At 41.8% G+C, this 143,111-nt stretch overlaps 6 protein-coding genes across 13 annotated transcripts in view; 4 read left to right on the top strand and 2 right to left on the bottom strand.

The window, feature by feature from the left end:
* Positions 1-7,658, top strand: part of LOC122445845 (ATPase PAAT-like) — a 20,281-nt gene extending 12,623 nt beyond the window's left edge. For 2 of the 3 annotated variants that reach the window (XM_043475223.1, XM_043475222.1), the window contains 2 exons: positions 963-1,417; positions 5,943-7,658. In XM_043475223.1, the coding sequence (XP_043331158.1) occupies positions 963-1,417; positions 5,943-6,177 (690 nt within the window). In that variant the 3' untranslated portion in view covers positions 6,178-7,658. Of the gene's footprint in view, positions 1-962; positions 1,418-5,942 lie in introns of those variants that run through there. The other variant, XM_043475224.1, reaches the window with a different exon arrangement.
* A 2,873-nt stretch (positions 7,659-10,531) lies between these two features.
* LOC122446734 (protein FAM24A-like) lies at positions 10,532-14,609 on the top strand. Of its 2 annotated transcripts, XM_043477232.1 has the most exons (3): positions 10,532-11,072; positions 13,039-13,159; positions 14,299-14,609. In XM_043477232.1, the coding sequence occupies exons 2-3, from the start codon at positions 13,050-13,052 to the stop codon at positions 14,483-14,485; spliced, it is 297 nt and encodes a 98-aa protein (XP_043333167.1). In that variant the 5' UTR covers positions 10,532-11,072; positions 13,039-13,049; the 3' UTR covers positions 14,486-14,609. The 2 variants fall into 2 exon arrangements, with proteins under 2 accessions (XP_043333167.1, XP_043333166.1); XM_043477231.1 differs by having other exon boundaries at positions 10,532-13,159.
* A 14,505-nt stretch (positions 14,610-29,114) lies between these two features.
* On the bottom strand, positions 29,115-46,864 carry LOC122446324 (ATPase PAAT-like). 3 transcript variants are annotated; one of them, XM_043476380.1, is made up of 6 exons: positions 46,129-46,864; positions 43,825-44,028; positions 42,947-43,019; positions 40,843-41,049; positions 35,588-36,042; positions 29,115-30,268 (listed from the first exon to the last, which is right to left on the bottom strand). In XM_043476380.1, the coding sequence occupies exons 1-6, from the start codon at positions 46,290-46,292 to the stop codon at positions 30,226-30,228; spliced, it is 1,146 nt and encodes a 381-aa protein (XP_043332315.1). In that variant the 5' UTR covers positions 46,293-46,864; the 3' UTR covers positions 29,115-30,225. The 3 variants fall into 3 exon arrangements, with proteins under 3 accessions (XP_043332315.1, XP_043332313.1, XP_043332314.1); XM_043476378.1 differs by having other exon boundaries at positions 29,115-30,273; positions 46,129-46,862; XM_043476379.1 differs by lacking the exon at positions 46,129-46,864 and adding an exon at positions 44,275-44,317 and having other exon boundaries at positions 29,115-30,273.
* Positions 46,865-56,525: 9,661 nt separating this feature from the next.
* PSTK (phosphoseryl-tRNA kinase) lies at positions 56,526-69,778 on the top strand. Of its 2 annotated transcripts, none has more exons than XM_043477213.1 (6): positions 56,526-56,964; positions 59,332-59,623; positions 60,079-60,277; positions 62,904-62,979; positions 65,485-65,578; positions 69,381-69,778. In XM_043477213.1, the coding sequence occupies exons 1-6, from the start codon at positions 56,770-56,772 to the stop codon at positions 69,578-69,580; spliced, it is 1,056 nt and encodes a 351-aa protein (XP_043333148.1). In that variant the 5' UTR covers positions 56,526-56,769; the 3' UTR covers positions 69,581-69,778. The 2 variants fall into 2 exon arrangements, with proteins under 2 accessions (XP_043333148.1, XP_043333147.1); XM_043477212.1 differs by having other exon boundaries at positions 56,528-56,982; positions 69,381-69,661.
* Positions 69,779-73,759: 3,981 nt separating this feature from the next.
* Positions 73,760-91,765, bottom strand: IKZF5 (IKAROS family zinc finger 5). 2 transcript variants are annotated; one of them, XM_043475193.1, is made up of 4 exons: positions 91,628-91,765; positions 80,561-80,761; positions 78,423-78,605; positions 73,760-77,823 (listed from the first exon to the last, which is right to left on the bottom strand). In XM_043475193.1, the coding sequence occupies exons 2-4, from the start codon at positions 80,691-80,693 to the stop codon at positions 76,880-76,882; spliced, it is 1,260 nt and encodes a 419-aa protein (XP_043331128.1). In that variant the 5' UTR covers positions 80,694-80,761; positions 91,628-91,765; the 3' UTR covers positions 73,760-76,879. The 2 variants fall into 2 exon arrangements, with proteins under 2 accessions (XP_043331128.1, XP_043331129.1); XM_043475194.1 differs by lacking the exon at positions 80,561-80,761 and having other exon boundaries at positions 91,628-91,737.
* Positions 91,766-91,803: 38 nt separating this feature from the next.
* On the top strand, positions 91,804-124,248 carry ACADSB (acyl-CoA dehydrogenase short/branched chain). Its single transcript, XM_043475192.1, has 11 exons — positions 91,804-92,002; positions 109,564-109,723; positions 109,945-110,045; positions 112,796-113,002; positions 113,707-113,877; positions 115,075-115,200; positions 116,535-116,627; positions 118,997-119,086; positions 120,479-120,616; positions 123,010-123,109; positions 123,849-124,248. Exons 1-11 carry the CDS (start codon positions 91,961-91,963, stop codon positions 123,917-123,919), a joined length of 1,299 nt encoding a protein of 432 aa, XP_043331127.1. The 5' UTR covers positions 91,804-91,960; the 3' UTR covers positions 123,920-124,248.
* Positions 124,249-143,111: the final 18,863 nt, after the last annotated feature.

Below are 143,111 nucleotides of genomic sequence, written 5' to 3'. Positions count from 1 at the left end.
ATAAGTTTGGGGCTCACTTAATCCAAGAATCATTCTGGACTGCCTTCACCTGAACTTGGATAATACTTTTCTCAGTCTCTCTTACAAGGTATTGAACAATAATATCATTGGGAGATGATATTCCCTATGTATCTCTAGTAGAAATCTGGGTTTAGAATTTAAGATGGCACCATATAATGTAACAGTTAGCTAGGCTGGAGGTAGTTTGGCTTTTCCCTTGTGGAAAAATTGAAGAACATAGCAAGAGCATACCTCTCTATAGATGACAGAGTAACCGCCTATCAGATGTGAGCCAGTCTTCTCAGGAAGGAATATAGCCTAGCTGGTCGAGTTGAGGCCACAAAACATAAACATTACCCTATAAATTATTACGGCAGACAAGGCCCAAAGGTAGCTAGCTAATTTTAATCATTGAAAATATCACAAAAATATTCAAACTTTAAGCATATAAGTAGAGCATCAAACTTTAAGCAAGTAACTATCTAGTCTATCTTCCAGTAAAAACAAATTGTATTTCTTTAGGGTGGCCTACATTTCTGACAGTGGGCAGATGATTTTTAATTCTAGGAAAATTTATCAATTACTGTGACTCACTCAAAAATACCATAAATTTAAGGAGGCCTTTGTAGTGGAAACACTAAAATATGCCTGTGCAGTTTTACTAAGTATGCTTATATTTATTTGCAGATTTTCCTTAGCAGAACTACACTGGAATTTGGAATGACTAGAAGTCCTGACTGGAGTTGGGTGTCCGGGGCTCCAGTCCTAGTTCTGCCACAGACAGCTGTGTTACCTTGGCCGGGTTAGATTTAGTTTTTTCTCCTCAACTCAGTACTGGGACCGTGGCTGTAGTCTACTCCATGTGAATGTTCCCAGGCTCAGAGGGAAGAAGGCACCTTGCCTCCAGAGTTAGCTGTCATTATCATTAATGTTCCTGCTGTTTCCTTGCCTGCCTCCCTTAGAATCGTGTTGCCCTCGGAGAGCAGCTCCAGTCGATCCTGGGAAACGCAGGACACAGGCACGTGCAGGGACTGCAGTCCTCGTCTGCTCCGGGAGCCTTCGACAAGTCATCCTCCACACCTTTTCCTTTCAGAACTGGGCTGACATCTGGAAACGTGACTGAAGACTCGGAAGCTAACACTGAGAAAAGTCTGCAGCCAGCTGGTGGAGGAAGCCTGAGCAGCCTCCACGAGTGTAAAATTGTGCCACAAAGCCGTTCTCTTCTTGAGAATGACCTGAAGAATGCAGTATCTTCTTTCTTATCAAAGAAAGCAAGTGACAGCTCACACATACCTAACTCGGAGTTGCTGCCTCTTCTCCAGAATTTGTGTGGTCAGGTGAGCCATCTCCGGGTGGGACCCGGCATCAAGTGGCAGGACAGCATCCCGAAGCCCAGCGGAGGCACTGGGGGTGTCACGTAAGTGTTTAGACCCGTGTGGTCGGGTGGGGTGTGGGGGAGGGCGAGGAGGCAGGTGGAAGAGAGGCGTTTGTTTCAGTAACTTCTGCCTGAAATTGTTTCCGGAGAGAACCGTAGGAGCTTTGACATTTCACCACTGACACATGTAGAGGAAAGAAATAGTCTACGGAGTAGAACGTGTTGCTTTGAAAGAAGTGTGTAAACTGGAGGTGCCGAGCACTTCTCAGGCGTTTGGTGGGAGGAGCATAAGCGTCAGACAAGGGTCGGAGTGGAAAGATACCTGTATGAAAGGGGAGGAGCTGTGGTAGCCATGATGTGTACACTGTTTGCCCGATTGTATGAAGTGAGCCGTTGCAATGGATTTTCCTTGTAGATCCTGTGTGACCCGGGCTAATTTTGGAGTCATCCAAACAGTTTTCAGCTCTTAATTATTTATAGTATACAGCCTCTTATCCTCTGATTTCATAATTCTAATTTTTTCCAGTCCTGCTTTGATTAAGTGGTAGCTATTTATTTTTAGTATGTTCCCCATCCTTTATATAAATGGAATGTGTCCAAATATTGCACTGGAATTCAGGACTGTAATCATAGTCCTGGCTTAACTATTTGACTTAACTATTTCAATCTTTGGATTTATACTTTTATTACATATTATAAAATGAGGTAGTTCTGTTGGTTGAAATTTTTTTAATGTTCCAATAGCATTCAGTTTGAGGAGTTTAATAAGTTATTGAAACAAAAAAGTGGTTCTTACTTGAGAAGGACAAGGAAAGATAACATTAGTCTTTAATACTTTAAATTACTTTAATATTAGGTTGGTGCAAACTTAGTTGTGGTTTTTGGACCGTGAATTTTAAATTATAACTAAGCTCAAGCACATCTTTATTAGTCAGAGTAGGAACCTTTACAATCAACACATTTTTACCAATGAGAAATAAGTTTGTTTATTCCTGTAGTGTAAAAATCTGTGCCTCTGGATCCGACAAACTCTTGGAAAGCATTTTCTGCCTCTTGCTGGTTGTGGAAACATTTTCCCTGCAAAAAGCCATTGAGATGCTTGAAGTGGTAGTTGGTTGGCGAGAGGTCAAGTGAATATGGCAGATGAGGCAAAACTTTGTAGCCCAATTCATTCAGCTTTTGAAGCATTGGTTGTGTGACGTGCAGTCAGGTATTGTTGAGGAGAATTGGGCCCTTTCTGTTGACCCATACTGGCTGCAGGCATTGCAGTTTTCGGAGCATCTCATTGATTTGCTGAGCATACTTCTCAGATGTAATGGTTTTGCTAGGATTCAGAAAGCTGTAGTGGATCAGATGGGCAGCAGACCATCAAAGAATGACCATGACCTTTTTTTGGTGCAAGTTTGGCATTGGGAAGTGATTTGGTGCTTCTTCTCAATCCAGCCACTGAGCTGATCATCACTGGTTGTCTTATCAAATCCACTTTTCATCACGCGTCACAATCCAATCGAGAAATGGTGTGTTATCATTGCATACAATAAGAGAAGATGATACTTCAAAATGATATTTTTTTTTGTTTTTGGTCAGCTCACAAGGCAAGCACTTATCCAGCTTTCTCACCTTTCCAGTTTGCTTCAAATGACCATAGAATGGTCAACGTTGAGTTCTTAGGCAACTCTCTTGTGTAGTTGTATGAGGATCAGCTTCAATGATTGCTCTCAGTTGGTCATTGTCAGCTTCCGTGGCCGGCCACTGTGCTCTTCATCTTCAAGGCTCTTGTTTCCCTTGCAAAACTTCTTGAATCCCCAGTGCACCATATATTCCTTAGGAGTTCCTGGACCAACTGTGTTGTTGATGTTGGGAGTTGTCTCTACTGCTTTATTTCCCATTTTGAACTCGAATAAAAAAATCACTCAAAGGACTTCCTTGGTGGCTCAGATGGTAAAGAAAATGGCTTGAATTTGCTTTTTGTCTAACATCATTTCCCTAACCTAATATAAATATAAAATACACAACAAGTAATAAGTCATTAGCAAAAAAATCATAAAGCAAGAATGCACATAAAATGATGTATAACATAACCACATTTAAGAATGTATTCCATTATCAAACAGCAGGTTTCAACAACGCAAAACTGCAATTACTTGTGCACCAACCTAATACTTTAAAAGTATTAAATTACTTTAATACTTTGACTTCCTTACTTCCTAATTATCAGAGAATTTCTTTCATCATGCATAGTTGTCTTTCAAATATTCTTCCTATGGCCATTTATATGATCATGAATTTTCTTCTGTAGTCTGTTCTGATCGTTAATTACATTAATTTCAAAACCTGAACCCACCTTGCATACCTAGAGTAAATCCCACTTAGTGTGGGCTGTAATTTTTATACAATGTTGGATCTGATTTGCTAATATTTTGTTGAGTATTCTTGCATCTAATTTATTAGAGGTACTGGTCTGTATTTTTTTTGTCCTGTCTTTGGTTTTTCCTATGAAGATAATACTGGCCTCATAAAATGAGTTCCACATCTTAAAAGAGATTGTGTACAACTGGCATTATCTCTTCTTAAGATGTTTGGTATTGATAGGAGTCCTCAGTGCAACCAGCTAGGCCTGGATATTTCTTTCTCAGAGACTGTTAAATTACAAATTCAGTTTTTAACATAGTAAAGTTGTCAATTCTCCCCGTTGATATGAAGGTTTAATGCAATATGTATTAAAATTTCATCACAATATTTTGTAGACATAGACAGGATTATTTTAAAAATTATATGAAAAGCAAGAGGCAGAATAGCTAAGACAAGCTTGAGAAAGAAGAATGAGCTGGGAGGAGTCCCTCTTCCAGTGTCGAGTCTTCTACATCGAGAGCGTCAAGACCGGGCAGTGATGGTGGAGGGGCAGACCGGGGCTCAGTGGAGGCTGGTAGAGGGTTCAGAGGTAGACCCACACAGGTGTGCTCCACTGAGTTTTGACAGAGGCGCAACAGCAGTGCAATAAAGGAAGAAGAGTCTTTCTAACTCGGGGTGCTGGAGCAGATAGATAGCCAAGGAGCAAGAAGTGAACTATGACCCAAACCTTGTACCTTGTATAAAACTTCACTCAAAATGGATCAGGGATGTAAGTGTAAAACATGAAGCCATGGAAGTTTTCTAATAATCCATAGGAGACTGTCTTTGGGAACCTAGACAAGATTTCTTAGATATGACACAAAAAGCAGGATAATTGAAAATATATTGGACCACAAGAAAATGCAAAATTGTGTCTGTGAAAGACTCTGGGGGCTTCCCAGTGGCTCAGTAGTAAAAACTCCACCTGCCAGTACAGGAGACAGGCTTTGGCCCCTGATCTGATAAGATCCCACGGGCTGTGGGGCAGCGGAGCCTGTGCTCCACAGCTATCGAGTCTGTGCCCTGGAGCTCGGGAGCCACGACTCCTGAAGCCCGTGTGCCCTGCGGCCCACTGAGAGGCCTGTGCACCACAACTGGAGAGTAGCTCCCACTCGGCACAACTGGAGAGAAGAGCCCATGCAGCAACAGAGACCTAGCACAACCAAAAATAAATAAAATTCTTTTTTAAAAAAATTAAAAAAAAAAAGACTCTGAAGTGGAATAAAATACAAATTCCTAACTGGGAAAAAAAAGTTGCAAATCACAAGTCCAATAAATGACTTACATCTAAAATATAGAAAGGACTCTTAAAACTCAACAATAAAAAATCCAGCTAGCACATGGGCAAAAGACATAGACATTTTACCAGAGAGGATATACAAAAGCAAATAAGCACATGGAAAGATGTGCTATTGACCTCGTGGCTATTAAGGAAAAGTGCATTAAAACCACATGATACCACTCCACAGTTATTCAAATGGCTGAAATAAAAAGTGTAAAATGGTGACAATACCAAATTCTGATGAGGGTGTGGAGAAACAGGATCTCTCATACATTACTCATGGAGATGTAAAGTGCTACAGCCACTCTAAAAAATACTCCAGCAGTTTCTAATAACTAAGCGTGTATAGGTACCATGTGCCTCAGCAGTCATGCTCCTGGGCATTCATCCCAGAGAAAAGAAAACATCTGTCCACATAAAAGCCTGTACACAGTTGTTCATAGAAGCTTCTAGTAATTTAGTAAGGTTGTGTGGATTTAAAAAAAAAAACAAAAACACCACAACTATTTCAATTGTACCATTGCTTAGGGAAGTACTTGGAAGAAGACCTTAAAAAAATTCACAAGATGACTTTAGATTTGGAGCTCAAAATAAAAAAAGACCCTTTCTATCTAATGGTCTATTCTTTGAGGGTAGAAGTTCCATCATCTTCATTTTTATACTCTCACTTCACTTTGTGCTTAAATGTTTAATGAATTAAAGAAATAAGGTGGCTTTGGGCATTCAGGGTTGTGGTCGCCTGTTGGATATGTGTTAGAAATATGTTGCAAGGAGACAGAATATAGTTGTGGAGACAAATTACAAAGTTGTGGCTACTTTATTGTACTACAGTTTAGTTGTTTTTGTTATAATATTAAGGAAAATTGTTACATCATTATTTAAATTTACTTCTAGACTGGAAGAGCAATCCATTTGTTCCTACTTGGAAAAGATTCTTTCTAAAAATATGGAACTGATGGAAAAGAAACTTACAGACTACATTGATCAGCGAATATATAAGCTCCAGGAGCACATAGATAATAAGATTGCTTTGTTAATGGACTTGCTGCAACGTCCCAACTCCCCACCCTCTGGGATGCCTCTGAGACATTATGACTCTGGAGAAGGACTTTCAAATGGAGAAAGATAAGCACTCAATATGTACAAAGTACTACAGATATTTATTACATATTTATTATAAAACCAAACCGCCAAGAGTTATAGCAACTATTTAATGTCGTTTGAGGACCGCTGTTTACTTGCATAAAGTGACCTCAGTGTTCATTTTACTGTACTGTTACTGTAAATCTGGTACTGTACACTAAGATTCAATGTGGTAGGGTCATAAATTATTCTTGTTTCCCATATTTTTCACTCTTGTAAGAAATTAACATACACTTCTGGGTTGCTTAAATGTTCAGATTTTTTTAAGGATTTCTAAAGCATTTCATTAGTTTGTACTATATATGTGTTTGATTGGAGTACTCTTACGTTTAGGGGTATACAAAGTGCTTAGAATATGTAAGTGATATTTTTTCTTTTTCTAATTAATTGTTCTTATAAAACTGGGTACTTAAGACTTGCAACCTTTAATTTCAAATCACCATGTTACCTTTTTTATTGTTTATTTCCGATAAAAAATTAAATGTGATGTTTGGCATGTGTAAAACTGGTTTACATTGGGGCTGTTAATTTTGTGTTCTGTCACATTGTAGCTGTGAATAGAAAAGTAATAATTAGAACTGACCTATTCTCTGTTAGGCTTATTACTTTCAGAATCAGTGTTTGGTGTAAAATGAGAGAAGTCATCTTATTTTATCTCAGTCAACCCAGGAAGCAGAAGGAGCTCTCTCCTTTTACAAACTGATACAGGTTCTTCTTTCCAGAGCCCTTTCTGTTTAATGTGTGAAATTCCGAGATTTTGCATTGAAGCATTTAAGGCACATAAGTCAAAGAGATTACAGTTCTCTCTGGCAGACTTAATTTTCAGAAACTATACCTATCATATATGTGTTGTAAAGTGATATATTTGCCTCTAAAAAATGAATTCACTCTGGAAATTAAATGTTTTCACGTAATATTTTAGATGAAAAAGGATGGTTTACACTCATTTAGTATTTTGATGAATTTAGTTCTTTGAAGTGAGAACTAATATAAAGTTCATTCATTTATAAATCACTCTGAAGTTAGGGACATGAGGTTGGTGTTCAGTCGCTATTGTGTCTGACTCTTTGCAACTCCATGAATTGTAGCATGCCAGGCTTCCCTGTCCTTCACCGTCTCCCGGAGTAGGACTTGTACCATATATAACTTTTATCAATCTTTTCCTAATTTATTAACTACATATGTCACCATTAGATGGCATTTCTTTTAGCACGTAGGAGAAATGTGTCTCACTTAAAGTCGAACCCTTTCATTAATAGTTTACACAGCTTCTGATAATTGTGGTCTATATTTTGAGTCACAAATTGCTTAATATAATTAGAACACATATGCTGTGTTTTATAAAATAATTAAATGCAATATTTATGATTATAGTATTGTAAATAATTCAGATGAGCTTTAATTCCTGATCTTCCATTTTAAAATTGTTTTCATGTTAATAAAGACCTAAATTACATTTTAAATGTATTAGAGATTCATGTGTGTGCTCAGTCGCTCAGTTGTGTCTGACTCTTTGTGGCCCCATGGATTGTAGCCCACCAGGCTCCTCAGCTCATGGAATTTTCCAGGCAAGAATACTGGAGTGGGGTGCCATTTCCTACTCCAGGGGATTCTTCCCAAACCAGGGATCATAGGTATTGATTTTCTTACATTTATAAATTTCTATACATGTGTATATGTAATTGCTTTGTTAAAATCATTATTGCCTAAGGAAATACTGCTTGAATTTGCTCAAACGGGAGGAGCAGACCCACATTATGCACAAAATCTCTATTAAAGTCTTTTTTTTCTTGTAACTTTTCTCCACTTGTAGGTGGCACAGCTGGTAAGTCCAGTCTGGGCAATGAGGGTTGGCAGATGCACCCGTGTCAGGGTAGCCACAGCAGTTAGAGGTGGCTGCACGGGATGTATGGGTGATCAAAAATGAGATCAGGAGACAGGTTATGTATTTTAATTTCCACACTGCCTCCCCCTTGAGGATTGTTTCATCTCTTCTGTCTTTCCCATGGTGACATATGAAGGTTTCCATGCTTCTGACATCACTGGGTTTTCAGCTGTTTAGGGGCAGGACAGAGAGTATACTCGCATGCTGCTGCCTCATGACTCATCATGAAGAGTCGAGCAGCTCACTGGAGGCGCTTCCTTAGCCCCAGCGTAGCTTTCCAGGTGCACCGGCCACCACCACCATGTGACCTGCTGTTCCAGCTTGTTGCTTCTTCCCAAGCCCCCTCAGGCTGTTGGCCCCAGTCCTCCTGCATACGACCCCCCACCTCGCCCTGCCCTCATCACAGTCGTCACACTACTGTCCAAAGCTCAGCTCAGGTGCAGCCTTCATGAAGCTGCCCTTGCTCTCTCCATTCCTCAGCAAGTGGCTGAACAAGTGAAACCTAAAGAGACAACACTGAAGGCTCTTCTTACGGGGACATAAGTGAAAAAGTTGGCTAAAATCATGGTCCCATCACTTCATGGCAAATAGATGGGGAAACAGTGGAAACAGTAGCAGAGTTTCTATTTTTGGGCTCCAAAATGACTACAGATGGTGACTGCTGCTGCTAAGGCGCTTTGGTTGTGTCTGACTCTGTGCGACCCCATAGATGGCAGCCCACCAGGCTCCCCTGTCCCTGGGATTCTCCAGGCAACCGCTGGAGTGGGTTGCCATTTCCTTCTCCAGATGGTGACTGCAGCCATGAAATGAAAAGACACTCGCTCCTTGGAAGAAAAGCTATGACTAACCTAGACAGCATATTAAAAAGCAGAGACATTACTTTGCCAACAAAGGTCCATCTAGTCAAGGCTATGGTTTTTCCAGTGGTCGTGTATGGATGTGAGAGTTGGACTATAAAGAAAGCTGAGCGCAGAAGAATTGATGCCTTTGAACTATGGTGTTGGAGAAGACTCTTGAGAGTCCCTTGGGCTGCAAGGAGATCCAACTGGTCCATCCTAAAGGAGATCAGTCCTGGGTGTTCATTGGAAGGACTGATGTTGAAGCTGAAACTTCAATACTTTGGCCACCTGATGCGAAGAGCTGATTCATTGGAAAAGACCCTGATACTGGGAAAGATTGAAGGCGAGAGGAGAAGGGGATGACAGGATGAGATGGTTGGATAGCCTCACTGACTCAATGGGCATGAGTTTGGGTAAACTCCGGGAGTTGGTGATGGACAGGGATTCTTGGCATGCGGCAGTCCATGGGGTCGCAAAGAGTCGGACACGACTGAGGGACTGAACTGAACTGAAAGCAGTTTAGATTGACTCAAGCATAGGATGCATGTCAGATAGAGGAAAGACTTGAAAAGGTAGTAGCCTGGGTCTGGCTCAGGAAAACCATCACTGCTTAACTGCGGATCTTTACCACCAAGTTATCAGCAGCTCATGCAGAAGGGTGACCTGATTACCCTGGGCCTTGGGAAGAAGACCAGAGTAGAGCTTTGCTCCTGGCCTCGCTTGCAGGATTTCCTGGCATCCTGCTTTGGGTGCTGGAATGGATCAGTAGAACCATGTAACATCTAACTGATTGATGAGTTAAGTTAGTTGCTCCTCACTTGCTCTGCAGGCTTTGCCAGAATCACCTGGGGAACTTGTTAAACGTGCAGATTCTACAGCCCAACTCATTCTAAGGAATCACACCAGAGGGAGAAGCGGTCCCTGAACAGGGGCCTTTCAAAAGATCTCAGGGTTCTTATTAGTTGACGGGCTGAGCTGGTACACCTCAACCCAGAGCCACCCCATCAGCCTCACCTGGGAACTGATTGAAAGGCAAATTCATCAGCTTTACCCCCAAACCACTGCAGATGGTGATTGCAGCCATGAAATTAAAAGACGCTTACTCCTTGGAAGGAAAGTTATGACTAACCTAGACAGCTTATTAAAAAGCAGAGACATTACTTTGCTAACAGATGGTGATTGCAGCCATGAAATTAAAAGACGCTTACTCCTTGGAAGGAAAGTTATGACTAACCTAGACAGCATATTAAAAAGCAGAGACATTACTTTGCTAACAAAGGTCCGTCTAGTCAAGGCTATGGTTTTTCCAGTGGTCATGTATGGATGTGAGAGTTGGACTATAAAGAAAGCTAAGTGCAGAAGAATTGATGCATTTGAACTGTGGTGTTGGAGAAGACGCGAGAGTTCCTTGGACTACAAGGAGATCCAACCAGCCCATCCTAAAGGAGATCAGTCCTGGGTGTTCATTGGAAGGACTGATGTTGAAGCTGAAACTTCAATACTTTGGCCACCTGATGTGAAGAGCTGACTCATCTGAAAAGACCCTGATGCTGGGAAAGACTGAGGGCAGGAGGAGAAGGGGACGACAGGATGAGATGGTTGGATGGTGTCACTGACTCAATGGACATGGGTTTGGGTGGACTCCGGGAGTTGGTGATGGACGGGGAGGCCTGGCGTGCTGCGGTTCATGGGGTCGCAAGGAGTCGTACATGACTGAGCAACTGAACTGAACTGACCCCCAAACCAATGAATCAGAATCTCCGTGGTGGGGTCCAGCAGAGAACCCTTGGTGAAGGTTGCATCACTCAATGTTTTCACTTCCACACTTTCCATCTAGATCAAGCTCAGGAACAGAACACATCTGTGGCTGGATCAGAGCCACCATCAAAGGGGTCAGCTGCTCACGCTGGCATCACACTTTACAAAGTACTGACATGTCTGTCTGCAAACAGCCGCCACCACCATCAGACCACACAGCGTTCATTATCTTTTCACGTTTGAGAAGAAACAACAGGCTCAGAGAGCTGAACTACTTTGCCAACCATTCTATCAAGTAAATGGAGGGAAAGGGCCTTGATTCCAGGACTCCTTTCCTTCTTCTGTTTCCATCCTCTGTTCCCTGTGCCCATGGAGGTCAGACTCCCCAAGACTCCAAAGGTACAAAACCCATGGGTTGATTCCCCCCCTTGATTTAATGCGAGTCCTGCTGACAAGCCCAGGCTAGCCCAGCACCAGCGGCAAGGTGGACAGTGCAGGAGCCCCCCGACAGTTGTAGCTAGGAGACATGCTCTGCTCACTCCCTGGTCATGAGACTCCTCCCCTCCACTGATGAGTGTGCCAGTTGGCAACCCAGAGGGGATCCCACCATAACAGTCATCTTTGCCCCCACGGGCCAGAGATTCCTTCTCCCATCTAGATGCACCCATGACTAGCTGGGGAATCTCTGGTTCATTCAAGTGGCACTGCTGGGGGCTTAGGAGCCCCAGTATCACCAGAAAAATGGATCAAAATAGCACCTGGAGGGATTTCCGTGATGGTCTGCTGGCTAAAGCGCTACACTGCAGAGGGCGTGGGTTCGAGGCCTGGTCGGAGGAGCTAAGATCCCTCATGCCTAAAAACAAGTGAAAAAAACCAAAATGGCACCTGTAGTCTCCTCTTTTAACGTTATTAAACTGGCCGGGTACGAGTACATTTATACACTTGACTTAGAACAGGTATCTGATTCAGCTTTCATTTGTAATGCTTTTAACTTATAAAGTATGAAAATCTTCCAATGTCAATGAACATAGGCTTGAATCCTAATAAATGCCTCCCTATCATTTTATTGTGTGGTAACAATAAAACTTTATTTTATTGTAACAAAGTCTTCTATAATCAAAACTCTTAAGAGTGTTTTTCACCCTCCCCCCATGTTTCTGTTTATTTTTTTCACTGAAATTTTAAACCTGCTTTTGATTACCAGTCAAATCCTGAAAATTATTGTAAGGGAAATAAGACCTGAAAAGGTAAAGACAGAATTAAGTGATTCAAAATGATCTTTCTGTTTCATGGGGGCTAAAATATACCTACAGGTGGAACAGAATTCAGAACTCCATGGAAGAGCTGGTGTCTAGAGTTGATGTCACACAGGCCGTGGCCCAATAGGGTTCATAGCACTGGAGCTGGAGAGAGACTGGGCTTCTAAAGTGAGCTCTTCAACCTTGCGTCTTAATTCCTCTAACAGGGATGATTCGATCCCTCTTTCTCAAATTATAGGTTTGATAAAATATCCTGTTCCCTGCAGGGTTTTTTTGTTGTTATTAAAAAAATTTTTTTTCCAGTTTGCTTTCATCCAGATCTAGAGGATTTAACTGTAGTAAGTATGTTTAGCGGTAGAGTTGTTTATGCTTCTTTCCTGACTCACTGTTCCCAAATTTCATTGTGTTAGATTAAGCAAATGTCTTATTCCAGGCAAACTGGATTTCCTGGGAGAATATAGGGGGAGAAAGGGCAGAAAGGCCTCTTGTCTCCTGTAAAGACAGAATGAGGAAAAAAAGGCTCCATGAATCACCTAAAACCATGAGATGGCATGACAGCTGTCAGTGGGAGAATTGAAAACCTTTTCCTTAAGACATAATCACTTAGAAAATGGGTTTGTGTGTTTTATTACACAGCATAATGTTTTGAAAAAAAGACTACCCTGAGTCATTCCCATAAAATAGTATTTAAATTTGCTGGACAGCCAGGGTTCAATCCTGACTCTAATCAGTAAACGTATTTCTTGAGACCCAGGTGTTTGGGAATAAAACCCTTTGCTCAAGTGCAGCCTTGTTTTTGACGGACAGCTGCATGTTACTGCCTGTGAAAGGGAAAAGATTCTTCTCAAGTTTTCTGTTGATTGCATTCCCTGTGAACTTTCTTTCAGTCCTTTTTCATCCGTGACTAAACCCTTTACCCAACCTGGATCACTCTGGAATGCTGGGCTTCTGGGAAGATTCATGCTTCCATGCTTAAGGAAGGCTCTGTGGTTTGGGTTCCCTGTCCCCTCTCTGAAGGAAGCATACTGTGGTTGCTAAGTGACTGGGGGGTGGGGGAGGGGGCGGGAGTTCACACTCACACTCACGGCTCACACTTCTCTGCCCAGGTGTGTGAGAGATGTTTGACCTCGAGATCATGATCGCCATTGGGAGCGCCTTACTGATTACAGCTTTCGTGCTCATAGGCGTCGTCATCTGTCTTTACTACAAAGTAGCCAACACGTTAAAGTGAGTGATGTGGGTAAGAGGGGCTAACACCCCCTCGCATGGGATCGTGGGGCTCTGTGCTTGAGCGGGGTCATCCCCGGCCCTGTGGCCGCACCCTGGGTGAGGTCAGGAACAGCGGGACGGTTTGAGAGGATGGAGGCGGGGAGGGTAGGATCTGGCTTTCTGCCCCTTCTGGTCTGGGGCTGTGAGCTCACAAGGAGAATGTTCTCAGCCGCTGGGTCTGCCTGCACTGCTTCTCCGGCCCTTGGCCTCGCCAGGTTTACCCTCAGCGGGTTGATCCCCCAGGACTGCAGACTGAAGACAGCGTGACTGAGTCTGCCTGTGCTCGCTCGGAGGATGGGCTGAGCGGATGTTCCCCCGCCTGAGTTGGGGCGCTCTCAGCGGGTCCTTGGCTCCAGGCACAGTGGGATGGGCCTGTAGGACCCTGGGGAAGCTGAGTTGTGTGAAGATCCTGGGCTTTGCCTCACCAGGGAGTGTAAATCAGAAAAGGGAGTGTTAAATTTGGGGGAAAGGAGGCCTCAGATATGGGCGAGACTGGTTGTCAGAAGCAGTGGTGTTCCCACGCATTAACGTTCCAAGGAGACAGCATGTTTGTCGAACAGAGTCCTGCATCAAGCTTTGAATGACCTGGTTTTTATTTCCAGCTCCTCCTCTACTTGTATGTGTTTGATCAAGGCAGTGTGCTTCTCCATGTCTCAGATTCTTTATGTGATAAGTGGGGAGAATACCAAAAAAAAAAAAAAGCCAAAAAACAGCAGCAGTCGTGTTCCCATTCTAGGGAAGTTCAGTCTGTGAGCAGGAAGGTAACTCCGAGCACCTGAGGGTCCAGGGGTGGCTGACTTGGCACCCTCCCAGCTTGTGCTCTGCACTTGGCAGACTTGCAGTGATCACCTGGGTGACCCGCGCTTGCAACTCACTCTCCCTCATTTGCTGGAACCTGATTTTACATTTCTGGCACTCTTAGGAAAGGAAGGGATTGGACAGGAACTTGAGACGAGGGCAGAGTTGTTTTCATCTTTAGTTGGTGCCATGGGTTTGATTGGTTCCAGCCCCAAATTCTCCAGATCCCCGTGACAATTGGAACTGGTGGACTAGAAGAAAAATTCTAATCCTATGCTCTGTGTATGTCTTTTCTTAAGTGTTGCAAAGACACCCATTGCTACGACCATTACCTGCAGTGATCAAGATAAGGTCACCGAGGCTGCAACCTCCACCCCCGAGTCTTACCCCAGCTTCCGGTGCTATGAAGAATGTAACTTGCCTGCCAACTTTGATCCCCTGACATCGTGCTTCTGTGACATAAACAAGGGACTCAATACAGAATGAGTAATAGAAGGTGGTTATAAACACCAACTGCCACCATCTGACTAGTTACAGAAACAAGGACTCTGTCGTGAATATTTCCTCCTTATTTGTTATGAATATGTTGTATTTACATATGTTAAGCAAATGTTTTCTTTCTTATTTCCATATCATGTAATGTAAGATGTACTGACTTTATGTCAGTATTTAGTAGTTAATTTTACATCATAGTATTTATGTTATAGTCTTACCAGGTGGTCCAGTGGTAAAGAATCCATTTGCCTAGCAGGAGACTCAGGTTCGATTCCTGGGTCGGGAAGATCCTCCAGAGAAGGAGACGGCAACACACTCCAGTATTCTTGCCTGGGAAATCCCATGGACAAAAGAGCATGGCGAGCTACAGTCCATGGGGTTACAGAGTGGGACACAGCTTAGCAACTAAACAACAACAAATACCCTATTCTGTTTCTCTGGAGAATCCTAATAGAGTTGGATAGGACATGAAAAGCACTTGCAAACTAAAGCATTTTTAGTAACATGAAAAGTGAACAAATAAATCCCCTTCCTTCATCTCAGGGCTTCCCTAGTGGGTCAGACAATAAAGAATCTGCCTGCAATTCAGGAGACCCAGGTTTGGTCCCTGCGTCAGGAAGATTCGCTGGAGAAGGGAGTGGTTACCCACTTCAGTATTCTTGACTGGAGAATCCCATGGACAGAGAAGCCCTGGGATCGCAAAGAGTCGGGCATGACAGAACGACTAACAGTTTCCTTCATCTTAGTGTATATTTATTTTCTTGAGCACCTTCTGGATTTAAAATAGTGGATTCAGCAAGACAAAGTACAGATACAGAAGCTTTGGTTCCTGAATTCAAGTATCTGTTCAGGGTGCAAAATCATGCATGGGAAACTGGAAGCCTGTAGGTCCAACAAGATTCAGAATCTGTTAGAGGCACACCAAAGGGCCTGGAGGCAGCAGAGGAATAATTAATAGGGGACGGGGGTGGGGTGGGGGGCAGGTGAGAGCCTCGAAGGCTTTCAGGAGAGAAGACGTTAGCATTTGAACAAGTGGAAGAGGAGATGCAGAGAAGGCCCAAGCTGAGGAGTGAACCTGGCTGGCTGGAAGAGTGAGCTGGGCTGAGACAGGGATGGTGTCAGAGGCCATGCTAAGGGGGGTGGCTTCATCCTACCTTGGGGCTCCCCCACTGAGCTGAGGGTGGATCTATTAGGGGAACCACTGAGTTACCTTACAAACAGGAGACCCTGGTAAGGAACAGGGAAATAACAAGCTACTACCAACTGGAAGAATTTAGGAAAGGTCAAAAGGAGAGGGGCGGGACCTCCCTGGCGGTCCAGTGGCTAAGACTGAGCTCCTGATGCAGGGGCCTGAGTTCGATCCCTGGTCTGGGAAGTATATCCCACATGCAACTAAGACTGGAACAGGCAAATTTAATTAGATTCAGGAGTGTCTAAAGCTTAAGACATCTTCAAACCTTGTAAAAGCTCATTTTTTTCTTTTCCATGTTAAGCTGAGTAAATCACTTGACTATTTTATCATTTAAGATTAGGTGTGGCTATAACAAAATTTCAAATAACAGTGGCTTGAACAAGTAAGAATTTGATTTCTCTCCTCTTCAAAATGCCCAGCAGCAAGAGGTCAGGCCTGGCTGTCTTTGCCATGTTAGGGGCCACGTTACTCTATGTGGGTTCTTTCCCCAAAGTCACAGCATGGTCCAAGGTGACTGCCGGTTCTCTAACCTTCATGTCTAAATTCTAGAGAAGAGGAAGGAGGTTGAGAAAAGCTGTGCATTCCATTTCTCTTTAAATCCCCTATGATAGATAGAACTGAATGATATGGTCTCAACTAGCCACAAGGGAAGCTCAGAAATGTTGTTTTTATTCCAGCTGTGAATCGGTACTTGAATTTTGCTAAATCAGTAGATATCAAGTGTTCTCACCACACACACATACAAATGGTAGCCGTGTGAGTGGTAGGTATGTTAATCAGCTTGATTTTGGTAATCATTTCACAATGTACACATATACTAAAACATCATGTTGTATACCTTACATATATATAATTTTTATTTGTCAATTCTGCCTCAATAAAGAATACTTACTGGGATTTCCTTGGTGGTCCACTGGTTGAGACTTTGCCTTCCAGTGCACGGAGTGCAGGTTCAATCCTTGGTCAGGGAGCTAAGATTCCACATGCCTCATAACCAAGGAACCAAAGCATAGAAGGGAAGTAATATTGTAGCACATACAATAAAGACTTAAAAAAGAGTCCACATCAAAACAAAAGAAAATAAAAAACTTTAAAAAGTGTTCAGTTTAGTCGCTCAGTCGTGTCTGAGTCTTTGCGACCCCATGGATGGCAGCATGCCAGGCCTCCCTGTCTATCACCAACTCCCGGAGTTTACCCAAACTCATGTCCATTGTGTCGGTGATGCCATCCAACCATCTCATCCTCTGTCGTTCCCTTCTGCTCCTGCCTTCAGTCTTTCCTAGCATCAGGGTCTTTTCAAATGAGTCAGCTCTTCACATCAGATGGCCAAAGTATTGGAGTTTCAGCCTCAACATCAGTCCTTCCGATGAATATTCAGGACTGATTTCCTTTAGGATGGACTGGCTGAATCTCCTTGCAGTCCAAGGGACACTCAAGAGTCTTCTCCAACACCACAGTTCAAAAGCATCAATTCTTCTGTGCTCAGCTTTCTTTATAGTCCAACTCACATCCATACATGACTACTGGAAAAACCATAGCCTTGACCAGACAGAACTTTGTTGGCAAAGTAATGTCTCTGCTTTTCAATATGCTGTCTAGGTTGGTCATAACTTTCTTCCAAGGAGCAAGTGTCTTTTAATTTCATGGCTGCAATAACCATCTGCAGTGATTTTGGATCCCCCAAAAATAAAGTCAGCCACTGTTTCCCCATCTATTTGCCATGAAGTAATGGGACTAAGTGCCATGATTTTAGTTTTCTGAATGTTGAGCTTTATGCCAACTTTTTCACTCTCCTCTTTCACTTTCATCAAGAGGCTCTTTAGTTCTTCTTCACTTTCTGCCATAAGGGTGGTGTCATCTACATATCTGAGGTTACTGATATTTCTCCTGGCAATCTTGATTCCAGCTTGTGCTTCATCCAGCCCAGGGTTTCTCATGATGTACTCTGCATACAAGTTAAATAAACAGGGTGACAATATACAGCCTTGACGTACTCCTTTTCCTATTTGGAACCAATCTGTTGTTCCATGTCCAGTTCTAACTGTTGCTTCCTGATATTCATACAAATTTCTCAAGAGGCAGGTAAAAAGTGTTATTTTTACTAAATACTATTTTTATAAGTATATCACCCATCAGCCAGAGAGAAGAAAGAAAGAGACTTCTGTGGTATTCCAGCAGTTAAGGCTTCGCCATGCAATGCAGGGGGTGTGGGTTCAATCCCTGGTCGAGGAACTAAGATCCCACATACCTCTAAACCAAAAAACCAAAACATAAAAAACAGAAACAAAATTGTAACAAATTCAATAAAGACTTTAAAAAGAAAGCAAGGTAAAAGTTAACCATTAGATTCCATGATGAATCTAGTGGTTTTTGCCATACATTGACATAAATCAGCCATGGATTTACATGTATTCCCCATCCTGATCCCCCCTCCCACCTCCCTCTCCACCAGATCCCTCTGGGTCTTCCCAGTGCACCAGCCCCGAGCACTTGTCTCCTGCATCCAACCTGGGCTGGTAATCTGCTTCACCCTTGAAATATACATGTTTCAATGCTGTTCTCTCTAAACATCCCACCCTCGCCTTCTCCCACAGAGTCCAAAAAAAAAGTCTGTTCTGTACATCTGTGTCTTTTTTTCTGTTTTGCATATAGGGTTATCGTTACCATCTTTCTAAATTCTATATATATGCGTTAGTATACTGTATTGGTCTTATCTTTTTGGCTTACTTCACTCTGTATAATGGGCCTCAGTTTCATCCATCTCATTAGAACTGATTCAAATGAATTCTTTTTATTGGCTGAGTAATATTCCATGGTGTATATGTACCACAGCTTCCTTATCCATTCTTCTGCTGATGGGCATCTAGGTTGCTTCCATGTCCTGGCTATTATAAACAGTGCTGCGATGAACATTGGGGTGCATGTGTCTCTTTCAGATCTGATTTCCTCAGTGTGTATGCCCAGAAATGGGATTGCTGGGTCATATGGCAGTTCTATTTCCAGTTTTTAAAAGAAATCTCCACACTGTTCTCCATAGCGGCTGTACTAGTTTGCATTCCCACCAACAGTGTAAGAGGGTTCCCTTTTCTCCACACCCTCTCCAGCATTTATTGCTTGTAGACTTTTGGATAGCAGCCATCCTGACTGGCGTGTAATGGTACCTCAATGTGGTTTTGATTTGCATTTCTCTGATACTGAGTGATGTTGAGCGTCTTTTCATGTGTTTGCTAGCCATCTGTATGTCTTCTTTGAAGAAATGTCTGTTTAGTTCTTTGGCCCATTTTTTGATTGGGTCATTTATTTTTCTGGAATTGAGCTGCAGGAGTTGCTTGTATATTTTTGAGATTAATCCTTTGTCTGTTGCTTTGTTTGCTATTATTTTCTCCCAATCTGAGGGCTGTCTTTTCACCTTACTTATAGTTTCCTTTGTTGTGCAAAAGCTTTTAAGTTTCATTAGGTCCCATTTGTTTATTTTTGCTTTTGTTGCCAATATTCTGGGAGGTGGGTCATAGAGGATCCTGCTGTGATTTATGTCAGAGAGTGTTTTGCCTATGTTCTCCTCTAGTAGTTTTATAGTTTCTGGTCTTACATTTAGATCTTTAATCCATTTTGAGTTTATTTTTGTGTATGGTGTTAGAAAGTGTTCTAGTTTCATTCTTTTACAAGTGGTTGACCAGTTTTCCCAGCACCACTTGTAAAAGAGGTTGTCTTTTTTCCATTGTATATCCTTGCCTCCTTTGTCAAAGATAAGGTGTCCATAGGTTCGTGGATTTATCTCTGGGCTTTCTATTCTGTTCCATCGATCTATATTTCTGTCTTTGTGCCAGTATCATACTGTCTTGATGACTGTGGCTTTGTAGTAGAGTCTGAAGTCAGGCAGGTCTATTCCTCCAGTTCCATTCTTCTTTCTCAAGATTACTTTGGCTATTCGAGGTTTTTTGTATTTCCATAAAAATTGTGAAATTATTTGTTCTAGTTCTGTGAAAAATACTGTTGGTAGCTTGATGGGGATTGCATTGAATCTATAGATTGCTTTGGGTAGTATAGTCATTTTGACAATATTGATTCTTCCAATCTATGAACACGGTATGTTTCTCCATCTGCTTGTGTCCTCTTTGATTTCTTTCATCAGTGTTTTATAGTTTTCTATGTATAGGTAGGTCTTTTGTTTCTTTAGGTAGATGTTCTCCTAAGTATTTTATTCTTTTTGTTGCAATGGTGAGTGGTATTGTTTCCTTAATTTCTCTTTCTGTTTTTTCATTGTTAGTGTATAGGAATGCAAGGGATTTCTGTGTGTTAATTTTATATCCTGCAACTTTACTATATTTGCTGATTAGCTCTAGTGATTTTCTGGAAGAGTCTTGAGGGTTTTCTATGTAGAGGATCATGTCATCTGCAAACAGAGAGAGTTTCACTTCTTCTTTTCCTATATGGATTCCTTTTACGTCTTTTCTGCTCTGATTGCTGTGGCCAGAACTTCCAAAACTATGTTGAATAGTAGTGGTGAGAGTGGGCACCCTTGTCTTGTTCCTGATTTTAGGGGAATTGCTTTCAATTTTTCACCATTGAGGGTAATGCTTGCTGTGAGTTTGTCATATATAGCTTTTATTATGTTGAGGTATGTTCCTTCTATTCCTGCTTTCTGGAGAGTTTTAATCATAAATGGATGTTGAATTTTGTCAAAGGCTTTTTCTGCATCTATTGAGATAATCATATGGTTTTTATCTTTCAATTTGTTAATGTGGTGTATTACATTGATTGATTTGCAGATATTAAAGAATCCCTGCATTCCTGGGATAACCCACTTGGTCATGGTGTATGATTTTTTTAATATGTTGTTGGATTCTGTTTGCTAGAATTTTGTTAAGGATTTTTGCATCTATGTTCATCAGTGATATTGGCCTGTAGTTTTCTTTTTTTGTGGCATCTTTGTCTGGTTTTGGAATTAGGGTGATGGTGGCCTCATAGAATGAGTTTGGAAGTTTACCTTCTTCTGCAATTTTCTGGAAGAGTTTGAGTAAGATAGGTGTTAGCTCTTCTCTAAATTTTTGGTAGAATTCAGCAGTGAAGCCATCTGGTCCTGGGCTTTTGTTTGCTGGAAGATTTTTGATTACAGTTTCAATTTCCTTGCTTGTGATGGGTCTGTTAAGATCTTCTATTTCTTTCTGGTTCAGTTTTGGAAAGTTATACTTTTCTAGGAATTGGTCCATTTCATCCAAGTTGTCCATTTTATTGGCATAGAGCTGCTGGTAGTAGTCTCTTATGATCCTTTGTATTTCAGTGTTGTCTGTTGTGATCTCTCCATTTTCTTTTTTAATTTTGTTAATTTGGTTCTTCTCCCTTCATTTCTTAATGAGTCTTGCTAATGGTTTGTCAATTTTGTTTATTTTTTCAAAAAACCAGCTTTTAGCTTTGTTGATTTTTGCTATGGTCTCTTGAGTTTCTTTTGCATTTATTTCTGCCCTAATTTTTAAGATTTCTTTTCTTCTACTAACCCTGGGGTTCTTCATTTCTTCCTTCTCTAATTGCTTTAGGTGTAGAGTTAGGTTATTTATTTGACTTTTTTCTTGTTTCTTGAGGTAAGCCTGTAATGCTATGAACCTTCCCCTTAGCACTGCTTTTACAGTGTCCCATAAGTTTTGGGTTGTTGTGTTTTCATTTTCATTCATTTCTATGCATATTTTGATTTCTTTTTTTATTTATTCTATGATTTGTTGGTTATTCAGAAGCGTGTTATTTAGCTTCCATATGTTTGAATTTTTAACAATTTTTTCCCTGTAATTGAGATCTAATCTTACTGCACTGTGGTCAGAAAAGATGACTGGAATGATTTCAATTTTTTTGAATTTCCCAAGGCTAGATTTATGGCCCAGGATGTGATCTATTCTGGAGAAGGTTCCGTGTGTGCTTGAGAAAAAGGTGAAGTTGATTATTTTGGGGTGAAATGTCCTATAGATATCAACTAGGTCTAGCTGGTCCATTGTGTCATTTAAAGTTTGTGTTTCCTTGTTAATTTTCTGCTTAGTTGATCTATCCATAGTTGTGAGTGGGGTATTAAAGTCTCCCACTATTATTGTGTTACTATTAATTTCCTCTTTCATACTCGTTAGCATTTGCCTTACATATTGTGGTGCTCCTATGTTGGGTGCATATATATTTATAATTGTTATAGCTCCTTCTTGGATTGATCCTTTGATCATTATGTAGTGTCCTTCTTTGTGTCTTTTCACATCTTTTATTTGAAAGTCTATTTTATCTGATATGAGTATTGTGACTCCTGCTTTCTTTTGTTCTCCGCTTGCATGAAATATTTTTTTTCGAGCCCTTCACTTTTAGTCTGTATGTGTCCCTTGTTTTGAGGTGGGTCTCTTGTAGACAGCATATATAGGGGTCTTGCTTTCATATCCATTTAGCCAGTCTTTGTCTTTTGGTTGGGGCATTTAACCTGTTTACATTTAAGGTAATTATTGATAGGTGTGGTCCCTTTGCCATTTACTTTGTTGTTTTGGGTTCACATTTATACAACCTTTCTGTGTTTCCCGTCTAGAGTAGATCCTTTAGCATTTGTTGAAGAGCTGGTTTGGTGGTGCTGAATTCTCTCAGCTTTTGCTTGTCTGTTAAGCTTTTGAATTCTCCTTCATATCTGAATGAGATCCTTGCTGGGTACAGTAATCTAGGTTGTAGGTTATTCTCTTTCATTACTTGAAGTATGTCCTGCCATTCCCTTCTGGCCTGAAGGGTTTCTGTTGATAGATCAGCTGTTATCCTTATGGGAATCCCTTTGTGTGTTATTTGTTGTTTCTCCCTTGCTGCTTTTAATATTTATTCTTTGTGTTTGATCTTTGTTAATTTGATTAATATGTGTCTTGGGGTGTTTTGCCTTGGGTTTATCCTGTTTAGGACTATCTGGGTTTCTTGGACCTGTGTAACTATTTCCTTCCCCATTTTAGGGAAGTTTTCAGCTATTATCTCCTCGAGTATTTTCTCATGGCCTTTTTGTCTTCTTCTTCTGGGACTCCTATGATTCGAATGTTGGGGCGTTTCACATTGTCCCAGATGTCCCTGAGGTTGTCCTCATTTCTTTTGATTCTTTTTTTCTTTTTTCCTCTCTGCTTCATTTATTTCCACCATTTTATCTTCTACCTCACTTATCCTATCTTCTGTCTCTGTTATTCTACTCTTGGTTCCCTCCAGAGTGTTTTTGATCTCATTTATTGCATTATTCATTTTTAATTGACTCTTTTTTATTTCTTCTAGGTCCTTATTAAACATTTCTTGCATCTTCTCAATCTTTGTCTCCAGGCTATTTATCTGTAACTCCATTTTGTTTTCAAGATTTTGGATAATTTTTTTATCATTATTCTAAATTCTTTTTCAGGTAGATTCCCTATCTCCTCCTCTTTTGTTTGACTTGGTGGGCATTTTTCATGTTCCTTTTCCTGTTGGGTATTTCTCTGCCTTTTCACCTTGTTTAGATTGCTGTGTCTGGAGTGGGCTTTTTGTATTCTGGTGGTCTGTGGTTCCTTTTTATTGTGGAGGTTTCACCCAGTGGGTGGGGTTGGACGATTGGCTTGTCAAGGTTTCCTGGTTAGGGAAGCTTGTGTTGGTGTTCTGGTGCATGGAACTGGATTTCTTCTCTCTAGAGTGCAATGGATTGTCCAGTAGTGAGTTTTGAGATGGGTCTATGTGTTATGTGTGACTTTGGGCAGCCTGTATGTTGACACTCAGGGCTATGTTCCTGCGTTGCTGGAGAATTTGCGTGGTATGTCTTGCTCTGGAACTTATTGGCTCTTGGGTGGTGGTTGGTTTCAGTGTAGGTATGGAGGCTTTTGGACAGTCTCTTATTACTTAATGTTCCATGTAGTCAGGAGTTTTCTGGTGTTCTCAGGTTTTGGGCTTAAGTCTCCTGCCTCTGGATTTCAGTCTTATTCTTCCAGTAGTCTCAAGACCTCTCCAACTATTCAGCACTGACAATAAAACTTCTAGGTTAATGGTGAAAAGATTCTCCACTGCGAGGGACACCCAGAGAGGTTCACAGAGTTACATGAAGAAGAGGAGAGGGAGGAGGGAGATAGAGATGAGCAGGAGGAGAAAAAGGGGGACTCGAGAGGAGAGAGACAGATCTACGCAGTACTCTGTTCCCTAAGTGTTCTCCATAGCCCAGACACCCACAGAGATGCACAGAATTGGATTAAGAGAAGGGGGAGGGAGGAAATAGAGGTGATCTGAGGGAGAAAACTGAGAGTCAAAAGTGGGAGAGAGTAATCAACACACTCCTGAATAAAAATGGGTACTGAATATTGGATTCTTAAATGTCCAAAATTGATATCAAATACTGAAAAACAAAGATTAAAAATCTAGAGTAGAGGTTAGACTCTTAAAAATACAATATTAAAAACAAAAACACAAAAAATTTTAGAAATATATATGAAGTTCAGTTTAAAAATAGGGCCTCCTTTTTTTTTTGCAAGGTTATAGCGAAATGAAAATGCAAATTAAGGAGTAATAGAGGAGCAATAGAGGACTTTAAAAGAAAATAAGAGAAAAAACATAAAAAAGAAAAAAATTTTTTTTCTAATTAAAAAAATAGTAAAAATATATGAAAATGAAAATGAAAGTTAAGGAGTAATGGAGGAGGAATAGGGAATTTTAAAAGAAAATAAAAGAGAAAAAAATTTTAAAAAGAAAAGAAAAATTTTTAATTAAAAAAAAGTAAAAATATATCTAGGAATTTCTCTGGAGCTGTTGTGGTCAGTGTGGGTTTCGTTCAGTTTCAGATAGCTCCTCGTTCCAGCTTACACTTCTCGATATCTATAGGCCCCTTCCAGTGTAGTTGGTGTTATGTACAGGGATTTTAATCTGTTGCACCAGTCACTTGTGAAGCAGTTCCCTTTGTTTATTTGGCTTCTGTTTGCCGGTCTCTTCAGAGTCTAATTTCCACCCTGACACAGGTGCGCGCAGGTGGTCTCTTATTCAGGTTCGCTTGTTCAGCGGGGAGGGAGGGGTGCTGCAGACAGATATCGCTGTGTGTGGGGAGCACTCACCGTGTTCCGGCCGCACTGGGTTTGCCCCCGCTCACGGGTATGTGCTTTCCCCGTCTACACTGCTCAGGCTCCAGGCTGCTCTATATGGAGCGGGCCCTGAGTTGCATGCGGTTCCAGTTTTCGGGTATTCCACAAAAGCACGGACTCAGTTGGGCCTGCGTTTTGTACCTTCCCCGGCGGAGCAGCTCAGGCGGCCAGGCGCTTGACGGGCGCTCTCTTCCCGGGTGCAGTGCGCCTTCTCCCCTCCGCGGTCCCAGCCTGTTTCCGGTGTGCCTTGTGTCTGTTCTCAGGAGCTGGCCTCTAGCCGCGACCCTCCCAGTGGATGCCAACCATCCAGAATCTCAGGAAGTCTTTGGTTAGAAACTGGAAGCCTGTTTGCCATTTGGTAGGGGGTGCCATCTCTGGGGCTGAGTTTGCCCCTTTCCCCTCCCCCCTGCCTCCTGCCTCCGGTGGGGATGGGCCAGTCCGCCGCTGGCTAGCTCTTCTATGGAATTGCTCAGTCCCTTTGTTCTGCAAACCGCTGGCAGTGTGTTCGGGCAGGTTAATTTTCTCTCGCCCGCACGCGCGCGATCCCACAGTTTAAGTTGCTATCTCACGTTAGCTCCCTCCGATTGCCCTCAGGGCATTTGGGCCTGGTCCTTACCCTAAGCAATGCTGCCCACTCCTCTCCGTTCCACCCCCACTTGCTGGTGGCGGATGTGGGTGTCTGGGGTACTTTTTTGCTGGGAGTTGCTTTTAGGCATGTAATCTGTGGGTTTTATTTATTTTTCCTCCCAGTTAGGTTGCCCTCCGAGATTCAAAAACTTCCCCCAGACCCACCAGTGCGAGGGTTTCCTGGTGTTTGGAAACTTCCTCTATTATGACTCACTTCCCGGGACGGGTCTACGTCCCTAGCTCTTTTGTCTTTTTATCTTTTATATTTTGTCCTACCTCCTTTCGAAGATGATGGGCTGCTTTTCTGGGTGTCTGATGTCTTCTGCTAGCAGTCAGAAGTTGTTTTGTGAAGTTTGCTCAGCATTCAAATGTTCTTTCGATGAATTTGTAGGGGAGAAAGTGGCCTCCCCATCCTATTCCTCTGCCATCTTAGCTCCTCCCCAGTTAGTTTCTTTTTAAAACTGTCCTCCTTCAGGCTCTAAGAAATTTTTCCTCTTTGTGAACCCTGTGTCAAGACGTCATACATGTGTTCTCCCCAGAGCTTCACACTGTGTACATAAAGTCCTGGTAGCCAAGCCTGTGCTGAGGGAACCATGGTTCACTTCCAGCAACGTGGCTGAGTGGGGATCTCCCAGTGGGGAGCGGACACCCACAAAGCCCTGATCCTGAAACTCAGCCCCAGTGAGGACGGCACCTGGACAATAAGCAGAAAACCACACATCAGAATCGTCTTTCCCCACTTTCAGCAAGTGGAGACTTTGATCTCTGAGCAAGAAAGGCTGAAGTCTCTGCCCATACTGAAAAACCTGTTAGACAGACAGCTGCTTATAGATGATGATGATGGGCACGGCTGATAAGTCACTGACTGATGATTGTGCCCCCAGCTCAAGCTCACAGGGAGGTTGAGAACTTGTCTCAGATCATACTGTTTGTAAACGGGATGACTAGAGTTAGTAGCCAGCTAGTCTAGTTCCAGATTCTTGTCCCCAGGATACTGAACTTCTAGTTCCGGGCTTTTCTGTGTGTTATAATCAGTGGGGGAGCTTCCCAAAACCCAGATCTATGGGCTGAACACCCTGGACTCAGATCACAATCTCCAGGGGTGGGACCCAAGAACCAATTGATTATTTTTAACTTTTTATTTTGAAATAAATATACACCCACGGGTGGTTTTGGTTTTTCCGTTTTTTTTTCTTTTTTTTTTTTAAGTGCCCAGGTGATCTCAGTGTGAGGCCAAGCTGAGAACAGGGCACTAAACTACAAGACTGTCTCAAGGTTTCATGAGAACTGCCTCAGTTAATCTTCTCAACAGCCTTCTCATCTTCACATCTACAGGGGTAGATGTGATCTAATTCCCAGTCAATGGCTAAGAAAGTCCAGTGTGCTGTGCTCCATTGCTGAGCTGTGTCCGATCCTTTGCAACCCCATGGACTGTAATCCCCAGGCTCCTCTATCCATGGAATTCTCCAGGCTCCCATACTGGAGCGGGTTGCCATTTCCTACTCTAGGGGATCTTCCTGACCCAGGCATAGAACTCACATCTCCAGGACCTCCTGCATTGGCAGGCAGGTTCTGTACCAGCTGAGTCACTGGAGAAGCCAAAGAAAGTCCAGAGAAGTCACTTAATGTGACCAAAGGCACATACTAATGGAAGGCGGAGAGGAACTGAATCCAAGCCACCTGGCTCCAGAGCCCGTACTGTTCCTTACCCTATCCCAGTGGTTCTGAAACTGGACGGAGTATCAGAAGCACGTGCAGAGTTACTTAAAAGCATAATTGCTGGGCCCCACCACACCCCCAATTCGGACTCAAACAGGGTGGGTGGGGCCTGAGAATCTGCACAGGTAACAACTTCCCAGGTCATCCTGATGCTGCCACACATTGAGAATCACAGCCCTACACCACTGACATAGAACTGACTTCTCTTTATCCTTCAAAGAAATAAAAGAGAAGTGGGGCTTTCAAATTGCCTGGAATTCTAGGGTTATTAAGAATCATACGACTTCCCTAGTGGTACAGTGGATAGGAACCCATGCATAGGGTACAAGGGTTCAATCCCTGGTCTGGGGAGATTCCACTTGTGGAGCAGCCAAGCCCACACGCCACAACGACTGAGCCTGGGAGCCCCAGAGCCTGTGCTCTGCGACAAGACAAACCACTGCAGTGAGAAGCCTGCACATCACAACTAGAGAACAGCCCACACGCAGCAGGGAAGATTCAGCGTAGCCAAAAAATGGGGAAGAGGGAGATTAACATTTATTGTTTCCTCCTGTGTGCCAGACCTGTACTAGTTGCTTCATGTTCAGAGTATTATAAACTCACACAAGATAGAAGCTGTGATATTCCCATTTTACAGAAGGGAAAACTGAAGTTATTAAAAATATTGAATCTCTCATGCAAAGTTAGACAGCAGTTAAGTGACCAACAAGGAAGAGCTCAGATTTATCTATCCTTGTGTTTTTTCCTCTACATCATCATGGACATATGTTCTCCAAGAACACTTAGAGAAGAAATGTCAGAATGGTAGAAAACTGAAACCCTGGGCTGCCTTTAAGAAGGAGGAAGTAGTGATGTGAGGGCAGGAAGGGACAACGAGGAAGATGCTGTATTTGCTTTCCCTTGAGAGATGAGTCACTTCACCTTTCAATAGCCGTGGATTTCAAATGTCAAAGGAGATCAATTCAAAATAAGGTTCTACACCAAAATCTACATGGGCACCAGGAAACAAGGAGAAGGAAAGGAGTCCTGCATTCCAGGCCCATCTTCCCCACACTTTTTTGAGAGAGAGATTTTGGTGTCTATAAGGTGGAAAATTCAGTTGAAGAATGTTTGATATCAGCTCTTTTCAGTCTTGAACTTTTATATATCTTTTTGTGTATCTTTGATATGACCATATTTCTGTTTCAGATGTAATCAAGGTGAGACTTGTAATATGAGTCATGTATCTGGAAAGAGGCCTTTTTAAAAATAATTTTAATTGTTTTTGGCTTTGCTGGGTCTTTGCTGCTGCATGGGCTTTTCTCTAGTTGCAGCGAGTGGGCTCCTCAATGTGGTGGCTTCTCTTACTGCAGAGCACAGGCTTAGGTCATGCAGGCTCCAGCAGCTGCGGCTCCCAGGCTCTAAAGCACAGGCTCAGGGGTTGTGACACAGGGACTTAGGTGCTCCGAGGCATGTGGGATCATCCCAGATCAGGGACCGAACCTGTGTCGCCTGCTTGGGCGGGCAGATTCGTTACCACTGAGCCACCAGGGAAGCTCTGGAAGGAAACATTTTGTAAATCAACAGACTACAACTACCAGAAGCTGTAAAACTGAACTAAAGGGCTCAGCTTGGAGGGAGAGGCATTTCTCCTGAACAACAATGGAAATACTATCTTACAGCTATGTATGTTGTCCCATCAATTAGAAAAGAATAGAAAAATATGCAAATTATCAAGTGGCTATAGTGAGAGTATGTCCCATATACTGTGTCACCTTTGTAGTGTGATACAAATGAACGAGAGTATGTAAATTGCCCTCATTTGAAAGAACTGACCACAAAGTCGATTGCAAAACACCCCCTTTCATAAAGCATTTTAAGAAAAGATAGTTGAGGGAGGTAGGCTCAAGAGGAAAGGGATATATATACATTCACGGTGTTGTAAGGCAGAAACCAACACAACAATGTAAAAGCAGTTATCCTCCAATTAGAAAAGAGAGTTGAAAATAAATTTGTTTACTTAGACAAGTAGTTTCCAGAGTGGATACATTTATTTTTTAAATGTGAATCATCACCCTTCAACACACATATGATAAGTTATAATTTCTAAAAATTAAGTCTGCCTGAGAGAACTGTAATCTCCTTGATTCATATGCCTCAACCCCTCAATGCAGATCCTCAGAATTTCATGCTTTAAATATACAGAAAAGGGTTCTGGAAAGAGGAACCTGTACCAGTCCAGAAAGGAAAACAGTTCCTTGTATCTTTTGGATTGACTGAGATAAAATAAAATGACTTCTCTCATTTTACATCAAACACTAGATCTAAGATAACATTCCTAACAAGGAATAGGCTAGCTCTGCTTTGTACTTCCCTCTCTACTACGACACTGCACTGAAACCAATGATACTAACATCAGTGTAAACTACTTTAACACATGCCAAACACTGCATTTTCCTCATTACCTGAGATAAACAATACAAAATGTCAATTAGAGATTTTAATGAAAGTTTCCAAGTCTTCCCAATTTTTCAAAAACAATTAGAAAAAGAAAAATTATCAAATACCCTAAGCATTATTTTTCAGACTCCTAAGACTGTAAAAAGTCTTTGTATAAAAAAAAAAGTACTTCAACAAAACACATACACAATACAAACTAACGAACTGCTTTAGAAATCCTTAAAATCTTAAACATTTAATCCAGAAGTATACATAAATTTCAGTAAGAGTGAAAAATATTACAAACAAAAATAACTGAAGATCACACCATGTTAACATAGTGTACAGTACTGGATTTACAATGTGTGCAGGAAAATGAACACTGAGGTCACTTCACGTAAGTGGTAATATTTCAAAGGACATTAAATACTTGCTTTTCATAAACTTTCTGGGGTAGGGTTTGGCTTTCTAATAAATATGTAATAAATATCTGTAGTACTTTGTACATGTTGAGCGTTTATCTTTCTCCATTTGAAAGTCCTTCTCCAGAGTCATAATGTCTCAGAGGCATCCCAGAGGGTGGGGAGTTCGGACGTTGCAGCAAGCCCATTAACAAAGCAATCTTATTATCTATGTGCTCCTGGAGCTTATATATTCGCTGATCAATGTAGTCTGTAAGTTTCTTTTCCATCAGTTCCATATTTTTAGAAAGAATCTTTTCCAAATAGGAACAAAGAGGTTGCTCTTCTACTCTAAAAATAAATTTAAAAAAATATTATGACAATTTTCCCTAGTATTATAACAAAACAGCCAAAATACACTACAATAAAGTAGCCAATACACATTGCTGAAATTTGTTTCCACAACTACATTCTGTCTCCTTCCAACATATTTCCAGGTTCTAGACACATACAATCTTGAATGCTCAAAGCATTATTATTGCTTCAGTTCTTTAAATATTTAAGCATAAATTGAAATAAGAATATAAAAATGAAGATGACAGAATTTCTACCCTCAAAAACAAGTCTTTAGATACAAAGGGTCTTTCTTTTTGGTTTTGAGCTCCAAATCAAAAGCAATCTTGCTTTTTCTTTAAGGTCTTTGTATGTCTTCCAAGTCCTTCCCCAAGCAACCCTACCATTTTAACAGTTTTCTCAGTTTTCTCTTTTCTTCATCCAAACAACCTTCTAAAGCATTGGAAGGACAAGGACAGTGAATTTCAGAGTGGTCCACAAAACTCTAGGATCTCCTCATATTTTTCCAGGTATTCCATGAGGTCAAAAGTATTTTTTATAATAACACTAAGTTATATGAACATGAATTGTACAATAAATGTACAATGAATTATCCAGAGGCCACACCATGTAATGTTATTACTGTGATGACTAATAGCTATATGGTTGTATATTCTGTTTCCTAGAATTCTTTAAGGTAGTAGGTTTAGGGTATAGATAAATGTTTTTCTCAGAGGTAACTTGTTTGTTCTCAGTATTTCTACTGTGGTCTTACTAGCTCTGTCAGGCAACATATATGAAACTACAACCCAAAGTCAATACAGTTTTACATACATTTGAAACAATACCATTCTCACTAAACTTTTTAAAAAGAAAACATGGTATTTTTTCAAAAAGATATTTATGTTACTATGTAATGGGTTTACTGTTATTTCTAAACTAATAAATATTTTTATATAGCCTACATAAATAAAAGTTCTTTGGAGTGCTCAATTATTTTTAAGAGGGTAAAGACCAAAAACTTTGAGAACTGCTAATCTAGAATGTAGTGGTTTCTAGTACTCATGCATGGATGAGAGAGTTGGACCATAAAGAAGGCTGAGCACCAAAGAATTGATGCTTTCGAACTGCGGGGCTGGAGAAGACTCTTGAGAGTCCTTTGGACAGCAAGGAGATCAAACCAATCCATCCTAAAGGAAATCAACCCTGAATATTTGTTGGAAGGACTGATGCTGAAGCTGAAGCTCCAATACTTTGGCCACCTGATGCGAAGGGCCGAGTCACTGAAAAAGATTCTGATGCTGGGAAAGAATGAAGGCAGGAGAAGGGGATGACAGAGGATGAGATGGTTGGATGGCATCACCAACTCAATGGACATGAGTCTGAGCAAGCTCCGGGAGATGGTGAAGGACAGGGAAGACTGGCGTGCTGCAGTCCATGGGGTTGCAGAGGGTCAAACAACAATGACTGAACAACAACACTCTAGAATATACAAGAAGCTTTTTATTGTTCTCTTTCTTTTCAAATAACTATAGATTCATAGGAAGTTGTAAAGATACTATATTTGCCCGGTACCCTTCACCAAATGGTCCTGGTCTTTACTTCTTATGTAACTATGGTATAATATCAAGAGCAGGAATTTGATGTCAATACAGTGTGTGTATGCCATTTTATCATACGTACACACATTCATGTAAATATCACCACAATCAAGAGACAGAACTATCCCTTAACTACAATGATCTCCCTCCTGCTACCCTTTCATTGTCACATCACTTCCCTAATCTCCTCCATCCCGAACACCTCGTAATCACTTACAGTGTTCATCTGTATTATGAGAATGCTACAGAAATGGAACCATGTAACGTGACCTCTTGAGATTCTCTTTTGTAGATCAGCATAATGCCTTTGCCAGACAACCAAATTGTTGCATGTGTCAATAGGTCATTCCTTTTTTTTTTTTTTTTTTGGTCATTCCTTTTTACTGCTGATAGCATCCCATGATATGGATGTACCAGGGTTAATTTAACCATTCATCAACTTTAAGACATATTGGCTCCTTATAGTTTTGGGCTTTTACAAATAAAGCTATGAACAATTGTGTATTGATTTTTATGTGGAAAAATATTCTTGGGGGAGTTCCCTGGTGGTACAACAGATAGGAATCCACCTTCCAACTTAGGGGACACGGGTTCAATCCCTAGTTGGGGACGATTCCACATGCCACAGAGCAACGAATGAGAAGCCAGCGCCAAGCAACGAAGAGCAGCCCTTGCTCGCCACAGCTCGAGAAAGCCCACGAGCAGCAGTGGAGTCCCAGCACAACCAAAACTAAATTAATTAATGAAAAAAAGAAGTTTTCATTTCTCAGGAGTCTGATTTCTGAGTCACATGGTGACATGTTTAGCTATGAGAAACTGCCAAACCTTTTTTAAAGTGGCTGTACTACTTTAAATCCCCATGAGCAATGTATGAGAGATCCCATTTCTCATTGGTATCTGGTTTTGTCACCATTTTTAAACTTTTTATTTTAACCATCTGAATAATTAGTGGTATCTTGTGTCTTATGGTTTTAATGTGCCCTTCCTTAATAGCCATGAGGTCAAGAACAGCTCATCTTTTCATGTGGTTATTTGCTTTGTACATCTTATCTGGTAAAAATGTCTCTCTGTGGTCTTTTACCCATGTTCTAATTGGATTTTTTTTTTTTTTTAATGTTGAGTTTTCAGTACTCTCTATATTTTAGATGTAAGTCATTTGTTGGATTTGTAATCTGAAAATATTTTTTTCCCACTTTGGAACTTGTATTTTATTCCTCCTAAAAGAGTCTTTCACAGAGCATAAGTTCTAACATTTTCATGGAGGTCAAACATTTTTGGTGTCTTGTCTAGGTTCCCAAAGAATGTCTCCTATGGATTATTAGAAAACTTCCATAGCTTTATGTTTTACACTTAAGTCTCTGATCCATTTTGAGTGAAGTTTTATACAAGGTACAAGGTTTGGGTCATAGTTCACTTCTTGCTCCTTGGCTATCCATCTGCTCCAGCACCCCGAGTTAGAAAGACTCTTCTTCCTTTATTGCACTGCTGTTGCGCCTCTGTCAAAACTCAGTGGAGCACACCTGTGTGGGTCTACCTCTGAACCCTCTACCGGCCTCCACTGAGCCCTGGTCTGCCCCTCCGCCATCACTGCCTGGTCTTGACACTCTCACTGTAGAAGACTCGACATTGGAAGAGGGACTCCTCCCACCTCATTCTTCTTTCTCAAGGCTGTCTTAGCTATTCTTCCTCTTTTGCTTTTCATATAATTTTTAAAATAATCCTGTCTATGTCTACAAAATATTGTGGTGAAATTTTAGTATGTATTGCATTAAACCTTCATATCAACGGGGAGAACTGACAACTTTACTGTGTTAGAAATTCAATTTGTAATTTAAAAAAAAAAAAAAGAAATTCAATTTGTAATTTAACAGTTACTAGGAAAGAAATCATCCAGGCCCAACTGGTTTTCATTGGAGACTTCTATCAATACCAAACATCATACGAAAAAAATCACATCAATTTTACACAATCTCTTCTAAAATATAGAACTCAAAAAAAGGTAGAACTCATTTTATGAGACCAGTATCACCCTCATAATATAAAACCAGACAAAGACAGTAAAAGATAAATACAGAGTAGTATCTCCAATGAATTCTATGTAAGAATACTTGACAGAATATTAGCAAATCAGTTCCACCATTGTATAAAAAGAATTAGACCCCACAATCAAGTGGGATCTATTCTAGGTATGCTAGGCAGGTTCAGTTTTTGAAACTAATGTAATTCACCATATGAAGAGATTACCGAAGAAAATTCATGATCAAATAAATGGCCATAGGAAAAATACTTGACAAAATCCTGTATCCCTCTACGATGAAAGAAACTCTGATAACCAGGAACTAAGAAACACTAAGCTTCAGCAGCCCTAAGCAATCTGACTTCTCTCCACCTTTTATAGTCTTTCGTGTTTGTTGTATTATATCCAGGGATTTTTATTGTTAACAGGGAGGATCTGAGAGTACTGGAGACATTCCAGCTCAGCTGGAATCAGAAAAGTGGAAATGGAAGTTGCTCAGTCGTGTCCGACTCTTTGCAACCCTATGGACTATACAGTCCATGGAATTCTCCAGACCAGAATACTGGAGTGAGAAGTCTGTCTCTTCTCCAGCAGATCTTCCCGACCCAGGAATTGAACCAGGGTCTCCTGCATTGCAGACAGATTCTTCACCAACTGAGCTGTCAGGGAAGCGCAGTTTTTAAGGTTTAGGTTTTGTTTTCTCTGCGTTTTAGTATTGGTTCATTTTGCCATGTCACAGGTTAACACTGATGAAGACTGTCAACAACTAAAACACTGTCACCTTTCCTTGTTCTTCCCAAAGAAGGACCACTATTTGTTTCAATAACTTACTAAACTCCTCAAATTTCAATGCTATTAAATACATTAAGAAAATTTCAACCAATACAACGACCTCATTTGAGATGTAAAAAAAGTCTAACTCAAAAGACTGAAATAGTAAGGCAAAATAGTTAAGTCAGAACCATGGCTAAAGTCCTGAATTCCCATCTAGTTCAATATTTGGAAACATTCCGTCTATCTAAAGGATGGTGTGTGTGTGCTCAGTCGCGCCCAACTCTTTGCAGCCTCATGGACTATAGCCCACCAGGCTCCTCTGTCCATGGAATTTTGAGGCAAGAATACTGGAATGGGTTGCCATTTCCTAGTCCAGGGGATCTTCCCAACCCAGGGATCGAACCTGTGTCTCTTCTGTCTCCTGCACATACTAAACACTTAACTATCCCTCGATCAAAGCAGGACTGGAAATAATTGGAATTATGAAATCAGAGGATAAGAGGCTGTATACTATAAATAATTAAGAGCTGAAAACTGTTTGGATGACTCCAAAATTAGCCCAGGTCACACAGGATCTACAAGGAAAATCCATTGCAACGGCTCACTTCATACAATCGGGCAAACAGTGTACACATCATGGCTACCACAGCTCCTCTCCTTTCATACAGGTATCTCTCCACTCCGACCCTTGTCTGATGCTTATGCTCCTCCCACCAAACGCCTGAGAAGTGCTCGGCACCTCCAGTTTACACACTTCTTTCAAAGCAACACGTTCTACTCCATAGACTATTTCTTTCCTCTACATGTGTCAGTGGTGAAATGTCAAAGCTCCTACGGTTCTCTCCGGAAACAATTTCAGGCAGAAGTTACTGAAACAAACGCCTCTCTTCCACCTGCCTCCTCATCCACCCCACCCGACCACACGGGTCTAAACACTTACGTGACACCCCCAGTGCCTCCGCTGGGCTTCGGGATGCTGTCCTGCCACTTGATGCCGGGTCCCACCCGGAGATGGCTCACCTGACCACACAAATTCTGGAGAAGAGGCAGCAACTCCGAGTTAGGTATGTGTGAGCTGTCACTTGCTTTCTTTGATAAGAAAGAAGATACTGCATTCTTCAGGTCATTCTCAAGAAGAGAACGGCTTTGTGGCACAATTTTACACTCGTGGAGGCTGCCCAGGCTTCCTCCACCAGCTGGCTGCAGACTTTTCTCAGTGTTAGCTTCTGAGTCTTCAGTCACGTTTCCAGATGTCAGCCCAGTTCTGAAAGGAAAAGGTGTGGAGGATGACTTGTCGAAGGCTCCCGGAGCAGACGAGGACTGCAGTCCCTGCACGTGCCTGTGTCCTGCGTTTCCCAGGATCGACTGGAGCTGCTCTCCGAGGGCAACACGATTCTAAGGGAGGCAGGCAAGGAAACAGCAGGAACATTAATGATAATGACAGCTAACTCTGGAGGCAAGGTGCCTTCTTCCCTCTGAGCCTGGGAACATTCACATGGAGTAGACTACAGCCACGGTCCCAGTACTGAGTTGAGGAGAAAAGACTAAAGCTAACCCGGCCAAGGTAACACAGCTGTCTGTGGCAGAACTAGGACTGGAGCCCCGGACACCCAACTCCAGTCAGGACTTCTAGTCATTCCAAATTCCAGTGTAGTTCTGCTAAGGAAAATCTGCAAATAAATACAAGCATACTTAGTAAAACTGCACAGGCATATTTTAGTGTTTCCACTACAAAGGCCTCCTTAATTTATGGTATTTTCGAATGAGTCACAATAATTGATAATTTTCCTAGAATTAAAAATCATCTGTCCACTATCACATATGTAGGCCACCCTAAGGATATGCAATTCATTTTCACTGGAAGATAGACTAGATAGTTACTTGCTTAAAGTTTGGTGTTCTACTTGTATACTTAAAGTTTGAATACTTTTGTGACATTTTCAATGATTAAAATGAGCTACTTTTGGGCCATGTTTGCTGTAATAATTTATAGGGTAATGATTATGTTTTGTGGCCTCAACTCGACCAGCTAGGCTATATTTCTTCCTGAAAAGACTGCCTCACATTTGTTAGGTTACAGTTCTTCAATTTTTCCACAAGAGAAAAGCAAAACTACCTCCAGCCTAGCTAACTGTTATATTACATGGCTCTACCCTAAATTCTAAACCCAGAACTCTACTAGAAATTCTTTTCTATTAACTTATCTGTTTGTTTATTTATTTTGTTGCACTCTACCACATAAGGGATCTTAATTCCACAACCAGGGTTTGAACCCGGGCCCCCTGTAGGTGGAAGCTTGGAGTCTTAACCACTGGACCACCAGGGAAGTCCTAGAGATTCTTATCAAGGGATATCATCTCATAGTTAATGCTGTTCAACACCTTGTGAGAGAGACTAAGAAAAGCATTATTCAAGATCAGGTGAAGACACTCGATCCATATATTTTCTGGATATACTAAAAAATGATGCTTGGATAAAATTAGCCCAGAACTCATTCATTCAACAAATATTTACCAGAAATCTACTCTGAGTTAGGTACTGATTCAGGCCCTGAAAATAAGACAGTGAAAAGCAAACACAAATTTGTATATATACTCCCAGAATTGTGAAAAATTAAATATTTATCTCTGACCCTCTTAAAGGATTTGCTTTAACCTTTTACTCACCTTGAAAAAACAACAACAAAGAGAATCTTTTTATTTTTTAAGATAAACAAGGTAAATAGTGAAAAATCTTGGAATAACTGAATATATTTTCTTTGAGAAAATGGCCCAGAGTTTCCACTCAGATAACTTTAAATGACAAACATATGCCAGACACCTATGAGACAGAATTCTTACTCAGTTATTCTAAACTGCTGAAGCAAAAACAAATCAAAGTCAGCACATGTGAACTCCAAATAGAAGGAAATAAGAAACCACTTGAATAAGCTTTTCAGGCAACAAGGAACCATAAGGTGCAGGTGAAGCAAGGGGAGGCCAGGAAGCTGCTCCCAAGTCCCTCCTTTCCCTCGGGACAGGCCCTGCCCCAGAGAACACGCGAAGGCCTCGACAGTGTGCGTGGTTACCCCCCTTCCACAGAAGGAGGGGTCCTGATCGTGAAACACCCCTACTCTATACTCAACAGATACTTACAGAGCTTATGTGACACTTCTCAGAAAGACAGTCCATGGGTTACTTGTTTGCAAACAAAAGCCACCCCAGAGAACCAGGTATATCCCGTGAGAATCATTCCATAAATATAGTTTTCCCATAGAAATAGGATATTTATTAGCATGTTTAAAAGAAGAGTTCACAGGATCATCTCCTTTCTTCCCGAGGGTGTTTCCCAAATGCCCCCACAGGTAAGGATTTAGCACATGCATATGAAGGGAAACAGGATACAATACATGTGCTGCTGGTTGGAGGACTTGCATTTCTGGCTGAGAGACAAAGCTACAAAGACACACAGCAAGGTTGAGAGTAAGATAAGAGCTGGGCAAGGACTCAGGATTTACCTAACGCACTTCTGAACTGACATAAATTCATGATGAAGAAAGCATATTGTTTTGGGAATTAAATAAAAAAGCAAAAAAAAAAAAAAAAAAAAAAAAAAAAAAAAACCCTTAAAGACATAGCCGAAAAAACACCTGAAACTTTGGCATCATTTATTTTCCAAAGACAAGTTTTTAAAACATAAATATCAGTCATGAACTGATTTTTTTAAAATTCATTAACCCTCTTGAATGTTTCCAAAATCTTTCACACACACACAGTTTCTTCTGTTTTTAAATTTTTAATCTATATGTCCACTGGATCTTTCCCCTTAAACATTTGTTCTTAAAATACACTATGCATAGGGCTCATCTGGTGTTGCTGGTTAGAAATAGTTGAGTCCTGGATCATACCTTCAGGGTTTTAGGTCACAACTGAGGGCCAGTGTTCTGTCTTTATAAGCATTCCAAGGGATTCTGATACAGGCAGGTTCCTTATCTCTAGCATTCTTGAAACAATCCACTTTAACCTGGCTACCTCCACATTCCAACTACTCATTTACTATCCAATCCTTCAGAATCTGGTTTTCATCTCCTCACTATTCAAGCAGACCCATTAAGGATCTGCAAAAGAAGCTTAGTTGATAATCAAGGAACATATACATTAGAGTCATAAATAAGACAGATCAGATTCCTGTTTGCACAAAGCTTATATTTCAATTAGATAAATAGAGCAATATATATACATGTATACATGTGCGTGTATATATAAAACAACAAAAATAATGAAGAAGGCCATGATGAAAATATGATACAGATTGTGCAGGCACAATCTAACAGCGTGGCTAGCAAAGGTCTCGCTCAAGATGGAACATTTAAGATGAGGCTGAAAGAACAAGAAAAGGGCAGACTTGCTAAGATCAGGAAGAGGGGATTATGGCCAAAGAGAACAGTTAAGAGTGCAGAGGTCCTGAGGTGGGAGCACAGGTGGATATTTGGGGAACACACACCTCAGAATGTCTAGAGACAAGCATCTGAGTAGACGTGACAGGAGATGGTGTTGAAGAGGGAATGACGGCCCAGATCTGAGATGACAGGGTGAGGAATCTGGATTGACTCTGGTGTGAGGGGAAGCAGTTCGGGACATTACACGGGGAAGTCGAGTCTGATGGACCCTCTGAAATCATTCTGGTTGCTCTGTGGAGAGGGAGCGCTGGACCAGGAGCACCCGTTAGGAACTGCCTGAGCTATGTGGGCAAGATCACTGTAGCAGAGTACGAAGAGGACGGACTCTGTGCTTTTGGAAGCTCTCCTTTCCGAGGTTTCCAAGATCATCACCAGCTCTCCTGTTCTCCTGTGTCTGCCTGTCTCTCCAATGATACTCCTACTACATTAATGATGGCAAATCTCACAGAAGTTATATGACTTTTTTATTTGTATTATTTGATTTAAACTTTCACATTCATCCTATGATCTCAGCATTGCTAGATTGTAAACAATTACCATTTAGATTGTAAACATGAAGAAATGTATCCTTAAATAGAGGACGCAATGCTAAATAAGACAGAACTAACACGGTTGAATTCAGGTCTCCTGACATCACATCTCTGCTGCTCTAAACAGTGGCTCCTGTACTCCGGCTCCTCGCCCCTCTCCCTGTGCTCTGAGCAAATGCAGGTGCTTGCCCAGGGTCTTCCTTCCTGGCTCCGGTCTCTCCCTTCATCACCTTCCCTGTCATCTACTAGGGATGCTCCCGCCCCTCTGTGTTTCCGAAGGCTCACAACGTCACCCCAGGGAATGTGGTATTCACATAGAAAACTCAATACTCCCAAATTAAACTACTTTTTTCCCCTCCAAGTCACTCCCTCCCTTGCGTTCCTTGTGTATTATTGGCATCACCATCTTCAAAAGTTTGGTTTCACGTTTGATTCTATTTTTCTCCCCAAAACGCCATACTAAGTTATTGTCAAGTCCCAGTGGTTCCACTGTTGTAGCATCTCACACCCAGCACTAGGTTCCTCCTTCAAGTTTAGACTCTCCTTAACCCTCATCTGGACGAGAAATAACACAGAGATCCTTTTCTTCCTGCAGTCTCACTTTCTACTGACTCCTCATCTTACATGTAATAGTGGATTAGAGTTAATTAAAACAGGTAAAACATGCCCACAAGCTTCATAAGAGCATTCAAAATCCTCTATGATCCAGCCCTAGTCTACCTGAAGCTTCCCCTATCGCTTCTTCACTCCAGAGAAATGAACTTCTATCCGTTTCCTAGCTACATTATACTCCTTCCAGCACTGAAGATTTAATCCATACTGCTCTCTCTCTCTCAAGCTGCAGCCCTCCAAATTCACATGCCTAATTCCACCTATGTAGTCCCCTAGTAAGACCACAGAGACCCTTAGGGACAGGCCATAAACTAATTCACCCGGGAACCTTCTGTAGTAACTAGAACAGAGCATTCACGAAGAAGGGGCTAAGTAAATACTTGCTGAATGAATAAATGAGTGAATTCGTAGAAAATTATGAAGTCTGTAATAGAAATATTTTATTTGTAAGAGCATAAGGCTACAGAATGTTACTTTTAGAAAAGTTAGTAAAGATAACAGTCACATCAATAACAATAGTTAAATAGAAAAGATTTATGTCACCACATGTCCTAATAAAAAGCTATTATTTAAAGAATTGTAATGGTATCTGGAAAGAAATCCATTCCTACTCACCTGCTGCTGGAATCTCACCATATTCATCAACTGCTGAGCTCCAGGTGATAACTTTGACCCCATGGACTCCATGATGGTTTGGACCCTCTCCAGGTCTATCCTTGATCCTAGAGCAGGACAGCCTGCTGAAGAATGTGCCGAGACTGGCCTCACGTGTACCACAACTTTACTGATGAACACACAGTTCTTTTCACCAAAGGAGAGAAGCTATTATAACACAGAAGACCAGGAAAATTAATAGTAATAAAAACAACCATTATTTAAGGTCATTTCTTATTAATACTGAAGTAAGAAAGAAGCATTCAAGAATCTAAAAATTAAATTCAAGTACATTTTTAAGTTGTCTCTAGAACAGTCAAAGCCAAGAAAATATTCAAAAGAACAAGGAAAATGTAAAAAGTCCTTTTTAAGTAAAAGTTTACATACAAATAATGTTTTATTTAATAATGTTTTCTTGTTTAAGGAACTAAAGATAAACTGTATCAATCTGAGATCTTACCATCCTGAAACAAGCTATATCATTTAATACAAAAGAAGACTGTCCAGGATCCCATGCAAAATGTTTGTGAAGTGCTAAATATAACTCAGTATTTTAGAATTAAAACCATAGGGAATATTAAGAAAACCTAAGAGATCTCAATAGTTTACACATGAAAAACGAGTTCATGGTGATTTTTTTAATTTGTCAAGAGAGTAAATAAAGGTCAATCTTTGAGCCTAGTTCTTCTGGATTCTGTCCCAGGAGCTTTTCAGGGCTGTGTCCTGCCTCATCTTGTATATGCTTCTAAACCAAGATGTTTCCTGTGTGCTGTAGGACTGCAAAGTAGCAAAGTGGAAAGCAAACAGGATTTAGAATCAGACAGACCTGAGTTCAGTGAGGGCTGTGCCTGGGTGACCCTGGGCAGATGCCAAGCTTGAGTTAGGAGTAAAATCAGTTTACATGGTTGTTATAAGGATTGTGCGTTAAAATGTCCAGTATATATCACTGAGTGAGTGCTCAAAGATATGCATCAGTAACTACCATTTAACTTTCATAAACTATTGAAGGTAGTATTGGCCCAGAAGAGGCCTTCATACAAACCCAAAGATTTTCCTAAATGAAACTCTCTGCACTCCCTGGTACTTCCACAGCACAATTACAAACCCCATTCATCTTCAGAGACAACAAACCCATACATCACACAAAGACACAGGTGAATAGAGGTCCATGATCTAAAAACTCAGTGTGGCACCAAAGATGTGACTGTCATCAACAAGTAAGTACCTCATGAAATGTATACACCCACACTTCAACATGCATAGTATGCCTTTCAACCCCCAAGCCTTTCTCACCAGTGAATGTTGTGCCTATTTTGCACACTTAATCTACCTGTCTTGCCACTATAATATGAGCAACATTCCAGTTTATTTTATAACTGCCACTTCCTAAATGCCGAGTACAGCAGCCGCTATCTATATGCACTCTAATATGTGCTGGATGAATGCATCACTTTACTAAAATGACTTTAGAAGCCATTACTGTATACACCTAAACAACATCTTGAGATAGTTCTGTGCTCCTCTGTAAGTAATAATCAGCACAGAATTTTAGAGACAAAAATAATCCAAGAATTTTCTTTAGTTCCCTATTATTACCCACAAAGTAGGTCCCAAAAGATGAAGGAACTTGCCCAAGGTTACTTTTTTAGTCAGCAAGAGACCTCACTTAATAGTCAGGGCTTATGATTTCCAGCTCAGTACTCTTCCTCCAGATCTGATGACATCAGTAAAGTTTACCTTAATAAAATTTTTCATGCTGACACCACCAGTCTAAACACCTTTAACTTTGGGATGCTCTTGTCTGAAACTTCTCTAATTGTGTCCAACACTGCTCTACTAACAAAAGTACACTGACATGACCATAGGAAATAAATGATCAAATTTTAAAAGAAGGTTGATAATTATTTTAGAAAAGAATTTCTTTTTACATGTTTACTAAGTATTTTTGAAATAAAACGAGGGACACGTTGGACTAACTGCATTACCAATTTATGGAAATAAATATATCTATATATTAGGAAAGCAACTGTAGTTTTAAATTAGTGAAAATTTAGGAATGACTTACCTTTATTTTACCAGCATGTGTGGAAGACTCCAATTTTAGATATTTTTTGTATAAAGTAATCTTTTCATGTTCACTAAAATTAGAAAAGAACTGATTTATTAAAAATTTCACACATTATCACTAAGAAGAGTTATATTTAAAGATAAAGGTTACCAGGACAATATTTTAATCCTGAGATTCAGTTTTCCTGGTGAGGCATGAACAGTAGAGCCTTCCTACTGAATAGCACTAGATATGAAGACAATATCTGCCACTTACTAATTATAGGAGAAAATTAAATTATATATCCAAAGTATACTCTGCAGCACTGGCATATTTTAAAGCTCAACAACGTATCTGTCATACACAACATATATAGTACATAAAGCAGCTCATACTTTGATTCATATTAAAGAATGATTAGAACAGAATCTTCATAAGAAATTGGGGGGAAAAAAGTTAAAAAATCTAATAATGGGTTAAGCTTGCCAGGATGGCACAGTCTTGAGCTCATGCTCTATTTGGTAACGGCATCCTACAAGAAAATGTTCAAAGTTCCAGGCTGACTGACAAAGTGATTTTTGGAAAACAGATTCCTTATGAGTTAAAAACAAATAGGAAACTTATCAGAACTTCATCAAGCATTTCCCAAACTAGCTATGATCTTTTACTGACTTCTCTACCTTCCATTTGCTCTCCATTTCCACATTCACACTTCCAACTAGGCTGATCTACACTGTCTTTAAGATCCTTAAAGGTCTAAACTTCTACCTCTGCTGGTATGTTTTTATCTTCTCTCTCCTAGTGTTTAGCACCAATGTCAGAGAATCAACAGATACTGCAAAAGCTCAAGAAAACACTACTTCAGAAGAACACTTCCACATGCAGAAGTCACAAACCTGTTATCCAGAACATTACAAACATTCTTGCCCCTACTGGTTCCACAGTACTCCTCTCCTAAGTATACTTCCATATTTCTTGCTGAACTTAAAATGCCAATAGAAACGATTTCTTCACCTCCATGAGGGTCACATCTCAGGTGAAGGAAGCAGGGGTTTTCATCTTGGCTGTTCAGGTTCCTTTTCAAAATCACCAGATCATGGCTGAAAAGAAAATGAAGAATATTATGTAGTGTTATAGTGCTTCCCTGGTGGCTCAGATGGTAAAAAATCTGCCTGCAATGCAGGCAACCTAGATTTGATCCTTGGGTTGAGAAGATCCCCTGGAGAAGGGATGGCAACCCACTCCAGTATCTTTGCCTGGAAAATCCCATGGACAGGGGAGCCCGGTGGGCTACAGTCCATGGAGTGACAAAGAGTCAGACATGATTGACTAACACACACACACACCTCTGAATATTCATTGGAAGGACTGATGCTGAAGTTGAAGCTCCAATACTTTGGGCACCTCATGCGAAGAGCTGATTCATTAGAAAAGACCCTGATGATGGAAAGACTGAAGGCAGGAGAAGGGGATGACAAAAGCTGAGATGGTTGGGTGGCATCACTGACTCAATGGACATGAGTTTGAGCAAGCTCCAGAAGATGGTGATGAACAGGGAAGCCTGGCCTGCTGCTGTCCATGATGTTGCAAAGAGTCGGACACAACTGAGTGGCTGAACAACATGCAGTATTACAGTTCCCTGTCAATAACAGAACACTGCCATTAACCCCCTTAATGGGCCACAGGGGTTGACATGTTATCCAATTAATTGACATTTGCATTTGGAGTCCAAGCACCCTGCAAAGCACTGATCAAATAAATGCTCAATACAGAAATCATGAGGAAATGATGCTTTAGACTCAGGGTTCTCCACTCTTATTTTCCCCTGGACTTCTATCTACACTGTAGGCGACTTCCTGGAAACTGCCTGACCAGTTAATGAAATGTATTTACTGGTCGGCTACTGCGAATTAAAAACCGTTCACAAGTTGGGGGTTGGGGGCAGATGCAGAATAAAGGGGAAAAGTGTGCCATTTTCAAAATTAAACTGATGAAGATTTGTCAACATTTGGATTTTTTTAAAGGCCTATTTTAGTCCACGGGCTTCCCAGCTGGCTCAGCGATAAAGCATCCTTTGCAAATGCAGGAAACAACAGGAGACGCGGGTTCCATCCCTCGGTGGGGAAAAATCCCCTGAAGGAGGAGCCGGCAACCCACTCCAGTATTCTAAACTGGGCAATCCCTCGGACAGAGGAGCCTGGCGGGCTACAGTCCATAGGTCGCGGGTCGCCAAGAGTCAAGACACGGCTGAAGAAGGAATTCCATCACCTCCACTAGCTTTGTTTCTAGTGATGCTTCCTAAAGCCCAATTGACTTCACTCCAGAGTATCTGGCTCTAAGTGAATGATCACACCATCGTGGTTATCTGGGTCATGAAGATCTTTCTTGTATAGGTCTTCTGTGTATTCCTGCCACCTCTTCTTAATATCTTCTGCTTCTGTTAGGTCCATACTGTTTTGTCCTTTATTGTGTCCATCTTTGTATGAACTTTTCCCTTGGTATATCTAACTTTGTTGAAGAGATCTCTAGTTTTTCCCATTCTATTGTTTTCTTCTATTTCTTTGTATTGATCACTTACGAAGGCTTTCTTGTCTCTCCTTGCTATTCTTTGAAACTCTGCCTTCAGATGAATATCTTTCCTTTTCTCCTTTGCCTTTAGCTTCTCTTCTTTTCTCAGCTATTTGTAAGGCCTCCTCAGACAGCCAGTGACTTTGGCCTTAGAGAAATAGCAGGTGGTGGGGATGCCAGTGCCTCTTTGAACCTGGTCCAAAGAGGAGAGTCCCTCGCAAGGTAAGTGTGGGGACGACCATGCATGCATTGGTCGACAGGTGTTTTTTTTTTTTGCAGGATAAGAGGTCGGTTCTGATCTCGACAAGGGGCCTCAGAAGCCAACGAGATGGACTCAAGGCGGGTGTGTGTGAAACGCTGTCTCCCGCTCACCTGCCCACTCCGCCCCCCCCCCCCCCGTTCCCAACATTCACACCCGAGTCCCCTCAGCTTTCCCGCGGACGACCCTCTGTCCTCCCGACACCCGGGCCCGGCCGTCTCGCCTTCGCCGCCCGCACAGCCCCGTCACCCGCTCGGCTCCCGCATTTCGGGGGCAAACCCTCTCCCCTCAGGGTCCCCGCCTCCCCTCGCGGCTCCCCCAGGAGCGCGGCTGTGTCCCCGAGCACAACCCAGTCCCCGCCGGCCCAGCGCACCCCGCGGCGGGCGGCGCCAGCAGCTCCTTCCAGTCGGCGTCTCGGGCGCCAAGACCATCCCGGGTGAGACGGAGAGTCTGGGCCAAGGCTCCGCACGCAGCATCCCAGGAAGAGGCTAGGGTCGGGCAGCGGCTCAGCAGCCCGTGTAGGGTCTCGGTCTCCATTCGGCCACCTACGGACCAAGCCGGCTCCGGAACCTCTCTTTATAACTCTTTAATTTGCGCCAGACCGAGGGAAGGTGAAAGAACAGGGCAACTTCCGGCTCGGCCCGCCGCAAACCTGAGAGCGGCCGCTTGTCCCGGTTGTCTGGAGACCAGCTACCGCAGACACGCATGCGCGCGCCGGCAGGATTTGGCAGCGAGGTTCAAAAGCTCTGGGCCGCGGTGGGGTGGCGCGCAGGGGAAGCTCCGGTTAGAGCATGCGCGCTGACAGCACGTTGGCCACACTCTAGGCTAGGCGCAGGCGCAGTGCGGTGGTCACGCATCCCCACCCCGCCCCCCAGCGTTTACTTGACTTTAGGTTCCTTCCCTCAGTCGTGGTCCATTCTTTGCGACCCCAGGGACTTCAGCATGCCAAGCTTCTCTGTCCATCACCAACTCCCAGAGCTTGCTCAAACTCCGGTGTCCATCCAATCAGTGATACCGTCCAACCATCTCATCCTCTGTCGTCCCCTTCTCCCTCTCTGCCTTCAGGCTTTCCCAGCATCAGGGTCTTTACCAATGAGTCAGTTCCTCACATCAGGTGACCAAAGTATTGGAACTTCAGCTTCAGTCCTTTCAATGAATATTCAGTACTGATTTCCTTTAGGATTGACTCGTTTGATCTCCTTGCAGTCCAAGGGACTCTCAAGAGTCTTCTCCAACACCACAGCTCAAAAGCACCAATTCTTCAGTGCTCAGCTTTCTTTAGAGTCCACCTCTCACATCCATACACTAGTACTGGAAAAACCATAGCTTTGACTAGATGAACCTTTGTCAGCAAAGTAATGTCTCTGTTTTTAATATGCTGTCTAGGTTGGTCATAGCTTTTCTTCCAAGGAGTAAGCACGTTTTAATTTCATAACTGCAGTCACCATCAGCAGTCATTTTGGAGCTCAAGAAATAGCCTGTCACTGTTTCCATTGTTTCCCTATCTATTAGCCATGAAGTGATTGGGACCATGTGCCATGATCTTAGTTTTTTGAATGTTGAGTTTTAAGCCAACTTTTTCACTCTCCTCTCACTTTCCTCAAGAGGCTTTTTATTTCCTCTTTGCTTTCTGCCATAAGGGTGGTGCATATCTAGGTTATTGATATTTCTCCTGGCAATCTTGATTCCAGCTAGTGCTTCATCCAGTCGGGCATTTCGCATGATGTTCTCTGCATTTAAGTTAAATAAGCAGGGTGGCAATGTACAGCCCTGAGGTACTCCTTTCCCACTTTGGAACCAGTCCATTGTTCCATGTCCAGTTCTAACTCTTGCTTCTTGACCTGCATACAGATTTCTCAGGAGGCAGGTCAGATGGTCTGGTATTCCCATCTTTTAAGAATTTTCCACAGTTTGTTGTGAGCCACACAGTCAAAGGCTTTAGCATAGTCAGTGAAGCAGTAGTAGGTGTTTTTCTGGAATTCTTTTGCTTTTTCTATGATCCAACAGATGTTGGCAATTTGATCTCTGGTTCCTCTGCCTTTTCCAAATCCATCTTGAACACCTGGAAGTTCACACCTGGCTTGGAGAATTTTGAGCATTACTTTGCTAGCTTGTGAGATGATTATAACTGTGCAGTAGTTTGAACATTCTTTGGTTTTGCCTTTCTTTGGGATTGTAATGAAAATTGACCTTTTCCAGTTCTGTGGCCACTGCTGAGTTTTCCAAATTTCCTGTCATATTGAGTGCAGCACATCCACAGCATTGTCTTTTAGGATTTGAAGTAGTTCACCTGAATTCCATCACCTCCACTAGCTTTGTTTCTAGTGATGCTTCCTAAAGCCCAATTGACTTCAGTCCAGAATATCTGGCCCTAAGTGAATGATCACACCATCGTGGTTATCTGGGTCATGAAGATATTTCTTGTATAGGTCTTCTGTGTATTCCTGCCACCTCTTCTTAATACCTTCTGCTTCTGTTAGGTCCATACTGTTTTGTCCTTTATTGTGCCCATCTTTGTATGAACTTTTCCCTTGGTATATCTAATTTTGTTGAAGAGATCTCTAGTTTTTCCCATTCTATTGTTTTCTTCTATTTCTTTGTATTGATCACTTACGAAGGCTTTCTTGTCTCTCCTTGCTATTCTTTGAAACTCTGCCTTCAGGTGAATATCTTTCCTTTTCTCCTTTGCCTTTAGCTTCTCTTCTTTTCTCAGCTATTTGTAAGGCCTCCTCAGACAGCCAGTGACTTTGGCCTTAGAGAAATAGCAGGTAGTGGGGATGCCAGTGCCTCTTTGAACCTGGTCCAAAGAGGAGAGTCCCTCGCAAGGTAAGTGTGGTGTCCTCTTTCTACAGACCTGAAGCACCTCTTCCCGACCCTCACTCTCTGGAACAGACCCTGAGCCTGAGGGTGGTGGTTGCGGGGGGATGGGGACGGGGAGGGCATGGAGTCGGATTTTCTCTCCTCACTCCCTTTTCCACACGCACTCTTTCCTTCGAGGGTGTCAGGTGGATGCCAGCAATTGGACTTTAGTTGCAGAGATTTGAATGGTGTTCATGGCAGCTGTGGGACTGGGGCAGGTGGTGTCTGAGGAAGGTTAGGGGCTCTGGGACGTGGGCCTATTGTCCATGGGGCCACCAGGTCAGATGGAAGGTGGAGAAACAGCAGGGCCCGAAGGGGTTGGCTGCCCCACCCCCCGCCCCCCGTCTGCACTCGAGGCCCCTGGAGGAGCGATCAGGAAGCGTTGAGTCTGTGGTGGAGTAAAATCTGAGCTGAACCTGATGGGCCTTTAAGCTTTGCCCAGAAAAGTGGGAGTGGATGGAATTTTCTAGATACTCTCGGGGTAGGAAGGTATATGGTCCTTCCCCACGACCACCACCCATCCTCTTCATGAAGCCCATAGAGATGAGTTTTCCATGTTCTGAAAGGAAAAAGGGAATCAGAATAAAAAAGTGGAATGTCAGAGTTTGAAAGGTCTTGCTTCTTGTTCTAATACATTAACTTTCATTGACAGTAACATGTTTGAACAATCCAAATAAACTCTTCTTCAGAAACATCAGTCTGCACTTGAAAGAGCAGGGTCAACACTATCACTGGACTTCAGAGTTCCTGAACAAGGCTGAATGACCAGGAGTCAGGAAACTAGACTTCTATGGTCTCTCCTTTCTCTTGCACAGTCAGTGAAGTCACCAGATCTGGGTTTTCTGAAAGAAAACCTATTATATCTTTCTTCATCTCTGCTTCTTTTTTGAAGCACTAACTTTCATTTGAACAATTTCAGGAGCTTCTTTCCTGTCCTTAGCTTTCATTCCCAGTCACTTCCGTTCCACCCTCTGCTCTGCCCTTTGCTGCTGCTTCTGGTGCTTGTTGCTCTTGACTGAGTACAGCCTCTTGTACTCTGATTCCTGCCTGCCTCCCTGCCCTCCCTCCTACCTCAACCTTTGCAAAAGCGGTTCCCTCTTCCTGGAAAGCCTGTTATTTTGGAGCAGAGAAAATCCTGTTCATCCATCATTCAAAACCAAGCAGATCTCCACCCTACGACAGAATTAAACTAATTCCTCCATACGACTCTTACGCTTTTTAGGTATCCCAAAGAAAATCCAAAACTGGAGGTTATGTTTATTAAAAGTCCTCCCAGGGATATTTTGTTCCATTATGTTGACGGTTCAGTTCAGTTCAGTTCAGTTGCTCAGTCGTGTCTGACTCTTTGCAACCCCATGAATCACAGCACGCCAGGCCTCCCTGTCCATCACCAACTTCCGGATTTTACTCAAACTCATGTCCGTCGTATCAGTGATGCCATCCAACCATCTCATCCTCTGTTGTCCCCTTCTCCTCCTGCCCCCAATCCCTCCTAGCACCAGGGTCTTTTCCAATGAGTCAACTCTTCTCATGAGGTGGCCAAAGTATTGGAGTTTCAGCTTCAACATCAGTCCTTCCAAAGAACACCCAGGACTGATCTCCTTTAGGATGGACTGGTTGGATCTCCTTGTAGTCCAAGGGACTCTCAAGAGTCTTCTCCAACACCACAGTTCAAAAGCATAAATTCTTCAGCACTCAGCTTTCTTTACAGTCCAACTCTCACATCCATACATGACCACTGGAAAAACCATAGTCTTGACCAGATGGACTTTTGTTGGCAAAGTAATGTCTCTGCTTTTTAATATGCTATCTAGGTTTGTCATAACTTTCCTTCCAAGGAGTAAGCATCTTTTAATTTCACGGCTGCAATCACCATCCACAGTGATTTTGGAGCCCTCCAAAAAATAAAAGTCTGACACTGTTTCCACTGTTTCCCCACCTATTTACCATGAAGTGATGGGACCAGATGCCATGATCTTAGTTTTCTGAATGTTGAGCTTTAAGCCAAGTTTATCACTCTCCTCTTTCACTTTCATCAAGAGGCTCTTTAGTTCCTCTTCACTTTCTGCCATAAGGGTGGTGTCACCTGCATATCTGAGGTTATTGATATTTCTCCCAGCAATCTGGATTCCAGCTTGTGCTTCCTCCAGCCCAGCGTTTCTCATGATGTACTCTGCATATAAGTTAAATAATCAGGGTGACAGTATACAGTCTTGACATACTCCTTTTCCTATTTGGAACCAGTCTGTTGTTCCATGTCCAGTTCTAACTGTTGCTTCCTGACCTGCATACAGGTTTCTCAAGAGGCAGGTCAGGTGGTCTGGTATTCCCATCTCTTTAAGAACTTTCCAAAGTTTGTTGTGATCCACACAGTCAAAGGCTTTCACATATTCAATAAAGCATAAATAGATGTTTTTCTGGAACTCTCTTGCTTTTTCAGTGATCCAGCGGATGTTGGCAATTTGATCTCTGATTCCTCTGCCTTTTCTAAATCCAGCTTGAACATCTGGAAATTCATGGTTCACGTATTGCTGAAGCCTGGCTTGGAGAATTTTGAGCATTACTTTGCTAGTGCATGAGATGACTGCAGTTGTGCGGTAGTTCAAGCATTCTTTGGCATTGCCTTTCTTGGGGATTGGAATGAAAACTGACCTTTTCCAGTCCTGTGGCCACTGCTGAGTTTTCCAAATTTGCTGGCATATTAAGTGCAGCACTTTCACAGCATCAGTTTTCAGATTTGAAATAGCTCAACTGGAATTCCATCACCTCCACTAGCTTTGTTTGTAATGATGCTTCCTAAGGCCCACTTGACTTCACATTCCAGGATGTCTGGCTCTAGGTGAGTGATCACACCATCGTGATTATCTGGGTCATGAAGATCTTTTTTTGTACAGTTCTGTGTATTTTTGCCACCTCTTCTTAATATCTTCTGCTTCTGTTAGGTCCATACCATTTCTGTCCTTTATCAAACCCACCTTTGCACATTGCAGGTTAAGGGGAAGGTATAGAATCCTTCCTACGAGCTTTACCTTTGATAGTTTTGCTTTTATATACAATTTAATGTGAACAGCCAATGTAAATTTTATATGATTTAGTTACACTTATCTCTGTGCTGTGGACAGTTTTTCTCACGTTCCTCCTGAAATAAATTGTTTTTTGTTTTTTTTTACCAGCAGAATGTATCTTTATTTATGTGTGAATCCTCAGCATTTAACAGTATTTGATACACAAATACATTGAATGGATAACTTTCACAGTGTTAAAATACAAGGCTCATCTATTGTTGTTGAAGGATTTGGTTGTTTTAAATATCTTAATAATTATTTTAAACACAATGATGGAAGTAAGCAAACAGTGAAAAATCTCTGTTGGAAATCTCTAGGAATTTCTTTCTTCTGAGAAGATAGTTTTGGAAGCTTAAAAAAACAAGGAATTAATATCTATTCATTGTTGCTATAAGAGGTTGGTAACATTCAGATTCTCCCTTAGGAGAAACTGCTTGTACTTTTGATCTTTCCTCAGACACTTAGGTAATTCTTAGGATTAGTGAGACTGATGATTATTCTGGATCTAAGTACCCACTTTCACATTAGTTCATTTACTTTGCTTTCAGCCTCACAATACCAGGAGCAGAGTGGTCTTTGGGAAATCAGAAAAACACTTGATACTGTAAAATTAGTTCAAGATTTGGTAACATTTGAATATCTGGCTCACATTTTAGGCTATCTTTGTTAGTTTTTTTTTTTTTTTTTTTAATAAGGAAGATAAGAAGGAAGGTAAGATAAGAAGGAGGTAACATAATGATTCAGCTGAAAATGACACTGATGGTAAGGTATAGAAAAGGAGCCAATATGCTTGTAAGTTTTACATTGGCCTAAACTTTAAAGGAGGAGTTGCTGAAATGGGTATGAACAATACCTCTTTGAGACTAAAGTAAGGAAGTTCATTTTTATGGGTCTGTAAGTGGGTAGCAGCCAAAGAGACAAGCATTTACTAAATGTCTAGTCCAGTTCAGTTCAGTTGCTCAGTCATGTCTAACTTTTTGTGACCCCATAGACTGCAGCATGCCAGGCTTCCCTGTCCATCACCAACTCCCAGAATTTACTCAAACTCATGTCCATTGAGTCGGTGATGCCATCCATCTCATCCTCTGTCATCCCCTTTTCCTCCTGCCATCAATTGTTCCCAGCATCAGGGTCTTTTCAGATGACTCAGTTCTTTGCATTAGGTGGCCAAAGTATTGGAGTTTTTCAGCTTCAGCATCAATCCTTCCAATGAGTATTCAGGACTGACTTCCTTTAGGATGGACTGGCTGGATCTCCTTGCTCTCCAAGGGACTCTTAAGAGTCTTCCCCAACACCACAGTTCAAAAGCATCAATTCTTCGGTGCTCAGCTTTCTTTATAGTCCAACTCTCACATCCATACATGACTACTGGAAAAACCATAGCCTCGACTAGACAGATCTTTGTTGGCAAAGTGATGTCTCTGCTTTTTAATATGCTGTCTAGGTTGGTCATAACTTTTCTTCCAAGGAGCAAGCGTCTTTTAATTTTATTGGTACAATCACCACCTGCAGTGATTTTGGAGCCCAAGAAAATAAAGTCTGTCACTGTTTCCATTGTTTCCCCATCTATTTACCAGGAAGTGATGGGACTGGATTCCATGATCTTAGTTTTCTGACTGTTGAGTTTTAAGCCAACTTACTCACTCTCCTCTTTCACTTTCATCAAGAGGCTCTTTAGTTCCTCTTCATTTTCTGCCAGAAGTATGGTCTCATCTGCATATCTGAGGCTATTTATATTTCTCCTGGCAATCTTGATTCCAGCTTGTGCTTCATCCAGTCCAGCATTTCTCATGATGTACTCTGCATATAAGTTAAATAAGCCAGGTGACAATATACAGCCTTGATGTACTCCTTTCCCAACTTGGAACCAGTCTGTTGTTCCATCTTCAGTTCTAACTGTTGCTTCTTGACCTGCATACAGATTTCTCAGGAGGCAGATCAGGTGGTCTGGTATTCCTATCTCTTTAAGAACTTTCCAAAGTTTGTTGTGATCCCCACAGTCAAAGGCTTTGGTGTGGTCAGTAAAGCAAAAGTAGATGTTTTTCTGGAACTCTCTTGCTTTCTCCACGATCCAGCAGATTTTGGCAATTTGATCTCTGGTTCCCCTGCCTTTTCTAAATCCAGCTTGAATGCCTGGAAGTTTTTGGTTCATGTACTGTTGAAGCCTGGCTTGGAGAATTTTGGGCATCACTTTGCTAGTGCAAAGATGACTGCAATTGTGTGGTAGTTTGAGCATTCTTTGGCATTGCCTTTCTTGGAGATTGGAATGAAAACTGTCCTTTTCCAGTCCTGTGGCCACCGCTGGGTTTTCCAAATTTGCTAGCATATTGAGTGCAGCACTTTCACAGCATCATCTTTTAAGATTTGAAGTAGCTCAGCTGGAATTCCATCACCTCCACTAGCTTTGTTCATAGTTATGCTTCCTCAGTCCCACTTGACTTTGCATTCCAGGATGTCTGGCTCTAGGTGAGTGATCACACCATCGTGATCATCTGGGTCATGAAGATCTTTTTTGTATAGTTCTTCTGTGTATTCTTGCCACCTCTTCTTAATATCTTCTGCTTCTGTTAGGTCCATATGGCTTTTGTCCTTTATTGTGCCCATCTCTGCATGAAATATACCTAATTTTCTTAAAAAGATCTGCAGTCTTTCCCGTTCTAGTTTTTTATCTATTTCTTTGCATTGGTTATTAAGGAAGGCTTTCTTATCTCTCCTTGCTATCTTTGGAACTCTGCATTCATACGGGTAGATCTTTCCTTTTCTCTTCTGCCTTTGGCTTCTCTTCTTTTCACAGCTATTTGTAAGGCCTCCTCAGACAACCATTTTGCCTTTTTGCCTTTGTTTTTCTTAGGGATGGTCTTGATCACTGCTTTCTGTACAATGTCATGAACCTCTGTCCAGAATTCTTCAGGTACTCCATCAGATCTAATCCCTTGAATCTATTTGTCACTTCCACTGTATAATCATAAGGGATTTGATTTAGGTCATACCTGAATGGTCTTTTGGGTTCCCCTACTTTCTTCAACTTAAGTCTGAATTTGGCAATAAGGTGTTCATGAACTGAGCCACAGTCAGCTCTATAGAGTACAGAATAAACGTCTTAGTTAATCTCAGCAACTACAGGTGAGATTTTGGAGAGGTTATGAACAATGCCGTGCTGTCCAGGTTGTGTTTGAGTTAAGGTAAAGTAGTTCAAGGTCTTTTTAAGTGAAAATCTGTTTGTGAATAGAAAGGGGTTCCATAAGGTTTAGCTCTAGGAATTAGAAAGAAAGTAAAGAAAGAAACTTACTCTTTGGCTAAAGTTTTTCCACAAACAAAAAGCTGACTGAGGACATGGTGGGCAAAGACTGTGAGGTTCCGCTTCATTTCAGGGAGAGACAAATAGGTAGAGTACAGAAGAATTTTAGGGCAGTGAAACGATTCTGTTTAACACTATAATGGTAGATACATGTCATTACACATTTGCCAAAACTCATGGAATGCATAAGACCAAGAATAAACCCAATGTAAACTATGGGTGATAATGTGTGCTGTGCTGTGCTTAGTTGCTCAGTCATGTCCAACTCTTTACAACTCCATGGACTGCAGCTGGTCCAGCTCCGCTGTCCATGGCAATTCCCCAGGCAAGAATACTCCTGTGGGTTGCCATGCTGTCCTTCAGGGGATCTTCCCAACCCAGGGATCAAACTCAGACCTCCTGAATTGCAGGAGGATTCTTTACTGTCTGATCCACCAGGGAAGCCCAAGAATACTGGAGTGGGTAGCCTATCCCTTCTCCAGGGGATCTTCCTGACCCAGGAACCCAACCGGAGTCTCCTGCATTGCAGGCTGATTCTTTACCAGCTGAGCTACCAGGGAAGCCTGATAATGATGTGTAGGTTCATCAATTCGTAACAAATGTACCGTCCTGGATGCTGATAGTCGAAGAGACTTGGGTCGGGGTGGGCAGAGGTGTATATGCACTCTCCACTTTCTTTTCAATTTTGCTGTGAACCTAAAACTGCTCTTTAAAAAGTCTCTCTTTAAAAAGTAAGCAAGCAAAACTAACCATGTTTAAGCAAGAAAAAAAAAAAGGTTGCTTAAGAAAGGGAGAGGAAATGAGTGTGAGCGTGGATGAGGAATTAAAAAAAACAATAATAAAGGAGAGGGATCTTGCACTGGGCATATGACAATGAACTGTCATGAAATCAATGTTTAACTCAATGGTCACCTTAAACCCAAGAGAAAGAAAATGAGATTGAGTATGTGCACCTGCTCTGTAATCACAAATATATCAGATACAACACCGGGTTATTGATTATATTTTGTCCCTCATTCTCAATCACTTGTTCACCACATTTTGAACATACCTCCTTATGACGAAGAAGTAACCTCATAAGTTAAGCTAAAAGCTAGAATCTGAATGCAATTATACTACATCACATTCTCCACAGAGGGAATCCGTTTTATATTTCCCCACATCTTAGCATTTCTTTTTTTAACATTAAAAAAAGTGTGCTCTGCATGAATGCACAGGACTTGGAAGTGTAAGGAGGAATGTGCCTTTCTTGCCTTCATTTCCGGACACTTGCTGCCGGCTGGTGGCGTTACCGCGCAATAACTAATATTTTTTGCCTTTCCACCTGTCACCTGGAAGGAACAGCGGGGCACAGTTGTCGGACTCAGCTTCAGCTCGATGGTTCTTCTTCTTTTTTTTTTAACTGCCTAGCGCCGCAGCTTCAGGGATTTCAATAGTTCCCCGACCAGGGGTTGAATCTTGCCCTCCGCGGTGACAGCGTTGAGTCCTAGCTGGACTGGATCCCAGGGAATTCCTAAGTCCAACTTTTCTGACCTTTTAGGAAACGCATCCCCGTGAACTTGCCAGCGTAAGGGACTCGACTCACAGTCAGTTCAGCACCAGCGCTTCAAGGGTCCAAGGGGACAATCTCGGAAACGACCGAGACCAGGCAGACCTTTTTGATCCGAAGACTCGCCAAGTCCTCCCTTGCGCCCCCAGGAGGTGCAACCAGGCGCTGGGGGACTGCGCATGCGCGGTTTGACGGCCATTGCGCCGTCAACGCTTCCGGTCGCTTCGGGTCTCCCGCTACAGCATGAAGATGGGGGAGGACGTCAGAGGAGCGCACAGCGAAGGGCCACAGAAGCTAGTCCTCTGCGTTCTCTGCGGCCTGCCCGCGGCAGGAAAGTCAACTTTCGCGCTCGCCCTCAGACACCGGCTACGGCAGGAGCTGGGATGGGCGGTGGGCGTCGTCGCCTATGATGACGTCATGCCGGAAGCGAGCCTTGAGGCAAGCGCGCGCCCATTGGTCAGTACGGAGGGGGCGGGGCCTAGGCCGGAGTTCAGTTCAGCTCAGTTCCGCTCAGTTGCTCAGTCTTGTCCGACTCTTTGTGACACCTAGGAGTACAGCCCGCCAGGCCTCCCTGTCCATCACCAACTCCCGGAGTTTACTCAGGCTCACGTCCATTAAGTCGGTGATGCCATCCAACCATCTCATCCTCTGTCGTCCCCTTCTCCTCCCGTCTTCAATAGCCAAGGGAAATATGTATTATTGGAGGAGACCCTGATGCTGGGAAAGATTGGGGGCAGGAGAAGAAGGGGACGACAGAGGATGAGATGGTTGGATGGCACCATAGGTGTACTGGATAATGCATGGTGTGGGGGAAGGATCCCTGATGGAGGAGAGACGGGGGTTCGAGGAAAGTGAGCTGGTTTACACAGAATAAGTTGACTATGAATATGACAGGTACAAACAGCCACCAGTATAGGGTTAGATTCTGAAGTCAGCGTGCAAGGTGGAAATCTCCCATTGTCAGATACCCTCCTGAAAATCCTTTGGGAAGGTTGTTCTGAAAAGAGGGACAGACGCTTTCAAAAATTCCAACACAGCCAATTTAACAATCAGCCAGGAAAATCCAGGTTTTATGGGGCTATAAGTTATGCAGTTTGAGGGAAACCCTTTTAAAGAAGAAGAATTCAAAATTACAAGTAACAAGGTACTTTTAGGGTGCCTCCTGTGAAAGTCCAGTTTGTACAAATGAAAAATTCGTCCTCTGAAGCAGCATCTTCATTTGTAATCAGAGTAAACCTGCCACTGCCAGAATAGGAAAAGATGTTGGTTTCTTAGTTGACCACCAAATGAAGTAATAGGCTTGTCTTTGGGTACCAAGTGCATACTCCGCTTTAAACCCTCAGATCACCCTCAGCGCGATGGGATGCATCCCTTTGAGAAGCATGTGAAAACAGAGACTTTTTGGGGAACAGTAGGTTGATGGCACTCATCTCATGCTAACTCTAGAGAAAATACTCAGTGACATATTCTGAAAATTTTAAGTAGTTTCGTTGTTTAGTGCTGAATGTAGATGAGTTCGCATAAATAAAATGCAAATGTATGATTTCAGTCTGAGTATATTTGCAAAAATACAATACATTTGGCGTGTGAAAAATTTTGGACTTCACCAGCAAAGTTATATATTTCCCCATTCTTGGCTAATTGTGAGGTAAATATGGTATCAGTCCTATGGTAGCACTGGATTTACTTAGGTAATAGTATTTTCACCACTCTGCAGGAAGCTGGAACTTGACAATAGAGATTGTATTTGCTGTGGTTTTCCCTCAGTTTTCTTACTGTATTTTTTCCACTCTCCCCCTACAAAGGCCCAGGGGCTCATTTTGTTACCATGATTAGGATATCTCACATTTTAGGAAGTGATCTGTGTTGCTCTTTTCTTTTCAGTGGATTTCACTGATATATTGGGTTGGCCAAAAAATTCATTTGAGTTTTTCCATAAGATGGTACAGAAAAATCTGAGCCAACTTTTTGGGCAATCCAATATTTGTTTTGTGTGCTGTAATCTCAGTGTTGTGATGAGGCGTGGACAGACAGGAGAGGGATCCTCATCTCCCATCCTTGTGTTTTCCCTCCAGCCTTGACCTCATAACTGAGTCGGTGTTCTCCAGAGCCCGTGAGCAGCAGCGAGGTTACTTGTGTTTTCACACTATTCTCTTCCCCTCAATCTGCTTGCTCTATCTTTCATTATCCCATTCCATTCCTATTGTTAGCCTGATATCCTTTCATCTGGACCCAGAGAATTTTCAGCTGATCCTCTTTCTGTCTGCAAATTTGCTTATTTCAAGGGCATGTGGGCATTGCTATATCTTAGCCGGACTGTTTTATCTTGGCAGGATATTTATTTTAGTTCCTTCTTTCTCCTGGTAACAGCTTTTCATTCTTTCATTTATTCACTTTTTCAGTCATCTCATATACATTTCTGGAGCATTTTTAGGTGTCAAACCCTCTGCTGGAGGCTGAGTATACAGCACTCTATTGATCTAGCAGGGACATGGAGTTGCTTAAACAGTGTAAACCCTCTTAGAGTGGAGACTCAATGTATACAGGTGTCACGGTAGGCAAGGAAGGGTCTGCATGCCTTCTGCATGGTTGAGTCTGAAAAGAGTTCACAGAGAGCTAATATCACTGAGTAGTTTTTCAGCAGAGGGAATAGCATATATGAAGACATGAGTATGAGAAAGCCAGTTGTGTCTAGAGACCTCCAAATGGTTCAGAAATTATCATATGGAGCAGGGCGGGTGTTGAGGCATGACCACACTACTGGCCAAAGCCTAATATAATTTGCAGTTCTCTGGTATTTTGCAGCCATCCCAGTGGAAATTGCTTCGCCAGGAACTGTTGAAGTACCTTGAACACTTCTTGCTGGCTGTCATTAATGGGTGTCAGATGTCTACCCCACCCAGCAGGACTGAAACCATGTGGGAGGATTTTATAACCTGCTTGAAGGATCAAGATATGATATCTTCTGCAGCTGTTGAGGCCCAGTCTCTCTACTCCTTAACGAAGACTGCTGTGTCTAGACCTCTGCTTTTGATTTTAGATGACAACTTTTATTATCAAAGTATGAGATATGAAGTCTATCAGCTGGCTCGGAAATGTAATTAACACATTTTTTCTCCTCTCACACACAAAGATATTTATTCATGTGTCAAATTTACTAGTGCTGGAACTTCCCTAGTGATCCAGTGATTAAGATTTCACATTCCAATGCAAAGGGTGAGGATTTGATCCCTGGTCAGGGAGCTGATATCCCACATGCCTTGTGGCCAATAAATCAAAACATAAAACAGAAACAACACTGTCACAAACTCAGTAAAGACTTTAAAAATGGTCGCATCAAAAAAAACCAAAACAAAACCAACATCACTGTTTTTAGTGGGAACTTAAGTGGATTAGGAGGTTTATATGGATTTACTTCATTTTCAAAGCTACACGTTCAGTACTGCAAATGATCTTTCCTTCTGCAGATGGGGTAACTTATGTAAATACATTTAGTTCCCATTTTGGAAGAGTACTGCCTGAGTAATTTTGTGGTTTTTGAATTGTTTTCAGATTCATTAGGCTTTTGCCAGCTCTTTTTAGACTGTGCTCTCGAGACCTGTCTACAGAGGAATGCCCAGAGACCACGACCACTGCCTGCTGAGACCATCCACCAGATGGGAAACAAGATAGAAAAGCCCAACCCTGAGAAAAATGCTTGGGAACACCACAGCCTCGCAATTCAGAGTCCAGCATGTGCTTCAGAGGCCAGGTAGCCCACTCAAAGGTGTCTTTTCACCAGGCGCCTTGCTGGGCCAAGCCCTGGGCTGCATGCTTGTCCTGTATCCACTTGGTTGCTCTTCACACAAGCCTGGAGAGAGATTATTTCTTCCCCTTTGTGTAGAAGAGAAAACCCAGTGAGGAAGTTTAGTTTGCCCAGAGTCACTGAGATTGTCAGTTACAGCTGAGAGGTGAATCCAGGTTTCTTTGCAAATATGTCCTCTTGTTAAAATTATACGGTTTCCCAGGGATCAGGGCAGGGAGTTCAGAGTAGGGTACCTCTCTGATACTCTTGCTGAAGTAGTGTAGTCTAGATTGCCCAGCAGTTTTCTTTCCTTTGTCAGTTTTTTAAAAAAACTTTTTATTTATTTTTTTGGCTGCACCACGAGGCTTGTGTGATCTTAGTTCCATAAGCAGGGATCAAACCCATGTCCTCGTCATTGGGAGCGCAAAGTCTTAACCACTGGACCACCAGGGAGGTCCCCCCAGTAGTTTCTTATACAGAGAAAAGTAATGGAACTGAATCCTGGCTATGCCTTAAATCTCACTCCATTACATTGCTTGTGTAGGTGTGAGGCTTGTGGCTATGCTGTCTAATGCATTTGATTACTGAAATAGGTCTCTAGAGTTCTAGTTTACAACATTTCTGATAGAAATTTCACCAATGATGGAACTGTTCTGTCTTTGTTCTGCCCGGGATGGTAGCTGCTAGCCACATGCAACTGGCCATCAAGCACTAGACATATAACCAGTGCAACTCATGACCTGAATTTTATTTATTATGTATTTATTTGGCTGCCCTGGGTCGTCTTTGCTGCATGTGGGCTCTCTCTCTAGTTGCAGAGAGCCAGGGATGCTCTCTAGTCACTGTGCATGGGAGTCTCCTTTCGGTGGGTTCTCTTGTCGTGGACCACACGCTCCAGAGCACAGCCTAAGTAGTTGTGGCCCATGGGCTTAGTTGTTCTGAGTCATGTGGGATCTTCCCAGACCAGGGATCCAACCCATATGCCCTGTATTGGCAGGTAGATTCTTAAACACTGGACCACCAGGGAAATCCCATGACCTGAATTTTAAATGTTATTTTGATCACTTTAAACTTAACTGGTTGCATGTGGCCTGTGGGTGCTGCAGGAACAACACAGTTCTAGAGGTATGTCCCCCTAGTTCCTTAGTTCCTGCCTCACTGTTGTCTGTCCATATGAGATCAACAGTTTTTTTTTTTTTTTTGAGATCAACAGTTTTTAAAAGGCTAATGTTTTAAACTCTGTATTCTCTTCCAATCATATAAATGTTTTTCTTACACTCATTCTTCAAAATAGTTTCCATGCATTTTGTAATACTCTAACATTCTAAAAACATTCAAAATTGGATTTAAGTAAGTACTGTTCATAGGGTTAATGAAATAAGCTATGGCTGAGATTTCTAATTTTAACTTTCCATAATATCTTGAAACTTTGAGCAGGTGAACACATAGCTGATTGATGGCTTGTGTTTCTGGAATACTGAAAATGTTTTCCTTCGGAAATGAATGGCTGGTTGAGATATTGAGATATCCCATGAGAGCAGCCCAAGGTTACCATCACTGCTTTGGGGGCTAGTTCTTACTAGGGGTAGGAAGGAGTGTGAGCTTTGCCAGTGCCAGGGATAACCCTGAGCAGAATCTGCAGGTTTGTCTTGAGTCTTAAGAACTTGGTCCAGGGACTTCCCTGATGGTCCAGTGGCTAAGACTCTGTGCTGCCAAAGCAGGGGACCCAGATTCAATTCCTGGTCAGGGAACTAGATCCCACATGCCACAGCTAAAAGGATTCCACGTTCCACAGCTAAGACCCTGTGCAGCCGAATAAATAAATATATAATTTAAAAAAGACAAAACCTAAACCAGGGAGGAAAGAAAACCAACCTGTGGTCTAAAATAGTCCCAGCATAGCTGTGAAGGGGTTGTCTAAAATCTGGTGACCTTCTATTGGAAGTTGAAAGATGATATGACAAATAAACCTTTCCCAGGCTTCTGTGAAATACTACAACTACTTAACTGGTGGTTCAGCAGTAAAGAATCCGCCTGCAATGCAGGAGCTGCAGGTTTGATCCCTGGGTCAAGAAGATCCCCTGGAGTCGGAATTGGCAACCGACTCCAGTATTCTTGCCTGGAGAATCCCATGGACAGAGGATCCTGGTGCGTTACAGTCCATAGCGTCACAAAGAGTTGGACATGACATCTGAACTCACATACACAGACACACACACACAAATGAGTAGAAGCCAGGAAATAAAGACTAAGCAGGCTTCTCTGGGGAATATAAAGTTGTAGGTACCTAAAGTTCAGCACTTAATGAGAGAAAAGAGAGAATGTCTTTTCAAAGCTTATTAATAGGGGTCTTGGGAAATTATTAATTTTTTACAAGAGGGATTTTGGGGGGCTTCTTTGTTTTGAAGTTCTACATTTGAATTTTGCAAGTAGAAGGTAGCTTCCAAATCACTTTGCTTTCCCACTTCTGTTTAGGATTTTGAATATACCACTTGTATTCCTCTAGAATTCAGCTTAGTGCTCAAAAACACAAGTTCTTTTAAAAAACAGGTGTTTGATGTAAGAATTTATTTAATCCTACCTCCTCTTACAGGCTGAAGCTGACTGATTTATTGATTACTGCTTTGGAAAATCCAATAAAATACGTGGAGGAGAATTTGGAACAAAAAGTAAGTCTTTCAGTTGAGATTTAGCATAAATGAGAAGGAACTTTCTCTCGGAAGAAGGATCTTCTGTAGGAAGAGCATTTGGAGCTGAGTGTGAAGTATGAATAACGTGTGGAAGATGATCTCTGTCCCTGCCCCAGCATCTCACCAGCATCCAGCCCCTGATACCTGGGTGCAGCGGTGCTCTGGAGGCAGCCTGCGCTGTTTGGTCAAAGGCAGCTGTTAAATTTTCAGAAACGTTGGAGCCTGCTGATGTTACACTGGTAGCTTGAAGTGGGCATGGATGGGAATATTTACACCATTGTTGTTGTCGTTGAATCACTCAGTCGCGTCTGACTCTTTGCGACCCCAGGGACTGAAGCACGCCAGGCTTCCCTGTCCTTCATCATCTCCCAGAGCTTGCTCAAACTCATGTCCTTTGAGTCAGTGATGCCATCCAACCATCTCATCCTCTGTCATCCCCTTCTCCTCCTGCCTTCAATCTTTTGGCATCAGGGTCTTTTCCAATGAGTCAGCTCCTCGAATCAGGTGACCAAAGTATTGGAGCTTCAGCTTCGCATCAGTCCTTCCAATGAATATTCAGGACTGATTTCCTTTAGGATTGATTCGTTTGATCTCCTTGCAGTCCAAAGGACTCTCAAGAGTCTTCTCCAGCACCAGAGTTCAAAACCATCAATTTTTCGGTGCTTAGCCTTCTTTATAGTCCAACTCTCATATCCGCACACGACTACTGGAAAAACCATTGCTTTGACTAGACGAACCTTTTTTGGAAAAGCAATGTCTATGCTTTTTAATATGCTGTCTAGGTTTGTCATTGCTTTTCTTCCAAGGAGTAAGTGTCTTTTAATTTAATGGCTGCATTCACCATCTGCAGTCATTTTGGAGTCCAAGAAAATAAAGTCTGTCACTGTTTCCATTGTCTCCCCATCTATTTGCCATGAAGTGATTGGGACCAGATGGCATGATTTTAGTGTTTTGAATTGAGTTCTAAGCCAGCTTTTTCACTCTCCTCTCTCACTTTCATCAAGAGTCGCTTTAGTTCCTCTTCATGTTTTGCCATAAGAGTAGTGTCATCTGCATATCTGAGGTTATTGATATTTCTCCCAGCAATCTTGATTCCAGCTAGTACTTCATCTAGCCCAGCATTTCACTTGATGTACTCTGCATATAAGTTAAATAAGCAGGGTGACAATATACAGCCTTGATGTACTCCTTTCCCAATTTGGAACCAGTCCATTGTTCCATGTCCAGTTCTAACTGTTGCTTCTTGACCTGCATACAGATTTCTCAGGAGGCAGGTCAGGTGGTCTGGTATTCCCACCTCTTGAAGAATTTTCCACAGTTTGTTGTGATCGACACAGTCAAAGGCTTTATCATAGTCAATAAAGCAGGAGTAGATGTTTTTCTGGAATTCTCTTGATTTTTCTATGATCCAGTGAATGTTGGCAGTTTGATTTCTGGTTCTTTTGCCTTTTCTAAATCCATCTTGAACATCTGGGAGTTCTTAGTTTACATGCGGTTGAAGCCTAGCTTGGAGAATTTTTAGCTTTACTTTGCCACCATGTGAAATGAGTGCAATTGTGCGGTAGTTTGAACATTCTTTGGCACTGCCCTTTTGGGGAATTCGAATGAAAACTGACCTTTTCCAGTACTGTGACCATTGCTGAGTTTTCCCAATTTCCTGGCATACTGAGTGCAGCACTTCAACAGCATCATCTTTTAGGATTTGAAATAGCTTAGCTGGGATTCCATCACCTCCACTAGCTTTGCTTGTAGTGATGCTTCCTAGGGCCCACTTGACTCCTCACTCCAAGATGTCTGGCTTTAGGTGAGTGATGACACCATTGTGGTTATCTGGGTCATTAAGATCTTTTTTGTATAGTTCTTCTGTCTGTTCTTGCCACCTCTTCTTAATATCTTCTGCTTTTGTTAGGCCCATACCTTTCCTGTCCTTTATTGTGCCCATCTTTGCATGGTATGTTCCCTTAGTATCTCTAATTTTCTTGAATAGAGAATCTTTCCCATTCTAAATAGACAAACACTATAGATGGGTTTGTTTCTGTCTTTGAGAGCTCATTCTTAGACATTAACCAGCATACATGTAGGCACATGTAACCCAGTTTACAACTTGATGTATTTCACTTAGACCCTCTCCTAGAGAAGAAGGGGGCTTCCCTGGTGGCTCAGATGGTAAAGAATCTGCCTGCTATGCAGGAGACCTGGATTCGATTCCTGGGTTGGAAGATCCCCTGGAGAAGGGAATGGCTACCCACTCCAGTATTCTTGGCTGGGAAATCCCATGGACAGAGGAGCCAGGCGGGCTACAGTCCATGGGGTCACAAAGAGTTGGACACGACTGAGCGACTAACACTTTCACTAGAGAATACCTGGAACAGAAAAGCCCCTTTTACTTTTCTTTCTGTCTGTTCACCTATGTATCACCTACACTTTAGTCATTTCTTTTATACAACTAGGTAACTGTCCCAATAACAATGTCTTATTACCTAGGAAACAGACAGACTTATCTGTTCAACTAACATTCTTCATCAAGCTGATCAGACCCTCCGAAGAATTGTCTCTCAGACAATGAAGGAAGCCAAAGGTATGCTTAGTAGTTAAGATTCTGTTCAGTTGAGACTATTCTCTCCTGCTACTCTTGTTCCCTGGACACGAGTACTTTATGTACTTTCATTTGTGACGTTTACATCATGTTTTCTGTTTAAATGTGCAACTTGGTTATGTTAAACTTCCACCCCTGGAATCAGGCTTTCATCCATCCAGTAGGTTTTTATTGAGTGGCTACTCTGTACTAGGCTTTATTCTAGATATTGGAACATTTGGAGGGAGCAGAATGTCATAGTGAGGAGACACACAAAAAATGAATATACGAATATATACCAGTGCTCTGAAGAAAAATAAAGTAGGGTAAGACAGTATAGGGGCTTCCCTGGTGGCACAGAGGTTAAAGCGTCTGCCTGCAATGCAGGAGACCAGGGTTCGGTCCCTGGGTTGGGAAGATCCCCTGGAGAAGGAAATGGCAACCCACTCCAGTATTCTTGCCTGGAGAATCCCATGGATGGAGGAGCCTGGTGGGCTACAGTACATTAGTCCATGGGGTCGCAAAGAGTCGGACATGACTGAATAACTTCACTTTCACATGACAGTGTAGTGATGGGAGGATTTATTTTTAAAAGAGCAACCATGAAGACTTCTCGGAGGAAATGACATTTAAGCAAAGATGTGAATGAAGGGAAATAGCAAGCCATACTGATGCCTGAAGGATCATTCCAAGCAGTGCACAGGTAAAGCTGTTATGTTCTAGAACACAAAAGAAGCCATTGAGTCCAGAGTGAAGCAAGGGATGGAGAGAGGTAGTCAGGGCCAGTTGGAAAATCAGCATGGCATCTGAACAAGCTCAGTGCACTGTCAGTCTGAGGTTAGATGAAATATGTGGTAATTACAATTTTGGAAAATTATTCCTTTAGGTTTTAAATATTGAACTCTTTACTATCACCCTTGATTTTAAAAATAACAGCAGCTTAACATTTCTTAAACTCCTTTTATATGCTAAGAGCATTATATATTTTTTCTAGTCTTCAGAATCCTATCAGAGAAGTGTAGTTTTACAAATGGGGAAATGGAGGGTCTGAGAGGATAAGTATCCCTGCTCAAGGCTACACTGAACAGTGGCTATATATACTTGGGCAACTTGGGGTTCAGAGTTAAGTCTGATTCTAGTCAGTGCTTTCTGTTATGCTCCCGCACATCACCAACATTTATTATTAATACCTTTAGAAAAACTTAGGTCATTGGAAGAAGAAACAGTATACTAACCATATTATGTTTTTCAAACTTTTTTTGAAAACTGTGATCCATAAGTAGATTTTAATGACCTAGTGTGTGTAGCCCCTTACACAAACACACTCCTGCATAGAAACTGGTTTCATAAAACACTCCCATGTTTAATGAACTCTACTGTGGGACTATTTGATTGCATCTTAGAAAAACACTGGTTGCAATGTGCAACCCAGGAATGGGTTATAATACAAAATTTGGAAAAGAGCTGGAACAAAAATGGTCTTACGTCAGAATGAAAACAAGAATAGTTGTAGAAGTTCTTTCAGCCATTTGCCTTTGTCTATAAAATGAATTATGACCATGACATTGGTCCCATCACTTCATGGCAAATAGAAGGGGAAAAAGTGGAAGCAGTGACAGATTTTATTTTCTTGGGCTCCAAAATCACTGCAGATGGTGACTGCAACCATGAAATTAAAAGACACTTGCTTCTTGGAAGGAAAGCTATGATAAACCTAGACAGTGTATTAAAAAGCAGAGACATCACTTTGCCGACAAGGTCCATATAGTCAAAACTAAGGAAATGGCAACCCACTCCAGTATTCTTGCCTGGAAAATCCCATGAAAGGAGGAACCTGGTAGGCATGGGGTCGCAGAGTCAGACACGACTGAGCGACTTCACTTTCACTTTCATGGTTTTTCCAGTAGTCATGTATGGTTGGGAAAGTTGGACCATAACAAAGGCTGAGCGCCAAAGAGTTGATGCTTTTGAATTGTGGTGCTGGAGAAGACTCCTGAGAGTCCCTTGGACTGCAAGGAGATCAAACTAGTCAATACTAAAGGAAATCATTGGAAAGACGGAGCTGAAGCTGAAGCTCCAATACTTTGGCCACCTGATGCAAAGAGCCAGTTCATTGGAAAAGACCCTGATGCTGGGAAAGATTGAGGGCAGGAGGATGAGGGGGTGACAGAGGATGAGATGGTTGGATGGCATCCCTGACTCAATGGACATGAATCTGAGCAAACTCCGGGAGACAGTGGAGAACAAAGAAGCTTGGCATGCTACAATTCACGGGGTGGCAAAGAATCAGACATGACTTAGTGACTGAACAACATAAAATCAAGGGGGAATAGGGTTATACCCAAATTACTCTTGACTCTCTTCCTATCCATTAAAATATTTTTTTTTCCCCCCTTTTGGTGAAGGAGATGGCACTAGCTTCTAGAACTCTGCTTAAATAAAATTAGAAAATTTGGTTCTCTTTCCATTAAGAAGTAAAAGGACAATCCACAGAATGGGAGAAAATATTTGCAAATCACACCTCATAAGGGACTTATACCCAAAGTATATACAGGACTCTCACAACTCAATAATAAAGACAAATAACCCAATTTTTTAAACAGGCAAAGAATCTGAGTAGAAATTTCTTCAGGGAAGATAGACAAATGGCTAGTAAACACATGGAAACACACCTGGCATTATTAGTAATCAGGGAAATACAGATCAAAACCACAGTGAGATGCCGCTGCACACTCACTAGGACAGCTAGAACCTAAAAGTCCAAGTTTTAGTGAGGATGTGGAGAACTCAGAATCCATGGCCACCACTGCTGGGAATGTAAAATGGTGCAGCTGTTTTGGAAAACAGCCTAGCAGCTCCCGAAGAGTAAATGTAGTTACCATGGGACCTAGAAATGAAAACATATATTCATATAAAAATTTGTACACAGGTGCTTATAGCATCATTATTACTAATAGCCAAAAGATAGAAGTAACCCAAATGACCATCAGCTGACAAACATATGGATGTGTCCATCTATCCAAAAAATGGATTATTCAACCATAAAAAGCAAGAAAATACTACAACATGGATGAACCTTGAAAACATTATGAAAAGTGTTAGAAGCCAGTCACAAAAGTATGAGTCTAGTCATGTGAAATGTCCAGAATGGGGAAATCTGGAAACATGAGGTAGATTACTGCTTGCTTAGATTTTGAGGGCAGAGAGAGGGGGAATGGGGCAGGAGGGTGATATTAACTATCACAGATGATAAAAATGTTTTTCAAGATTGACTGTGATGATTGCTGCTTATATCTGTGAATATACTAAAACTACTGAATTGTAGTTTAAATGGTAAGCTGTAATGTTAATTTTACCTCCATAAAGCTGTTCAACAAAAAAATCAAGTTCTCAGTCACATCACCCACATGGCTAGTGGCTGCTGAACTGAATAGGGCAGACATAGAACACTTCCATCATTGTAGGAAATTATATTGGACAACTATTCTAGGTATATGAGCTTTAAACCCAACTGTCATTTTCTAGCTCTGCTCTTTTGCCTTACTATCTGTTAATTCAATAAGATTGTAAGCCAACTTATTTTGTCAACAAAAAGCCTTTTCTGCTCACATATTTCATAGCAAGTTATTTAAATGATTTGCTTGTATTGAATTGTGACCTTTGTCTACATGTATATTACATCAGCTCAATTATAATTTGTAGAAGAATCTGAATGGTTTGTCTGAAGTAATCAAATTAATTTCCTAGTGTCATCAGTCCAGCTAAATTTAATCTACCCAAATAATTTTGAGTATCTTTATTTTAGATGAACAGATGTTTCCCTACAACTTGAAGCTTTTGGCAGAGGAACTTAACAAGCTCAAAGCAGAGTGTTTGGAAGACCTAAGACAAGGAAACAAAAGATACCTGTGCTTTCAACAAACCATTGACTTATCAGATGTTATTTCTTTTTTCCATTATGAGAAAGATAACATTGTACAGAAGTATTTTTCAAAGCAGCATTAAAACTTCTGAACCTCCAATCAAACATCTAGTTTGGTTATGATTTTGCAAACAAATTAAAACAATTATGTATTACTGGATGTGTTCTAGTCTAATAATGTGAATTGCTAAAGACCTGTTTAAAAAAAATCAGTCTATTCTTTGGACAAACTCTTAGAAAGATAGAGTCTCCCTAGACTGAATCAGGAAGAAATAGAAAATATGAACAGACCAATCACAAGCACTGAAATTCAAACCATGATTAAAAACCTCCCAGCAGACAAAAGTCCAGGACCTGATGGCTTCACAGGCAAATTTTATGAAGAGAAGAGTTAACACCTATCCTTCTGAAACTGTTTCCAAAAAGTCACAGAGGAAGGAAAACTTCCCAACCCATTTTATGACGCCACCATCACCCTGATGTCAAAACAAGAAAAAGATATCACACAAAAAAGAAAATTACAGGCCAGTATCACTGATGAACATAGATGCAAAAATCGTCAACAAAATACTTGCAGTCTGTATCCAACAATACATTAAAAAGATCATACACCATGATCAAGTGGTGAATCCCTGGAATTCGTCCCAGGGATGCAAGGGTTCTTCAGTATCTGCAAATCAATCACTGTGATACATCATACCAACAAATTGAAGAATAAAAACTGTATGATCATCTCAATAGATGCAGAAAAAGCTTTTGATGAAATTCAGCACCCATTTATGATAACAACTCCCCAGAAAGTGGATATAGAGGGTACATTCCTGAACATAAGAAAGGCCATATAGGAATTTAGAAAGGTGGTAATGAGAACCCTATATGCAAAACAGAAAAAGAGACAGATGTACAGAACAGACTTTTGGACTCTGTGGGAGAAGGCAAGGGTGGGATGTTTCAAAAGAACAGCATGTATATTATCTGTAGTGAAACAGATCACCAGCCCAGGTGGGATGCATGAGACAAGTGCTCGGGCCTGGTGCACTGGGAAGACCCAGAGGAATCGGGTGGAGAGGGAGGTGGGAGGGGGGATAGGGATGGGGAATACATGTAACTCCATGGCTGATTCATGTCAATGTATGACAAAGCCCACTGAAATGTTGTGAAGTAATTAGCCTCCAACTAATAAAAATAAATGGAAAAAAAAAAAAAAGAAAGGCCATATAACAAACCTATAGCTAGCATCATACTCAGTGGCGAAAAGCATTCCCTCTAAGATCAGGAACAAGACAAGGATGTCCATTCTCACCAGGTTTTTGGTTTTTTTTTTCTCACCAGTTTTATTCAACATAGTTTTGGAAATCCTAGCTACAATAATCAGAGAAGAAAAAGAAGTAATGGGAATCCAAATTGGAAAGTGAGCTCAACTGTCACTGTTTGCAGGTAGTGTGAGTGTGTACATAGAAGAGCCTAAAGATGCTACCAGAAAACTACTAGAGCTCATCAATGAATTTGGTAAAGTTGCAGGTTACAAAATTAACACACAGAAATCTGTTCCATTTTTACACACTAACAACGAAAGATCAGAAAGAGAAATTAAAGAAGCAATTCCATTTACCATTGCAACAAAAAGAATAACACACCTAGGAATAAACCTACCTAAGGAGATAAAAGACCTTTGGTCTGAAAACTATAAGATGCTAATGAAAGAAATCAAAGAAGACATAAACAGATGGAAAGATATACCATGTTTGTGGATTAGAAGAATCAATATTGTCAAAATAATTATATTACTTAAGGCAATCTACAGATTGAATGCAATCCCTGTCAAATTACCAATGGCATTTTTCACAGAACTAGAACAGAAAATCTCAAAATTTGTATGGAGATACAAAAGATCCTGAATGGCCAAAGCAATCTTGGAGGGGGAGAAAAAGAAAACAGAGTTGGTGGAATCAGGCTCCCTGAAGTCAGACTATACTCCAAAGCTAGTCATCAAAGCAGTATGGTACTGGCAGAAAAATAGAAATATAAATCAATGGAACAGGATAGAAAACTCAGAAATAAGCCCAGCAACTTTAGTCAATTAATCTATGACAAAGGAGGCAGGACTACACAGTGTTCGAAAAGACAGCGTCTTCAACAAATGGAGCTGGGAAAACTGGACAACCACATGTAAAAAATGAAATTAGATCCTTCTTTAACTCCATATACAAAAATAAGCTCAAAATGGATTAAAGACCCAAATGTGAGACTGGACACTATAAAACTCTTAAGAGGAAAACATAGGCAGAACACTCTCTGACATAAATCACAGCAACATCGTTTTTGATCCATCTCCCAGAATAATGTAAATAAAAGCAAAAATAAACAAATGAGACCTACTTAAACTCAAAAACTTTTGCAAAGGGAATAAAACGAAGACAACCCACAGACTGGGAGAAAAAATACTTGCAAATCATGTAACTGATATGGGGTTAAGTCTCCAAAACTTAAGAGACAGCTTGACACTTAATAGCATCAAAACAAACAACCCACTCAAAAAATAGGCAGACGACCTGAACAGACATTTATCCAAAGAGGACAGATGTCTAATAGGCACATGAAAAGATGTTCAACATTGCTAGTTATTAGAGAAATGCAAACCAAAACTACGAGATACCACCTCACAGCAGCCAGAGTGGCTGTCATCAAAAACTCCACAAACAAGAAATGCTGGTGAGGGTGTGGAGAGAATTTAAATTGGTGAGAATGTAAATTCTCACTGTTGGTGACAACGTATATTGTATTGGTACAGCCACTATGGAGGTTCCTTACAAAACTAAAACAGAGCTACCGTATGACCCTGCAGTCCCACTCCTGGGCATATATCCCGAGAGAAAAACATGGGCTTAAAAGATAAATGCACCCCAGTGTTCACTGTGAGAGTTGGACTCTAAAGAAAGCTGAGTGCTGAAGAATTGATGCTTTTGAACTGTGGTGCTGGAGAAGACTCTTGAGGGTCCCTTGGACAGCAAGGAGATCCAACCAGTCCATCCTAAAGGAAATCAGTCCTGAGTATTCATTGGAAGGACTGATGCTGAAGCTGAAACTCCAATACTTTGGCCACCTGACTCAAAGAACTGACTCATTTGGAAAGACCCTGATGCTGGGAAAGATTGAAGGCGGGAGAAGGGGATAACAGAGGCTAAGATGGTTGGCTGGTATCACTGACTCAATTGACATGAATTTGAGAAGGCTCCAGGAGTTGGTGATGGACAGGGAAGCCTGGCGTGCTGCAGTCCATGGGGTCGCAAAGAGTCAGACTCAACTGAAACTGAACTGAATTGAATGTTCACTGCAGCACTGTTTATAATAGCCAAGACAGGGAAGCAACCTAAAAGTCTATCTATAGAGGAATGGGCAAAGATATGGTACAAATATACAATTGAATGTTCAGTTCAGTTCAGTCACTCAGTCATGTCCGCCTCTGTGACCCCATGAACTGCAGCACGCCAGGCCTCCCTGTCCATCACCAACTCCCAGAGTTTATCCAAACTCATGTTCATTGAGTCAGTGATACCATCCAACCATCTCATCCTCTGTCATCACCCTCTCCTTCTGCCCTCAGTCTTTGCCAGCATCAGGGTCTTTTCAAATGAATCAGTTCTTTGCATCAGGTGGCCAAACTATTGGAGTTTCAGCTTTCAACATCAGTCCTTCCAATGAACACCCAGGACTGATCTCCTTTAGAATGGACTGGTTCTCCTTGCAGTCCAAGGGGCTCTCAACCACAGTTCAAAAGCATCAATTTTTTGGCGCTCAGCTTTCTTTATAGTCCAACTCGAATGTTACTCAGCCATTAAGAATGAAATAAGGCCATTTGCAGCAACATCACCTAGAATGTCATGTTGAGTAGAGTAAGTCAGAGAAGGAAATAAAATCAGTTCATTTGTCATAACAGAAACTCCTTCAGTCAGTAGTCACTTTTCAGATGTGACATGAATAATTGAGCAGCAGAGGAAGCCTTCCTCATTCCTGTGCCAGAACACTTTAAGGGGGTCACACCTTAAATAAACAGAAATTAGGAAGGAGACAAAATGCTAATTATGTTACCATTTTTGTTTTTGGTAACTCACATGACAGATCTTCTCATGGGTAAGGCATTCTACAAATCGAAACCAATGTAGCCATAAAACCTTTTCTTTAAAAAAAAATTAACATTGACATACTGAAAAATTATTTTAAAAACTGGATCCTAGTTTTCAAAAAAGAAAAATCGAGATCCATTAGAAAGTGTGATTTTTTTATTCATACATTACAAAAGCAAAGCTTCATTCACAATATGAGCTACATACTAGATAGAGTTATTTCAGCATTAAACTGCTCTCTGGAATCCCTAAACAATATAGTGTGTTCTGCAACCATACTCAAGTTTTATATTTTACATACAAAATACGTTCTTTACATCAAAGTACATATTAATGAAACCACGTTCTAGAAATCATATATCCTCTAAGACTACTTAATGAAAAGTCCTTAACAGGGAATTTTTTTTTAAATAATACATCCATTTGATAAATATTTTTGTAGAACTTAAATGAGTTTATCTCTGGACATTTTTTTAGGTAATATTCCCTTTGTCAAACAGTTCTGCAGATGAATGGCAAACACATTTCTAAAATGAGATAGCACTGGAAAATATCCAATTAAATTTTTTCAAAGTAATAGTCTAGCCTTTACTTGAGTTTCAAGAAGTTGTAGCTACATACTATATTAATAAAAATCTGAAATAAAATTATTCCCTGTTAATCTCATCACAGTTTCTTAAAAAAATATTAGTGGAGATAAATTATCTACCAACTTTAAAAATCTAAACTTATGTTCACTGAACAAAAATAAATTTAGTTTCAGAACATTGCCTGTTATCAGCAAAGTATTATAAATAGTGCATGTTAAACTTTTCTCAACTCATTTCTATAAAATATATGATTAAAAATAAAATGGGAGAAACATATTCAATACTTAATGGAAGATAATATCTTTCCAATACAGAATTTAATTCTCAAAAAATTTAAATAAAATCCTACATATTTTAAAAAATACAATACTAAAAAAGTTTCTAAGGTAGATTTGCTTCAAATACATTAGTGCATTTAGAATTAACTGTAGCTTTCAAGCATTGATACCTTTGGAATACAACTATGCTCTTTAATAAAGTCATAGTAATTTTAACATTATACATTCTAGTTTGAATTATGAAAAAATTATCGGAACTAAAATGCTCTTTCAAAGCATCTTTAATTGTCAGAAAAAAAGAAACCACATTTGTCACTATTTGGCCCAGAATATACAGTTAATAAACTGGTTTTAACATTAGAGTTCTTCCTTTTTGTTTAATGAAAACTTCCATTTCCTATTTTGTGGTATTGCTTTTATATGAAGAATACAATAGAAGAAAAAAATAAATGCAAAAGTGTCCAAATGACAGCACCCTGTTTCTGACAGTATATACATACGAGGGTCAAGTTACACATTTGGAAAAGGCTGCTCTAAAACTGATCCGAGGAGCAAGAGCTCCAAGCAACAGAGCAGAAGAGACTGCAGACTTGAGATTCACAGGCCTCAGGCTGACAGGAAGAGCTGTCTAGAGAAACTCCTCAGTGCTGCTCTTTCCACAGTGCAGTGGAGATTAGATTAAACCACAAGAACTCAATTTAATGGCTTTGTAGTATTTGGAAGAGAGGGCAAAAGATTCATTAACTTGGCACTTGGGGGTTTTTGTGGACAGATACCACCAATATTTCCCTTTCATTTACTTTAAGAGTACAAGTCCTTTTTAGTTAATGCTTAATAATTGAAATGTTTGCTTTAAGAAGCCAATTAATAACACTTTCAAGATTTGAACCAAATTAAAAACAAAACTTTTGCAAAGTACACAGAAACCAACAGTTAGTAACAATATATTTTATTGTTTGACCAAGCTGTCCTCAGAGTAAGCTAGTTATTACACAATATAAAAACAACAGCCTTCTATTCAAAATTATTCTAGATTTATATAGCAAGTTTTATTTTTGTAAACAAATAGGTTTAAATGCATTTTTATATCTATATCCTCTTCTACTAAGGCGATGATTCAGTTCACAGTTTTCATATAGTTTTCTTGCCATACATGAAAGACTGGTAAAACTGCAAATAATGTTATAACTTGAATTCACAGAAAATACCTTAAATGGCCAATTCTGAAGAGAACAGAATTTGTTGTGGACATATGTTCTCATTTTTGTAAATGCTACTTCACCATCACATTTTCCCAAGTGTTTCTATATCTACCTTTTCTTGAAAACTATGGGCAATAAATGGATAGCAGGCAGGAAAAGGGAACTTAAGGTTTTTTTTTTGGAAGGACCACATTTCCTAGGAATAAGATGGATGACTTCCACTGTACCTCTTTGGTCATCAAAGGAATGGAAGGAATAACATATTCTCAGCTTGGCTGTAAAACTCATTTGTAACATCAGAGTGAAGATTTAAATGAAAAATTCAAATTAAAAGAAAAAAAGGCATCTTCATAGATAACCCTCTGATATTTCTAGGGTTTCTCGAGTACTTACTGGTAGTTTTTTAAATAAATTACAATAAAAAGAATACAATGGAAAACTGCTATGTTTAAACTAGAAACTGAATAAGCAGGTATTTTAAATATTAAACTCCATTTTCAATTTACAGTCTTAAAGTTTCATTTCTTTTCAGAACTTTTACCTCATATTTTTATAACTTTAATTTTAAAGGAATTAAATGTTCTACATTTGCCCTTATGGAAAAAAGAAAGATTTACTACACTGATACTGCTTTACTATTACCAGTTGAAATTAAACTATTGATTCAACTAAGCTATGTTAACTAATTTTTAATTAAGGGCAATTTCAAAGGCAATTCCTCTACAAAACATTGAAATAAGTTGGAATAGATTTTGAAAGAGAAAGTAATTTATTCTACCATTTTGAAAGTATGGCAGAAATAACATCTAGCTGTAATTCAGATGTTGAAATACCAAGAGTATCCATCAGCCTTGACGTTTTTATGGACTGTAAATGTGAGAAATTTAAATAACCACTTGTAAGATTATGATTGCACTCAAATTCTCAAATGTCTAAATGAAAGGAAAAAAAATTAAAACACCAATGTGTCCAACTCTTCTAATACATAAATGACCCTGACGAGGCATCTATGAAAAAAAGAAAACAGACATTTTGTTTCCACTGTCAAACTTATACTCTATATGTATGGAACTTTAAATTAGCAGACACCTTATTAGGGATGACACGACCCCAGCCCTCCCCCGCAAAAAACAACAGTAAACTACAAAACACAAGAAGGCAAAGCAACGAAAGCATAGCGTGATTGTTTCAGTGTTGGTTATGCTGCCCTCTTGCAAAATGACAGGCAAAATCATACTTGTTTTTACATTTGCATCCACATATGTTACACTGAAAAGGATTTTCATACCCATGACATCCCATGTGAATAGTGTAAAGGATATTGTCGGCAAAGTACATGTCACAGTGCTGGCAGTGGTGGAGAAGCTGCGGGTCCTGGACTGGCAGGGTGGGGGCTGGCGTGCTCGGCTGGCTGTTTCCCATGCTCGGAGTACTCGTGTGGGCACTTGGTTCACTGCTCGGCCCTGCCACCGGACTGTAGTTCCTTTGACCGTGTGACGGCCGAGGCTCGGGGCTGGTGGGAGAGGAGCTCTGAGGAAGACTTGCTGACACAGCAGAAACTACTGCCTGGGCAGAGGGCTGCTGCATCATGAAGGGCTTCTCCTCGGCGCAGGGAACTACATCAGGGGATGCGGGATTTTGGTTTTCAGGTGGCAAACTGGACAGCTGTCCGGCTAGAGTTGAGAGCTGGTTTAAAGGGTTGTCGACCATGAGTTCTTGGGGGTCTCTTGGCAGGCCTCCAGTTGGTGTGGTTTTCGCCATACTTTCATAGGAGTCAGTTTGGATATTTGGGATTTCATGGGTAAAATCATTAAGGTAGTCTGGCTTCTGAACCACCATGGAAGGTGGGCTTAAGTTGATGAGTGCTCTTCTGCTATAGTTCAGGTTGCTAGTTTTCTTCTGTAAAACCCCCCACATTTTCTTGCTGCTTAAGGAAGACCTAGTACCTTTAATTGGTACCATTTTATGCTTGCGCCTTCGATGATGGGACAGGTTGCTTCGGTCACTGCAGCGGAAGGAACACAATTCACATTTGTATGGTTTTTCTCCTGTATGGGAACGCATGTGGGCTTCCAGATGACGCTCATAGGCAGATGCAAATGGACACAAGTGACATCGATGAGGTTTCTCACCTGTTTAAAAAGAAAAATGGGAGAGAAACTGCAGGAGTAGCTCATTTATGAAAAATTTCATATTTTGTCCATTCATTATTTAGAAACTGATCAAAAATAAAATGCTTTTCGGAAATACACACATGCACAAAATATTATTAAAATCTGTTAAGAAAGCTGCATACAACAATCTTCATACTATACTGACTAGTGGAATATATTCCTTTCACAGAAGGGATGGCTAAGGTGACGTCTAAGGGTTAGCAGTGTCGCCTGCAATTGTACAGAAACCTCCTCCCTAGTCTGCAATGGCAATGGACTTAGACAGGATACAGATAAAAACATTTATCACTTCATTCTGCCTTAAGCATTAAGCTGGCCAATGTGAAAAGCTGACAGATACTGAGTTTAGACCACGAAGGAAGATAGCTGAGGAAGGGGAAGCTTACAAGGGGTCTTCCTTCCTTGTATGCTGTCATGCTATTGCTTTGTAAAACTGGATTCACTTCTCCATTTACTCAAACCTTACATCAACCTTCATTTTCAAACAATCACAACTATTTATATATAAGACAGATCAACCTGCCTCCTCGGCCCCTCTCCAGCCCCTTCTCCGTTACCTGTGTGAATTCTAATGTGTTCAATGAGCCGGGCGGTGCCTTTGCTGGCATAGTTGCAGTACCGACACTTGAGCTTTCCATCAAAGGTCCTTTCAAACCCGTCTACTAACATTCCTGAGTTTTCATCCAGGGAAACTTCAACAGATGGGTGATCAAGTCCATTTTGATCACCATCTGTTCCAGCTACAAACAAAGTATAGCAAAAGAAATTATGCATCTCAGCATCAACTCAATTTAGCAATTTAGTATTGAGTGGTAGAAAATCTTTCATAAACTGACAGGTCGCTTAGCATAAAAGTTAAATTCACAAAAATCACAGTCTTTCTGAACTGACATTAATTCCATACAAAAGCAGCATTATATGAGGGGGATCTCAAATCATTAACACATATCAGTGTTCAACATGCTTTTGAGGAAGAGAACAGGGCATTACCTTTATCTGACAGGTAAGGAGAAAGAGGGGAGTAAACAGTGATGGCAAATACATGTTTAAGATTCTAGCCACTTCTACAAATACAATGGGCCGTCATGATCATCTTCCCAAATCCTAGTCTATTTAATCTAGAGTAATTCATGTTGAGTTTTGTAGTTCCACTCAGCTTACATGTATGTTCTAGACCCTGGGTTGCATTTAGGACCTTAAAATTCTAATTAAGCACATAAAGGGAAATATTGTACCTGATATCTCTGGATGTAATAACCTGTAAGAATTTCAGTTAAGAGATGTTGGGCTGTTCAATTTTAATCAACTACTTTGTATAGGTAAACTGAAGGAGCAAGTGCTCAGGTCTGGAAAACCAGCAGATGGTGGGGACTACAACCCTGCTCTCTCGAATCTGAGTCCAGGAATTGTACACTAGAGCATTAAGATGGAGTGTCTATTCCTCCAGTTTCATGGGAAAAGCACTTCTACACCATCTTCAAGAGGTAGCCATGGATGTATGGGCAGTTTGAGCCCTCTGCTCTACGGTTTCCTCCATCCCTCACCAGGAGGAGAGAAGGGACTTTGCTGGTTGGTGCAAGTCCAAAATCCAGTGGGTCCATTGCACTGGACGGACAACCAGGCTCAGTGTCCCCCTTTCTCCCATTGCTCTTCTAAAGCAGTGACTTCCAAAATTTTACATGCATACGGAATCACTTGGAGAGTTTATTAAAATATAGCTGCTGATTCAGTAGATCTGGGGTGGGGCCTGACAGTTTGCACTTCTCGCCAGTTCCCAGGTGATGCCTGTCTCTGCTGTTGCTGGTCCCTGAATTACAAAGCCCTAGGCCATCTAGGTCAAAGGTTAGCATACTTTTTCCACAAGGGTCAGATAGCAAATATTTCAGGCTGTGGGCCACAAAGTCTCTCACAGTTACTTGACTCTGCTGCTATAACTCAAAAACAGCTATAGAAAATAGGTCAGCAAGCATGGCTATGTTTCAGTAAAACTTTATGGATGCTGAAGTTTGAATTTCGTGTTAATTTTCATGTGTCATGACATTATTTTTCTTTTTCCTATCAACCATTTACAAATGTAGAAACCACTCTTAGCAACCACACCAGCAGTCCAGATGGGGCCCACAGGCTGCAGTTTGCTGCCTCCTGAGCGAGGGTTAGGAAGAGACCCCAGTCTTCGTGTGGGAGCAAACCCGCTGGTCTCTCTGTAGGGCAGGTAGGACAGGTTCAAGTAGTCACTGCTTTCTCTCTTCTAGTTTCACCTCCTAGGTGAGCACACATGGTGGGCCCTCTCTTCATTTTAAGAGAAGAAACAGAAGCCTCTATTTTGTCTCAGGTCTAATACAAATTTCCTAATGGCCAAAGGCCTTGTATAATGAAGATGGACCCCCTTTGGGCTCCTTGTGCCCACTGTTAGCTAATGGAACCTGGAGAATGGGAAGGAAATTTAGAATCCCCAACTTTTGCACAAGAGAGAACGCATCTCTGGATCCCAGGGTAAGCTCTGGGGAGGGGGCTTCCTCTCCCTCAGCAAAACCTGACCTGTTTAAAGAAGGGGGGGAAAAAAACTGCCCATCTTTCTATGAAAAACAGAATGATTCACATTAGCAAGCAATAGTGGCTTCATACTATGGATAACAACACATAAACATCACATGTATAAAAAATGAATTATTTAATGGTATTAAGAGGAATCTACCTCCCTGAAGAGCCTCTGCTTCTTTGTCCCCACTAACTGATCCAGAAATCATGTTGACATGATGGGTCTGCTGAGTTAGGTATTCCTGGAAATCTTTCACAAAGTCCAAAGGCTCCGGTTTCTTCTCACCCATCTTTGTGTTTGATATATATATATATGTATATATATATAAATGTTTCTGGAGTTTACAGTTCGTTATACCTATGGGGGGAAAATAAAATAATTTTACACTATTTAGGGAGATGCAGTATGTATCAAAACAACAACACTGACGAAGATTATTATGGGCCAGGTACTACAAAGCAAGAGAACACAGTCCCTGCTTTTAAATATCTTATAATCTTCCTAGTGAACTAAAGAAGACATACAAAAAACAGTCAACAATTCATATATTTAATATTTAAATAAACTGGGATTCAAACTTAGTTTGAATGGATGGAAAGAAATTACAAAAAGAAAAATCCAGATGAAAGAAATCAGCATATCAGCAGGGTTTATCACTGAAGGAGACAGTAGAGAAACCAAGTGGCTCAAACGGGGCTGGTGGAGAGAATTTCTGGATGATGTCCATGGTGCACGCCTGCACTGGCCAGTACAGGTGCTACTAGCCACATGTAGCTACTGAGTGCTCAAATGCGGCTAATACAAATGACTTGAGTTTTGTTTAATTTAAAAGTGAAATAGCTGTATGTGGCTAGTGACTACCATATCAAACAGCAAAGGGTCTTAAAACAACATTCTCTCATGAATGAGAACTCTAGAAGTAGGTGATCTAGAACAGTGGTGGCAAACTTCTGAAAAGGGCCAGATAGGAAATATTTTAGCCTGTGACTGTGACTATAGCTAAAAGCAGCCACAGACAATACATAAAGGAATAAATGTGCTCATGTTCTAAGTTCAGTTCAGTCATTCAGTCGTGTCCAACTCTTTGCGATCCCATGAACCACAGCAAGTCAGGCCTCCCTGTTCATCACCAACTCCCGGAGTCCACCCAAACCCATGTCCATCGAGTCGGTGATGGCATCCAACCATCTTATCCTGTCGTCCCCTTCTCCTCCTGCCCTCAATCTTTCCCAGCATCAGGGTCCAAGCAGGCACAGAGCCAGGTTTGGCCTATGGGCTGAAATTTCGTGACCCCTACCCTAGAAACCCAAATCACCACCTCTACCACACTCACCATCCTACTCATTCTGAGAATAAGAAAAAAATTTTTTACAGAAAAGAAAAAAATACCTGATGCTAACAGAGAGAAACTCTCATGTCAGATTTTGCAATCATAAACTAAAACTGGTCTTCACACAAGTGTATGGCCCAAACTCACAAATCAAATAACCAAAAAGTTTTCTAGTAAAAACAAGCTGAGGAAGTCTAGCACCTAGGAGACAACAAGTCTATCCTTCCAATAAATACATATTTACGCACATGTTCTTAAATATACCTTAGGCTAAAAGTTTCTTTTCCTAAACCCCAACTACTTAATGAGTAATCTACTATCTAAGAAAGTTATCTTTGACAGCCAGTAGTAGGCATCTAAAGCTAAAGATCAGTCACGTCTCAGTATATATGCTTAACTTTTTCTCAAAGCATAGCACATACACACAAAAGCGCAGCAGTCCTAAGGATAGAGGCTTGATGAATTGTCACAAAATGAACACATCCATGAAATCAACACTAATGTCAAGAAACAGAAGGCTACCAGCATGCCAGGAGCCCCACCATGCACCCTTCCAACACGAATGCCCCTGTGCACCACCAAGGGCTCCACATCCCTGACAGCTGAAACTGCTGGGCTGAAGGGTATGCATATATTCAGCTTCAGATGATGCCAGATAGTTTTTCAAAGTGAGTATACCAATCTGTACTCCCATCAGTGTGGAACAAGAGTTTTATTGCCACACACCCTCACCAACACTCAGGAACTTTTTTGCCTTTTTCATTTTAGCCATCTTGATGCGTGTATGGTGGTATTGCACTGGTTTTAATTTGTATGACTTGATAATTAATTAAGCTGTGTACTTGTTATGTTAACTTCCCGCTTACATAACCTCTATTTCATACCCAATGAAGCATCTGTTCAAGTCTTTTGTTCATTTCTCTATTAGGCTGTCCATCTAATTAATATGTGAGAGTTCTTCACAATATTCTGGATGTGACTTCTTTGTTGTGCTGTGCTTAGTCACTCAGACGTGTCCGACTCTTTGCGACCCCATGGACTGTAGCCCACCAGGCTCCTTTGTCCATCGGGATTCTCCAGGCAAGAATACTGGAGCGGGTTGTCATGCCCTCCTCCAGGGGATCTTCCCAACTTAGGGATCGAACCCATGTCTCCTGCATTGCAGGTGGATTCTTCACCAACTGAGCCACCAGGGAAGCCCTTTATTAGACATGTATATCTTGAGTACTTCTCACACTCTGGTGGTTCACCTTTTCACTTTCTTAATGGTAACTTTTGATGAACAGAAGTTCTTAATATAGTCCAATTTACCCATCCTCCCCCTACTTTTACATTTAGAGTTGCTGGTATCCTTGCCTATATTTTACATGAAGATGTTCTCCTGTATTTTCTTGTGAAATTTTTATTATGTTTTTACCTTTCATATTTTTATCTGGAATTGAGCTTTGTGTATTGTAAAGTTATGAGTCAAAATACACTTTTTCTCCCCATGGAGATATCCAACTGTCCGAGCAACATGCATCTGATAGACCAGCCTTTCTCCGCCAGCCTCTTTTCTCACCTTTCTAAAACAGATGATACACGAGATGCTATTCCTGGATTCTTCATTCTGTTCCATTGGCCTATTTTTGTCTCTCCTCACACTACCATCACACAGTCTCAGTAATAAAAATCTTAATATCTCAGTAATTTAAGTCCATCAGTTGTTTTTCTTCTTAAAGAATATTTGGACCACTCTGGGTTCTTTTCTTTATGGTCTGAGTCAGCACCCTTTTCAGCCTAAGTTTTTCTGTGGAAGAATTGCAGCTTTGAAGAAATGAGATAAAAGCACATTTTCCAATTAACAAAAGTGTGATCAACTTTTAAAAAAATATATTTATTTATTTGGCTACTTTGGGTCTTAGTTGCGGTGTGCAGGGTCTTTAGTTGCGACATGTGGGATATAGCTCCCTGCTGCTGCTGCTGCTAAGTCACTTCAGTCGTGGACCAGGGATCAAATCCTGGCCCCCTGCATTGGCAGCATGGAGTCTTACCCACTGGACCACCAGGGAGGTCCCAAAAAACTTGACCAATGTTTTGAAAACAAAAAGTTCTATTTTAATTAACTTTAACTAGAAATCTACTAGAAACAGACTACCTTGACTGTGTTGCTACTATAGATTGTGTTATACAACAATTAGTTTTCATTCCAATCCCAAAGAATGCTCAAACTACCGCACAATTGCACTCATCTCACACGCTAGTAAAGTAATGCTCAAAATTCTCCAAGCCAGGCTTCAGCAATATGTGAACCGTGAACTTCCAGATGTTCAAGCTGGTTTTAGAAAAGGCAGAGGAACCAAAGATCAAATTGCCAACATCCGCTGGATCATCAAAAAAGCAAGAGAGTTCCAGAAAAACATCTATTTCTGCTTTATTGACTATGCGAAAGCCTTTGACTGTGTGGATCACAACAAACTGTGGAAAATTCTGAAAGAGATGGGAATACCAGACCACCTGACCTGCCTCTTGAGAAACCTGTATGCAGGTCAGGAAGCAACAGTTAGAACTGGACATGGAACAACAGACTGGTTCCAAATAGGAAAAGGAGTACGTCAAGGCTGTATACTGTCACCCTGCTTATTTAACTTATATGCAGAGTACATCATGAGAAACGCTGGGCTGGAGGAAGCACAAGCTGGAATCAAGATTGCTGGGAGAAATATCAATAACCTCAGATGTGCAGATGACACCACCCTTATGGGAGAAAGAACAACTAAAGAGCCTCTTGATGAAAAGTGAAAGAGAGAGTGAAAAAAGTTGGCTTAAAGCTCAGCATTCAGAAAACTCAGTTCATGGCATCCAGTCCCATCACTTCATGGCAAATACATGGGGAAACAGTGGAAACAGTGGCTGATTTTGTTTTTCTGGGCTCCAAAATCACTGCAGATGGTGACTGCAGCCATGAAATTAAAAGATGCTTACTCCTTGGAAGGAAAGTTATGACCAACCTAGGTAGCATATTAAAAAGCAGAGACATTTCTTTGCCAACATAGGTCTGTCTGGTCAAGGCTATGGTTTTTCTAGTGGTCATGTATGGATGTGAGAGTTGGACTCTAAAGAATTGATGCTTTTCAACTGTGGTGTTGGAGAAGACTCTTGAGAGCCCCTTGGTCTGCAAGGAGATCCACCCAGTCCATCCTAAAGGAGATCAGTCCTGGGTGTTCACTGGAAGGACTGAGGTTGAAGCTCAAACTCCAATACTTTGGCCACTTGATGTGAAGAGCTGACCCATCTGAAAAGACCCTAATGCTGGGAGGGATTGAGGGCAGGAGGAGAAGGGGACGACAGAGGATGAGATGGTTGGATGGCATCACCAACACAATGGACATGGGTTTGGGTGGACTCCGGGAGTTGGTGATGGATAGGGAGGCCTGGCCTGCTGTGGTTCATAGGGTCGCAAAGAGTCAGACATGACTGACCGACTGAACTGAACTGAGGAACCAATAAGAACACGGGGGCTCATCTGGTTTCCCTTGTTCACTGGCCCCAGACCGATACATTTTATTTTTATCTTTCTTGCCTTCCTCTCTCCTAACATTTAATTTGTTCTTTATTCCAGAAACATTCAGCTAAGTAAGAACCTACAGGTGACCAAATCCTCACTTTTCTTAAGGCAACATGTTTGAATAGTTTCTTTGCTCCTTTTTTAGAAGATGCCTAGGGGTCATTATTATTAGTCTCTTTTCACCGTGTTCTACAAAGTTGAGGCTACTGAAAGTCGGTCCTCTGGAAGAACAGAATATTATTGTGGTATTAGGTTAAACCTACTACCTTAAAGACTCTGAACAGGGTCTTCTCTAGCCTTAGTTTCCTATTTTGTAAAATGAGATAACAGTACCAATTTGCAGTATTGTTTTAAGTTTTACAAGTAAGTATAAGTATCTTGCAAGATGTGCAGTTTATGTTTTCAGACAATAGCAGCTATTTCTGCAGCCAAAAATGGTTATACCTTAGATTAAGAAATTCCCCATTGTCCAAAATTCCAAGTGTCTTATGTTACCATTTTACATATCTCGTCTGTGGTTACAATGAAACAAACATGGTCCACTTTTCTCCATTATTCATATATTCCAATTTGCAATTTCCCAAATCAATTTACAATTTCCCAAACTCATCTCTTCTTATTTTCCTCTTTTAGGCCACCTCTTTAAGTCACTTGCTTTAATCTGGCTCAGCTTTCTCAATCTTAAGGATTACTGCTGGCTTCTAAACAAGTTTGTTTCCGTTGTTTTCTCATCGATCTGTCAACCTGAACTGCTTCTCTATGTTTCCTTATCATTGTATTAGTATTTATGACCACACTTGATTCTGCTGATTATTTTTCCTTTAAAATCTGCCCTTTGCTTAGGAAAAAAAAAAAAGTTGGCCAATCAGCTACAGTGAAAATGATCATCAAGAATAAGATTTAAAATAATAATAATAATCTGTAATAGGGACTTCCCTGGCGGTCCAGTGGTTAAAACTCCACACTTCCACGGCAGGGGGCATGGGTTGGATCCCTGATTAGGCAACTAAGGTTCTTCAGGCTGCACAGTGCAGCCAAAAAAATAAAAATATAAGAAGATGGACAGGGAAGCCTGGTGTGCTGCAGTCCATGGGGTTGCAAAGAACTATACATGACTGAGTGAATGAACTCTTAAGAAGATTGTATCTCAATAAATTTGAAAACCACACCTCAAAATATACAGGGATAGGGAGAAACATAAAAATATACATAAAAAGGTAAGAAATAATAGCAGATAAAGATGCAGAATGAGTTCCAAAATGATAGAGAAAAATAAAGAGAAATGCTTTTTAAAGAAATGACCAAGAAATTTCCAGGATTAAAGATTTCTTTCATTTCAGTCTTAAAGGGAGCATAGAGTGCAAAATATAACATGTACTAAAATAACACTTAGACACATTATTGTGAAATTTTAAAACCTCAAAGACAAAGGGAGTAATAGGAAACTTTCTAGTGAGAAAAGACTGCCAACCCACATAGAAAAACAGATACAGTAGCAGCACTGGATACAAAGAAACAACAAACTTCCTCAAGCTGCTAAAGGCTCACTTCTGAAAATCTACATCACAACTAAGGGAGAAAATTTAGATACATACCCTCTAGAATTAAGAACGCAAGAATGCTTGCTATTACTACTGCCATTCAACACAGGTAAAAGCCCCTCACAATATAAAAAGGAAAAAAGTACTAAAACGTATAAGGACTGGGAGATACCCCTCCCCCCACCCCAAAAAAGAAAAGAATAAGATCTGGGAAATTGTTTTTTAAAATATAAAAGCTGTTAAGGCCCTACAGATTGTGTTCTAATTATAAAGGCTGTAGTTTAGAAAGAAATCCTGGTGTTTCATGTCAACTTAGCATCACTTCTTGCCAATCACTTCACATAAAAACCAATGTTTCCACTGCAAAGTATCTGAACATACTTCTTCAACAAGCAAGATAAATTACACCAAATCCTGATTAGAAAGCCTAACACTGCTAAGGTACACACCACAAGGCAGGAGGAAAAATGCACGAGACTGCAGGGAAAAATGCAGGACATTTTTATGCATGCATCTCAAGTTTTAAGAACACAAATGAACCTAATCACAGAGGATGGCTGGCATATTCTGACAGTCCAGGCTATTATCACATTGTCACATTACAAATTTCACTGTGTTCCCCGCCATAAATTTGATTTTGAATCAAAATGCACGATGGACTTAAAAAAACAACCACAAAGGATGCCAGTGAAAAAAGGGAAGACAACATTGGTCAAGAAGCAACAGTAAGACCTGGACATGGAACAACAGACTGGTTCCAAATCAGGAAAGAAGTCAAGGCTGTATATTATCACCCTGCTTATTCAACTTATATGCAGAGTACATCATTAGAAATGCTGGACTGGAGGAAGCACAAGCTGGAATCAAGATTGCCGGGAGAAATATCAATAACCTCAGATATGTAGATGACAGCACCCTTATGGCAGAAAGCGAAGAACTAAAGAGCCTCTTGATGAAAGTGAAAGAGAAGAGTGAAAAAGTTGGCTTAAAATTCAACATTCAGAAAACTAAGATCATGGCATCTGGTCCCATCACTTCATGGCCAATAGATGGGGAAACAATGGAAACAGTAAGAAACTTAATTTTGGGGGGCTCCAAAATCACTGCAGATGGTGACTGCAGCCATGAAATTAAAAGACACTTGCTCGGTGGAAGAAAAGTTATGACCAACCTAGAAAGTATATTAAAAAGCAGAGACATTACTTTGCCAACAAAGGTCTGTCTAGTCAAAGCTATGGTTTTTCCAGTAGTCATGTATGGATGTGAGAGTTGGACTACAAAGAAAGCTGAGCGCCGAAGAACTGATGCTTTTGAACTGTAGTGCTGGAGAAGACTCTTGAGAGTCCCTTGGACTGCAAGGAGATCCAACCAGTCCATCCTAAAGGAGATCAACCCTGGGTGTTCACTGGAAGGACTGATGCTGAAGCTGAAAAACTCCAATACTTTGGCTACCTGATGTGAGGAACTGATTCATTTGAAAAGACCCTGATGCTGGGAAAGATTAAAGGCAGGAGGAGAATGGGATGACAGAGGATGAGATGGTTGGATGGCATCACTGACTCAATGGACATGAGTTTGAGTAAACTCCGGGAGTTGGTGATGGACAGGGAGGCCTGGCTTGCTGAGGTTCATTGGGTCTCAAAGAGTCAGACACAACTGAGTGACTGAACTGAACATTGTAAACTTGAGAGAAACTCTATACTTAAAAATTTTAAATATATCGATATGGTTTATAACCACAGACATCCTGCAATGATTTAAAAATTGTCATTCCATCCCTAAGCAATTTTGTGCCCACTTGACCTACATCACCTCCTCCCACACAGACCTGCAAGACTCCTCCCCGACTGCAGACTTGCAAGCCCTTGCAGGGGTCTAGTCTATAAAACAAGCAAGTATATATGAGAGATTCCTAAATCCGAATAGAGTCTACAGTTGAAAACCGAGCTTTCTCCATCTCAAGTCAGTAGTTCTAATACAATAATTAGAAAAAGAACAATAATTCTGAAACTACAGAAGAGTTCCTGATATGGAGGGGGAAAAAAATTAAGGGTTTTTGTATCCAAACCATCTTCCTATCTTTAGATAGCTCGTCAGTCTCAGGACGGAATGTTTAATCTAAGAACTCCATAAATTAACTAGTATCTAGAGATGCAGCTAAGACAGTGATAAATTTTAAAACTTTTGCAAATGTTAACATAAAAATCTACTTTCAGAATCAGCAAACTATAATGTCCTTATTATCATTTCCTATGATACAGCAAAATTCTGAGTCCTCCCTGTGATCCCTCTGATTAAAGTTAAGCTGGCATGGTATTCCACGGGTTCTAGATACATGTCTATACAGAAATTAACTAGAATGCACTTAAATTATTTTTATGCCAACAGCCCTCCCCAACTATCCATTCAAAACTTACAAATAAGGTTCTTACAAAACAACCAGAAATTACCCACGCTAGTGAAAGAAAGAAGCATCTGAGAAATAAGTTTTGATATCCCAAAAGAACACAAAAACCTGTTTAAGCAGGTAACTTAAACTTTTCTCTGACCTTCTCTGGGTCCTGATATTCAAGTCCTCTGATCTTCTTCAGTGTCACACTAAGAAAGGGAAGTTGCTCATCAATACACCCACAAACCCTCTTAACTAGGAGCTAACAATTTAAAACAGAGGCATCATGATGCAAATTAGAAGACAATCAAAAGAAAGAGAGGTAATATGAGAACCAGAAGGAGCTCTTTAACCTACCTTCCTCCCAAACTCTATTTTTTTAATAAGCTACAGGAGGTTTTGAGAATATGATTAGGCAGCAGTAGGATCTATTTTATTTTATCTACATCAAGTAGTCGACTTAGCAACTAACTTCCTTGTACAATAACTTAATTTGGGGTTTAGACAGCCTATATACACACAGTGACTGCAGTTCAATGAATGTATATATACTTTTATACTTTAACAATTATGGTCCTGATTACTCTGCCATAGAATACATAACGCTTCCTTTGTACAGAGAACATGAAACTTCAGAAAGAATTACATAACTGTCAAAAAAGCAAGTTCTTCAAAGGCAAAAGGCACATGATGAGGCTTTGAGAAATCATAAAACATAATATAAAACATAAATAAAAACACGTTGGAAGAAATAAAGATGTATGCAATCTAACCTTTTCACCCCAAATCAGTTCCTCCTTTTTCTTGCCACTCCAACATTGATGAAATGTAAAGTAATCGAAATTTACTCTGGAGACACACCAAGAGACTCCCAAAGGCCATGGAGGGAATTTCAACTAAAATTGAAAAGCCATACAGAGTTCCGCAAAGAAAAACAGACCACAGATAAAAAATTAACATCCACAGGTTTAATAAGCTAATAAAATAACGTGCCAGTTTTACTAGTACCAGAAAACTAAGCTGGAAGATAAAGACCAAAGCAGCAGCTTCATTTCAGCAAAAGCTCCAACTAATCAACAAAGAGTGACATGCATCAGTGTGACTATCGTTTTTTTCCCCCGCTGGTCGATTTCTTAAGATTTCACATTTTGGGCAAAAATTTTGTCTTTCTAAATTAAATTATTTATTTCACTTGTTCACAGTACACTTCCAAAAGGCTCAGGCTTAGTACTGCCGAACAGCTGTAACTGCCTGAAAACGAGGTACTAGCGTAGCCCCACAGGGAAACATTTGCGGCAAAAGGTTTAAAAGAACAAACCCACCAGGCACGCCTAATAACGACGTATCTGATCCCCATCTTTACTGTCCTCTCTGTCGCAACTCAAAACACTTCGGGTTTCCTTGGGAAACTCTTGGGATCCCAGGAGGCAAAAAAACACCAAACACCTCAATTCTCTGTAACGAACTCCCAAGATTATATTAACATACCGTCGTGTTAAATGCACAACATAAATCAAAACTAAAGGGAATCTGTAAAACTGTTAGCTCAGATGTTTAAACAGTCATTCTAAAGAAGTCATGTGTCTTCCAAACTTAAGTTCTTCAGAGCTCACAACTTAAAAGGCCTGTATTTCTTTTCCCCACTGGTCGAACCTCTTCGGACCTAAACAGCACACTGAGGGGCCACTAACTGACTGGGCCGCTCGGTTAGGGGCAGCCGGAACCGGTTTAACTTCACTTTAGATTCAGTTACCGAGCACTTAGGAGGTGTATGGCTTGGCTACTTCCACTTCGGCCAGTTAAGATTTAAATCCTGCACGAACCTCAACAGTTCTTTGTTGCAAAATCCTCCCTACATCTCACATCTCCCCCCAAGTAGAGGGAGTGCTCTCAAGCAGCAGAAAAGGATCAAGACCGGACTGTCTGATAAAAGACGGGAGGTTTTTAAAGTCCTCCCAACCTGCAGCCCGCAACTGGCGTCGGGGCGGCATCCTCACCAGGATTCGGATCGCCTAGGAGACCGGCGCCTCAGCGGAGACCCCGGGCCCAGGGACCTAGTGATGACGCGAACCTCGGGGCGCGCCCCCCCGCACTCGCGACCACCTGTCAGAGCGAGAGAGGCTACTCCCTACCCCGGAGCCTCCAAACCCCCAACTGACGGCGACCCCACCGCAGACACCGCTCCCTCGGAGCTCCGGAGGCCCAGACACCGCACCCTCCGCGCTCCTGTCAGGAAGGTCGCGGGCGCGACCCGAACGACCGACCGACCAACCACGCCCGCCCCTCCGCTGGGGCTGAGTCCCGGGCGGAGTAAGCCGGCCCGTCGCGAGCACCCGGCTCTCTCCCCTCGCCGCTCCTCCTTAACCGCTCTGCCCAGCCCTGTCACTGCCGTCCGAGCCGACGACCAGCTACTTACCGCCTGACAGTCGCACCGAGGAACCCCCACCGCCTTGTTCAATGCCGCTGCCGTTGCCGTTGCCCCCGCCGTCTTCGTCACCGCCGCCGCCATGTTTGTTGTGTCTCCGGTTCCCTTCCCGCCCCACTGCCTTGCCCAACTCTCGCGTTAGCAGAGCGAAAAGCGAAGGGAGGCTGTTGTCCCTCTCGGCGTACCGTCGGGACAAGGGGGCGGAACAAAGGGCGGGGTGAGTGGGCGGGGCTCTCTTTCTACCTGCCTTCAGGTGTTGGCGTGCGGCCCTAGGGCCCCCACGCACGTCCTGGCGGGATCAGTAGCATCTGCTTTCTAGCACTGATGGAGCGAGCTACGGTTCGGCTGCTGCGCGCCGGCGCGCTGGTGAGTGCGCTCGAGGCCGGCGTCTTGGGGGGTGCCGGATTACCTTGGCAGCGGCAGAGGGGTCTTTTCCTAACAGGACTGGGGTGGGAGGGTGGTGTGTGCCCGGTCCCTGTCCCGGACCCGCGCTTCCCTCCCTCCGCCAGGTCTGTCCCAAGACCTGTTACCGCGGGCAGGCCACGACCCCGACCTCTCTCCAGGCTTCTGATCCAACCGGCCTCAGTTTCCGTAAGGAAGGCTGGGAGTAGCAGCTGGTGAGAAGTAGGCGAGGGACTGGCCTAGAAGCTTTTTTGGAGGAGCAGTGAACCTTGCGTGGGGTCGGAGAGACAACAGCTGCAAGGAAGCTTTTGAAGGTCATTGGATCCTGAGATTCTTTGGAGGCATTTTGCAGAGATGTCACTTATCTGATGCCGACTTTTCCCAATGCTTACGTTTTCACCGCCTATCCTTACCCCCTAAAAAGATCGTTGAATTGTGAGCAGTCTCATTTTGCGCAGTTCACGCCTGTCCTCTTTAACGCGGCCCTGCTCCAGAGTTGGAAAGGGACCTCGGAGTTGGTGGGCCTTATCGGCCAGAAGGAGAATTTCCTCTGCCCTTTAAGCCGGCTAGGACGCGAGCATCTTGCACGGGGGGCTCATCGTGGCACAGAGGAGCCCTTTCCTATCCCTCTTCCTAGAAAGGGAACTGAAACCTGCCTCCCAGGTCCGCTTTCCAGACCTCCAAAAACTGTAGACTCTTGCGTCGTCGAGTTCTCATCACATTGAACCTTCAGCCCTTAAGACGCGCTTTCCAGAACTATCCCAATACACTCCCGTTTGTTGGTGCACTTTATGGGAACTTTTCCACTGCTGGTTTTTTGCTTTTTATTGTTATTTGCATTTGTCTTTAGTGAGTTATAGGCCCTTTCCTGTTTCAGTCTGATACCCAGAGGCAAGGCTCTTTTTGTTTCATTAGAGATAATGTTTGGCTCTTTTACAGGCTTGGGATATTAAGGAAATTAGTAAAATCACATTAGTGTATTGTCGTAAAGAATTAGGTTTTTATGGTTACTGCTTAATACCATTTTATAGCCATTGTGTAATACTTTAGTGAAGACAGGGCACGCTATTTTATAATTTGAGCCTCTTCTCCTGTTCTAGAGCCAGCATTTATTGATCACATACTAGGTGGCAGCCATGTGCTGGGTGCTTTACCTGTATCATCTCATTTAATTCTCACAACCATTCTGAAAAGTAGTTTATAGTCTTTCAGACGCAGAGGCTCACGCTAAAAAAGGTTAGGTGACTTGACTTGCTCGAAATTGATTAGAAAATGGTAGAGCTGGTATTCTAACTGGTCTGTGTCTTGCCGCTCACACCGTTCACTGAACCCAGGGTAGGGAAGGCACGACCAGGGAAGCTGGACGAAGACTGAGGAACTGTAGGGACCGCAGGCATGTTTATTCTCCGGTCAGCGGCAGCAGCAGCAAGGAGTCTTCAAAGACTACTCATATATTAAGACAAAGTGGCCCATGGCCAAGTGCGCGCACAGGCCCAGTGCTACCAAGGTCAGAATATCATTGTTTAAAGAATATAAGGTACGAGACCGTGAGAGAGTGGGACAGGAGAACCTGACTGACTCCGTGTTGTCAGTTAATTTCTCCACAGTCTGCTTCTAAACTTAACCTTCCTGCACCAGTGCCTCCCCTTCCTCAGAGATATCAAAAGCCTATTTGGATTTGTTGGTTTTATTGTGGCCTTTGGGGCTCTTTGGGCTTCTCTTGTGCCTCAGCTGGTAAAAGATCTGCCTGCAATGCAGGAGTCCTGGGTTCGATTCCTGGCTTGGGAAGATAACCTGGAGAAGAGATAGGCTACCCACTCCAGTACTCTGGCCTGGAGGATGCCATGGCCTGTCTAGTCCATGGAGTCGCAAAGAGTCGTGACTGAGTGACTTTCACTTTCACTTGTAGCTCTTTTACTTAAGTTAGCAAAATCTGATGGACGGGATGTTGCCTGTAGCAGAGTGGGTTAGAATGTGGGTTCCGTAGACTGGTCGCTCAGGTCATGGGCAGCTTACTTAACCACTTTGGGTCTCAGTTTCTTGACCTGTAAAATGGGGAGAATAGCAGTACTTATACAGTGGGAGCATTGTGAAGATTAAATTAATTCATAAGCAGTTGAAACGGTGCCCAGTATTGAGTCAGCTCTCTTTAAGTGTTAGCTTATTATTGCCTTGCATGAATTATTGCCAGTGCTAAATAAATAGTTCAGAGAGGTGTGCTTACAGAAGGTAGGGCTTGACGTGAGCACCAAAAGAAGGAATATCTTAGGTTTAAGTAAAGCTCAGAGGGGTGAAAGTTCAAGACCAAGGAGATGTACTAACAAAGGTTGGAATGAGGAGTAGTTGTGCCAGGATAGCTTGCAGAGGGATAGAACGAATTCAGCTGGCAGGACTTTACCATGTTCAGAGGTTATGTCTGACTGCACTTGTTCCTATAACACTGAGTATAGCCCAAACAGCATTGCCCACAGTCACAGACAACAGCTTTTTTTGTTTAATAAAACACAGCATTTATAATGCTAGTACTCGTCGGTACTGAAAGGACAGTATTTCTTTGCAATTTGTTTTCCACCCTCCTTTCTCTCTGGTGCCTTGAAGGCTAACCATAAAGATCTCTGGCAGCCGTAAGATTCTTTCTCCTTTCTCTTACAATCCTTTAGTACTAACCCTATCTTAGACTCCCATTGAGATGAAGAAATTACACATTTTCTAAATGGAGTGGCTTAATGATGGGCAAAGATTGGGATGTTTAGAGGAAAGGTAATTTAGGGGGAACAGAGGGAAAATAATTCTCTGTTAGACTTTTAATTTTAAAAAATGCCAGTGAAACGTATCTCTGGAGAGTTTGGGAAGCTGGGCAGGATGAGGATCTGGAAATCAGAAAAATAAGAACTAAAGAAGTAGGTATTAGCTGAAGTCACAGGTGAGCCTGGGACATCTGAGGGACTGAAAGCTCCAGAGAGCCCAAGTCTATGCCTCTTGGGGTACATTACAGACCATGCTGGGTGAATGTTGCAGAAAGGCAAAGCAAAAGAAGAATAAATGTAGGATATCCGAGGAGGCTTTGTGGCAAACGTGCATTATTCAGAACTGGAGGAAAAGAAGGAGAAGTCTTTTCATCTCCTTCAGTCTTTTCATAAGAGCAGAAGTACGAGCAGAGATTGTGCCACATAAAGAAAACAACCTAAGGAAAGCAGAGGCAAATGTTTTTTGAGAAGTTCCAAGTGCAGCCCCCTAACCCAGGGCAAATTTTTGGAGATGCTGGATTGAAAATTGTGGCAGGGTATGAACTTGGTTCGTTGACCCATGAAGAACTGCTTGAGGCGCTAGTGCTGTCATCATTGGGTTTGGCAACCAACTGGCCCCTGCTGGCGTTGGACTATGCCATGCATGTTCTGGAATTTAGGTGTGCTAACTTCGGTCTTAACTGTTTTTTCTGCTACCAGCCTGGTTTGCCTGAATAGGAGTAAGGGTCAAAGAAATTCCCAGCTCCCAGAAGGTATTGGACCCAAGTTAATTGCACAATTAAAAAACCAGATTCATTAATAATTCCTTCTTTTAAGATTCCTTTGGAAATAAAGGAAAGATAGTCTCTGCTTTCATTTTTATGCACTGGTAGTTTGGGAAGGAGAACGTGCTGACTTGCGAAGGTTATACAGAAGGCAAACAGGTCTCCTTTATGCTGGTTCCTGGCACTGTGCTCTATGTTGGTTGATTTAGCCCACTCCTGAGGCAGTCCGATGTTCTTCCAGAAGTTGGTGGCATTGTTAGGAACTACTAGTGACTGGAATGAAGAGCTACAGACAATGGAAGGGAGAGATTACATGTTCAGTAGTTTTGGGGAACACCTTAGAAGAGAAGCTACTGTTTGGAGAGAAAGCATGCAGGGATTCAAGAGATTCTGTTGCTAAAGTTTTGGCCCGAGCATATTAAAACAGAGAAAGGATCAACTTTAAAACCTACAGTGAGATATGCAGTACTTATGTCAGATCTTAAAGTGGATATCCTATGTTTAGTCAGAATTGAGTAGCTGTATTTAGTCATAATTGAGCTGCATCTTTCAAATCTAAATTCTGTGTTAATTGACCTATCAACCTATAGAACTGTTGATATGCCATATTACGCCTTTATCCTCTCATGGATCATAAAAACATCAGAAAATCACAGTTCTCATCTTGATTAGGGTAATTAACCTAAAGCAATAACAAGCAACGAGCATAATTAAGGGCATGCATGTGTGCTAAGTCATTTCTGTCATGTCTGACTGTGTCACCCCATGAACTATATAGTGCTCCAGGCTCCTCTGTCCATGGGGTTATCCAGGCAAGAATACTGGAGTGGATTACTATGCCCTCCTCCAGGGATCTTCCTGACCGAGGGATCGAACTTTTATCTCCTACATTGCAAGCAGATTCTAAGCCACCTGGGAAGCCCATAATTAAGCAAATTGACATTTGATCTTGTATGTATTATCTAAAAAAACTTAGTATGAAGGACCTTCCTCCTCTCTTCCTCTATTTCCTTTTTGGAGTAACATATATATTTTGAAGAAGGAAATGGCAGCCCACTCCAGTATTCTTGCCTGGAAAATCCTATGGACAGAGAATCCTGGTGGGCTACAGTCCATGGGGTTGCAAGAGTTGGTCAGGACTGAGTGACTAACACTTTCACTTTGCTTTCACTTTGAAATTGTTTTTCGCCTTAGCCCTGCCATTGTCCATTCCTCCTAGCAGGGTACGAGAGATCCTGTTTCTCCTCCTTCTTGCCAGCAGTTGGAGTTGTCAGTAAATTGTTTTAGTTTAGCCATTCTGATAGGTTTGTAATTATATCCCATTGTGTTAATTTACTTTTAAAGTAATTCTTACAGTTAGACACAGTTCAGTTGCTCAGTTGAGTCCGACTCTTTGCGACCCCATGAACCGCAGCACACCAGGCCTCCCTGTCGTTCACCAACTCCCAGAGTTTACCCAAACTCATGTCCATTGAGTCAGTGATGCCATCTAACTATCTCATCCTCTGTCATCCCCTTCTCCTCCTGCCTTCAATCTTTCTTAGCATCAGGGTCTTTTCCAATGAGTCAGTTCTTCACATCAGGTGGCCAAAATATTGGAGTTTCAGCTTCAACATTAGTCCTTCCAATGAACACCCAGGACTGATCTCCTTTAGGATGGACTGGTTGGATCTCCTTGCAGTCCAAGGGACTCTTGAGAGTCTTCTCCAACACCATAGTTCAAAAGCATCAATTCTTCAGAGCTCAGCCTTCTTTATAGTCCAACTTTCACATCCATACATGACCACTGGAAAAACCATAGCCTTGACTAGACGGACCTTTGTTGGCAAAGAAATGTCTCTGCTTTTTAATATGCTACCTAGGTTGGTCATAACTTTCCTTCCAAGGAGTAAGCATCTTTAAATTTCATGACTGCAGTCACCATCTACAGTGATTTGGGAGCTAAAAACATAAAGTCAGCCACTGTTTCCACTGTTTCCCCATCTATTTGCCATGAAATAATGGGACTGGATGCCATGATTTTAGTTTTCTCAATGTTGTGCTTTAAGCCAACTTATTCACTCTCCTCTTTCACTTTCGTCAAGAGACTCTTTAGTTCTTCTTCACTTTCTGCCATAAGGGTGGTGTCATCTGCATATCTGAGGTTATTGATATTTCTCCCGGCAATCTTGATTCCAGCTTGTGCTTCCTCCAGCCCACCGTTTCTCATGATGTACTCTGCATATAAGTTAAATAAGCAGGGTGACAATATACAGTCTTGATGTACTCCTTTTCCTATTTGGAACCGGTCTGTTGTACCATGTCCAGTTCTAATTGTTGCTTCCTGACCTGTATACAGGTTTTTCAAGAGGCAGGTCAGGTGGTCTGGTATTCCCATCTCTTTCAGAATTTTCCACAGTTTATTGTGATCTGCGCAAGGCTCTGGCATAGTCAGTAAAGCAGAAATAGACATTTTTCTGGAGCTCTCTTGCTTTTTCGATGATCCAGCAGATGGCAATTTGATCTTTGGTTCCTCTGCCTTTTCTAAAACCAGCTTGAACATCTGGAAGTTCATGGTTCACGTATTACTGAAGCCTGGCTTGGAGAATTTTGAGCATTACTTTACTAGCGTGTGAGATGAGTGCAGTTGTGTGGTAGTTTGAGCATTCTTTGGCATTGCCTTTCTTGGGGACTGGAATGGAAATTGACCATTTCCAGTCCTGTGGCCACTGCTGAGTTTTCCAAATTTGCTGACATATTGAGTGCAGCACTTTCACAGCATCATCTTTTAGGATTTGAAATAGCTCAACTGGAATTCCATCACCTCCACTACCTTTGTTTGTAATGATGGTTCCTAAGGCCCACCTGACTTCATATTCCAGGATGTCTGGCTCTAGGTGAGTGATCACACCATCGGGTGCAGACTTATAAATGAAGACAAGTATAAGAATACTGTGACACAATTTTTTTTTTTAACCTATGAGAGGCATGCAGAGACCTAAACATTGGCCTACCAGATGTTTTGGCAAGATGCTAGGGACATAGGACCCGTGATATATTTGCTAATGGGAAAGAGAATGATTTAACTGCTGCAAAGCACAGTTAGAGAAAATTTATCAGTATTTTTGAGTTTATTTTGCCCTTTGCTAGAGAATTCCCTCTTCTAGCTTATGCTGCAGGTAGAAGTAAAATGCACAGACGTGAAATCATGTAGATCCAAATTTACTGTTTGCAGCATCTTTTAAACAAACTTTACTTTGAAATATGTAATTAGATTCACAGAAAGTTACATAAACACAGATAGTAGAGACAGAGATTCCCTTGTCCATCACTCTTTGATTCTCCCGTAGTTACATCTCAGTCATACAGTTATTGAAACCAGAAAATTGATATTATTGTAATAACAAGGAAATAACAACCCACCAAAATGGTATGAAAATTACTCTAACCCTAAACCATTTGACCATTCAGCAGCCTCAAGAAAGAAGCATTTTCTATATTCAAACAGAGCCTGCTGAAAGTACCTCTGCAGATATAAACAAACTTTCTTTTCTCTTGTAAATCTATTGTCAGTTATTTTCCAGCGCCCTCACCACACCCTAACCCCTACCATTAGAAGCCAAAGGGGTAGAGAAGTTCTCTTCCAAAGAAATGTGTACATATATTTCTGTGGTATTTTATCTCCTGCAGATTTGTATAACCAAGTCCACAGTCCAGGTGCAGATGGACACATTCACAGCAAAGATCTTCCTTGTTGCAGCATTACTTATGAAAACAAAGGGAATTCTGTTACATGTTAGAAACCTCTCCAGAATATATTGCTACCTGGGGTTGGGAGAAACCAGAATATGGTACATAGTGTGCTGTCTTTTAGAAGGACCAGGAGGAAAATAAACAACTGTGTTTCTATTTGCTTTATGTTTGTTTGTGAAGATTACCAGATGGGTGTGTAAGAAGCTCCCCTATGGGAGGCTGGATGGGGATAAGGCAGTAGCTTTTTTGAACATCTGGTCAAACCAAAAAGTTTTAAGTAGGGCAGCTGGGAGTGTGGTGTAGGGGGATCAGGGAAGGCACATTTGTGGATCATTTATCTTGGACAAGTGAATCATTTGGCTTTAGAAAGTTGTAAGAAGGGGTTGAGTTTTTACTCTCCAAAGTCAAGCATGAAAACCACAAATTCTGGTTCATGCTATTATTCCATGTTAGAATCACGTGTTGACCGAAAAAAAAAAAAAGCACAACGTAAAAGTTGAGAATTATGTTTTATCAGCAGATAGTTAACACCGAAATCAGATTGATTATATCCTTTGCAGCCAAAGATGGAGAAGCTCTATACAGTCAGCAAAAACAAGACTGGGAGCGGACTGTGGCTCAGATCATGAACTCCTTATTGCCAAATTCAGACTTAAATTGAAGAAAGTGGGGAAAACCACTAGACCATTCAGGTATGACCTAAATCAAATCCCTTATGACTATACAGTGGAAGTGAGAATTAGATTTAAGGGACTAGCTCTGATAGACAGAGTGCCTGATGAACTATGGACAGAGGTTTGTGACATTGTACTGGAAACAGGGAGCAAGACCATCCCTAAGAAAAAGAAATGCAAAAAAGCAAAATGGCTGTCTGAGGAGGCCTTACAAATAGCTGTGAAAAGAAAAGAAGCAAAAAGCAAAGGAGAAAAGGAAAGATATTCCCATCTGAATGCAGAGTTCCAAAGAAGAGCAAGGAGAGATAAAGCCTTCCTCAGCGATCAATGCAAAGAAATAGAGGAAAACAATAGAATGGGAAAGACCAGAGATCTCTTCAAGAAAATTAGAGATACCAAGGGACCATTTCAGGCAAAGATGGGCTCAATAAAGGGCAGAAATGGTATGGACCTAACAGAAGCAGAAGATATTAAGAAGTGGCAAGAATACACAGAAGAACTGTACTAGAAAGATCTTCACGACCCAGATAATCATGAAGGTTGATCACTCACACTCACCTAGAGCTGGACATCCTGGAATGTGAAGTCAGGTGGGCCTTAGGAAGCATCACTACAAACAAAAGTAGTGGAGGTGATGGAATTCCAGTTGAGCTATTTCAAATCCTAAAAGATGATGCTGTGAAAGTGCTGCACTCAATATGTCAGCAAATTTGGAAAACTCAGCAGTGGCCACAGGACTGGAAATGGTCAATTTTCATTCCAATCCCCAAGAAAGGCAATGCCAAAGAATGCTCAAACTACCACACAACTGCACTCATCTCACACGCTAGTAAAGTAATGCTCAAAATTCTCCAAGCCAGGCTTCAGTAATACGTGAACCATGAACTTCCAGATGTTCAAGCTGGTTTTAGAAAAGGCAGAGGAACCAAAGATCAAATTGCCATCTGCTGGATCATCGAAAAAGCAAGAGAGCTCCAGAAAAATGTCTATTTCTGCTTTACTGACTATGCGAAAGCCTTTGACTGTGTGGATCACAATAAACTGTGGAAAATTCTGAAAGAGATGGGAATACCAGACCACCTGACCTGCCTCTTGAGAAACCTGTATACAGGTCAGGAAGCAACAGTTAGAACTGGACATGATACAACAGACTGGTTCCAAATAGGAAAAGGAGTACATCAAGACTGTATATTGTCACCCTGCTTATTTAACTTATATGCAGAGTACATCATGAGAAATGGTGGGCTGGAGGAAGCACAAGCTGGAATCAAGATTGCCGGGAGAAATATCAATAACCTCAGATATGCAGATGACACCACCCTTATGGCAGAAAGTGAAGAAGAACTAAAGAGTCTCTTGACGAAAGTGAAAGAGGAGAGTGAAAAAGTTGGCTTAAAGCACAACACTGAGAAAACTAAAATCATGGCATCCAGTCCCATCACTTTATGGGAAATAGATGGGGAAACAGTGGCTGACTTTATTTTTCTGGGCTGCAAAATCACTGCAGATAGTGATTGCAGCCATGAAATTTAAAGATGCTTACTCCTTGGAAGGAAAGTTATGACCAACCTAGGTAGCATATTAAAAAGCAGAGACATTTCTTTGCCAACAAAGGTCCGTCTAGTCAAGGCTATGGTTTTTCCAGTGGTCATGTATGGATGTGAAAGTTGGACTATAAAGAAGGCTGAGCTCTGAAGAATTGATGCTTTTGAACTGTGGTGTTGGAGAAGACTCTCAAGAGTCCCTTGGACTGCAATGAGATCCAACCAGTCTATCCTGAAGGAGATAAGTCCTGGGTGTTCATTGGAAGGACTGATGCTGAAGCTGAAACTGCAATACTTTGGCCACCTCATGAGAAGAGTTGACTCATTGGAAAAGACCCTGATGCTGGGAGGGATTGAGGGCAGGAGGAGAAGGGGACGACAGAGGATGAGATGGCTGGATGGCATCACCAACTCGATGGGCATGAGTTTTAGTGAACTCTGGGAATTTGTGATGGACAGGGAGGCCTGGCGTGCTGCGATTCATGGGTTCGCAAAGAGTCGGACACGACTGAGCGACTGAACTGAACTGAATTGAACGATAACCCTTTATGTGAGACAGCAAGAGAGATACAGATGTATTGAACAGTCTTTTGGACTCTATGGGAGAGGGCTAAGGTGGGATGATGTGGGAGAATGGCATTGAAACATGTAAATTATCATATGTGAAGCAAATCGCCAGTCTAGGTTCGATGCATGATACAGGGTGCTCTGGGCTGGTGCACTAGGATGACCCAGAGGGATGGGATGGGGAGGGAGGTGGGAGCGAGGTTCAGGATGGGGAACCCATGGTGGATTCAAGTCAATGTATGGCAAAACCAATACAATATTGTAAAGCAAAATAAAGAAATAAAATTTAAAAAAATAAAAATAAAAAATAAAAGACACTTGCTCCTTGGTAGAAAAGCTATAATCAACCTAGACAGCATATTAAAAAGCAGACACATTACTTTGCCAACAAAGGTCCATCTAGTCAAGGCTATGGTTTTTCCAGTAGTCGTGTATGGATGTGAGAGTTGGACTATAAAGAAAGCTGAGCACCGAAGAATTGATGCTTTTGAACTGTCGTGTTGGAGAAGACTCTTGAGAGTCTCTTGGACTGCAAGGAGATCAAGCCAGTCCATCCTAAAGGAAATCAGTCCTGGGTGTTCATTGGAAGGACTTATGCTGAAGCTGAAATTCCAATACTTTGGCCACCTGATGTGAAGAACTGACTCACTGGAAAAGACCCTGATGCTGGAAAACATTGAAGGCAGGAGGAGAAGGGGACAACAGAGGATGAGATGGTTGGATGGCATCACCAACTCAATGGACATGGGTTTGGGTGGACTCTGGGAGTTGGTGATGGACCGGGAGGCCTGGCGTGCTACGGTTCATGGGGTCGCAGAGTCGGACACGACTGAGCGACTGAACTGAACTGAATCAAGTATTAGCATAATCTCTAATATTCCAGTTAGAGGTTAGTGAAATAAAATATAGTTTTTCCCCATCTATGTTCTTGGGCTTTGTTCTGCCTGTAGGAGCCTGCAGACCCCAGATTTGATCATTAGTACTTCTGAGTGCAGCAGAACTCTGGGCAGTTGAGTAGGAAACAGATCAGACTCAAGCTTCGAAAAGTATTTGGCAAGGCATAAATAACCATTATTCCATTCAGCTAGCAATTGCTGCTCTATACAGAAAAATGTGATGATGTGGTGCAATGGGTTATAACCGTGGAAAATCATTTTGATGGAGTGGACACCAAATTGCAGAGGCTGAGGTCAACACTGAAGGGCAGGGGGCAGTTGAAAATCATCGTGGAAACCTTGGGCTGAGCTGTTAAAGGCAAGGCAAGGAGATATCTCCTTTATTAAGAACTGCCGTGTTAAAAGGAAATCTTTTTTTTCTTGCCCAAAAGGAGAGGTGTTATCTTTCAATGCTTTGGTTTATAATGGATTCCATTCACTTAGCATACACAGCCACTATTTTATGATGAGTATCTTCAGTAGTCTCCTGTACTTGTACACCACTTTTTTAAAGTACGTTTGCCCCTGTTATCTTGTGTCTAAAGTAACTGCTATGGGTTGAACAGTCATATACTTTGTCAGTAGCAATATTGAGACTAATGGGGTCACAATTGTGTCAGCACGGAAAACTTGATACAGTAAGACCCCCTGGCATCCTAAGTTTCTCAGTGCTGGGTTTTCTGCTGAAGATTAGCTTTGGTAGAAAGGTGATGTACAGCGAGTTCTGTAGTGGGTTTAGTGAAGCAAATCTCCCCTAGAAATAAGAAATGTGGGCAGTGTATTACAGCTTTTGACATGTAATAGGCAAGATTCCAGAACATTTTGTGGAGAAAGTAGCTTGGCCGGTTCTTTCATTCATTCGAATATAGATTGAGGGCCCCATCCAGCCACTGACCAGAAGGGCACCCACACTTAACTCCAGCTCCCCTTCTCCCACTCTTCCTCCCTCCTTGTGCCTGCTACTGCTGATCACTCTGTCTCCTTCTGCTGCTTAGCAACGCTCCCCTGCCCCACCCCGCAGAGGTCGGGTTGGGGGGCCCCTTCATACTTGCATTTCTGACTCACTCCTTATCCTGTGTTTTCATTCTTGTCATCTGTTTCAACAGGAAGAAGGCGGTGTCTTCCCCCTTCCTTTTATCTAGTCCCAAGTTTTCATGTCTCAGCTCTGTGTTTTAATGAGAAAAGAAAAAGGTCCATGCAGCTTTGCCCTGAATTGTCTGTCTCCTAATTCTCAAAACAAATCAGCTAGAAAAATTGAGATGGACACATTTTTTTTTTTTTCTCCCTGACTGGCCAGTATTTCTTTTCCCCAGGAGAACCCAGAGCAGACTGCATGTACTCTTAAGCACAGAACTGCAGAGACTAACCCATATGTAGGTGAGATTAACAGTGATGTCAGACATGGTGACTCTTATTTCTTTTTTCCTCTTTTTATCAATAAGCTTTTCAGTGAAATCTCAAAAGATATTAAGAAAATATATTGCAATATATTACTACGTATACTTTTTTTTTTTTCCCCCAGGCCAGGCTTTATTGGGACTCCTGCTGCAGGGTGGGGGTATATGAGAAGAAGCCAACAGGTTCCCCTGCTTACTTTGCACCCCAAGGAAGGCTGAGCTTGTTCCTTATATGGGAGAGGGTAGGGATGTGTCCAGGGGTCAGGTAGGAGGGGTGGCTTACTTAGGTGGTCTGCCCACCCCTTAGGTGGTGTTGGGTGCTGGAGCATGCTTTTGCTCTTCATGGCAGTTGGGTTTTTTGGTCTCTTTGTATCCTTTGCCCAGAATCTGCCCTAACTGCTCATGCAAGCAGTTATTTTTCATCCCATATAGTTTCTTTGTATTTTATTGCTGGAGGAGAGGTTGTTCAGGTATAAACTTTGCAGCAGTGCAGCAAAGGGTCCCAGATCCCAGACCTGTCTCATTCCCCACTGAGAGACTCTACATTGTTGTTCTTAAGATGCTCAAGATTCTGAAACTTCTTCCTGCTGGACAGGGACCGCAGACCTTAGCCTACCCTAGAGGTGTAGACGTCCCTCCCTGACTGTTCCAAGGACCTATAGGGACCTGGGCCACTCTCCACTGGAGTGGGCTGAGTTCCTTGAGCAATCATGAGCCTTACATCAAGCTGTTGGAGCCAAAAGGACACAAACTTAACCAAAAGGTTAAACAAGCAAGGGATGTAATGGAGAACAATAACCATTGAAGGACATAGAAAGAGAAGGAACCTGGTTAACTTTGGTCTTCCTTAATGTTGATAAGGGAGGCAATATCACCTGGGCTTGTTCAGTTGAGTTCAGTTCAGTCGCTCAGTCGTGTCCGAGTCTTTGCGACCCCATGGACTGCCGGGCCTCCCTGGCCATCACCAACTCCCGGAGCTTCCTCAAGCTCCTGTCCATTAAGTCGGTGATGCCATCCAAGCATCTCATCCTCTGTCGGCCCCTTCTCCTCCTGCCTTCAGTCCTTCCCAGCATCAGGGTCTTTTCCAGTGACTCAGTTCTTCGCATCAGGTGGCCAAAGTGTTGAAGTTTCCGCTTCAGCATCAGTCCTTCCAATGAATATTCATGACTGATTTCCTTTAGGATGGACTGGGTGGATCTCCTTGCAGTCCAAGGGACTCTCAAAAATCTCCAACACCACAGTTCAAAAGCATCAATTCTTCGGCATTTAGCTTTCTTTATAGTCCAACTCTCACATCCATACATGACCACTGGAAAAACCATAGCTTTGACTTGACAGACCTTTGTTGGCAAAGTAATGTCTCTGCTTTTTAATATGTTGTCTAGGTTGGTCATAGCTTTTCTTCCAAGGAGCAAGTGTCTTTTAATTTCATGGCTCCAGTCACCATCTGCAGTGATTTTGGAGCCCAAAAAAGTAAAGTCTCTGACTGTTTCCATTGTTTCCCCATCTCTTTGCCATGAAGTGATGGGACCAGATGCCATGATCTTAGTTTTCTGAATGTTGTGTTTTAAGCCAACTTTTCACTCTCCTCTTTCACTTTCATCAAGAGGCCCTTTAGTTCATCTTCACTTTCTGCCATAAGGGTGGTGTCATCTGCATATCTGAGGTTATTGATATTTCTCCCAGCAATCTTGATTCCAGCATGTGCTTCATCCAGCCTGGCATTTCACATGATGTACTCTGCATATAAGTTAAATAAGCAGGGTGACAATATGTAGCCTAGGCTTGTATTTCCTTAATATTAAATTTTATCCGTTCTGGCACATTGATCCAAGTGCAGCAGGAAGCAGTTGTTCTGTCAGAAGATTATCAAGGATCAGACAATTGTCAAGAACCATGTCAGCCAAGGGAACAAGAACATTTCCAAGTCCCTATAAGACTTCAAATAGGAGCCAACCCTCTACATCATTTTACTTAGCTGTCCGATGGTGCCTATCTTTTGAACAGGTATCTCAGAGCTTCTGGCTCACAGGTATACTATTTTCTGTTGTGACCTGCAGGGTTTCTGAGGGTAAAAGCTTTAGTCTGGACAAGTGTACCCAACTAGATATCCCCTGCAATTTGACAGCAATCAGTTCAGTTCAGTTCAGTCGCTCAGTCGTGTCCGACTCTTTGCGACCCCATGAATTGCAGCACACCAGGCCTCCCTGTCCATCACCAACTCCCGGAGTTTACTCAGACTCATGCCCATCCTGTTGGTGTTGCCCTCCAGCCATCTCATCCTCTGTCGTCCCCTTCTCCTCCTGCCCCCAATCCCTCCTAGCATCAGGGTCTTTTCCAATGAGTCAATAGGTGGTCTTGGAGAGACCCCTCTCTCCAGGTTTTAAGAATTTGGTCCCCCCCGGGTTTTTTTGTGTGTGTGCGCGTGAAAGTACTACTCCTTCCTCTGTATTTTTAATGGGGGCTGGCTGTGCCTTGTGGGCCTAGTCCCGGATTTGCTTAATTTGCTTTTTTTCCCCTCAACTTTACATTTGCTTTTTAATTTTGCAAAGCTTGACTTTGTTTCTTGCCTGTTCCATGAACTCTGTCTTGTCCTGACAGTGCCCTCAGCTTCTCAGAAGCTGGTAAACTCTGTCCCTATGTTCTCTCAGGCATTTGGCAGATCCTCAGTATATTCTGTTAATTTTTGTTGGCCGCAAGGAAAACACTAATTCTTTTAACAGCTTCACTGAGGTATAATTTATGTAGCAATATAATTCACACCGTGTAATTATAATGTGGTTGAATGATGATGAGTCTGAGCAGGCTCCGGGAGATGGTGAAGGACAGGGAAGCCTGGCGTGCTGCAGTCCATGGGGTCGCAAAGAGTCGGACACGACAGAATGACTGAACAGCAACATCATTTGTCCTTTTTAAGAGTATAATGCAATAGTTTTCAGTAAATACACAGAGATGTACAGCCAGCATCAGAGTCCGATTCTGGAACATCTCCATCACCCCAAAAAGATCGATGTGTCCTTTGGCAGGCACCACTGTTCTCACCCTGAAACACAACCACTGCTCCACTTTGTGTCTGCGTGGATTTGCCTGTTCTAGAAATTTCATATAAAGAGACTTACATAAATAAATGGTCTTCTGAGCCGGCTTCTTTCACTTGGCGTGTTTTGTGTGTGTTCAGGAAAAAACTAATTCCTCATTTGTTTCCCCTGTACTAAAATTCTACAGAAAAAAAATTGGGAAGGCATAACAAGCATTTTTTCCCCAAAATAATTCATCTTCATATAATTTCTTCATGTATGCAATTTACACTTATCCATTTATTTAACTTCCTATCTTTTATTACCCCTACACCCCGATGTCCTAATCCCTGCATCCCAAGCCAGTTATCTGTGCTCCTTCTCTTCCTCTTTACCTCCATCTGCCTAGCATTTTCTGGGTTCTTCCCAGGTAGAGGTGATACTAGATATTCCATGTACTCTTTTTTCTTTTTCACTGTTTTTTTAATTGGAGGGTAATTACTTTATAATATTTTGTTGGCCTCTGCCATATGTCAGCATGAATCAGCCACAGGTATACATATGTCCCCTCCCTCCTGAACCCCTCTCCCACCTCCCTCCCCATCCCACCCCATCCCACCCCTCTAGGTTGTCACAGAGCCCTGGCTTGAGCTCCCTGTGTCACACGGCAAATTCCCACTTGCTCTTTCTTTTACTTATAGTAATGTATCTGTTTCCATGCTATTCTCTCAATTCATCCCACCCTCTAACACATGCATATGGAATCCTGAAAGATGGTACAGATGACCCTGCTTGCAGGACAGCAATGGAGATGCAGACATAGAGAACAGATTTATAACAAACATTTGAAATCAGATGATGTCTCTCTGTCTCTCTCTTCTTTTTATTGAAATCAGACGGTCTCTCTTTCTGGTCAACAAATCCATTGTTGACCAGAAGTTGAAGGATTTGGGACCCTGTGACAGGGGACACACTAATGGCAGGAGGAGCTAGCCTTGCAGTTTCACGGAGTTACAACCCTGACTACTTCTCTTAGACCACCACGGCTGTGTTCTTAGGGATCAGAGGAGAGTTAGTCATCACCGTTGTTGAGCTCCTACTATACAGTGGGTACCATGCTAAACCCTTGATGTGGATTGCTTCCACAAAGTTATTATCCTCATTTTCCAAAGGTTATTATCCTTATTTTTACAGGGAAGGAAATTAAGATGAGCGATTTTAACACAGAGGTTAAAAACCACCTGCCCAAGATCACATAGCTCAGTTGGTAATGAATCTGCCTGCAATATAGGAGACCCCAGTTTGATTCCTGGGTCAGGAAGATCCGCTGGAGAAGGGATAGGCTACTCACTCCAGTATCCTTGGACTTCCCTTGTGGCTCAGCTGGTAAAGAATCTGCCTGTAATGCAGGAGATCTGGGTTCGATCCCTGGGTTGGGAAGATCCCCTGGAGAAGGGAACTGCTACCCACTCCAGTATTCTGTCCTGAAGAATCCATAGTCCATGGGGTCACAAAGAGTTGGACATGACTGAGTGACTCACTTTTCACTTCAAGATCACATAGTAAGCAGCCAGACTGACACTAGTTCTTTCAGACTCTGGAGGCTGTTTTCTTAACCTGTATGTTCTGGTACTAATTAATGAGAAGCTGAAGAAAAAAAAACAAAAAAACACTAGCTACAGAAACCCAAAAAGCAGAGCTCCATGCAGCCAGGCAGGGCAGCTGGGATGCTTGGCTCCCTCAGCTGTCCCTGGGCCCTCACACATCCCTGCCCCACGAGAGAATTCTCTTCACCGTAGTCAGTCAGTACTGTTAGAGTCTGATTTTCCTAGCCAAGAGGTTACAGAAATGTGTCATTTGAAGAATGAGTTCCACCTGGAACGTTCTGTTTCCTCAAAGGTAAGAAGTAATTATGTGGGGAGACGTATTCCTTTAGAACAGCTCCTCCCCGGATAACCCAGCCTGTGGTTTTTGGTTACAGGATGTGACCAGGCGCCAGGCCAATCTCCCTTATTTTGCGAAGGACGTTATAAAGGGTGGGTTTGTAAAGTTAACTCCCAAAGCAACTGACGTTCTCTCCTCTTGATGTGCTCTTCTGCCCTGGCGCGTGTGCGCGTGTTCCCTACGCAATGGCGACGGTTCGCACAGCTACGAAGAAACTTCCCAAGCTGCCTGTCTTCCTGGAAAACTCCTCCTCACGCCCTAAGTTCTTCTCAGCCAGAAGCTCAGTTCAAAGCAGCAACCAATGGACTACCTCTTGCTCCTCTGCAAACATTTTCTGATGAGGAGATGATGATAAAGAGCACAGGTGAGTGAAGCCGGGTTCACCACACTTCCCCTCAGGTCACGGCGTGGCCTTTGGTATGAGATCACATGGCCTGTCACAGGACTGGGGCGGTGTTCTCCTAAGTTTGTGAATGGAATTTTTGTCATTAATTTTAAGTCTTCCTCTTTTCCTTTTTCTTTAAAAATTAATACATGCCAGATTTATAAAATAAAGACTTATTAGTATTTTTTTTTCCCCTACAGTTAAAAAATTTGCCCAGGAACAAGTTGCTCCTTTTGTTTCAAAAATGGATGAAGATTCAAAAATGGAAAATTCCGTAATACAAGGATTATTTCAACAAGGGGTATATAATTCATGATTATTCTAATTTCAAACTTTCAGAAATACCTTCCAGTGTTAAAATGCATGCATACTTTTAAATTTAGGAATGGTAATGATGGCATAATTTCCTAGTCAGAATTATGTGACTTCTCTTTCAGATTGAGAGCCTAGTTAAATTTTTTTTTTAAATTGAATTAACTTTTAAAATTAGAAATACCGGTGCTTTTTAAGTAAAAGGTTAGAAGCAAGAGTGATTTCTTCAGACCAGTGGTATTAAACTGGGGTCTGTTTTTGTTCCCCAGAGGATATCTGGCAATGTCTGAAGACGTTGGTAGTGACAACTAGGTGTGCTACTGACATCTTGTAGGATGCAGGCAAAACATCTCAGAGTGCACAGGCTGGCCTGCTGAGACACAGAATTATCCAGCTTAGTAACGCCAAGGATACGAAAACTTGCTTTAGTAAAACTTCACACCAGAGCATCTACCTGAATCTCTGTGTATGTAGGAAACCTAAAAGCAAGAGGTTCATATCTGAAATCCATCAGAATAACCCAGGCAACCAGTTTCCAACTTTTTAATTAGAAACTCATGGTGCTTTAATAGAAGCACAGTATATAAAATAGATAAAAATAAAAATGTTCTGACTGTGAGTATAGGGAGAGGTTATCAGCATGGGAGCCCCACGGAGAACATTTCAGAATCACCGGGCTCTTCATCTCTCCCTTCTGTATAGGTGAGAAGATTTTTCTTGATTTTTTTGGAATACCAAGGCTCTCCCTGGTAGCTCAGCTGGTAAAGAATCTGCCTGCAGTGTGGGAGGCCTGGGTTCGATCCCTGGGTCAGGAAGATTCCCTGGAGGAAAGCATGGCAACCCACTCCAGTATTCTTGCCTGCTGAATCCCCATAGAGCCTGCTGGGCTACAGTTCATGGGGTCACCAAAAGTGGGGACATGACTGAGCGACTAAGCGCACACATGCAAGGCTACCCCAGGTGGCGCTAGTGGTAAAGAACCTGGCCGCCAATGCAGGAGATGTAAGAGACGCAGGTTCTATCCCTGGGTTGGGAAGATCCCCTGGAGGATGGCATGGCAACCCACTCCAGTATCCTTGCCTGGAGAATCCCGTGGACAGAGGAGCCTGGTGGGCTATTATCCATGGGGTCGCACAGAGTCAGACACTTAGCAACTTAGCACACAAGGCTATCCCAAAACTAATAGTCCCTATTAGTTCAGAGCCATTGGCTTAAATCTTAACCAGTTATCGTGTTTGAAAATTAGCCTTTTCCAGTAATTGTTTTATTTCTTACTGTTCAAATAATACTAGCTTTTTTTGTTGTTGTTAAATACCATACAGTAGTAGTTTTTCAACTTTCTTTTAGCAGTGAAACTGTTGGGAAAATAGAATCTTATGTGAAGTCACAGTGGTTCAGAAAGCATCCACTTCTCAGCCAGGTCCATTTACAGAACCTCAATTCTCTGAGAGGTCTTGGGGTCCCACAGTTTGAGCTTCCCTCTCTCGAGGGGGTAGTTCTTGCAGGCAGGGTCCTTTGTAGCGACAGGTTGCCTGCCACATCGCAGTCACACACTCCTTGGGGGTCTGCGTCCTTTCATATCTTGCATCAGCTATTCTCGGCCTCACGTGACTCCTAACTTCTGACCTCTGCAGAGGTCACCTGCCAAGATAACTGACAAATATGTCCATCGGTGACCTTTTTAGAGAAGCAGTGTCTCTGACACCTGTTAAAGATGTGATAGTCCAACATTCTCACGCCTCCGTCAGCCTCCAGGCACCTCCCAGTCCCGAATCCTTCCTCAGAGGACATCATTGCGGGTTTGCTCAGCCCCTCTATCCTCCCCCTTGCGGTTCTCACTTCCTGTCAGCTAAGTTTCCCATCAGCTAAAAACATAACTATACCCTGGCTGCAGGGCGTGCAGCTCCCTACGACCTGGAGAGAACAGAGAGAAGCATTCCTCTGCCTGCTCACGGCTTTGTGTGTCCCCCCACCCACCTCAGTAAAAGGCAGAAGTTTTACTCTACGTGAAGAGAAGTCAGAGTATTCACAGTTTTGGGTCTTGAATTACATGTGCACACATTCTCTTTCTGAAACGAGGATACTTAGAAAACGGAATACTGTGAATGTTTCCTGTTCCAGACGGAGGACTGGTTACTGAACAGTCAGGCAGTTAACTGAAAAGCCTTGACCAGTTTTGACTATGATTGTCAAGCAGCTGGGCCTTGTCTTGTGTGATTCTAGGAAACACTAGACCACATGTGGTCTGCTAACCATATGAACTTGCTGAAATAGTCCCCAAAAGAATGGTCATTCAGTTATTCATTCAATTATTATCTCAGTTTAAAGGATCAAGGTGGAGGGGACTGACTCAAAGAGATTCTGCTCAGTGAAATTGGAGATATTCGCTGCTTTCTCCAGTTTCCTTATTACATACTTTATTGCTATTCCATTTCAGTATCCTTCAAATTATTTTACCTCTCTTATTTCTGTTTTTTAGATACCAAAAGCAAATAATTGATAGTTCTAGCATGTCATTTTATCTTTTGAAAATATATTTCTGTTATAGATTTTTCTGTTACAGATTTTTTTTTGTTATTAGAGGGATAGAGCCATACCAAATAAAAATAAGATATACGTACAGAATTTAAAAATTAAGAACGTATATAGTTACAAATTATTTTTGAACTCATTCTTGCAAGAAATTGTCCCATATAAAAAATAGCTTTCTTAGTGTGTGTTTCCTTCTTTTTCCTTTAGTTGATGGGTATTGAAATTGACCCAAAATATGGAGGAACGGGAGCTTCATTTTTTTCCTCTATCCTAGTGATAGAGGAGTTAGCCAAAGTTGATGCATCTGTGGCTCTGGTATGCGAAATTCAGAACACATTAATTAACAGGATGATTGGAAAATACGGAACAGAAGAACAGAAGGCTACCTATTTGCCCAAGCTAGCTACAGAAAAGGTGAGTTGACATGAGTTGTTGAAATGGATCTGATCTTGTCTAAATGTAGGATGTTTTCAGGAGAAAAGTAGCTACAGTGTTGGCTTTTCTGTTTAAGACCACAGCACAGCACCACTAATTACCCAAGCAGTGCTCAGTAAATTAATGCTGCCCTGGTGGCTCAGATGGTAAAGAACGTGCCTGCAACGCCGGAGACCTGGGCTGGAAGGGTGTGACACCCCACTCCAGTATTCTTGCCGGGAGAATTCCATGGATAGAGGAGCCTGGTGGGCTACAGTCTATGGGATTGCAAAGAGTTGGACATGACTGAGTGGCTAATACACACTAGAAAAATACACTCGGAAATTTAGAGAATTACCATTGCACAATTAAATTATTTCTGTTTTGGGCCCAATTATATCTATTATTTTGATTGGTAGTTTCATTTACATTGCAATTATGAAAACCAGTTTAATGAAACGTAACTTTGAATATGTGTGCTTAGATCTTTAAGTCTGACCTAGACAAATAGTGGGATATATTTTGGGAAATAATGCTGTCAGAATGCCTTTACTATTTTGATATGTACAGGCTTTTGGAAGTAGCTAAAAGTTTTTGATTTTCAAATGTTGATTTTGCTATAAGTGGGTATTTGTTATCCAGAATATAAATATAATAAATATAAATATAGGTCTTAATTTGGAATTTTTTCCTTGCATATGTAGGCATCAAGTATCTGCATTTCAGAGGCTGGAGCAGGTAGCGATTCATTTGCTATGAAGACCAGAGCTGATAAAAAGGGAGATTATTACATCATCAACGGGTCAAAGATGTGGATTAGCTGCGCTGAGATTGCTGGGCTGTTCCTGGTGATGGCAAATGCAGACTTTTCTGCTGTAAGTTTGAAGACAAACGTGCTCGCCATTGCCCCCCTCATCTTTTCTCTTTGTTTCTTTTCCTTACTTCCATTTTCTTCTTAGGACTTAGTCTTAAATTCTTCATTCTCCTCAGAATTGGAAAGGTTAGACAGCCAACATCTTTTCATCCGCTTAATTTACTAACCTCCTAAAACAAATATGACAATTGACAATAAATTTTAGCTACATGGAGGACCATTGAATTAATCTCCTAATCTGTTAGACAGGAGGCTAGAATCTTGAATTTTATAGAATTTCAGATTTTCTGTTTAATAAAGAATTTAAATAGCTATTTAGTACATTTATTTATTTATCTTTGATGTGGATCATATTAAGTTTTTTATTGAATTTGTTACAGTATTGCTGCTGTTTAATTTTTTTGGCCAGGAGACATGTGGGATCTCAGCTCCCCAGTCCCTGGTTGAACCCACACCCCTTACATTGAAAGGTGAAGTCTTAACCACTGGACAGCCAGGAAGTCCCCTAGCACATTTTTTAAAATTCTTTTTCTAGCACATTTATTTTTAAGAATGTTTTATTACATTCTTAAAATAAGAAGAGCTTATTCTTATTTAGAAGAAAAAGGGCTTCCCAGATGACTCAGGAGTAAGGAATCCGCCTGCCAGTGCAGGAGTCACAGGAGACACTGGTTCAATCCCTGAGTCTGGACGATCCCCTGGAGGAGACAATGGCAACCCATTCCAGTTTTCTTGCCTAGAGTATCCGTCATGGACAGAGGAGCGTGGTGGGCTACAGTCCATGGGGTTGCAAAGAGTCGGACATGACAGCACGCACATACACATTCAGTTGAAAAATAGACATATAGCAAAATGGTAAAGATTGCTTTTGTTTTTTCTCTAGGGTAACATTTAATTAAATTTTGAAATTTATAAAATAAAGTTAAATTTAAGTTGGGGAATTAATCATGTAATACTTTTGTGTTGCTTAATAATTTTAATAGCAACAGTGGTTTCTGAAAGTGTAAAATAAACAGTAAAGTTCTTGATATTGAGTCTACTTTCACCACTCTGGCTTCATAACACACGTGGTGCAATTCTGAGTTCATTAGTAACTAGTGCTAAAGTCTGCTTTTAGTTTTCTGTTTACTTTGAGCCCTTTGGAAGTAACAGATCTTCTCAGTCAAAGTGGTGATAGCATTTTAAATCTGCATTTCAGGGGTATAAAGGAATTACCTGCTTCTTGGTCGATGGTGATTCCGAGGGCCTTCATATAGGGAAACCAGAGAACAAATTGGGAATCAGAGCATCTTCCACCTGCCCAATCACATTTGAAAATGTCAAGGTGGGTATCTTAGACAAGGAATAAGCTCTGCCTATACGTATAGATGCGAGTAAGGTATCAAAATTACTAGTCCTACACAGGAGAGTATTTTGCAAACCTCTTGAACAGTGATCTTCGTTGAGGTCATGACCTCAGTGTGCTTCTCACAAGCGTTGACACCAAGGACAGAAACCGGTCTGCCCAGCCGCTGTCTCCAGGGCCATCTCATTCGCCGTTTAGCAGCCTGGTACTTAGAGTGCACCAAACGTGGCTTTGGAGGAGGCCACAAGGTGGGGCTGTTGCCCAGGAAGAATGGAAAACAGCCGGGCAGCCCCCCGCAGGTGAGAGTTGAGTCTTAACAAAAAAAGCCGGGATGACTAGAATGAGGTGCTTCAGACTTGACTGAGTTAGGGCAGGGTGCAATCCGTCAGCTGCCACTGGTCAGCATGTCACCTTTCTGGCTCCCTGGTGACTGTCTGTGTGCTCCTGGGGTGTCCTGATGGTGTCGTGTGACCTCACTGCTGCACCCCAACTCTCTCTCTTCTCCTCATCTCTCTTTGCTTTCGCCACGCTGCCCGCTCTTGTCTCCTAACTGCTCATGTTAAGAAGCTAAGTGTATTTTTTTTTTATTTCTCTCCTGCTCTCTATAAAGCAGTTTTTTTTTGTTTGTTTGTTTTGTTTTTTTTTGTGGCCATGCCACACAGCTTGTGAGATCTTAGTTCCCCAACCAGGGTTCAAACCTGTGCCCCCAACAGTGAAAACGCAGAGTCCTAACCACTGGACCGCCAGGGTTTTTTTTTAATTGCTGTCTTTTTTTTTTAATTGATCCTAGTCTAGATTTTTAAAATATGAGTAAACAGTTTAATCTATTTCTTCAGTCCTCCTTTATCTTGTGTCCACACGCATGTGTCCACGCACATCACTCCATTGATTTTTGTCGCAATAAGTCTCAACAGAAGAAAAAGACTTACTACCCTTACATGTTTTCTGTTATTCCTAATAGTTTATTCACATTGTAGCATACAAGTAAGAGTTTGGGGAGGGGGGGAATTGTTATTCATTTATGTTGTTGTTAATTGCATGAGATTTCATTCTTCTAGATTCGACAGATGTCTGTGCTAGGCTCTGGAGGAAGCAGTAGTGAACAGCGTGGACTTGAGTTCTATCCCTCTGAGAGTGCATGGGAAGCCGTTTAGGAGTTACAGAGACATACCGGACAATTTCCTTGGAGTTTAATGAATACTATGCTAGAGTGTTATCACAGAAATTGAGAGTATATGTGCATTTGAAAATATATAATCAAAATGAATTATGGCAAATTAAAGTGAGAAATAACTGCACATTTTTCTTTTCAGGTTCCAAAAACAAATATCCTGGGACAAGTTGGACATGGCTATAAGTACGCCATCGGGAGTCTTAATGAAAGCAGAATAGGAATCGCTGCACAGGTTAGTCAGATTTTAGCCCTTTAACTTGAGTCTTCTACACACAGTCAATTAAAATGTGAAAAGGAAAAAAAAAAATCAGTAAAACCAGTGAGTATTTGGAAGCTTGTCAACACAAGATGGCGCCCTTCCCTTCCATGAAGTCAAAGAATAGCTTCTGGCTGTGATTTCTTTAAAATTCCACCTTGGTCAATTATGTAATGTCCTCAGACCCAAACAGTGGCTTAGAGCTAACAGTTTTTTTCTGCTTTGGGAGCATTAAAGTATTATGTCATACCTGGATTGATAACAAGTACATTGTAGATTAATGTGGTATTTTTTTTGAAAATCAACTTTTCAAAGCATGCAATTCATTTTGCAATTTTTAAAATTAAGAGTAAGTAACATTTAGGGGAAGACCCCGGGAGGGATTGGGGGCAGGAGGAGAAGGGGGCGACGGAGGATGAGATGGCTGGATGGGATCACCGACTCGATGGGCATGGGTTTGGGTAAACTCTGGGAGTTGGTGATCGACAGGGAGGCCTGGCATGCTGTGATTCATGGGGTCGCAAAGAGTTGGACATGACTGAGCGACTGAACTGAACTGAACTGAACTGAACATTTAGGGGGCTTCCCTGGCAGTCCAGTGGCTGACTCCATGTTCCCAGTGCAGGGGGCCCGGGTTTGATCCGTGGTCGGGGAACCAGATCGCACGTGCCACAAGGGAAGGCGAAGATCCCAGGTGCCACAACTAAGACCCAGCACAACCAGATAAATAAACAAACACTTAAAATAAGTAAATAAATCTTTTTAAAAAAGGAAGAAGTTACAATCTATTGTGGGAGTCTCTGTAGGTAATGAAAGATTTTTACTTAGTGATTTGCATGTGAAAATCAAACAACTTTTTGGCCTGGCACTTAGAGATAAAATGACAACAATTAAACAGATATATATGATAAGAACTATTCAAATTTTTTTTTTTACACCAAATTTGCCCTTTAAATAGCATATTAAATTTTTCTATTAGATGACACCAGTTGTTTTCTAGAATCACAAAATGAAATCTTTGGTTTTATGAATTCATTTTTGTAATGTATTAACTTTTAATCAGTGAGTATTCAGAAAACAAAAACTTACAGCTTTTAGATTTTGAAGATACTGCATATATTAACTATTTGGAGTAGTTAAATTATAATTTTACTCTAGATTTTTCTTCCCTGCTGTTAATCTGCTAATAAAATATTCTTAGCTCAAACTTAACCCATATTTCCCACAAAGCATAGATAACATTTCAGTAAAGAGAACTGGCTTATCTGTTCTTTTTTAAAGTTTTTCTGTGATTCACCTTCATCACATGTGGCATTAAAAACTATAGCACTGGATTTTGTTCTTCACCATCTCCTGGAGTTCGCTCAAACTCATGTCCATTGATTCAGTGATGCTGTCCAACCATCTCATCATCTGTCACCCTCTTCTCCTCCTGCCTTCAGTCTTTCCCAGCATCAGGGTCTTTTCCAGTGAGTCAGCTCATCGTAATCGGTGACCAAAGTATTGGAGCTTCAGCTTCAGCATCAGTCCTGCCAATGAATGTTCAGGGTTGATTTTCTTTAGGATGGACTGGTTGGATCTCCTTGCTGTCCAAGGGACTCTCAAGAGTCTTATCCAGCACCAAAGCTCTTATTAATCCTGATCATATACAAGATGGACCAGAAGATAGAAGGTTCAGAAGCGATAAAATTTCTGAGGCTTAGTTTGTGCCTAGAGACTCAAGCTTAAAGAAGAATTTGTAAAAGTGGGCATAACCATACCAAAAAGTCTACCTCCATGCTGGAATCAAATGTACTCTTCTTCATAGGAAATTACTCACATTTTCTCCCAATTCATGACTTTATGACTTCCTAATCTAAGCTTAGCGACAGTGGCAATAGAACACAGAGAAAGATGGAAAACCCTGCCTTCCTGCCTGCTTAGTCACATCCGACTTTTTGCAACCCCATGGACTGTAGCCCACCAGGCTCCTCTGTCCGTGGGATTTCCCAGGCAAGCATACGGAGAGGGTTGCCATTTCTTTCTCTGGGGAATCTTCCTAACCCAGGGATCGAACCTGAGTCCGATCTCTCCATACTCTCTCCAGTATTCTGTATTTCCTGCATTGGCAGGCAGGTTCTTTACCCACTGAGCCATCAGGGAAGTGTTCTCCCAATTACTAGACCTTAAGTTCTATAAATGCAGTGGGTGAAGGTCATTAACATATGCCTCACCATCTTGGTATGCCTAATTCTTTCTCTACCCCAACTTTTCAATTTGCCTGTAAAAAGAATTTGTAACCTGAATAATTAAGAACATAAACTATTAATAAAAAAATAAGAAAGTCTGATTTTTTTTTTTAACAGATGCTGGGACTGGCTCAAGGCTGTTTTGACTGCACTATTCCATATATTAAAGAAAGGGAACAATTTGGCAGAAGGGTATTTGATTTTCAGGTATGTAATTATGGGCATCTTTCTACCGTTCCATACTCTGTTGTCTTCCTGTTAATGAAAAGCTTTGTTACAAAGTCGCAAGGGAATCCTCTCTGGGATTTTAATGGGAGAGGCACAGGAAAGAAGGAATAGGTCTCAGTGTGTATACTTGTGACTGCCTTGACCTTCTCCAAGGGCAAAACAGTAGTCCTTGAGGCCTGGTTATGGCATGATTCAGGATACACAGGTGAGCACTTGGGAGCTGCCTCTTCATGGATTCCAAGTTCCAGAGCCTGGGGTTTGTGGTCAGACATCCTGGGTTAGAATCCCAGTTCTTTGTCTTGCTGGCTTAGTCCTTGAGCATGTTACATCACCTCTGCAAACCTCAGCTGCTTCATCTGTAAAAATAACACTGCGGACTCTTTAGGATGATTTGGAATCAAATAGATGTTTTAAGGGGCTTCCCTGGTGTCTCAGATGGTAAAGAATCTGTCTGCAATGCTGGAGACCTAGGTTCAATCCCTGGGTTAGGAAGATCCCCTGGAGAAGGGAACAGCTACTCTCTCCAGTATTCTGGCCCGCAGAATTCCATGGACAGAGGAGCCTGGCAGGCTACAGTCTATGGGGTTGCAAAGAGCCGGACACGACTGAGTGACTTTCACTTTATTTCAGATGTTTCAAGTGCTTGACACAGTATTAAAAATAACACTTACATTTTTAAACATAATTCTATGATAATTTATCTTTTAAATTTTGGCATGCATGCTACATTGCTTCAGTTGTATCTGACTCTTCTCGACCCCATAGACTGTAGCCCGCCAGGCTTCTCTGTTCATGGGATTTTCCAGGCAAGAATACTGGAGTGGTTTGCCATGCCCTCCCTCCTCAAGGGAATCTTCCCGACCCAGGGATCAAACCTGCATCTCCTGCTACTCTTATATTACAGGTGAATTCTTTACCACTGAGCCCCCAGGGAAGGCTTTAAATCTCGGCAGTTGTAAACAATTTACCTGAACTTTGAAAAATTTTTCAGAAGCAATATGTGGAGTGGTTTATTTTAGACTGCATGTTTTAAGCTACCTTCCGGTGGCTCAGACAGTGAAGAATCCACCTGCAATCAGGAGACTTGGGTTCGATCCCTAGGTTGGGAAGATCCCTTGGAGAAGGGAATGGCTACCCACTCCAGTGTTACTGCCTGGAGAATCCCATGGACTAGAGGAGCCTAGCAGGCTACATACAGTCCATGAGGTCAAAAAGAGTTGGGTATCACTAAATAACACTTTTGCAAAATGAATGTTTATTTTCGGGCAAGTATGTTTTGCGTCTGTCAGTGTTCCACATCCAGGCAGGATTTTGACGATGAGCTGTGTTTCCAGAAATCGTGATTCTCTGAACCGGGTCTGACTATTCCAGGGCCTCCAACACCAAGTGGCTCACATGGCCACCCAGCTGGAAGCTGCACGATTACTCACATACAATACCGCGAGGCTCTTAGAAGCTGGAAGGCCAATCATCAAAGAAGCGTCTATGGCCAAATACTACGCATCAGAGGTAAACCAAGCAAGAGTCATGCAGTCTTTAAAAAAACTTTTTTTTAAACTTTTTATTTTATACTGGAGCATAGCCGGTTAACAATGCTGTGATAGTTTCAGGTTGCAGTCTTTTAATTTTTAAGATATTTATTTATTAACCTTGTCATTTAGGAACATTGCCTAACATTGTCATTAGGAACATTAAAACATTTGTTTGTCTTTCAAGTAAAATAACATGGACCTTCGAGTTCCTACACAGGAAATGCAAGAAAGTAAAGCTGCCATAGGAGGGTGCTTTAACTCTGTAGGGTTTCCATGTTCTCATGGCTCTCAGGGGGAAACCAAGTCACCCAGTTCAGGTGGAAAACCCACTGTAAATCCCTAGGTGAGCCTCAGCTGAACACTGGCATCGTGGCTGTGGTTTCAAGTTGGGACAAAGCGAATGCCCTGGAGATAATGTGAAGTAGAAAATAGCAGGAAAAGGCTGTCCACATGTTGACTGTACTCTGCATGTAACATGGTGGACCTGGGCGGAAACTTGGTCGCATCACGGGGCTAGGCAGTATGTGTCATTCCCTGGCCTCAGATATTTCTTTAACCCCTTCAGCCCTCAGGTCTAATCTTGTGCCTCAACCTCCCTTCTGAGCTCCAGACTAACAGATCCGCTTCTGCTTTACCCGCCACGGCCCTCCCCTGCCCGCCACCCTCCCTTCCCACCCTGCACAGTCACAAACCTGAGTCCCCTCGACGCCCCTCCTGTGCTCCCGCTCCCTGTTGAATCCGTCATCCGTTGTGAGAATTCCACCCCTCAATTTGTCTTGAATTTGTTTCTCTCTCCCCTGGTATTTATTACCAGTTGTCTAGTCCAAGCTGTACCACCTCTTTACCAAACCACCGGAGTCACCTTCTAACTTCTCGCTGGTCCCTGTGGCTTCCTCCAGTCCAGTGTCCCTTTCAAGGTGTCCATGAGGCCATGCCGCGCTCCGGTTTTAAACCCTTAGTGACTCCTCACAACAAATGGGACCTTTTTATTCACTTCCTATTGTTGCTTTGAACAAATTACTGAGAAGTTGGTGCCTGAGATAGTACAGTTTTATCATCTCACAGCTCTGGGGTAAGACATCTGAAATGAGCCTCACAGGTGGTGCAGTGGTAAAGAATCCACCTGCAATGAAGGAGACACACAGAGACTCGAGTTCGATCCCTGGGTCGGGAAGATCCCCTGGAGGAGGACACGGCAACCCACTCCAGTATTCTTGCCTGGAGAATCCCATGGACAGAGGAGCCTGGCGGGCTACAGCCCATGGGGTTGCAGAGAGTTGGACACGACTGAGTGACTGAGCACACACACGCACATGCACACGCGTTCACACATGTGTGCATGTACACACACATGGGGTGAAATTTGAGTGTCAGTGGAGCTGCCCTCCTGGGGACTCTGGGGGAAAGTCCATCTCCTCTTCTTCCCCAGCTTCTAGAACCCACTCGCTTTCTGAGACTCAGGGCCCCTTCCTCTGTCTTCAGAGCCAGCCGTGTCGTGTGTTCAGATCTTCCTGTGTCTGTGGTCACATCACCCTCCTCTCCTTCCCTCTTTCCATTATAAGGACCCTTGTGAGGACACAGGGCCTGCCCTGATAACCTGGGATCATCCCTTAACTTAATCAGCCTGCAAGTTCCTATGCCGTGTATGTGGTGCACATTTGTACTTTCTGGGGATCCTTCTCTGGACACCTTTTGGGGGCCAGCAAAATATTTAAACTGCTCACATCACATGAGGCCCACTGCTGCCCACACCCATTCCCTTTTCACAGCTCACCCCCATGCCAGCCCGTTGGTCCTCAGGCCTCTGAGGTCGATGAACCCATTTCCCCCTTGGAGCCTTTCTACGTCTCATTCCTCAGTTTGAAATGTCCCTGGACTTGTCCTTTAGTTGTCAGCGAGGCTGTACCTTCCTCACCCATTGCCCCATCTAAACCATGGCAGTTTCTCCTGCAGGCTCTTCTCTGACCCCATACAGTTTTTCAGTTTCGGTGATCGTGGTTCACCATCTGTCTCTCTGAAAGACCAGCAGGACCAAAAGGACAGTGAATGGTCAGTGCCCGGACATTGTGGCTGGCAGAGTGGGTGATACAAGAAGGCCCTTAGTTAACATTTGCTGAGTAAATGACACTGTCGACAAGTGTATGAATCTAAAACAAAGACCCTAATTCTCTTAAAAAATGAATTTTATGAACTAATAGGAAATTTTCCATAAATGGTATGGAGACTGGGACGAAGAAATGTTAATTTACAAAATAACTTCAGTCCTTCCAATTGCCAATGGCAGAGAATCCGTGTTACTAAGAATATTCTAGAGTGTTGGTCATGTGTAAGTTATGTGGTTTCAGCATGATTTGTGCTTCTTTTTGGTAGCTTGCAGGCCTCATTACCAGCAAGTGTATCGAGTGGATGGGAGGAGTGGGCTACACCAAAAGTTACCCTATGGAAAAATATTTCCGAGATGCGAAGATTGGTAAATAGAGTTTTTAACATTTATTTTGTTTTATTTGACTCTGTAGGTGTTTTAGGCTGTTGTATTTGGTTTGATTTTTTTGTTGTTGTCGTTACTGGTACCTAGGAAGAGGCAGTTTTAATCTCTTCAGTTACTATATTTCTTGGCTCTCCTTTTTTTGTGGCTGGGTTTTTTTCCCCCCTACTTCTTCCTTCAAAAAAGTAGATTTATTTTTTTTTTAAAGCATCAAATTGTCTTTTTAAATGCCTCAAGGCCTCTGAAGGCCTTTCAATAAAGCCACAACAAATTCTGCTGTCTTAATTGTTCTTTTACTAAAAATGTTAATATTTTTGACTGGTTTAATGCTGTTGCTGGAAGCTCAGTTCTAATTTTAGACATTAAGTGGGTAACCAAGCCTGAGCATTCTGCTGCTGTACTGCCAGGTGGGAAGACAGAAACTCAGCAGTTATAAAAGCTGCCTATTCCCAGGAAACCATCCAGGCTTGTGCCTTGATAGTTTAGGAACGGGAAACCTCACCTGTTTAATACTGATTCTGGAAATCTGTAAATCAAATGGAATATTGTTATCTCTTAGGTAAAATTACCTTGTCAAATAATACCACATTTAGGGGACGTTAGATAGTGTTCCTGGTAAAGTTTTATAGTAAATGCAGAGGTGGTGTTTGCAGACCTGATTCTTGTACAGACTCTTTTACCGTGGCTCCACTCCTATTTGTTCCTTTTCTCCCCTTTCTTTAAGGCACAATTTATGAAGGAACTTCAAATATCCAGCTGAACACCATTGCAAAGTGCATCAGAGAGGAATACTGACAGGACAGCCAGAGAAGTGGGGCCTCTCCCTGCTGCCGCTCGTGTTAAATTTTAAACTCTGTGCCTTGTTGGGGGCTGTGGACCTCCGTCTCACTGAATGATTTCATTTGGGCCTTTCCTCTTGGATCTGAGACCCTTTCTGTCTTTTCTTTACAATCTGTTTAACTTAGGCACAGAAAATCATTTTTAAAATTTGGGAAGAAATGTGCCCATATTTTCTCCAAAACTATTTTTAAAGCTCTATATGCATGATCATTCTAGCTTCAGTATACAGAAGTTTCACTTTATTAGAATTTGGAAAAATAAAGACAGTTTGAGTCTTTCTTGCAGATATGGCTATTTTATATTCCTATCATTATACATCATCAGTCAAAGAGACATTTGTGATCATTGGCAGCTCTATTGAACAAACAGATTCAATTCCAAGTTGCTAAACTAGGTAGACACTGATAAAAATTTATTTAGAAAAATCTAAAAGTTTTTGGAAAAGCTCATTGGAAAAGACCCTGATGCTGGGAAAGATTGAAGACAGGAGAAGAAGGGGATGGCAGAGGATGAAATGGTTGGATGGCATCACCAACTCGATGGACATGAGTTTGAGCAAGCTCTGGGAATTGGTGTTGGACAGAGAAGCCTGGTGTGCCATAGTCCATGGGGTCGCAAAGAGTCGGATGCAACTGAACTGAAAGTGTTCTGAATATAAGAAAATGAGTGGAAAATGAGGGTATAACTCTATAGTTTATATAATTGAAGAAAACATTTTAACAAAGGAAAGTGATATAATTTGTTCCTATAACTGACCAGTGTGAAAGGTGTATTTTATGATGATTGCAGTAAATCATTTTGAAAACAAGTCTTGAGGACTTCCCTGATGGTCCAGTGGTGAAGAATCTGGAATCTGCCTTGCAGTACAGGGGACATGGGTTTGAGCCCTGGTAGGGGAACTCAGATCCCATATGTCATGGAGCAGCTGGGCCCACACTCGGCAACTACTGAATTTGCGTGCTCCAGGGTCCGTGTGACCCGACTAGAGAGCCCGTGTGCCTCAACGAAAGATCCCATGTGACAGAAGACCTGACACAGCCAAATAAATAAAAAAACATTTAAATAAATAAAAGATGATTGGACTTAAAAAAAATAATAAACAGTCTCTACAGTAGTTTTCAAGTATGAAGTTTAAATAATTTGGTTTAATAATCAGAATATACTCAACACTGTAATATTCATTTTACCAACGATGCTGTTTACTTCTCTTTATATTGAATACTTGGGCTTCAATTTAAATTGAATACTGAGTAAAATTGTTTACTCAAGCTTAGTTGTTGAGCTTTATCATGATAGGTAATTCAGAAATTATACTTTAGTTCAGTGATTATCTAGAGGGGTTGTCTTGCCCTCTTAAGAAGTGTATTAAAATCCTGCAAGCTATCAAGGGTGAAACAGATCACCAGCCCAGGCTGGATGCATGAGACAAGTGCTCGGGGCTGGTGCACTGGGAAGACCCAGAGGGATGGGATGGAGAGGGAGGCAGGAGGGGGGATCAGGATGGGGAACACATGTAAATCCATGGCTGATTCATGTCAATGTATGGCAAAAACCACTACAATATTGTAAAGTAATTAGCCTCCAACTAATAAAAATAAATGGAAAAAATAAAATATACATTTTTAATCTAAAAAATAAATAAATAAATAAAATCCTGTAAGGAAGGAGGAGTACAAGAGAGCTATAGGGTCTGAAAAGCATATTTAGATATTATATAAAAGGACATATCTAGGAAGGCAAAAATCTGTTGTTTTACAGTCAAATTATAGAAAGGCAAAGCTCAACAAAATATCTAGCTGGCAATGCCAGTTCTTCAGTATCAGGGATTCTCGACCAGGAGAACAGAATCTAAGTCCTCTGTCCCCTAGGCGGGAGGTGTACAGTGAAGGGCTGAGTGTATTATATTTCCTGGGACAGGGCATGCATTAGAGGTGTTGGAGAATGTTTCAACACATCCAGTTGTTTAAAGCAATCACTGCTGTCAAATGGGAAGCACTTTAGTACTTTAATGAAAGGATGACGTTTATTAAGAAAACTTGACATTTTGAAAGTAATTTTGCTTTACACATTCATGTTCTTCAAATCTGTATAATGCATATCTTGGTTAAGTATTCAGAATTGTGTAAGTATAGTGGAGATAGGAGTTACATTAGAATATTAGAAATATGGACAAATTTTGACCTCTGATCAAAAGGGATCAAGTCTACTTTCAGATAGATTGCTGATGGAAGCCAGTCATTCAGTCTTTCAGAACAAAAGGACAGTACTCTGATAAGGAAAGTAGGGGATGGATGAATTGTCCTAAAGCGTGGCAGGGACAACTTTGATTTCTGTGATTATTTGAATGAGGTGGGCTTTTCAGATGACAGAGTAGAAGCCAATATCAGTAATGCTAACTTCCTCCCCTAGAGTTATAAACATGTGAAGCTACAATAAACCTTGTTCAGATTAGCAGTATGAGCGAGGCTTCCGTGTATATCTGAACCTTGAATTTATATTTCATATTGGTACAGTTCTAATTGTGTGTATATTTTTGCACATGTTTGAAAATAACAGTTGAAAATCATGTATTATAGTTAATATCTGTCCATGCCTTCTTCCATTAGTGAATTTTGTTATTGTACAATTTACCAAAAAGGATATGGTGGGTTTTCCTCATAGTTCTTCCATTATAGCTTTTCTTAATAACCATGACTTTGGGGGTTTTGAGTTTGTGTCTAGTGGAAGGACAGACTTGTTTATCTCCTGAAACCTATCATTACTGTTTGTTAATTTGAGGATAGGGCCATTACAGGTCCCAGAAGGAAGAGACTTGAACACAAGCACCAAGTCATATTTATGTGGGCAGAGCTGGACTCACCCCAACTGCCACGTTAGTATTGTCAGGAATTTCAGTTTACAACACAAAAATGAATCGGTGTCAAAGGTTTTAGAATTATGGAAAGCTCCCGATTCCTGGTGTCTCGGTAAAGAATCTGCCTGCAGTACAGGAGATCCGAGTTCAGTCCCTGGGTGGGGAAGATCCCCTGTAGAAGGGAATGGCTACCCACACCAATACTCTTGCCTGGAGAGTTCCATGTACAGAAGCAGGCTACAGTTCATGGTGTCGCAAAAAGTCCCACACGACTAACTGACTAACACTTTCACTTTCAAATCTTAGAAAGACTTTAGAGAACCATCCAGCCAACTCTCTTCATTTTAAAAGTGAAGGATTCATGTAGCCCAGAATACTTACCCAAGATCATCCATCCAGGGCCAAAGATAAGACAGAGATCCAAATGTACTGTCTCCCAATTCAGTGTTCTTCCTACTGTTTACCACTGTCTCTGTTCAACACATTCTGGATTACATCCTTGTTATGTTTCAGTCCTCTTATTGGTTTGTTTTAGGTTTAACTGATAAAGGAATAACATTTCAGAAGTGTTAAGACTGATAGATGTCACTACTTACATTGATAAATCATCTGCCAAATATACCAGCTCTGCTAGGATGTAGCTGGTACGTCAAATGTGAGGATGATTGTAATCACTTGGTTTTATGATTATGGTGTGTTTTAGTAAATGCACTAGTTATATCCTTGCTGATGTATTTTTGCTGATCTTTCAGAAAGTAAAACTTTGGTTGTAATGGTACACATCAGACTGTAATCATGTTACAAAATCAGTATTCTACGGAGAATGAAAAAATAAAGCACTGCCTGAAGGCTTTTGCTACTTTAATAAAGCAAAATTGTTTGTTGTGCATACAGAAGTAAGAAAACAATGTACTCTTCTTGCAAGACAGACACTGTACCTTTGTTTACCAAGCTGATAGCTTGCCTGTCATGTAAGCCAATTTTGTTTGTTTTCAGGGAAGAGACCAATTTTAAATTCGTGATGCTAAATAAAATTTTTACCAGATTGATCACCCCCTTCCCCTGCTGCTTTTTAAAGCGAAAAAGCAGCTTTAAGTGGAGAGGTCACTTCTTTTGAGCACATCTTCACAGTATGTACTGGGGTTTCCCTGGTAGCTCAGATGGTAAAGCGTCTGCCTGCAATGCAGAGACCTGGGTTCAATCCCTAGGTCGGAAAGATCCCCTGGAAAGGAAATGGCAACCCACTTCAGTACTCTTGCCTGGAAAATCCCATGGATGGAGGAGCCTGGTAGGCTGCAGTCCATAGGGTTGCAGTGAGTCCGACAAGACTGTGACTTCTCCTCACAGGATAGCTCTTATCTAGCTGATATTTATGCCTGTGTTTGTAGTATCATGTCTGGAAATCTTGTATTGGTGGACCTCTTTCTCAGTGATACACTGTTGTCTAAGCTCATAGGAGGTTTCAGCCTATCTCTTCCTCATCATTTCCTGCAGTGTTTTAGAAATCTAGACACCAGTCCATCTTTACATTTGTCATCCAGTGATGTGGCCACGCAGTCACTGTGACCAAGGGCACGAGGTGCTGTGCACTCCAGGCTGCCATGCGAAATTGAGGAAGACCTTATTCTTATCAGAACGTTTACGTCAGGTGTCTTTTTTTCCTGTTCTCCTTAGTGAATCCACACACACAGAAAACCACCAAGGCCAACCCTAAAGTATTTCTTTAGGGACTTTCCTGGTGGTCCAGTGGTTAAGACTCTATGCTCCCAATGCAGGAGGCCCAGGTTCCATCCCTGATCAAAGAACTAGATCCCACAGGCCACAACTAAGAGTTTGCATGTGAACTTAAGACCTGTCACAGCCAAATTAATTAGTTTAAAAAACTCATCATTTAAATGGAGAAGGCAATGGCGACCCACTCCAGTGCTCTTGCCTGGAAAATCCCATAGACGGAGGAGCCTGGTAGGCTGTGGTCCATGGGGTCGCAACGAGTCGGACACGACTGAGCGACTTCACTTTCACTTTTCACTTTCATGCATTGGAGAAGGAAATGGCAACCCACTCCAGTGTTCTTGCCTGGAGAATCCCAGGGATAGCGGAGCCTGGTGAGCTGCCATCTATGGGGTTGCACAGAGTCAGACATGACTGAAGTGACTTAGCAGCAGCAGCAGCAGCATTTAAAAAAGTATTTCTTTAGATCCATTAGAATGACAACAATAGCACTAAGATTTCTTGTGCGTTTATCATGTACCAGTCATTATTCTATGCTCTTGACACATTTTAACTCAGTTCTATATAGTAGGTGCTCTTGTGAGCCCATTTTAAAGGCCAGGAGACTGAGGCACAGACAGGGAAATAAGTTGCTTATTGATACATGACAGAAATGATTCAAACTCAGTCTGGCTGGTGAAGGCCCCCTCAGATTCATTCCTTTGGGTCTTTAAGGTGTGTTCGTTTTTAGGAGTGTCCTATTAAAAGGTCGCTGCCACATAGCCCTTTACTAGCTAATAATTCTTCAGGGATTGTTTCAGATCATTTCAAGCAGAGAAACTAGCTGAGAACATGGCCTGTAAGACAAACAGGTGTGGTGGGAGCATATGGGTTTGGCGAGAAAGAATGGAGGGTGGGTGGACAGGGCAATAGGAAGATGCAGGAGAGGAGTGAGAAGGGTACTGAACGGGAACTAAGGAAATTCCAAAAAAAATTCATCTCCATCATAGCCGTCAAAGAACTGCCCCGAGGCAGGAAGAAAGATGGAGCAGGATACAGATCTGAGCGGGAGTGGCTACAGGAGGTTCGATTTGCCATCACTTGTGTGGGTAACTCACAATATAAAGGGAAAAAAAGACACGTAACTTTGAGGACTTCCCTGGTGGTCCATTGGCTAAGAATCTGCCTGCCAATGCAGGGGACATAAGTTTGATCCCTGGTCCAAGGAAGATCCCACATGCCCAAATGCTGCAACTACTCAGCCTATGAGCTGCGACTTCTGAAGCCCGTGAGCCTGGAGGCCATGTTCCACAATAAGAGAGGCCACCACAATGAGAAGCCTGTGCACCACCATGAAGAGTAGACCCTGCTCGCTGCAGCTAGAGAAAGTCCATGAGCACCAAAGAGGACCTGGTGAAGCCAATACATAAAATATAAATTTTTAAAATAGCTTTTAAAAAACTTAACTTTACACAGCTTTTTTTTCCCCCAAAGAAATTATGGTAAGTGGAGAACAAAGCAAGGTAGCCAAACATAGTAAAACTTATAAATGGGTGAAACTCACCCATTAAACTATGTTAAGATGGGACAAAAGGAAAATTTAAATCCCAGCTACATAATGTTAGAAACATCTTAAAAAAACAGCAGCACAGGAAAGTTGAAATGAAGAGAAGGAGAAAGCCCATACAAAATGCTACTAAGAGGGAAGCAAGAACAGCAAAATTAACATCAAAATGGAGTTAAAGGCTAAGATAATTTTTAAATGGCAGAAAAAGAGATCTCATAATAAAACAGGAAGCCTTCACCAAGAAGGTCCAGTAGTCATGAAGTTTATGTCTCTTACAGTGTAGCTGGGAACTGTAGACAACCAAACAAATAATAAAAATACAGTGAAAACTGATAAAGTCATAATCACAGCCTCTGACCTAGAAATCAACAAGTCAAGTAGGAAACGGTAAGAGCAGAGAGGGACTGGGTAGCATAATCAACAAGTCTGACATATATATTTATATACAGAGAGAAGTTTTCCTTTTCAAATGCAAGTGAATTGTCTACTTTTGAATTTTTGCCACAAAGGAAGCTTTTATAAATGCCAAAAAGACAGACTTACAGGCAACATTTACTGTACACAATGAGAAGTAAATAACCAAAAGGTAAGCTGCAAAAAACTGATCATAACTTCAAATAACCTTGGTTAATTGGAAAATAAACATATAAATTATATATTGTTGTCAAAACAAACCCAGCTGTAGTGGCCAGTGCCTCTGGGAGGATGGACAGAAAGTCATGTCAGGGACTTTGAGGGCAGCAGAGTTTGCAGTCGTGACAAATTAGAAATGGCTAGGTAGGAGAAGAAATAAATCATGGACATACATACCATGTAATCCGGTGCAGCAGTTTAAAAGAGTAAGACCCATGTTCCGAGATTAAATCATCACCAAGTTCCATTGTTTAAGAAAATAACACATCATGTAAGATTTGTGCACAACAGTACAAATCTATATATTCTGTAAATCCAAGCATGTATATAAATTCTTGGAATAAACTCGGAGAACACAGTCAACACGCTGGGGGCTGCCCTGGGACAGGGGGTCAAGAGGGCAGCCACAGGGGTCACTGGTTTCATCCTGACTATTTGAACTTCATAATTTTATTAGAGCGTACAATTGTAATAAAGTAAATATAATCTTGTGTAATTTAAAATAAAATTAAAGCTACCTATAGGGTTACTGAAAGTTTTCCCTTTGTGCATTCATTTACCTTTAACTTATTGTTCTGCTTTTCTCAAATAGGCACAGCCATGCAGTCAGCTCCATTCGGCCACGGGAGACTAGACTCTGAAACAGAGAGGACAGAAAAGGGGTCTGACACCTAATTCCTTGAAGGTTTGACCTCTGTGGATAAGCAGCACTGACCACTTTGAAAGACACCCCGCTCCCCCACAAAGCAGTGTGGGTGTGCTGAGTGGGAAGACTTCCCTAGGGGCCCTCTCACATCAACTGGACCAGCCACCCTGGCCTTGGGATTACCAGCTTGCCTTTGATTGTAATTTGATTATATGTGATTTGACTTGAGGTACTCAAACATAATATTTTCTTGGACCAGAAAAAAAAAAAACAAAAAACAAAACAACATTCAAAGCATCTCAAATCCAAGGACCCAGGTTTAAATTGGGTGGGCAGAACCAGGGCCTGGGTGTTAAATCTGACCCACTGCCTGGTTTTGTTATGACCTGCAAAGTAATTTCTTTTTTACATTTAAAATGCTATATAAACATGGACCTGATATCCCCAATTATGCCTTTTGCCCACGAAACCTAAAGGAAAACTGGCCAACCCTTGATGAAAGGGTTGCCTCCTAAGTCAGATCCTACCGAAGCTGGTCAGTTCATCTGGGTGTCACATCATAAAAAGAGAGAGGGAAGACCTTCCCTAGGAACTTGGATCATTATTCTCTCGTAATTTCATTTGTAGCTTGTCTAGCCCAACTGAATGGAAATGAATTTGAACAAACTACTGGAGATAGTGCAGGGGACAGAGGAAGCCTGGCGTGCTGCAATCCATGGGGTCGCAGAGAGCTGGACATGATTCAGCGACAGAAAAACAAAGCCCGATGGGCTCCCTCCTTCAGTCTACAGAAGCGCTCGGGCATCCGCTCATCCTCAGCGCCTGCTCCTTTAATCTCCTTTTGGTTGGTGTTTACTTTTGTCAGTGAATGTAAATGATTTTCTTAAAGTTATCTTTGGACCCATAATTGATGACATTATCGTGTTGGATACCCCTCTTCTAAGACTCTGATTCCTTTGCTTTTTGACAAACATCTACTTTTGACCGACTCTTGGTTTCTTTTCCCTTACGTGGACATTCTTCCATTTATCAAGATTCTATCATGACTCATCTTCTATCCTTCGTATCAACGTCCTCACTGTACTTTAGAGTAACTTCTGGAGTCTTAAAGTGCAGACCATGGAATACTAGTCCCAGAGTTCCCGAGTCGTTAGAGATGATGTTTATTTTCAGATCTGTCCCAGCAGGATGTCCAGAGGCTCTTGAAAATTTATATGTAAAATGCAGGAGGGGACTTTCCTGGTGGTCGAGTGTTTAGGACTGTGAGCTTCCATTGGAAGAGGTGTGGATTCGATCCCTGTTCCAGGAACTAAGATCCCACAAATGATACGGCACAGCTAAAAAAAAAAAAAAAAACCTAAACATAAAATGAGGTGGGAGGTTGAGGTCTGGGAGACAACGTAAACAGTTACTAGTGGTGTAAAGACAGGCTTCCTCTGGGCCTTCTGTCCTGTATCACCTGTGGTCATTGTGGAAAGACAGACTTCCTGACCAGTCAGGAAGATCACTTCCAGTTAGATCACTGGACCTGGGGTCTGGAGTCTGCCTTTGTCACCACACCCCTGAGCGTTTTCATCACACACTCAAACTTGAGTAATGTTCAAGTGATTCCAGCCCCAATGTCTGAGTTCCTTTTCAACCTGTGCAGCACCCCAATATAACAGGACTGACTAAGCAAACCCAGAAGTCCCCAGACACCCACCTACTCAGAGGGGTAGAGCAGAAGGAACGAGAGGGGCACCTCCTCCTACCGAATCCAGAGGTGACTTGCTCATTGAGAGTGAGCAGTCACTCTCCCAGGGCTCCAACTAGAAGCTGTGCACTTAGTTCTCTGGAGCCAAAAGCAATCGTGGGCAGTGTGTTCATTGCAATTCTCCCACCCCAAAATAGGAGGCTCGGTGAGGCTTGCTTTAATGAGAGTTTACCTTTGTTAGCAAGAGAGTTAATGATAAGATAAATCACCTTAGATTTGGTGTTTGCAGCCATGAAATTAAAAGATGCTTGCTCCTTGGAAGAAAAGTTACGACCAACCTAGACAGCATATTAAGAAGCAGAGACATTATTTTGCCAACAAAGGTCCATCTAGTCAAAGCTATGGTTTTTCCAGTAGTCATGTATGGATGTGAGAGTTGGACCATAAAGAAAGCTGAGCACTGAAGAATTGATGCTTTTGAACTGTGGTGTTGGAGAAGACTCTTGAGAGTCCCTTGGACTGCAAGGAGATTCAACCAGTCCATCCTAAAGGAAATCAGTCCTGGGTGTTCACTGGAAAGACTGGAAAAACTCCAATACTTTGGCCACCTGATATGAAGAGCTGACTCATTTGAAAAGACCCTGATGCTGGGAAGGATTGAAGGCAGGAAGAGAAGGGGACGACAGAGGATGAGATAGTTGGATGGCATCACTGACTCAATGGACATGAGTTTGAGTAAACTCCAGGGAGCTGGTGATGGACAGGGAGGCCTGGTATGCTGCAGTCCACGACTGAGCGACTGAACTGAACTGAACTTGGTGATTTAAAATCTAATCATTTCTCTTAGAGAGAAATTGTTCTTTATTTTCCTCTTGGAGATGTAAACACAATAAAGTAATACCAGAGTTGTAAGGTTTTGCATCTTTGGATGGTTGGGGAGTCTGAGGGGAACACCTCTGATTGAGTAGACAGCTTCTGTGGGTCCTTTGAGTTATTTTGCACTCAGTCATATGACAGAAACCTATCACTGCATAATGTATGTACAGTTCCTTTGAGTATTAATGCTCCATCTTTTCAACCCAATTGATTTTTCCAAGTAGACAAAAGCTAAGGATATGCTGCTTATTGATTGCTGCTAAGCTCATTTTAAGTGTGTTTCATAATAAAGAGCATCTTGAGGCTGAAACAACCCTGCTCTTGTACAGCGGGTAAGAATTCTTGGGAATTACTCAGGTTGAAATGTACTAACACTGAAAACTGACTAAATACAGAAAGGCGTACGTGTTGCTTTACTCAACTTTAAAAACTCAGGCTCCATTCATCTACCGTCATGTTCTAACAGGTCATCATTTGGTGTGAACCTTCCTGCTGTCTTGGAATCAGCACACTTCTCACTTCAGTTGACCTTATAATATGTGGGTGTGGTGTTCAGTCATGTCCGGCTCTTTGCGACCCCATGGGCTGTAGCCCACCAGGCTCCTCTGTCCATGGAGTTTTCCAGGGAAGACTTCTGGAATTGGTTGCCATTTCCTACTCCAGGTGGTCAACCCAACCCAGGGTTCGAGCTCATCTCTTGCATCCCCTGTATTGGCAGGCAGATTCTTCAACACTGAGCCACCTGGGAAGGCCCCAGTTGACCCTAAATTATACAAATGTTTGCAGCCTCCAAGCAGGTTTTTTGGTCTAAAATTTCTACTGGGCCTCAGCAATCCACGGCAAACCCCAGAAGAATAAAAATTTCAGGGGACTTACCTGGTTGTCCAGTGGTTAAAACTCCACACTTCCACTGCAAGGGTTGTGGGTTCGATCCCTGGTCAGGGAACTCAGATCCTGTATGCCATATGGCTCAGGCAAAAAAAAGAAAAGACAAAGTTTCAAACAAGTTTATACAAGTTTCAAAACAAGCCTTTGCTTCTAATGTTTTTTGACCCCTAGTCCCTCTACCATTTTTACTGCCCTACTTTCTGACTTTGCCATGATGATTTCAGCATGCATGAGACAGAACATGAGCCCATGCCATCATCTCTGCAACTGTTCTCTGAAGGCGAGGAGGCCAGGCCCTGATAGCCCTGCTCTTGGAGCTAACCTACCAGCAGAGGCGCAGCTATGGTCTTATTGGGTTTTTTAAAATAATTAATTAAGTTTTTGGAGAAGGAAATGGCAACCCACTCCAGTATTCTTGCCTGGAAAATCCTATGGACAGAGGAGCCTGGCAGGCTGCGGTCCATGGGGTCACCATGAGTTGGATACGACTGAGCGACTTCACTTGATTGTACCTCACAGCTTGTAGGATCTCAGTTCCTTGACCAGGGATTGAACTTGGGCCATGGCAATGAACGCCTGGAATCTTAACCTCTATGCCACCAAAGAGCTCCCCTGGTCTTATTGTTTTAATCAGTTATTACTTTATTTATTCAGGCTCTGCTGGGTCTTCCTTGCTGCGAAGTCTTTTCTCTGGTTTCGGGGAGCAGGGGCTACTCTCTAGTGGTGGAGCAGAGGCTTCTCATTGCAGTGGCTTCTCTTGCGGTGGAGCATGGGTTCTAGGGCTTGCGTGCTTCAGTAGTTGCGGCTCACAGGCTCAGTAGTGTGGCACACAGGCTTAGTTGCTCTGTGGCATGTGGGATCTTCTGGACTGGGGATTGAATCCATATCTCCTGCACTGGCGAGCAGATTCCTTACCACTAAGCCATCAGGGAAGCCCCAGTAATTATTTTTTTCATTAATAAACAGGGTGAAATTGCAGAGATTTCAACCTTCCTCATGGTATGGATTTGATGGGAATGGTTTTCACATACTTTACATTGTTGTGATCAGTAATTAAATCTTCTTTAAATAAAAAATGTGTTTTATCTTGCTTGATATTATAGAGTTTTAAAGTTTTAAGCTGACATCACCACCTCACTGAAGATTTTCTATTTCTAGTTTATTTCTACTTTTGTTTTCTAACCTGTTTTTGTACTTCCTATTTCTACTATGATCTTATGTGTACTCAGGATCTAAAAAAAATTTTTTTAACCTAAAAAAATTTTTTTCTATTCAAAGTGTACAAAAGTAGAATGTACCTTCATAAAAAATGTATATTGAAGTTAATGCAGAATTTAAAATTAGAATTCTTTTTTCATCTCTTCCCAAAAGTTAGCTTTTAAAGTATTCAAAATAATTAATATTAAAAGGCCAGATAAAATTCCAACCTGTATAAAAGTTTTAATAATTTAAACGAAACTTGCTTTTTAATCTTGATTTTTGATATTTCAATTAGTTGTAAATGCTTTTTATGAACAAGAACATTCACAATTCTTGTATTCATCAGCTAATGTAATGAATTGCTGTCACATATCATGCATGTTAGTTCCAGACCTTCATACATAAAATCAAAAGTCATGTGAATTATTACTACAAAATGTTGTCCAGCACCATATAAAACTGTTGGAAAGCTATGCCAATTCATGAGAACTTCAGGAAGTCTCCGCTGGAACACAGAGGAACCAAAGAAGGGACGCTCCCTGCTTTAGGAAATGGTCACTGGTTACTCAAGAATCTCTTGCACTCTTGTTTTCTGAGAGGAAAGATTTAACAGGTTAGTAAATTTGTCCTTTGCTCAGGCAAACCCTCCTCACCCCACCCCGACCCCCACATGGGTATCTCTCTCTGAGATGCTCGTCAGGATTCCTGCTCCTTCTGTCTCAGGCAAAGCAGTTGAAGAAGGACCCCACGGCTTGACAGGTGTTAGTCATGAGGGTGGATGCTTCCGGTTCAGGTCATGGGGGCCAGCATAGCACCAGATCCAGGGGAATACAGGGCCTGTTGTGTGTTTATGAAATGTGAAAGCCCCAGGCAGCAGCTCGCCTCGCCCATGTCTAAGTAGGTACTAACTTTGAGAATATTCATACAATACTTGCACAGTGCTTCGTTCTGAAATACTCCGAGACAACTAGCCAAATTCTCGAAACTGTGATGAAATGTTACACTTTTATCTAGGTGTAAAATTGCTTCTGTTGCCACATCTTCATGTAGGTTGTTAGTTTTGGTTTAAGATTTGGCTCCTGACAAACAAGGAAAGTAGAGTTGGCTACCACCGAGGCCATTCCCAGTGTATACAGTAGGCACCTCTTGTCTGCCACAGAGCTTCTGCTTCTCAACCCTGACTGGAAGATCAGGTTCAAGACTGGAGAGAAGGTGCAGGCTCTGCCCGCGTTTCCCATCCAGCTTTATCCTAAAGGCAGCTGATATCCTTTACGTAGGGGTGAAGGTACAGTGGCATCCGGTCCCGTCACTTAATGGCAAATAGATGGGGAAGCAATGGAAACAGTGACAGACTTTATTTTCTTGGGCTCCAAAATCACTGCAGATGGTAACTGCAGCCATGAAATTAAAAGACGCTTGCTCCTTGGAAGAAAAGCTCTGATAAACTTAGATAGCATGTTAAAAGGCAGAGACATTACTCACCAACAGAAGGCTGTCTAGTCAAAGCTATAGTTTTTCCAGTAGTCATGTATGGATGTGAGAGTTGGACCATAAAGAAAGCTGAGTGTCGAAGAGTTGATGCTTTTGAACTGTGGTGTTGGAGAAAACTCTTGAGAGTCCCTTGGACTGCAAGGAGATCCAACCAGTCCATCCTAAAGGAGACCAGTCCTGAATATTCATTGGAAGGACTGATGCTGAAGCTCCAATACTTTGGTCACCTGATGCAAAGAACTGACTCATTAGAAAAGACCCTGATGCTGGGAAAGATTGAAGGCAGAAGGAGAAGGGGACAACAGAGGATGAGATGGTTGGATGGCATCACTGACTCAATGGACATGGGTTTGGGTGGACTCTGGGAGTTGGTGATGGACAGGGAGGCCTGGCGTGCTGCGGTTCATGGGGTCGCAAGGAGTCAGACACACCTGAGTGACTGAACTGAACTGAACTGTACTGATGCTGGGAAAGATTGAAGGCAGGAGGAGAAGGGGATGACAGAGGATGAGATGGTTGGATGGCATCACCGACTCAATGAACATGAGTTTGAGCAAGCTTCGGAATTTGGTGATGGACAGGAAAGCCTGGCGTGCTGCAGTCCACGGGGCTGCAAAGAGTCTGAGCAACTGAACTGAACTGAACTGAAGGCACTTGAGGAAAGGATTTCAACGTTTCATTTTTTTCCCCCCAACGTTTTTATTCTCACTGAGGGAAGGATGAGATGAATCCTGGCGCCAAGGATCGTTAGGGACTGGCTTTCAGATGTGGAGCAACAGGGAACCAAAACCTTAAGAACAAGCAAGGAGGCAAGTTCAGGAAGTCAGAAAGAGTCCATAAGTGCCCAGTGATGCTGACTGTGGGGCTGGGAGATCTCCAAAATAATTCTCAGTGTGTTTAGATCTTCTGGACTTCCCAGGTGGCGCTAGTGGTAAAGAGTCCATCAGCCAATGCATTTTGTTCCCACCTGGACAACTTACTTAGCCAGGTGATTGTTAATTTTTCCCATAAATGCAGGAGAAAAGAACCCAGGAAACCATATGGCATTATGGGGGAATGCCCAAGACGGGGTCAGGATGACCTCATCTTGAGTTCTTTGTTCCAAAAAGTTAAGGAAGACAGGTCCTGCTTGTGCCCACAGGCCTGAGAGTTGGCACAGGATTTAGAATGGGATTGTAGATGATACGCTTTCTATAGGATCTTTTCCCTTGAGAACAAAGAAATAGGCGTGGGGAAGGAATGCAAAGAGCCAGTGGTGAAATGTAGCCACTCTTGCCAGAGACCCCCAAGGCCCAAGGAAACAGACCCCCTTGACAGTCAATCCTCATTCATAACATGCTCATGGAAAAGGAGCCAGAACAACAAAGTCAAGCGGAGTCACCTGCCCAGGTCTCCCCCCTTCCCATCCATTCTCAAGCCACAACCAACCCCAACACCAGAGGGAAAAAGGAAAGAGTCAAGAAAGACCGTGAACTCTTCCCCATACCATGCACACACACACACACACACACACACACACACACACACACGCCACAAGCTGTTAGAGACAGAAGGCAGATGGGACCACTGCTGGGATTCTGTTCATAGGAGCCTCAGAATGGATATGAGGGGGCTGCCCTGATGGTCGAGTGGTTAAGTGGTTAAGAATCCATCTTGCCATGCAAGGGACACCAGTTCGATCTCCGGTCCAGGAAGATCCCACATGCCTTGGGGCCACTAAACCTGAGCACCACAACTACTGAAGCCTGCATGCCTAGAGCCTGTGCTCGGCCCACAAGAGAAGCTGCTGCAACGAGAAGCCTGTGCACCACAGAGAAGAGTAGTCCCCCTCACTGCAACTAGAGAAAGCCTGCATGCAACAACCAAGATCCAGCACAGCCAAAAACTAAAGCTAAATAAGTAAATTTTTTTTAAATGGACATGAGGCTGCAGTTTTTAAATGAACTGAGCTGTCTTTTGAGGAGTGGGCACTGCATCGGGTCTCAGCTGTGGCACTTGGGATCTTTCATTGAGGCATACAGATTCTCTAGTTGCAGCACTCAGGCTTAGCTGCTCCATGACATGTGGAATCTTAGTTCCCCGACTAGGGATCGAACCGACATCCCCTGCATTGCAAGGCAGCTTCTTAACCACTGGGCCACCAGGGAATTCCCAATATGGCCAAGAACGAACTGAGGCTGCTCAATGAACCAAAAGTGACTCTGACTTTGTCACGTTGAACTGAGATCTACAGCTGTCAAGGGAGCTACCACCTAGCAGGAGAGAGGTATAGGGCAGAGGGTAATTTGAGATGGTTATTAGAAAACATTTCCACTGAGCTCCAATGTGCTGTTTCCCTCCTGCTCACCTGAGTCAGTGAAGCAAGGTCCACACCCATCCCCTGTCTTTGGACCCCCTCCTAGGAGCTTCAGCTGCCCATGATCTTTGGGTACCCAGCGCTGTCCTCTGTCAACTCTGGGGGCTACCTATGGCTTTTCAAAAAAGCCCCAAAAGCAAAGTAGCTGCTTCGACAAGATAACTTGAAAGGTCTCCTGAAAAATCTTGTAAATGTCGAGCTGCTTGGGACCCTGGGGCTTTCTCAGCTGCCCCTTTGTTGACATCCAGGAAACCTGAGTCTGAAAAGAGCAAAGCCCCTGCTCCCACAATAATGAAGTCAATGACCAAGAGGGTTGAGCTTTGAAATCAGACTGCAGTGTAGGGATGTCCATTCCCCGATGTCTTAATTATGCAAACTGAGGTAGCTTACTTGACTTCTGCAAAGTTTTATTTTCTTGATTGGAAAATGAAAATGGTAATACCAATGCCCCCGTCGAAGACTTGCTGTGAGGAATGAGATAAATGGTGTGTGTGAACTGCAGCCAAGTACCTGACAGATAGCAAGCCATTCAACAAACCTTAGATCTCATCACCAGCTGGGACCACATGCAGGTCTCCTGGCTCCTCATTCAATACCCTTGTCAGATCAACTGCCAGAGAGTAGGGCAGAAAGTAAAGTTGAAAAACTTCTGAAGTCTCGCTTTTTCTCAAATTATAGCTGCTCCCCTACCCTGACCCGCTTGGTTAGAGGTTGGCCATCAAGGCCACTGCCACATCTGGCTGTGCAGCCAGCAGAAAATGCAGAGGCCGTTCAAGCTCTCGGCTTCCCACTCCAAGATGGTCTGCATGACATTTGGGTCAATCAATTTACAGATAATGATTCTTGCCGCAGAGCGGTGCATGTCCAATCACAAGAAATAGGGGTCCCCAATTGATTTTTGTGGACTGGTTTCATTTTCTCAGAAAGCTTTTCAGGTCAAAACATTGGCCGGAGCTAGGGTGCTGATAGGAGGTGGCATATTTCCATCTGCTTTTGCCCAGAAATGTCTGGCTATCATTGTGCTCTGTTGAATAAAATTGAAATCATCAAGCCCTTTGAGGCATTGCAGGGACATTTTTCAAGCAGGACTTTTAAACCAGGGGGATGGGGTGGGGGAGGACCCAGAGCATCTGCCTGGAGGAGATCACACACACACACACACACACGCATATACAAATACATGTGTGGAATTTTTTTTCAGGATAAATTTCTTGCAGCAACATAGTGGGATTCAAGAACCTGAGTGTCTGTGGAGAGGGGGCTCTTTTTCTGCACTGTGTTTTCCACCCTCCACGTGTGGACTTCATTTTCAGCATCTTTAAAATGAAAGTATAAGGAAGCCTAAATAAATAGTTAAAGGAGTAATTAAAAACTGGCAAATGGCTCTATTTCTCTCTAAACTGGTTGATTTATGCCTTGTTGTAGCTTTTTTTTCTTTTTCTTTGAGGACACAAAACTATTAATTTATGAGTGCGAAGAACAGTGAATTAATCCTAAAGAGCCCTGCAGCCTTTAAAGACCTGAATCATATGTTGAGCTCGTTTAAAACTTGCATAGGAAATTAAGGGAGAATAAAACCCTTTAATTTGAAAAGTGCATCTATAGTTGACGTCCCTAGGATATCTGCAGGGTCATTATTCAGAAAGGTTAAGGAGGACTTTATTTTTTTATATGCACTATGTATTTCCCAGTTCCAGCTCACCATGGTGCATTTCAACTTATAAAGAGTAGGAGATAACAGGGGGGGAGGGGAGCTTTTTATTCACTTGCCACTTAATTTCCTTGCCTCCACGCCAGTCTCAGCTTAATGAATGTAATTGCTACCTTTGATGAAAATACTATTATCAAGATCACACATTACATTGGAAAACAGTTTTTCTTTAAACACAGCTACTGCAGTCTCTAATTATGCATGTAACAAGTGTCTCCCGAACAAAAGAGCATGTTGTCTACAATTGCTAGGAATTGGAGCAAGGCAAATTCGAACAAAGAACAGATTAGATTTGCTCCCGCTCCACAAAGCCCATCCCTCTGATTAATTTCCTGCAAAAACTAAAACAATTCTCTTAAAAGGCGCTCACCCCCTTCTCCAGAATGATCCATATGCCATTTGGATCTTTCTATAGGGTGATAATGGCCCCTGATTTGAACTCGTGTTGGAAAATAAGAAAGAGCTTTTATGAACTTCCTCTTTCATATGCAAATGAGCGGCACAGGATCTTGAGGGATAATGAGCCCCCCCAAAAAGTGACTTTTCAGTGGCTATAAAAGAGCTCACTGGTAGGGGAAAGACGGCCCTGAGCATTTGCAACCCAATTATTTTATTAGTTTCAAGAAATGGGGCATCTTTGGGAAAATACTTTCTGTGCCTGAAACTGAGGGACACCAGGTTTTCTGGGGTTCGTGGTCCTAAAAGACAGTTTCTTGACTTATGCACAGAATTTTCAAAATGGATCCATGATTAAACATAAAGTACACTTGTTAGTTTCAGTGTGGCACTTTGCTATTGATTTTGGAGGCTGCATTTGGCAAGTTTTCTTCCCTCAGATTATCCTATTGTCCTGTAACATATCAATTCTACATCCACCCCCCCCCCAGCATCATTCAAACCCAGAAGAAAAAAGACATGTTAGTTTCCAACACATTACTAGTTATGAATACGAGGTCTAGAGTCAGACTGCCTGAATTCAAATCCCAATTCACGATTTATCATTTTTATGACCTGGAAAAAAATAAACTTTCTATGTCTTTATTCCCCAATTGTAAAATGGGGGTAACGCTAACCAGGGTTGTGTGAATTAAGTAAGACAATATTTGTGAAATGTTTACATCAATACCTGGCATATAGTAAGTAATCAATACATTTTACTTATTACTATTATTATTTAAGACTTGGGAGACCATGATGATTTTTGGTTTTTGTCATTTCATTTTCTTTATTTTACTATAGTTTTAGTTTAAATTCATTTGATTTTTTAAAATTATGAAAATATGATAACACATTTACAGGAGACTTGGAAAATACAGAACAAAGTTACATATAGTTCCACTATAAATTACCATTATTTTTTAAAGTAGGTAAATTAAGATTTTTAGTTGGAGTTTCAATATCAAACTCTCAAAAATTAATAGAAAGAAATAATAATATAATAATGAAATACAATGGAATTAATAGAATGAAAAGTAGAAGGATATAATAGACCCGAAAAGCACTATAAAGTAATTCAACATAA

The sequence above is a fragment of the Cervus canadensis genome, chromosome 8 (genome assembly GCF_019320065.1).
Source record: "Cervus canadensis isolate Bull #8, Minnesota chromosome 8, ASM1932006v1, whole genome shotgun sequence".
In the NCBI taxonomy this organism is placed as follows: Eukaryota; Metazoa; Chordata; class Mammalia; order Artiodactyla; family Cervidae; genus Cervus; species Cervus canadensis.
This window is presented reverse-complemented; position numbering and strand designations above follow the sequence as displayed.

Coding starts and splice junctions, on each gene's coding strand:
- LOC122446734 (XM_043477232.1), top strand. CDS start 13,050: ATGTTTGACCTCGAGATCATGATCGCCATTGGGAGCGCCTTACTGATT. Junction 13,160..14,298: donor AAAGTAGCCAACACGTTAAA/GTGAGTGATGTG, acceptor TCTTTTCTTAAG/TGTTGCAAAGACACCCATTG.
- LOC122446324 (XM_043476378.1), bottom strand. CDS start 46,292: ATGGAGACCGAGACCCTACACGGGCTGCTGAGCCGCTGCCCGACCCTA. Junction 44,029..46,128: donor CTGGCGCCGCCCGCCGCGGG/GTGCGCTGGGCC, acceptor TTTTCTTTTCAG/CCATGATCTGGTGATTTTGA. Junction 36,043..40,842: donor TGGTGAGATTCCAGCAGCAG/GTGAGTAGGAAT, acceptor TGCCTCCCTTAG/AATCGTGTTGCCCTCGGAGA.
- PSTK (XM_043477212.1), top strand. CDS start 56,770: ATGAAGATGGGGGAGGACGTCAGAGGAGCGCACAGCGAAGGGCCACAG. Junction 59,624..60,078: donor CTATCAGCTGGCTCGGAAAT/GTAATTAACACA, acceptor AATTGTTTTCAG/ATTCATTAGGCTTTTGCCAG. Junction 62,980..65,484: donor AGGAGAATTTGGAACAAAAA/GTAAGTCTTTCA, acceptor CTTATTACCTAG/GAAACAGACAGACTTATCTG.
- IKZF5 (XM_043475193.1), bottom strand. CDS start 80,693: ATGGGTGAGAAGAAACCGGAGCCTTTGGACTTTGTGAAAGATTTCCAG. Junction 78,606..80,560: donor AGCAGAGGCTCTTCAGGGAG/GTAGATTCCTCT, acceptor CTTTGTTTGTAG/CTGGAACAGATGGTGATCAA. Junction 77,824..78,422: donor ACACATTAGAATTCACACAG/GTAACGGAGAAG, acceptor CTTTTTAAACAG/GTGAGAAACCTCATCGATGT.
- ACADSB (XM_043475192.1), top strand. CDS start 91,961: ATGGAGCGAGCTACGGTTCGGCTGCTGCGCGCCGGCGCGCTG. Junction 113,878..115,074: donor CAAATGCAGACTTTTCTGCT/GTAAGTTTGAAG, acceptor TCTGCATTTCAG/GGGTATAAAGGAATTACCTG. Junction 115,201..116,534: donor TCACATTTGAAAATGTCAAG/GTGGGTATCTTA, acceptor TTTTCTTTTCAG/GTTCCAAAAACAAATATCCT.